General features: G+C 38.5%; 4 protein-coding genes and 1 long non-coding RNA gene across 13 annotated transcripts; 2 read left to right on the top strand and 3 right to left on the bottom strand.

The window, feature by feature from the left end:
- The first annotated feature begins 11713 nt into the window (after window positions 1–11713).
- Window positions 11714–59943, top strand: DAPP1 (dual adaptor of phosphotyrosine and 3-phosphoinositides 1). Of its 2 annotated transcripts, XM_038582040.1 has the most exons (10): window positions 11714–12172; window positions 12873–13008; window positions 31800–31922; window positions 35796–35929; window positions 47442–47572; window positions 51844–51891; window positions 53164–53226; window positions 54210–54295; window positions 56619–56706; window positions 58186–59943. In XM_038582040.1, exons 2-10 carry the CDS (start codon window positions 12908–12910, stop codon window positions 58252–58254), a joined length of 843 nt encoding a protein of 280 aa, XP_038437968.1. In that variant the 5' UTR covers window positions 11714–12172; window positions 12873–12907; the 3' UTR covers window positions 58255–59943. The 2 variants fall into 2 exon arrangements, with proteins under 2 accessions (XP_038437968.1, XP_038437967.1); XM_038582039.1 differs by lacking the exon at window positions 11714–12172 and having other exon boundaries at window positions 12774–13008.
- A 6718-nt stretch (window positions 59944–66661) lies between these two features.
- Window positions 66662–80532, bottom strand: LAMTOR3 (late endosomal/lysosomal adaptor, MAPK and MTOR activator 3). Of its 5 annotated transcripts, none has more exons than XM_038582035.1 (7): window positions 80372–80532; window positions 80023–80068; window positions 77427–77461; window positions 73009–73067; window positions 70858–70991; window positions 69730–69793; window positions 66662–67525 (listed from the first exon to the last, which is right to left on the bottom strand). In XM_038582035.1, exons 2-7 carry the CDS (start codon window positions 80029–80031, stop codon window positions 67452–67454), a joined length of 375 nt encoding a protein of 124 aa, XP_038437963.1. In that variant the 5' UTR covers window positions 80032–80068; window positions 80372–80532; the 3' UTR covers window positions 66662–67451. The 5 variants fall into 5 exon arrangements, with proteins under 5 accessions (XP_038437963.1, XP_038437965.1, XP_038437966.1 ...); XM_038582037.1 differs by having other exon boundaries at window positions 80258–80531; XM_038582038.1 differs by having other exon boundaries at window positions 80339–80531.
- Window positions 80533–80627: 95 nt separating this feature from the next.
- LOC111093676 lies at window positions 80628–81607 on the top strand. The gene is made up of 2 exons (XR_005382539.1): window positions 80628–80755; window positions 80846–81607. It is a non-coding gene; the product is annotated as an uncharacterized LOC111093676 (long non-coding RNA).
- Window positions 81608–86887: 5280 nt separating this feature from the next.
- DNAJB14 (DnaJ heat shock protein family (Hsp40) member B14) lies at window positions 86888–134231 on the bottom strand. Of its 4 annotated transcripts, none has more exons than XM_038582031.1 (8): window positions 133982–134220; window positions 118200–118371; window positions 111456–111601; window positions 100119–100304; window positions 98205–98299; window positions 97335–97444; window positions 96311–96487; window positions 86888–91833 (listed from the first exon to the last, which is right to left on the bottom strand). In XM_038582031.1, the coding sequence occupies exons 1-8, from the start codon at window positions 134112–134114 to the stop codon at window positions 91797–91799; spliced, it is 1056 nt and encodes a 351-aa protein (XP_038437959.1). In that variant the 5' UTR covers window positions 134115–134220; the 3' UTR covers window positions 86888–91796. The 4 variants fall into 4 exon arrangements, with proteins under 4 accessions (XP_038437959.1, XP_038437958.1, XP_038437960.1 ...); XM_038582030.1 differs by having other exon boundaries at window positions 96315–96487; window positions 133982–134219; XM_038582032.1 differs by lacking the exon at window positions 133982–134220 and adding an exon at window positions 128146–128229 and having other exon boundaries at window positions 96315–96487.
- A 1475-nt stretch (window positions 134232–135706) lies between these two features.
- H2AZ1 (H2A.Z variant histone 1) lies at window positions 135707–138042 on the bottom strand. Its single transcript, NM_001287092.1, has 5 exons — window positions 137866–138042; window positions 137343–137420; window positions 136942–137055; window positions 136428–136557; window positions 135707–136146 (listed from the first exon to the last, which is right to left on the bottom strand). The coding sequence occupies exons 1-5, from the start codon at window positions 137866–137868 to the stop codon at window positions 136085–136087; spliced, it is 387 nt and encodes a 128-aa protein (NP_001274021.1). The 5' UTR covers window positions 137869–138042; the 3' UTR covers window positions 135707–136084.
- Window positions 138043–140669: the final 2627 nt, after the last annotated feature.

Raw genomic sequence — 140669 nt, 5'->3', positions numbered from 1 at the left:
TTGACTGGTGCAAAGAGGTACAACTGGTTAGGTCATGAGATGCTTGGTTTTCTTCAATCAGGCTTACGACACTCATGTCCCTAGAAACCTGAAAATCTATCACCATGGCACTCATGGTCTGTGGGCTCTTCCACAGTCTCCAGTGGACCTCAACCTTTGGAGGCCATGAGAATCAACTGGGGTGACTGTCAAAGATGCAGATTCCTGAGCCCTGAGCCCAGTTGGGCCCATTGGGAGAAGCCCTGCTCCAGAGCTTGGCCTTTGGTCTTCCAGGGTGCTTACTTCATCTCCCCACCCTCTAGAGCCATTCATGTCTGCTCCTCCATGGCCTGCAGATTCTTAAACTCCCCTTGGGGCTGGGTTCATCCTTTTTGTTTTTGGCATATTCTTGCTTTAAGAGCCACCCACCTCCCCAGTGTAGTCAGGTTCCTCTTTTTCAGTTTCTCTGACTCCTTCTCAATGTTTGTCCCTAAAACCCTATCCCAGTTCCTTATAATTCTGCCCTTCCTCCTGCCTTCACTCTCCACTTAACCTTCTGGAAATAATTCACCTTGGTAATAGTCCCTTTCATACAGACCACAAAACAAGATGAAACAAACACATTTGTATTTTAAGGAAAACTTCTCTTTTCTCTCATTAACATATTTGAAATACCAAAGACTCCATCTTTGTATGTTTCCAGACCTGTGGGTGTGGAAGGAGCAGTGACAAACTCGACCTACCTCAAAATTGTTGCTGTGGCCAAATACGTTCCCTATGAACAAGGGGCTGCCCTCCAGCTGCTTCCACCATGAGACCCAGTACCTAAACAGGTCTCACCGTTCCCAGTCAGCATGACAATGAAGGGGTGCTACTTTAGCAGTTTAATAATACCTACAGCCCTGATTTTAAATGAAAAATAAAATGCTTTGAAGATTTTTATTTACTGAATGAGTGGGAAAAGTAAGTGCTGAAAACATAATTGCAGGAACAAAGGAATCTTGATGAGACAGAAAATGAATTACATCTAAACCATTTAATAGTTTGGTTTTTAATGTATCTTCTATAAATATGGTGTTGGGTAATACTCCATTCTTTTAATAAAGAGCTAAACTTTTGTAGATAGGAGGAGGAAAAAAAGCAGTGGATCTAATCTGCTCTGCAGATGAAGGAGTGCTCAAACCAGTGTGGTATGACTGCCACCTAGTGGCAGCATATCCTCATCGCAGAAGTCCTGCTCCGTGGAAGCAGAGGAGGGGGCTACAGCAGGTGCCTAGACTGCGGGGCTAATTTACAAATGCAAACCACCGGATGACTACAGTCAAGTTATATTTTCTATCATGTCAACACTTACAGCTCCTAGGGCTACTTTAAGGTAGATATTTGTTAATATCGTTTCAAAGAAAGCAATGTAGGGACCTGTAAATCCTGGTCTTCTCTCTCAAATGGTAGTCTACTTCACTCAGGCTCCAAATGGACAAATGATATATATTTGAGGTTCAAGTTTCCTCTTAATTTCATTCTATCTCAGAAAACACTTAGTGATTTAAAAATAAAAAAACACTAAGGTTTGCTGATTTTTGTATCATTGGAATCAGTAAGGGAAGAACGGTGGGCTAAGTCAGATTCACTCAGCACCACTGCTGACCCACTGTGGGACCTTAGGCAAGTATTTCTGTTACTGTCAACCCGCTTGCCCAACTTGTTAAACAGAGGAATTGAAATTGATTCTATCTAAGACGCTCTCCACAAAAAGTTCCAAGACTTCTCCTGTTTCTTAATTTCCACCCTACGGTGGGCCAAAACATTTTGAAGCTTAGCAAAGCTGCTCCATTCACTCTGCACCATCCTTCCCCTCCAAGCATGAACATTATTAGGGGTGATTTTAAGGCTGACCCATTTTCATAACCTGATTCAATCACTTCTGGGAAACAGAGTGTCTCAGAAATATCTCGGATGGCCAGTTGGTCAAGTAATCCTTGACGTTTGTCATTTGCACCAATGGGTTTACTACAGCAGTCTTTTCAAGTGAATTTCACCAAAAAGACAGAAAGGATTTAAATAAAGCCCACAAGATTAAAAAATGGGTGACCTGATAGTTTCATTTTGTTGAGTTAGCTACTTTTGCAAACTTAAAAACAAAAGCTGGTGCGTTAGAGGTTTCATTTCAGTACACACTTTCATTATTCAGAAATCCGTGCCAAGACGATTAGGCATGACCTTTCCATACAGATGGTGCCTCCCTTTGCTGGCGCAAACAGCACCTGTCACAAGAACCCTCAAATGCAGATGTTTGCATATTTTTAAGACACAGTGTCTTAAAATGGTAAAATGAGTGCTGAAGTAAAGGCTCTGCGGAAAAGAGCGTAATATCACGTAATCTGTTTGAATGACCTGATAAGAAAGCCACGCTGCAGTTCTAGGAAATACGAGAGAGATCAAACAAAGTAATCCTCTTAAAACACATGCACATGTGCTTTCTTAAAATTATTAGAATAACATATAAACCTTACTCTATCTGAAGGCAGTTGATTCACTGTGGTAAGAGGTATATTGTTAAATGAGCATAATCCCCAGCCTCAATACAAAGTATGATGCGTACTTGGCATGTGTGGGGATAGTTTCCAGAATCCTGTATGATTGCTTCCCCAAAGTCCTAATATCTCAAAGTTAAAAGGGATTTTTAAAGTGATTTCCCCCAAATATAAGAATCCCTTCAGTAGTAGCCTCAAAGTAAGGGGAAAGGAAGGTTTAGGGAGCAATTTAACTCCAAGGATAGCCAATAAGATTGAGCAACAAGAATGAATCCAGTGATAAGTCAGTCTGTTTTTATTTATCACCAGTGACCCTCAATTCCAAACAACATCAACTATAAGATGCTCATCCAGGCAGGGGCAGACCACCTTCACTTCCCTGCCCTTTCCAGCCTGGCTGACTCCCAGACTTTCTACACGCTCTAGCCTCTCTGACTTAAAATTACATGACTAAGAACATACTCCTTTTTTTTTTAGATTTTCTAATAGGTTAGAATAGATTTTCTACTTTGTATCTACTAATTATTAAAATGATATTTTATAACTAAAAGGTATAAAAACGAAACGAACTAGGGGTGGTAGAAGGGGAGGAGGGCAGGGGGTGGGAGTGAATGGGTGACGGGCACTGGGGGTTATTCTGTATGTTAGTAAATTGAACACCAATAAAAAATAAATTAAAAAAAATAAAATGAAAGGTATAAAAACAACATAAATAAGCACTTAAAAATTTGTCCATAATTCCACTATCCAGAGACGCTTCCAGCCTAGGAGAGGCATATTTCCTGCATGTTCTCCTCCTATCAATTTTTCTTTACATGATTGAGATCATTTGTGTATCTATACTAAAGGCCCTTAATAAATCATATTTTTAAAGGCTGCATAATAATCCACTTATTGGGCTGTGGTAAACATTTTTTAACTATTCTGTTAATGTTATGCATTTAAGTTGTTTCTAGCCTATCACTCTTACAAGATAATGTAATGATGAAGATGACTATAATATTATTGTATTTGTCGGAGTATTTTGGTTAATTCCTAGAAACAGAATTACCGGATCAAAGATTAAGCATTTCTTAGGAAAGCCTTAGCAATTATACTGCTAAATGGATAGTTTACATACCTACAGCAGTGCAGGAAAATGCTGATCACATCAGAACTCACTGACTCGGAGTATTACTATCAGGCAGTTAGGTAAGAGGGAGAGAGCATTGTTTGTTTCTTTTCATTTTTGCTAATTCCATAAGCAAAAACAGGATCCCATTACTAACACAATTTATATTTCTTTGATACCAGTGGGATTTTGCATTTTCTCATTTATGAATTCTCTTCAAGTCCTTTGTTCATATAGATAGCCACTCTTTGGAACATACTTTTTTTTACTAAGAAAATGCATAAAGAAGCACAATTTTTTAATAAGTTTGCCTGCCTGGGCAAGTCTTATACTGAAAGTCTTTCTCTTCTGCCATGTAACCTTGACCCTGCCAACCAAGTGCTGCCTCCTAGGGACACAAAGACTAAGTAGTCATCCCTTCCTTTCCATGGCTCCTTGACCCTTACAGATAACCATCACAGGCCCCTCTGTGCTTCTCTTCTCACACTGATCCACAGTTCCATCATCCTATTTGGTCACATTTTAGTTTGTTGGAGTCCACTGGAGTGGTGGATGGAGAACAAAAGTCAAGCTATGGTCTCACCAGGAGGACGGGGCAGGACTTTGACCTCTACTGGCTTTGGTGCTGTTTGTCCTTGTTAATGTTGCCTAAAGTCCTTGACCCTTTATCTATCATCTACCTTCCTATCTATCATCTATCTATCTGCTGTACTATCTCATGGATGTTTCACAAGTAATAAAGCTACCAAAACTCCAAATCTCTTTCAAATGACTTTTCTCGGGCCAGATCTCTTCATTCTGTGCTCAAAGGATTGATTTGAAGGCTTTAAAAGCAGATCTTTACATTCACGGGAGATGTGGCAGACATTACTAGTAATGCAAAAAAAAAAAAAAAGAAAAAGAAAAAGAAAAATCCATTCTCCTCTTATTTTGGTATACAGCTAGATTTCATTTCTTTTTTTTTTTTTTAAGATTTTATTTATTTATTCATGAGAGACACAGAGAGAGAGAGAGAGAGAGGCAGAGACACAGGCAGAGGGAGAACCAGGCTCCACACAGGGAGCCCGATGTGGGACCCGATCCCAGGACTCCAGGACCATGCCCTGGGCCGAAGGCAGGCGCTAAACTGCTGAGCCACCCAGGGATCCCTAGATTTCATTTCTAAACTCTAGGTTGCAGTTGGGTAGAGCCACAGGATAAGTTGTGTTCAGTGGAATTGGGGCAGTTATATGTGTCTCTTGTTGGTCTAGCCCATAAAAATCTCCCTTAACTGCTCCTCCATGCTGACTGGATTTATGAAACTGAGAACAATTTTGAAATCCTTGTGTTAAAGATGGTGTGACCACTGAAGGCCTGGTTGTAAATGACTATGAGGTAGAGGTTGCCCCCACTGACTTCAATACACTCGCTGGATAATTACATGCATAAGAATTAAACTTCCTTCATGTTAAAGGATTAAATGTTGAGTCTACCTGAAGCAGTAATTTGGCATACCCTAACTAACACAGGAGAAAGTGAGGTATAGTGGAAAGAACCTAGAACGAAAATATATGTAGCAGGTCCATTCCTGACCCCTATTTTCCTTATATGACAGAGGGCTGGAAGCCCACCAACTACATTTTGTTGGTTCCCTTGCCAACTGTCTTCTAGAAAGTGTCTGTCAATTGGGAAACTGGAGAAAGGAAGAAATCTTTTTTTTTTTTTTTTTTTTCCTTTCTGCTTTAGGCAGTACCTCCAGCAGCAATCGTGGCTTCTGCAAGCTGGAGAAGCATTAGTGCCAGTTTTCGGCTGCATCTACAGAAATGTGTCTTCCCAGGTCCCCCAGACCAGCAGTGGCAGAGTCTCCCTCAGTACATCAGCAATGAGGACTTGTGTGCCTGGATCAAAGGAAGTCACAGCTTCCCAATCTCCCTTTTACTTCTCTTGTTCTTCTGACATCTTTGTAGCCAATTCCCTACATTATAGCCTTCCCTGATTGAAGTATCTAGAATGGTTTCTACTTTCTAACCTGGACACTGACTGATGATACACACAAATTCTGTTCTTGGAGCTGTTAATTACTAACACATCCCTTACCATTTCTGAGCCCCAATTTTCTTGTCACTTAAAAAATAACCAGAATTGCACCTAGGTGGGTCAGTCAGTTAAGCGTCTGACTCGATCTCAGCTCAGGTCTTGATCTCAGGGTGTGAGTTCAATCCTCTCATTCAGCTCCACATTTGGGGAAGGGAGGAGCCTACTTAAACAAACAAACAAACCAAGAATAATGAAAACTGCTCTGCCTAATTAACATAACATTCATGATATCCAAAGGAAAGTGGCTATGGAAACTCATCGCAATTTATACATACATTACTATCTTTTTTAATGGAAGTTAAGTTACCTCATGTTGGTCACATCTCCCTCTTTCTAGAATTTTAGGAACCTCTTGAATATTTCTAAATCCTCATCCAGTTAAATATATTATCATCGTCCTCTGAAAAAAAGACTAATACAATCTGCTGCCAACAGGGAAAACTGTTATTCTAAAACCACTGAGGGCAAAGCTTCAGTCCTTTCACATCACCTGATTGGCAAAGATCACCAATGAACCAATGAGCCTGGCTTCCTGTAACTATGCAGAACTGACTGAATGCCAAAGATGGCCTTGGGCACAGAATACATGGTAGACACAAAGGAAGATGGACCTCAGTATCTCAGGTGAATGCTCCTTGACTTCTACTTGCATGCACTTAGGCCTCTCTTAGAAGAAGAACCTCAGCCTTTTATCCCTCAAATCCTCCCCAATTATTTCTGGGAGTTCCCTGAAACATCGCCTCACATGTGCTGAAGACCAGGTCCCAGTCCTGATTTTTGCTCTATCCTTTGTACCAAAAGTCCTATGCAGACCATTTAGCCATGCCGTCCATGAGTGCACAGGACTCCACCCTACCTTCCGGGCTCTGTGGACAGAGTAAAGTAGACAGAAGCAGGACAGGGCTGGCTTTTAATCCCACTACAGTTCTCTCCTCAGGTAGGTGACTTTACATAAATGCCTTTAGTGGATTTGCGATATCATCATTTTTATGATGTTCTTAGAGTGATAAAAAATTGTGCTGAGGTAGACCAGACTGGCCTTTCTGATGTTTTTTAGACCAGGCAATGCTTTGCGGTTAGATGTTATGTATGCCTAGGATATTTGGCAGCACGCTATACCAGATGCCAGTAGGTGCCTCAGGTTGTGAAACCAAAAATGTCTCCAGACACTACCAAATGTCCCCTGGAGGACAAAATTGCTCCCAGTTGAGAACTACTGTCTTAGGGTCTATGGATATGCTGTATTAAGATTCCCCAGAGAGGGGCACCTGGCTGGCTTAGTCAGTGGAGTGTGCAACTCTTGATCTTGAGGTTGTGAGTTCAAGGTGCATGTTGGGTACAGAATTTACTTAAGAATAATAAAATCTTAGAAGAAAAAAAAAAAAGATTCTCCAGAGAAACAGAACCAAAAGGATGTGTATAAATAGAAATGAGATTTATTATAAGGAATTGGCTCGCATGATTATGGAGGCTGGCAAGTACAAAATCTGCAGGGTTGGCTGGCAGGCTAGAAACCCAGGAGAGTTGATGTTCTTTTGAGGCCACAGGCCGTCTGCTGTAAAATCAGGAAGACAGATGCTACAGATGAAGTCTAAAGGCATTCTGCTGGAGAATTCTCTTACTCAGGAAAGGCTGGTCTTTTTTGTTCTATTCAGGCCTTCAACTGATTGAAGAAATCCCCTCAATTATGAAAAGCAATTTGCTTCACTCAGAATCCATCAATTTAGACGTTAATGTAATTCAAAAAAGCCCTCACTAAAATGCCCAGAATACTGTTTGACCAAATAGCTGGGTACCCTGTGACCCCGGTTAAGTTGATACATAAAATTTGCAGTATGTGGATACATAGCTATTAAGACAAGATAACTGCTACTTGAAGCTCACATTCCAAGCAGTGTCCCAAGAGATAAACAAGTGTTTCAGGTGTCTAGCACTGGGAAAGAGACCATTCCAAACTTTGTGGCAAAGAATAGCAACCATTTTATTATGTACATGTATTTTTTTAGATCCAAAATTCAAACAAGGCAGAGAAGGGATGGCTTGTCTCTGCTCTTCAGAGCCTGAGCCTTCAGTAGGCAAGACCCAAACCACTGGGAATCATATAAATGGCTGGAGGCTGGAATCATCTAGAGGCTTCTTCAGTAGTGTGTCTGGAACCTGGATTGAGATGATTCGAGCTGGGCTTATCTGTAACTGTCACCCAGAGTACACACATTCCAGAGTAAAACATTCCATGTGACTTGGGCTTCTCTTGACATCACAGCTAGCTTCTAAAAGGGAGCACCTTAGACAGAATGTCTGGAGAGTGAGTATTCCAAGACATCAAGCAGAAACTGCAAGGCTTCTTACAACCTAGCCCCGAAAGTCATGCAGTGTCACTTCCACCATGTTCTATTGGTCATAGGAGATCACCAAGAATAGGCCAAATTCAAAGGAGGGGGATTAGGTACCGCCTCTTGATGGAAGAGCAACAAGTTCACACTGTGGAAGATCATCTGGGCTGAGAAATAAAGATAGATATAGAATATATCACTTTATATATTATATAATTTACTTGCCACAACAAGTAAGCAAAAACCCTATATAATTAATTCAGGTAGAGTTAAACAGAAGAGGTATCCAAAATATTGAGATTGCAAGTGAATACAGGGAATCTTTAGGGTGATGAAAACATTCTAAAATTGAATTGTGGTGATGGCTGCACATTCTGTAAATTTACTAAAAATCATTGTATTGTATACTTTCAGGACACTATGGTACATAAATTATACTACAGTACGTCTGTTACATATACAGTTAGCATGCCACAAGTATTGAAGAATCAGAATAAACATGGGTGCTGACTCTAATGCTAGAACAGAGTCCCAGAGATCCCTCTTCATTTACTGGGTAGTGGAAAGGTCTCAGATGTCTGGGAATAGGGATGGGCAGGATGACTGGGGGACACTCAGGGGTTCAGAGCAGTAGCTATTTACAAACTTAGATGGAAGTATTTTAACAACCAACATCGAGTGCTTTGACAAGCAGTAAGGTAGAGTAAGGGAACTCAAAGAATAGGCTAGGGGCAGGAGGAGAAGCATTTTAATACGGTAGCTAAGGAAGCTCCTTCCTGAGAAGGTGACCTTTGAACAAAACACCTGAGTGAAGTGAAAGAGGAAACCACATGAGATCTAGAGGGAGAGAAAACCAGGAAAAAGTAAAAGCAATATATGGCCCTGAGGCAAAAATGAACCAAGTTCAAGGAGGAGCAAGGAGGACGGAAAAACTAGTTGAAGAGAGTGAGGAGAATGCCAAATGTGTATGTCCTATAATCTAGAAGATACCCTATCCCTGCTTCAATAACACAGCAGCTGAAAATACTGATAGGAACGGAGATAAAGTTCCCAATGCCCATAAACTCGATCCTTGGCACGCCCTTCCTGTGGCCCTGATGGAGCCTGGGACTTTGCTCTACTCTGGATTACAGCAGGTGTGGGGCACATATGGCCCCTGAGAAGTTCTGACAGAACGGAGCTTTCTTGGGTGGCCTACCACAGTGTGATTCCTAGGGAGTCTCAGTGCGAGACAGGGATTTCCCACTGCTGCAGGGGACTTTAGATTCTCCACCTTCCCTGATGGGTGCTCTGCATTGCTGTGCTATACTACTTCTATAGAACTCTCAAACACTGCAAGATGATATGAGGGAATTAAATCGCACCACTGGTTTAGCAAAAGGAACCAATAGTTCCCATTAGATTAAGAAGGCGAGGAATGGAGCTCAGGATTGACTATTGAAAATGAAAAGTGAGAAAACAATAGAGAAAGGAGGAAATAAGAAAGAGGAACAAGGAAGGATTCAGAAGGCTGGTGAGCTTTAGCCATATCCAGGCAGCCTGTTCAACAAAGAAGCTACGACCGCTTGTAGAGATGAGAAGAAAATAAAATAGGGTCTCAGTTAATTCAAGACAACCCAATTGCCTTAGCCTTTGAAACTGGGTTAAAGATCACATAATTGTGGCAGAGAACACAGAGGTGGTGGCTTCAAGCAAAACTAAATTGGTCTATTTTTATAAGCAGTATGGCAGCTCTGAGCCTGCCACAGAATTAAGAGAAGCGATGGAAGCCCTCCTGTTGGAGAGCTGGCCTGCAGCTGGAAAATGTGGTCAGTCCTTTCTTTCTCCACTGTTTCTGTGCTCTAATTTAATATTAAATGGTAATTTATTTATTTTTCTTTTTCATGGATCGGGAGAACAGAAAGTGGGAAACAGAGTAAGGCTGCCTCAACACTAAGCTATGGTAACCTTGGTCCATGGTAATCCCAAGCCATGGTTTCCCTTACAGAATGTATCCTTTATTTCCCACCAACATAAATGGTGAAGAAAGAGTGAGTGTGCTTATTTTATAACAAACAGTTAACCAAGGAAGCTGAAAGACCATTCCTTCTGTGAAGAGAATGAGTAAAATTGCCATTGCCAGGTCACCAGGTAAAAAGCAGACATTGTGATATTTAAGCCTTCTGTAGAGAGAAATAAATTAGGGTAAGATCGAAAAGGATCTTCAACTATAGTCATTCTTTTTAAGTCCTCCTTAGAGGAGTCTCAAGTCCTAGAAACCCGTTCTTCTAATAAAGAAATTCAAATCTAGACACAATAACTCTCCCCAAATTTCTCTTTATAAGAAAATTGATGGTTTGGATGTGATAGTCATTCTGATAAAGGCCCAAGATTTCTTGATAAATAAAAATGTTTCCAACAAAGCATAAGATGTTCCAGAATTGTTAAAACAGCTTGGTTGTTTGTATCCGTTTCTATGTTCAAAACCCACATGGAAAGAATTTAGTGCTAGGAATCACTACTATTGAAAAGAATATTGAAGTAAGTTAAAAAAGAAGTAAGTTAAAAGAATATTGAAGTAAGTTAAATAATATTTATATTTATAATTTATTTATTATATTTATAATATAATATATTATATAAATTATATAAATATATATATACCTCCTATTTGTTTGGAAGCAAAAGTTGCAGTTTCTTGAAGTATATATATATGTGTATGTATATACACACATATGTATATATGCTTATGTGTGTATAATATCTAAACAATCTATTGTTAAATATATTATCCAGTATTTTGACGACTACCCAGCATTTTGTTGAATCCAAGTGGTAATGCTGCAGCAGCTGGTACTGCTCCAATGCTAAATGTGTAGTTAGTGGAGCAGGGGGGTAGTAGGGAAAGGAGACTGCCTGGGGGAAACGGGGTAAGTGACAGAAAGAATGACATTAGAGGAGAAGGTCACCAATGGGGTAGCAAAATGAGAACAGGAGGAAGGCAGGAAGACTGAAAATGGGAAGAGGGTGATATTAGTAAGCTTTGCTTCTTTCCTGAAAAAAAAAAAAAAAGAGAGAGAGAGAGAGGAGAGGTTAAGTAAAAGAAAAACCAGAATCTGCTAAAATGGGAACAAGATAGATACTGAAACACTGAACAAAAAGCTCTAGAAAGAGAACAGGAAATCTCTGCCCAGATGCCCCGATCTCTGCCAAATGTACATTCAGCACCTCCCAGGCCGGGGCTGGCGTCTGTTGCAAGAGGACCCTGTGCTCCTCTCCGTCCACGCTGTAGCAAAAAGAATTGTAAATGTTCACGTACAATCAGTTACAAGAGTGTTATCAGAGCTTAGTCTCTCCCCCAGGCTGTGTTTAGACATCAGGAATTTCTCCCACACAATCAAAGTAAGCCAGGGTCTCCCCAATCACTGACAAACAGGAACACGAGGGAAAACATTTTTTTTTTATTTCAAAGATTTTCTTTTCTTTTCCTTTCTTTCTTTCTTTTCTTTCTTTTCTTTCTTTTCTTTTCTTTTCTTTTCTTTTTTTTTTTTCTTCTTCTTTTCTTTTTCTTCTTCTTTTTTTTTGGAGTTCAATTTGCCAACATATAGCATATCACCCAGAGCTCATCCCGTCAAGTGCCCCCCTCAATGCCTGTCACCCAGTCACCCCAACCCCCCCACCTCCCTTGTACGTTTCCCAAGGGAAGAGCCGTAAGGAAAGGCGGAATGGTGCCAGATGCAGATCCTCTGCTTTAGGAACAGCTCCTCTGTCCTGGCATCCTGCAAGGCAGTCTCCTCAAACTTGAACGGGCACGGGAGTTACCTTGGGGATCTTGTTTAAATGCAGATGCTGGTCCGGACTGGCTGGGACAGAAGCTCTGCATTGCGACAAGCCCCTAGTCATGCCAATGCTGCTGGCCTTGGGTTACAGAGCACCCCGGTGACCCCTGAGTGAGTTAGGGTAAGAGAGATAGAGAGAAGGGAAAGAATCCAGAAGCACATTCTCTCCTGCATGTAAATAGAGAGAGAAGGCGGGAAGCCACACATGTTCTTTGTTCATTTACTACCCCACTTCGTCCGACTCCCAGACACTCAGCATTGCTGCAGTTTCCCTGGAGCACCTGCAGGCAGACGGGCTGCTCTGCTGCACCGATACCAGCGGTGAGTAAGCCCAGTGAAGGAGGGGGGGCTCCCAGGCTCCCCGCACCAGGCTGGTCCTCCAACTTCTCCTGCCATCTCACCCCATCCTTCCTCCTCAGAGAAAACAGCAGTTGTCTCTGAATCTTGCCAGTCTGAATGCCACGGGCATGTTGAAAAGCTTGGGTAATCAAGGCAGAAGTATCGAGAAGGCACTAAAAACCAGACTTGAGGATCGAGGCTAATGGTTTGACTCTGATTTCTACACCCGCCGTAAAGATGTTCCTGATACAGAAGCTTCCTCGGAGCCCCTTGCGTTGGCGCATGAGATGGAAGATGGGGGTGCCTGTACCCTCTTCTCCCAGGGCTGATAATAGCACCTGGGAGAAACTATGTTTGGCCTTGCCAAAGGAGCCTGAATGGATGGATAGTCCAAGCCCAGCTGGGGTGACTTCATCTTACTTTCCTTTGACAGAAACTGCATGTTGCATGATGCAGCGTGGGTGCCCTCAGAGTAGCTACCTACGTTTGCATACTTCCTGGCTGACAGAAGACTCCTGCCCGTGCCTCAGGGCCAGGGTGGTGAGTGTCAGTGGGAGGAGTAACCCAAGTTTCACTTCCTTGCTGGTTGGAGCCCAGCCACAGCAGGCTTCTCTCTCAGAGGAGGAGAGCGCAAGGAGCAGTAGACCCAACTCTCTCTCTCTCTCTCTGCCTCTTCCCATAGCAACTGGCAGGGGCTGGGGGACGTGAGGAGCGCGAATGGGCAGAGCAGAGTCTCTCGAAGGGAAGATGAGCACCCAGGATCCTTCAGATCTGTGGAGCAGATCAGATGGAGATGCTGAGCTGCTTCAGGAATTGGGGTAAGAAGCAAGTCTTTTCAAAGTACTTCTTGGGTGACCATTGACTCCCAATTCCCTCCCAGATGTTCACTTCGGTTGACTATCTTCAGCACCTTGCCGTCTCAGTCCTCTTCGCTTTCCACTTCACCCCTTTGTGTCTGTTAGGCATCTTTCTGCTTGGGGCCAATCACATTTTAAAGGCATATAGTATTTTCCCAAGAGTGAAAACATGTAAGCAGAAAAAATGGGACAAAAATCAAATGTTGGGCATTCTTTGAGACTAGGAACAGGATTGAGATGTATGAGTCGATGTTACTTGGTTTCCTTGGTGCAGATCTGGTTTATGAATAAAAGTGCTGTTCAGAAGTTTGGAGCTCTAAGCTATTGACAGTAAGAGGGCTGCATTGCCAGTAAGATAAACAGAAAGCCTAGCCTATTGCATCGGAGAGGGACTTTTTCAAAACAGAAAGAATGAGGAAGTGTCTGCACTGTCTCATCTGTGTTTCTCTCTCCTGACACTGCATTTGTCTTGTATGTATGTGTGTCTTGTAGGTGCAACTTTGAGCCTTTTAAATACTAACAAGTCAGGAAGAGGATAAAATTCCTGCCTCAAACAGGTTATAAGTTTAGGTAAGGTGGCATCATCCTAGTCCTGTCTTTAAGAAGGGACCAGATGAGACAACCCATCAGGGTATTTAATAAAAGAAGCAAGTATTACACAAGAGAGGTGTAGGGGGTTTCCTGGAAAAACTGGACCTTTACCCTAAAGCACCAGAAATATCCTAATGAGGCTGATTTTGACACCTGTGCTTCACAAGAGGCAAGACCAGCACCTCTTCATAAATAGCACTGTCTCCACAGCAACCCAGTGACATAGAGCCTATTATCTCCAACTTACAAAGGAAGAAAATGGCACCCAAGGGGTTGAAGAACTCTCCTACATCACACATCAACAAATGGCAAAACTGGGATTTCAACCTGCAAAAGCCTATGTTCTTTGCCAGAGAAAAACTGAAACAGGGATGAAATCTCTGCATTAAGTCAGCAGAGATTATATCTTTTGTGTGGTATTATTGTAAAAGTTCTCCATAAGTCCAGCCTTCAGATTTTAAAATGGAGGTCTCAGAATTGAACTCTACCCTCACTAGATAAATCAGATATAACAGTGAGAATTTTCCATAGTCAACTCCCCTTACTGGGAATTCAGAGTTCTCAGATACCACTGTTCTTCTAGGATGAATCTCCAAAGTGGAAGGGTAAAATACCCCTGAGCATCCAAACAGGTGTCACAAAGTCCAGGCACTAAAGCTAGACCTTTGGGCTCTCACTTACAGCCTTATGAAATTATTAAAGTATAATTTGTTACATGCTTCATTATCAATATCCCCAGCCTATGATCAGCAGGAAGTTTCAAAAGAGAAGAGAGACAAAGGAGGTACTCAATTCTGGTTCTATGAGCCCACATTCAATGCTTGAGTGACGCTGTAACCTCCTTGGATGACAGAGATGAGCTAAATGATGTCTCCTCTCTCTACCATATGCCCACAGCAGGAAGTGACTGTGGGCAAAACCCACAAGGAAAACAGAATTGTGCCTTCCCTCTGTTGTCAAAGAATGGACATTTAATACAACCCAGAAACACCCAAACCAGGTACATTTATACCAAGACTTCTGTATTTCAGAAGGCCTGGAAATTTACTAAACATTTGATGATGGTTTCCATAGAAGGCAAGCGGCAGTTAATCTGGGAAAATTGCTCTCCGGTTCAGGTTTTCAACCTTAGCTGTACACTGGTGTCACACAAAAAGTTTTTAAAAATTTCTGTCCAGGCCACATGCCAAACAAATGACATTAGGTTCTTGGGAGTGAGTGTTTTCTTTTTATACTCCCCAAGTGACTCCAGAGAGAGACCAAGGTTGGGAGTCACTGCATAGAGTATAAATCCAGCAGAAGTGCTGAGAAAAATGTGATTTTATTTTTCACTTATTGGGAATGTAGCTGAATCTTAAAGGCATTAATAAATGTTGACATTTTGTTTGTTGGTTTGGAAGCAGTTTGCTTAACAATTTTATTGAGGTGTACTTTACGGATAACACACCCTCATTTCAAGTATACAAATCCACAATTTTTAGTGACTTTAAAGAGTGGTTCAAACATCACCATAAATCAATTTTAGAACATTTTCATTTCCCCAATAAGAACATTTAGTAGTTTATTTAAATACGATCAATAGCATGCTGATAAACCACTTGGACAAGGAATGATTTCTAGAGTCTGCCTATACTTCTACCACAGGTGATTTCAAGCTGCCAAAGGTTCAACAACCCACCTGTAAAATTCCTGGAAATTTAATAATGGACTTGAGCAAGTTCTTGCCCCTTCAGGACATCTCTGATATACCTTTTGCAGGTGTTAATATGTCAGAAAACCCGAAAACGAACTGTTACCCCTTGCAGAATTCTGAATATAAGTGAGACTCTTCCTTTGAGACTTTAAGTCACTGGTTAGGTGTGATCTGTACCAAAACTTTGGATTAATTCAGTTTTTAAAAGGCTCCATTAAAACAATATGACTTAATGTAATTGATAAATAAACAGTGGCTGGTTTTAGTGACTTAATTTTTAAATTATTTTAAATATATTACTTGAGTTGTTAGGTAGATTTGTATGTTCGTATTTTCCTCTTTTTTTTTTTTTTAAGATTTTATTTATTTATTCGTGAGAGACACAGGCAGAGGGAGAAGCAGGCTGCATGTAGGGAACCCAATGTGGAACTTGATTCCCAGACTCCAGAATCACACCCTGAGCCAAAGGCAGATGCTCAACTGCTGAGCCATCCAGGCGTCCCAATATTCTTATTTTTCATAGATATAAACAGATAATGCAATGGTTAGAGTTCATATATCCTTGTTCTTGGTCCCTATTTTTATTCGGGCTCTGGAATATGTAAATTCCAAAAATTAAACCCTGAACTGCAGCAAATCAATCCATCACTTGCCTTTCTAGGGCACACATGGCTTACTCAGAACACTGGTTTATTCTTTTCTAAAGTACCCAGATCATGGAACTCTGAGGCATTGCTGAGTCTCATCTATAGAGGGTCAATCTAAAAACATTTATTTTCTTTAATTAGAAATGTATGAATGTGTCCAAAACAAAAGGGAAATAAAACCATCTGTGATTGTTGCTCAGCTTCATTTACACTTTGGAGGGATGGGATTAGGGGTGGAGGTGGACTGTGGGGAGGAAGGAATGGACAAGGGGTGCCCAGAATGGTCAGTGATAAGGAAGAGGTGGGCTGAGAACAGCCGGGCTGTTTGTTGCTTTCAAAATGAAGCAATGGGGAAATGAAACAAGTAATGACTACTAGAGAGGTCACCTAAATAACTAACTAGATATAAAACTGCTAGTTAGCCAATAATTTAAAGTTCCAGACATTCTTTGATTATAACAATGTTTCCTACAAAGACAATGTATTAAATCAATCAGTCAGTCAATCAATCTCTAATTTTTCTACCCCTGAACATATAAGAGGAGGTTAGAATAGATCAGGGGTCAGCAAGTTTTTTTTGTAAAAAACCAGATAACAAATTTTCCAGGCTTTGCAGGCTTTATGATTTTGGCCACAACTACTCACATCTGCCACTGTCATGCAAAAACAGCCATAGATAATACAGAAACAAATGACCGTGACAGTGTTCAAACAAAATGTTATTTATGGATAGTGAAATTTGAATTTCATATTATTTTCATGAGTCATAAAATATTCTTCTATTGTTTTCCCCAACCATTTAAAAATATAAAATAATTCCTGTCTCTTAATCTATACAAAAACTTATACCCTGGCAGGATTTAGCCCTCGAGTGGTGGTTTGCTGACTCAGGGAACAGATGATGATAATCAAAATGAGTCCTCATTATGAGGCAGACAGTTTTGCATACACTAGCTCTTGTCTTCAGAAGGTACTGGCATTTCAACTTTACATACAAGAAGACTCACTAGTAGAAAAATCAAGTCGCAGAGAATCTGTTGTGATAGTCATTATTTACTGACCACATACTATGTGCCAGCATCATGCCATAATGCCCATTATGTCACTAAGTGTTATGTCCAGTAACACTTTCAATGTGGTATAATTAGGCCCATTTCATAGAGACAGAGAGTGAGTTCAGATAAGTGTGGTGAACCATCCAGGTCACAGACCTCATAGAGGTACAGCTGAGGGACATGTGTGAGAGCTTACCCCGAAGCAGATGCTCTTTCCACTGATTGAAGAAGCTCTATGTTCTAATAATGGCAACTGGTAATCATTGGATGTCACTATGTGCCAGCCACTATTTTAAATTCTTTGCATGTATGATTTATTAAATTCACACATCACTGTGATAGATACTATCACAAATATCATTTCCATTTACAAATGAGAAAAGTGAAGGACAGAGCTTTTATCACATGTCCAAGTTTACATGCTCAAAAACCTTTAAATCCTAAAGTTTTGTTCCAGGGCTCACATGACTGTGCACTAAAGCAATTTGCTAATTTTCATCAAACTTGTCTCTTCTTATGATAGTAGCTCTATTTGTTAGTACTACTATGAACTGAGAGACACAAAGCAAGTTCTGTGATTACTACTACAAATATTATTACTAAAAGATACTATTCTTAAAAAATGAAAAGATAAAACATACAGAAAAAATAAAATAAAAGACAATTTTTCTTTCAAGTTCTTCACATAATATGCATTCTCATGCACACAAAGCTAGGCCAATACCCTAATTAATCAAAACTTTATTGAATTTTGTGTAGATTCCATTTTTCAGAGCTAGACAAACAGAATAGGCTAAGTATAGTAAAGTCAAAGTTTTGCCCTTGTTTTCGTTTTTGTAGAGAGAGTGAGCAGATGGGGATGGGCAGAGGGAGAGAGAGAGAGAGAAAGAGAATCCTCAGCAGGCTCCATGACCAGCACAGAGCCTGATGTAGGGTTCTATCTCACAATCCTGAGATCTCGAACCAGGCCAAAATCAAGATCAGAGGCTCAACCAACTGAGCCACCCAGCTTCCCCTAAAGTCAAAGTTTTAAAGGAATCTGTTTACAAAGCTCCGATACCAAGTAGAGCTATAGAGCTTGTTCCTTTTCTGTGCACAACTCTGTAATCTTGGATTCTAAAAATGGAAGGTAATTCTCTCATAGCTGTAGGGGAATATGTAACTAGTGTACAGTTCAGTCTCCCCTTGACTCAAATTAATTTCCTCTTCAGTTGTGTTTTCTGTTCCTCTGTGAGTAGTGGTGACTTCCTTCTACCTACATGTGGAAATCTGTCCACAAAACTGCTTCAGACTGAGTGGGGTCACTTTGTTCATTCATTCACACTCACATCCATTCATAGATCCAGCTGTTGAATGATGACATTATGCAAGGTAGTGTGGGGACATTGAAATTAAGAAGAAGAAATGGCTGTCCCTTCAAAGGGTTTACAGCACAGAGGACAGAGACTGTACACACCCATGTAGTTAGAATGCAGGGGAGAGGGGCTGAGGGTCATGACTGTGTCTAGATAAAGCTCACAGCACACGGCAAGAAGGAAGGAGCTCACTGGTTGTGGACAATATGGCTTTGGACCTGATAGGTATTTGTCAGTTGATGTCAGAAAAGATGACATTTGCTAATGAGAAAATGGCATGAGTAAAGGGGTAAAAGTGGCAAAACACGGGAGTATTCAAAAAGTAAAAGAAATCCACACAATTCTGGGCCTCTCATCCTTGGGACCCAGCACCTAATGAGCTCTCATTCAGTTGGTTCTGGGCTCTACCTCTCAGAGTCCCCATGGGAAGCCTCATTCTTTGTGGAACATCCACCTGCCTTTCCTCTTCTAGTTTCTATTGTCATAGCCATAGCCATAGCCCCTTTTTTTAAAGCCTGCATTAATTTCTTTTTCTTCCCAACTCCTCTAGAGGATAAATTCCTATTCTGAGCCCACACGTTTCTGGCTCCTACACCCTGTTATGGACCTGTCTAAAACCAGTACAGATCACCTAGTGAACTTTTTTTTTTTTTTTTTTACCTCGTGGACTCTTAACCATGTTGCTTGCTTCACCTCCAGATTCTCTATGGTCATATGTTATCCCTGCCACCTGCCCACTAGAGTCTTCCCCCATTATCCGTTTTTGTTTAAAAATATTTATAACTTTAGGGGCATCTGAGTGGCCTGATCGGTTAAACATCCAACTCTTGATTTTGGCTCCCAATCATGATCTCAGGGTCATGGGATCAAGCCCCACATTGGGTGCTCATCGAGGAGTCTGCTAAACCCTCCCCTTCTGCTTCTCTCCCACTCCCTGTACTCTCTCTCTCTCTCAAATAAATAAATAAAATCTTTTATTTTTTTAATTAATTAATTTATTTATTTATTCATGATAGACATAGAGAGAGAGGCAGAGACACAGGAGGAGGGAGAAGCAGGCTCCATGCTGGGAGCCCAATGTGGGACTTGATCCGGGGACTCCAGGATCGTACCCTGGGCCAAAGGCAGGCGCTAAACCACTGAGCCACCCAGGGATCCCCAATAAAATCTTTTTAAAAAAATGTTTATAGCTTTTATTTATTTATTTATTTATTTATTTATTTATTTATTTATTTATTATTTATTTATTTATTTATTGTTTATAGCTTTTAAAAAGCATAAAAGCAATGTTATTTGTTTTGATAAAAATATGGTTAGGAAAGAGAATGTTACTTTTTAGAAACCCACGCTGGACTACTTAAAGTGTCATTATATCTAAAATCAACTTTTAAATTGTTCATCCAAAAATATATAAAGAATATATGGCCAAAGTTTGAAAATTATGCTACTTAAAATATGGGTATAATTTAAGTATGCATATTATTTTTTCTATCATATATGCTATTTTTCTACTTACTGAAGTTACTCATAATAAACAGTTAAAATAATAATCATCTGTATTAATTATGGAAAATTTGGGATATAAAGGCTCCCAAAAAGTCAGTCATGTACAACCATCCAGAATGACATATTGTTCAACCTGTCTTCAGTCTTTTAAAAATATTTTTCTGTAAATACATCCCCCCACACACACACAGATAAAATTGTGGCCATAACACATATATATATTTTTCTCTTGCTTTCTGGTAGGATATTTTTCCGTCATCTATTTTTAGTCTGTGTCTAAGCAAGTTCTGGGTCTGGTTTTTCCCCGGATCAACCTGTTTCCCTCTATTAAAGTCTGGATATTTAGGTTGGTCCAAATTCCAGAAGGCTTTATATAGATTAAGAGTTTGGACTTTGGTCAAACTCCATTTGACAATATGGACTTACTGAATGCTTTTAGGAATGTGGAATTACGTGGTCGTCATGTTTTGTTTTTAGATTAATCTGGTAAATTAATCTGGTAGTTGAGCTCATGATAGGTAGCAATGGGTCCAGAGCCAAGAGAACTAATTAATGAGGGACTTTACAGATTGGTGAATAAGGAACTAGAATGGTGACCTGGGAACAGCAAGAGAGGAAAGGAGGTAGAAGCCAGTAATTCCACTTAGCTAAGCACGGTAAGTGATTTACATTCAAGTAAGAATGAGTTCTGCATTTGTATAGTTTTTCAAAATAATGTCAAAGGTATTTTGAAAACCTTAATGTCACAAGTGTCTTTGAATTCATTCTTTGTTTTCTTTACCACTACCTATTTCTAACGTTGTCTGCAGTTGTAGAATTCTGACTTAACACCAGTAGATACTATGTCTTGGATTGATTCTCTAGATACTACACTTCACAAATGTCAATCCTAAAGCACTGAGAGGTTTGTCCACCTGCTCTTAGCTGAACACAGTAAACTCCTTTACATGGTGAATTCCCAGGGAGCAGGACTGTAGCTGATTCATCCTTGTCTGCTCCACGCCAGCCCACCACTTGGCAAAGAGCAGATGTCTGAAGATTTGAATTCCCCCAAGTTGAGTCAAAATCAAGACCAGAATTTAAAGTCCTTGACTTTATCCCTCTTCCACACCAACCCTGATGATACATTTGCATTTGTTACCCTCAGACTCATTCTGTCCCCTTGTACCTGAAAGTTTTTACACATGGTGAGAGGCATCATCTGAACCCTGCAACACAGAGGAGATAACTAATAACAAAGATCTGTCTGTATTTTTTTCATCCTACAAAGTTTGGGGCTCTCTCCGGTAGCTGTAGGTTGCTAAAAGTGGCCCTCTCTGTCTTCTGTAGCCACCTGCAATAGCAGCTTGCCAGCAGTAACTCCAGTCCAAAGACAATGACCTGGAAGCAGTATTTTATGCAGAACAGACTACAAGAATAATGAGAATGAGTGCAGAGTCAAGCTTGATTCCACTTGCGGATGAGCGCCCCTGAGAAAATCTCTGGCGTGGGTCTCTACCCAGACATTCCAGGCCTCTGCAAGTTCTTATCCATGAAATATTTTTACCAATCAGTCTCTGAGGTTTGGCTCCCAGTCCAAATCAAACTGTTGCTAAGCCCCAATCCCTGGAGGACCAGTAATGCTCTTTTAGTCTTGTGACCATTCCCGCACTGTGCTGGCTGACCTGGGGATGGCCCGAAGGACCTGGGCTGGAATGAGATACAAATTGCCACCCATCCTCCCACACTGGGGTCCATGACACTGCCCCCCTGGTCCCTGCAAGTCCTTGAGTTCCCTGGTGTGGCGACCCATCTATGAGTGAGGCTCTGCGGATCTCTATGGGTCTGTGTCCTTCTCTCTCTTTGGTTTCTCTGCCTCTGTCCCCTGAATACTCTGTGTCCCTCTGTTTTGTGTTTCCCAAGCCACTGCCCTGTGTGCTTCCGCTGTATGTGGGAGCCACTGTGCCTTTCTCTGGTTCTGAATCTCTGTGCCACTCTCTGACTGTCTGAGTCTTTGTTTCTGCCTCTGATTCTGTTTCCATCCTCAGAACTGCTTTCCTCATTCCTTGGACTCCTTCAAGAACAGGTTTGCCCTGATCTCCGACTCCTGGGAAAATTCTCTCTTTCCCTTCAGTCCTGTTTTGCTTTAGAGAGTTTTGACACCTACAAAAAACAAAACAAAACAAAACAAAACAACAACAACAAAAAAACCCCACACACCAAAAACAAAAACAAAAAACCCAAAGTTTCGGAGCTACCTTCAGTTCCTCATTTGACCAGCTAGCCAGAGCCCTGCTTCTATCATCACTCAGGTATGTCTCCTAATGCCCGGCACAGCTGGCCTCAGCATTTAGCTCTGCTATTAGCACATGTAAATGTGGGCATTCAGAATGGCAATATGAAAAGCCACAGACAAGCAGGTTGTATGACAAAAACTGCCTTATTAGAAGGACTTTGGTGAGCTTATCTTCAGCCTAACCTCTGCATAACACTTAGGCCTCTCTTAGGCTTCATTAATATCTAAAAACTTTGCAAGGCCTGTTTGGTTCTCTCCACTTGGACAGGGTCTGTTGCTATGATCAATGGAAAAATAAGCTCACGTTTGTGAATATGGGATATAACGTATTTATACGGACAACACTGTCTTATCCTAGATATTGGCACGACCTTAGTGTAACATGCATTGCAGTGCTGATAGTTCTTGGGCTGACAAGGTTTTTCCTTATCCTAAACCCACAATTTCTGATAGCGTAAAGGGCCAAGAACTTTATTTCTCACAAAGTCATGGTGTTTAGAACCAATCACATGACCAAATGAACGTGAAGGAAATCAGCAGCCAAGCAATCCTGTAGAACAATTCAAGTGCTAAGGCCGGGTTAACCCAAGTTAAGATTGCTTGGAGTAGGATTGCTCAATAGTTTTATCTTATGTTCTATCAACTGTGTGTTGAGAAGGATTCTGAGGCCAAGTATAACCTTAGCCAGAAAGAAAACAGATCAATTAGTTATATCATCCATGGCCTTTAAAGAGAGGGGGGACATCATATATTATACATTTGCTGCCTTTGAGCTAGAGGGTACACAGAGTGTGTCTGTATCATTCAAAAGTGAGAATAATTTTGAAAACAAAGGAAAAAGAACATTCTCTAAAGAGTGTTTTTATTGACTGCTCAACTCCAAGGACTTTTAGCTACAGTCACACAATCAGGAGTCTCTGTTCTTGCTTTAGATTGAAATATATATTTTATTTATAACTTTGATGGGACTGAATGTAGATTTTGTGTCACTTCTCTTTGCCCGGAAGGGGAAGAATAAATCAATAAATATGTAAATAATCTGTAGATGTGGGTTACTAAGAAATTTTCTCGCCAAGAAATATATAATCCAAATGGTTGAGTGGCTCAAGTTTTAACATGAAAGATCATTTCCTATGCCCACCTGTTCTTCCAATGTTATTTGGCATTATTGCTCAATATAAAGCCTCTGTTCCAACAAGACATTCTGTTTCCTATAAATGCCATGCATGTGTCAACCACAGTGCCTTTGCTTAGGTCATTTCTCCTGTTGCAATGCCCTTTTCTCTCATTATTTAAACCTATATTTATTCTTAAAAAGTGTCAATTCATGGTCTTCCTCCTCCATGAAGCCTTCCCTGATATGCCAGTCCCCTGTGAGCTCCCCCTCTTATATCATTTACTGTCCATATCACTAGGAGTGCAGCTATTTGGGAAATTTCTGTGTGCAAATCCTCCTCTTTTCCTCCCCATTAGACCTTTAAGATCACCTAGTACTTTCTTTGCTCTCTGTGTACTCCTCTTTAGGTGAGAAACACCGTGAACTCAAACCATTGAAGTTACTGAAACAAATTAAAGTTTTTAGGATCAAGAGTACTTGACCTCTGTGTTTCTCAAACTCCAAACTTCATTATAGATCATATAAGACTCTTGATAAATACAGATTATAGTTCAACAAGTGTAGGGGGGCCTGAGAATGTACATATCTAACAAGATGGCAGGGCACTGAGTAGCAAGGCTTTGTGTTGTTTTTCAAACACCAGGCACAATGTTTTAGTGTCCATAAAGTCAATGTAGTGGGTCACAATCATGTGTGTCAAACATAAATGGAAGAGAAAAGAAAATGGTATATAATAAGTATCCTATGGAAATACAGTGTCGTTTCCTATAATACTTTGTGTTTTTTGTGTGTGCCTACAATATGTGTGTGTGTGTGTTTGAGAGAGAGAGAGAGAGAAAGAGAGAGAGAGAGAGAGAGAGAAATGAAATATTAATTTTGTATCAGTGACTTAAGACAATAAAACACAATGGGATAAAAACTATGAAGGCACCAATATGCTGGGGCAATTTCCCTGAAGGCGCTAGTACAAAGGGACACTGCACTGGAATGGGAGAAGGGGCTGGCTTGAGGACCAGCTGCTGGATCTAGCTGGTCTGCCTTTCTCTGTGGTTGAGCTGGCTTCCTGTACCTAACTGAGAGGCAGCTATGAAAATTCTTTAGTGGGTGTGTGTTTCCTACTTTGTTACTATATCATGGAAGGGGTAACACCACTGTTTCCTTCAAGGTCAACTGCTGGTTTGGGTAATCTCATAAACCCAGTGCAAATATTCTTTAGAAGCTTGAGGAGTCTCTGCTCTGTTACCTCCATTAGACTTGAAACATATTTATAGCAATGTGTGGGCCTTGGGGGAAAAAAAGAATATAACATTACTTGAATGTATGTTATAAATAGTTTCTTGCTCTTTTTTACTTCTTCAGAAAAAATGAGACCAAAAGAATTTTTTTTTTAATTTTTTGTTTCAGGAAAGATTGAACCTTATTCCAAACTATTCCCTTGCCTAGCACAATGTCTAGCATATCATATCTAGCATAAGATACAAGACTTGCTATTTATAATGTTTTATATTTAACAAATCTTGTATCTTGTTCTCTCCTGCAAAAGTTAAAGAATCATTATAAAAGTTTGTAAAAGAAGACAGATTTTCAATATGTTTCCAACATATGGAAACATAAGGGTTTTCTTACCATAGTGTTGTTATTAGTCACCTTGACTGCTGAGAACAGTAAAGTTGCTACTTGGATGTCACATACCTAACAAGTTGGAAGTTGGAGCAGACAAGGGAGCTAAGGAAATGACCAGAGACAAAGGCATGGTCTCTTTTCCACAGAATTCTCACTGATGCTCCACGTTACATACACTACATAAACCTTTATGATCCAAGTTAGCTGCTTATTAGCATTTCTTTTCAGTTGGTGTTGGCTAGTTGTAAAAAGGTTTCTTACTGGACTTACTTCTGAAAACATCAGCCTCCTAATGCAGTTGGGGAAGACGTGACCGAACAGCAGAGGAAAATGAGTTTTAATCAACTGTTGGTGCGGCATGAATCAGCAGCATGATGCAATTGTCAAGAAATGAATGCAATCTTGGGATGCCTTCTACTGTGTACCTAGCAGAATACTACTTCTACTGTGTACCTCCCTAGAATAAGGGAGATCCTTTGAGGCTTAGTTTTACACATCAGATCTTACCTTTAAGATAGATTTTTAAAATTTGGAAGGTATTCAAAGAAGATAAGATCCCTGGGTGATAAAGGAACTGAAAGCCTGTCATAAAAAGAGAAGTTGAAGGTGAAGGAAAGAGAAAATGTACAATCTAAATGATTTAACTGTTTGTTTAAGTATCCTGTATGAAACTCCAACAAGTAGGGATGCCTGGGTGGCTCAGTGGTTGAGCATCTGCCTTTGGCTCATGTCATGATCCCACATTGGGCTCTCTATGGGGAGCCTGCTTCTCCCTCTGCCTATGTCTCTGCCTTTCTCTCCGTGTCTCTCATGAATAAATAAATAAAATCTTAAAAAAAAAAAAAGAACTCCAATAAGTAGCTCTGGGACCATTTGTGGAAAGCTACACAGCAGGAAACAGCAATTCAGTGTAGGAAGAGTTTTCTGGCCATCAATCATGGCAGTATGAAAAGAGCTTGCCTATAAAGTAGTAAGTTCCTGTCATTGACAATATGTACCAAAGACTGGGTAAGAGTCTCGTTAGGGTTGAGGTTTAATCACATACTGTACAAAAGAATTTTTAAAAAGACTCATAAACCAAATTTGTGGTTGCAGTGGGGATTATACACTGGATTTTATTTACTAAGCTAAACATTTTTTTAAAGATCTATTTATTTATTTGAGAGAGAGAGCTAGAATGAGTGTACATGCACCATCAGGGGAAGATGCAGAGGGAGAGAGAGAAGCTTAAGCAGGCTTCCCGCTGAGCACAGAGCCCAATGTGGGGGTCAATCTCATGACCCTGAGATTATGACCTGAGCCAAAAACAAGAGGCGGGCACTTAACGGATTGAACTACTCAGGCGCCCCTAAACTAAACATTTGTTGTTTGTTTTTTTTAAAGATTAGAAGTATATGCAATTTTTATGGTCACCAGAAAGAAGTTTACTGTAAAACCAATGAGGCTTCAGCTTCAGGGCCCCTCCTTAGTACAGACCACAGCCATATAGTTAATAAATGTCATCCACTCAAAAAGTATTTAAGTTTAGTTCCTATACATGAAAATGTAAAATATCCTGGAATCTTAGAGCTCATATTTGAGAGAAATTTGATAGAGGTCCCAGAATCTGCCAACAATTTAAAAAACTTCATTACCAATAAACCTGAAAATAATTTTTCTATGCTGTCAATAATTTCTAAAATAGTCTAGATAAAAGACCAAATTATTGTTCTATTCTCTCTCTAGAAAAAGATATTATAAAATTGTCATATGAAGAAATAATCAAAAATAATACAACCAAAAATGTAGAGGAAAAAAGTATAATGGTATGCGAGACAGTTAATGAAAATAAGTTATTTTTCTTGGTTTTGTGATGTTTGTAATATTTCTCAGCTTTTTAAATCTGTAAGTTTTTGTGATTTCTCATTCCAAATGATTTCCTATTTTTGGTAATTTTATATTAATTTTCTTAAAGAGAATTCCAAATTTTACAAACTTCAAGCTCCTCAAAATCTGACCCATCCCCTTAAAAATCAGAATAATCAAAAAATAATTTTTTTAACACAGTTTCAATGATAGGAGCTTAGGTGGGACCCAGTTTCATGCAGTTAGAACTTTAAGTAATGAGCTGTCAGATGTGCGTATTAAGCCATAAAAATCCGTGGAGCCATCAACCAAGGATCTGTCAATATCCAGGGCCCTATGTAACTTGGCCAACCACCCAGCTTCATCTCACACCCCTGACTGCCTTTGTGCCCTGCTGGCACTCACCCCGTTACTCACACCACCAAGTGGTGCTCTGATACTAGACACACCTACCATTCTCTTGTTTCTAGGTCTGCACTCCTCTTAATTCCTTTCCCATGGAATAGCTCCCTGAACAATTGTCATTCCAAATCATACCAGGCTTAAATGGAGAAAAAGTTTCTCTCTCTTCTCTCTCTCTCTCTCTCTCTCTCTCTCTCTTTTTCTCCCTCTCCTTCTCCTTCTCTCTCCAATCCCCAAAGTGCTAGGTCAGTTCCAGTGTTCAACACACAATAGTTGAATAAATCAAAGAATAAAACAAACTATTAACAGGGCTATCTCTGGAGGTTAAAGAAGAAATTAACAGCATCTTGAATCTTGGTTCCTTCCAGGATTTGAGTTTGGTGTGCATTTTTTTCAGACTTTTTTTTTTTAAGATTTTATTTATTTGAGAGAAAGAGAGTATGAGCGGCGGTGTGGGGAGGCACAGGTAGAACGCGATTCCGATGAGGGGATTGATTCCAGCACTCTGGTATCATGACCTGAGCCGAAGGAAGATGTTTTAACTAACTGAGCCACCCAGGCTCCCTTTTTATTCAGACTTTTATTTTATGTGTTTACATGCCTTTATATGTAAATGTATATGTATTTTATTTTTTGGATGGAGGGAAAAGATTTTTTTTTTAAATAAGTGGTATCATACTGCACCTGCCACTAGTTCCTCTAACTTACTGACATATTTTGGGGTCCATCAACCTTGATGTGTGCACGTACCACAAACATCTTCAGTGATTCTTAGTGGGGGTGCGCTTGGCTTCTGAGCAGGACAATTTTCACTTGTTCAGGACTGCAGCGTTCTTTGTTAGGAGTTAAGCATTCTGCCCCCGTCCCAAAGTGCCAATAGCACCTGACCCCTTGCCCTCATCACTTGGCAATGAAATGGTCTCAACACCTTTTCACTTTCAGTTAACTTATTACATAATCTTAGCCTTTGAGTTCAACTTTATCATTTCATTGTTGGTAGATATTTAGGCTGGTTTCAAATTTTTACTCTCACCAAGAAACACCTCTGTTCCTACTTCCATCTGCTTATGTGTGAGTGGTTCTGGAGGCAGACACTAGAACAGGAGTTGCTGGTCATACGTCCATCCATGTTCTGTTCACATGTGCTAGATTCCCCTCTGACTTACACCCTTTTACCAACAGTAGATGGTAATAGCCATGGCCTGTATTCTTCAATACCTAATCCTCTCTAATTCTTCAGTTTTAGCCAATCTGGCAAATAAAGAAAATAATCACATTGTTATCTTAATTTGCATTTCTCTGATTAGTATTGAGATTTATTTGAATACATATTTCCCCTTTTGTGAGAGACTTTCACTTTCTCTTCTGTATGTGTACATATTTTAATTTTTACTATACATGATTTCTAATCAGAAAAAATAATGCACACTTTAAAAAAACAACTTACATGTCCTTTAAGGCTCACTCAGGTATTGGTTCATTCTAATAATGGTCTTGATCTTTCTCCCTGGAACCATTCTCTTGGACAGGGTTTGCAAAGTACTTGTCTTATCCTCTTGACTAAATTAATAGAACCCAGGGGCACCTGAGTGGCTCAGTGGTTGAGCATCTGCCTTCAGCTCAGGTTGTGATTCTGAGGTCCTGGGATTGAGTTCCGCATCAGGGTCCCTACAGGGAGCCTGCTTCTCCCTCTGTCTGTTTCTGCCTCTGTGTGTGTGTTGTGTGTGTGTGTCTCATGAATAAATAAATAAAATATTTTTTAAAAAATAATTAATGAATAGACTCTAGACTGAGGCTTTTACATTTTTGTTCCCTTTGACCTGCCTTCTATAAAGTCTTGTGCCATATTCTGCACAGATTTGAAGCTTAATAAATAAAAATTTGAGTGATAAAATGTAGAGGTTGATTATGGGAAAATATCGACTTTATTTTCAACCTTTAGCTCTTTGTGTGAATGAGGTCTTGATTGAATCTTACCAAAAGTGGGACATATTTCTATAAAGGACATGTAATGTTCTTGGACCTATAGTCACTTCTTTGGAAGATATGCTCATCAAAATTTCTAGGAAAGGAATACTTAACTAGTAGAGGAAGTTCAGATATATGTGGAAGAGCTCTTTGGGGAATGAAGATCCCACTGCCCCATATACATCATGAAGTTAGGAGGCTGCGTGACAGTCTCTGTGTTAGGTTATCCCAAGCCCAGGACTCCATAAAACCCCCAGGGGATAGCGACAGTGACTCAATCAAGTTGCCACCCAGAAATTAACGTGTGCTGAGATGTTCCACATTAGAGCACAGTCTGATTCTCCTTGCTTTATACTCAAGTATTTCTTATGTGTTGGTCATATATAGTTATTATTTAGAAAATTACCATAATAAAGTTCTTAGTAAAAAAAATGTCATCAAGCTGTAATTATCAGAAGAATTCTGTAAATTTTTTTTAAGATTTTATTTATTTATTCATGAGAGACACAGAGAGAGAGAGGCAGAGACACAGGCAGAGGGAGAAGCAGGCTCCATGGAGGAGCCCAACATGGGACTTGATCCTGGGTCTCTGGGATCATGCCCTCGGCTGAAGGCAGGCACCAAAACACTGAGCCACCCAGGGATCCAGGCAATCTATAAATGTTTTAAACATAGACTTCGGATCTCATACAGACTTCGGATCTCTCTTGAAAAGAATCCAAAGGACTATCCAAATCCTTTATGTTTTAGAATTTTGTTAATCAAGTTTTATTATTTCAAATAAGTGATCTATTGCTCAAACGGACCCTCATGCCAAAATATTCATCCAAAAATTAATTATTGGTATAATGTATTTAAGGGCTTGTGACCTTTAAAGATTTCACCTATCAAAAAGAATTAGAATTTTGGCTGTACCCAAACCTGAAGTTTTTTATACCAGTCATTCTTTTTTTTTTTTAAATTGAGGCATGACTGACATGCAACATTGTACTAGTTCAAGGTTCCAATTATCCTTTGAAAGCGTTTTGTAATAAGAAGATTTGAACTCATCTGTGAATCAGGTCAATGAACCGGGCTGCTTTGTGCTTAAACAGCTTAGTGGGTGTTCTTACAAAATATTTCTCCTTGCCATTGGTTCCAGCTAGCAAATATATTTTTCATACAGGATGGAGGCATCTGTGCCCCACAGAGGAAATATGCTAAAGAAGCATGTATTGGGAAATGCAGATTTAGAAAACAGATAGCTTGGAGACCTATGTAGAAATTTCCTTCCACAGATGGTCTTATGTGTACTTTTTATTACCAGGCTAAACTTTCATGCCAGAGGGATGTCACAGCAGATGCCAGGGTGGTTCGTGACACCAGGAGCCCTCACCCTCAGGTGAACCCCCAAGAACTGGGGTTCTTCCTTGAAGTTCTTGTACATACCTCTGCAATAGCTTTTTAATCACTGACATAGTTGACATCCCTTGTGTAGTTGCCTGTGTCCCCTTCCCTTCTGCCGCCCTGAGCCGGGGGTCCCTTGTAGCAGCAACGGTCCCAAGTATCTAGCTTCCTGTTATCCAAAATAAATTCAAAGTAATAAAACAATTATATTCACGCAACAAGAAAAGCACACCACAGAGGATATCACAAGTTATGGCCTTGTGGTCTCAGTGGCTTCGTGTAACAATTGTGTGCTCTGTTCAGCTCTTTGCTAGGCCTGTTTTGGCCATTTCATGTGTGTTAATGTGAGCAGTACTTACAACTGGCCCATGAAATATGGCTAGTATGAATCCTGTTTTAGAAGGGAGAAAACAGAGGCTCAGACTGGTTACATAACTTGCCCAAGGTTGTACAGCTGGTAGAGGTATCTATCACCTGGATAGAATTCAGGCAAACCAACTCCAGGTTGAAATTCCTTGTGTTCAGCTTCATTTCAGTCAAGACAATGGACTCCAGTACAGTTGCTCAGTGGTTTTCCAACACTCAAAATGCAGTACAGCACGTGCAAAAGAGAATGTGAGAGAGAAATCAAAAAAAGAAAAAATTGGCCAAACCTTATTCTTATGGTTATTTTTGACTTGGACTTTGAAAAAAATTTGTTTGCACAGTAACATTGTATGTTTGTTTGCTAGGGCTGCCATGACAAAGTGCCACAAAATGGGTGGTTTAAACAGCAGAAATTGATTGTCCCAGAGTTCTGGAGGATGGAAGCTAGAAATGCAGTTGTCACTTCTGTTGGTCCCTTCCAGGGCTTGTAGGGAGGGATCTGTTCCAGCCCTTTCGTCCTGACTTGTAAGACGTCCATCTTCACAGGTTCACAGGGCATTCTCCGTTTGCAAGGCTGTCTCCAAATATGCCCTTTTTATAAGAAAACACCCACCCTAAATGACCTCATTATAACTTGCTAAAGACAAGACCTCATCTCCAAATAAAGTCACATGCTGAAGACTTCAACATATGAATCTCCTGGACACAATTCAACCCCTAACACTGCTGTTAGCCAATTCTCTCTACAGTCCACTCAGCCCAGCCCAAAGCATTCCTTGTCCTCATGTTTGGGCTGAGAGTTTGGTCTCTGGACTACCCATGGTGGAGAATATTGCTGAGGTAATCTTTGAGAGGAAAATCCAGGGAAGGAAGAGTCAACCTGTGGTTTGTCCTGAGTGAAAGTGTGGTTCTCTCCTTCCTAGGTGGTATCACGGCAACCTCACACGTCATGCAGCCGAGGCTCTTCTCTTCTCAAACGGATGTGATGGAAGCTACCTTCTGAGGGACAGCAATGAACGGACCGGGCTGTACTCTCTCTCTGTGAGGTAGGAGACTTAAGAACTCTAGGAATTCAACATTGTCCCATCTCTTCCTAACACGGACATTGACTTGATCATCACACTCAAATTACCAGATAACAAAATTCTTACATTGCCAGAAAAAATTCTTTTGATTCCTGTTAGATCTCCAGGTCTAAGCATTCCAAGCTCTGAATGGTGGGCTGTAAGAAACATTCTCCCTCCTTCCCTTCGCAGGGAAGAAAATGTGAGAGCTGAAGGACACTTTATGAATTGTTTAATGTCTTGCTTGACTGGTGGAGAACCTGAAACCCAAAGTGGTAAAGTGTCTTTGCACCCAATAAATCAGCAATAGAAACAGCACCAGAATCCAAATCCCTGAAACCTGGCGCAGTGCCCTTTTAATATCCCTGCTTCCCCTGAAAAATCAGAATGATTCATGTCTGTACAGCTTCCATAAGCACAAACTCAAGCAGGCAGTAAGGCAAATTTTAAGTTTTTTTTTTTTTTTCTGTAAGTGGACCGACCTTTCTCAAAGCTCCACTTCCTCTGAATATTAATGAAATTAATCCAGTCGCTGCCCAGCCCAAGCCTGTGATGATCCAGTCCTTCTGGAGTCTCTCTCCTCCCTGCTTCTTCCTGGCTGCGCTCCTCATCAGGGAAGCTGCCCTTGCCTTGTGATAATCAGGGGGAGTCACTGGTTTTCAGTCAGCATCTGTCACCTTGGCCTCTACGGACACGTAGCAAGTCTTTTCTGGGTTCATGGGGGGTTGCTGTCTGCTTAAACTAGGGATGTGAGGACTCCATGAAATTGCCCAGGCACCCACTTGTTAACCTCAAACCATTATTGTTTTGCTACTGTTCTGATGGCACCTCTGTATACCTCTGAAAAGAATCCCTTCGTGTTGCATCTCTCATGCTGATCTGGCATAAGCAAGTTTTCTCTACTCTTTTCTCCTCTGTGTAGACTGGGCCTCCTTGTCACTAACTCAGTAGCAACATCTACACTCCTTTCTCTCTGAATCCTCTTTTTCTTCCAGTTTAGAAACATTTTTGTTCTGTTTTGTTTTGTTTTTTAAGGCTCCTCTCCCTCTGATAGAGGGAAAAACTGGCTTCAAAAGTATTTCCCAGGGAGCACCTGGGTGGCTCAGTCAGTTAAGCATCTGCCTTTGGCTCAGGTTATGATCGTGGGGTCCCTGGGCTCTGCTCAGCAGGGAATCTGCTTCTCCCTCTGCCCCTCCCAAATGCTTGTGCTCTCTTGCATGTTCTTTCTCTCATATAAATAAATAAAATCTAAAAAAAAAAAAAAGTATTTCTCTAAATAATTGATGGCAGGCTTCTATGAGCTCAAACACAGAATTGACATTTTTTAAGTCCTCTTTGTGGGTTTCCAGACTTCCATGTTTTCTCTGCCACGTAACAAATTACCCCAAATTTAATGGCTTTAAACAACTACATTGAGGGACACCTCAGTAGCTCAGCGGTTGAGCATCTGCCTTCGGCTCAGCGTGTGATCCCAGGGTACTGGGATCGAGTCCCACATTGGGCACCCTGTGAGGAGCCTGCTACTTCCTCTGTCTGTGTCTCTGCCTCTCTCTGTGTGTGTCTCTCATGAATAAATAAATAAAATATTTTAAAAAAATAAACAACTACATTGATTATCTCACAGTTTCTGTGCATTAGAAGTCCAAGTGGGTTCTCCTGTTTCTCTGCTGGGGCTCCTACCAGGCCAAAATTAAGGTGCTGGCTGAGGTTGTGGTTCATCTGGTTTATTCTCTATGTCCTCTTCTGTCATTCTCTTCTTTTTTTCTTCATTCTTTCTCATTCATTTCCTTGCTGCTAGGGACTGAGCTCCCTGTTTTCCATCTAGCTATGGACCAGGGACCAGGGTCAGCTTCTGGAATCCACCCACAGTTCCCTGCCAAGTGGCTCCCACAGGCAGTTCACCGCATGGATTGTTTGCTTCCTTCTAGGCCAACTAAAGCATGTCTCTCTGATGTCTCTCTGATATCTCCTGTGACTAGCCAGAAAGAAAAATTTGCTTTTACCAACACTCTTATGTGATTAGGTTGGGCCCACCCCCAGATAATCTCCCTTATTGTAAGGTCAGCTAATTTGGGGCTTTAATTATCTGCAAAATCCCTTCATAGCAGCATCTACACTAGCATTTTATAGAATAAATGGGAAAAAGTGTATGTAGTCCAGGGACTGAGAATTGAGGACATGTTAGATTGCTGCTTGCCACCCCTTCCATTCCTGGGAACAGTGCAAGTCGATAGGCTTGCTCTAAGGCTAGTGGCAGAAATCGATAAGAGTGTGATGGGGTAAATAAGAGGGTCATAGAGAAAACACACACACATTCATTAACATTTTTTCATGTTACTCTGTTTTGCTTAAACTTTTTCTAAATAACATTTTTGGGAAAATTATTAATCAGACATAAAATTCTGCTTGGGTGGAAGCAGGAATGGTGCTTTCTTTAATCAATAGCAAAGGTCAAAATTTCATCAAGTGGTTAGGCTGCACATCCTTTAAATGCATAGATCTCCCCAAAATCGCAAACAAACCTGTGGAATTATTGGATCAAAGAATATTAACTTTTCACCTATATATGTTTCATCTGAACAATTAGATCAGAAGCTTCTTACAATTAGGTGGTATGGCTTATTTTACTCATTCATTTGTTGACTCCCTTAATAATAAATATTTGAGAGCTTCCATTGTATGCCAACCGCTTTGGTAAGTGTTGTAGAGGATTCAGACTTTGCCCTAAGGATGTATGGCCTCAGCAGCAGTGGGACACTATACAGGTTGCTCACTACAAGTCAGAGTGCAGTAACCAATGGTAAAGAAAGAAGGTAAGTGTTTGGATGGTTGAGGAGAGCAAAGCAAATAACTCAAGATGGAAGTATCATGCAGTAACTGGTAGAGTAGGTAATATTTGAACTGACACTTGATCAGAAACAAAGAGGATGATGTTGCAGGTGAAGGGAACTAAGAATGCTAAGGGACAACAGGAGAAACTTCTAGGAGAATTATGGGTCCACTTGGATGAGAGCAGCTGTTCTCAGAGTGTGGTCCCTAGACCAGCAGCATTCCCTGAGAATAGGTTAGGAGAGCAAATTCCCAGACCCCATACCTTGGAAGTACTGAATCAGGAATTTAGGAGGTAGGAACTAGAAATCTGGGTTTTAACAAGCCCTCTGGGTGATTCTGATTTCAGATGTGTGCTAAAGTTGGAGCAGGCCATTCGTAGAGAGGAGAGGAAGAGTGGGAGTCAAATAGTATATATTTATTTGCATCTGTAGATAAATAATATCTATAATTTATATATTTATATATGTTTATATATAATTATATATATATATCTATAATTTATAATTTATTTAAGGCTCTGCCTCATTCCAAAAATGAGATGGAAAATGACATTGTAGGAGATTAGATATTTTATTCAATAGGCCATTGAACCAGCATGGCAAGAAAAGGGCTGAGCTCACACAACTAATTAAGTGACAGAAGCAGAATTCAGACTGACTCTCAAACAAGTAAGCGCCACAAACAGGACAACTTGGGGAGGGTGCTACCTGCCTTTTCTATCATCCCTATTCTCTGCCGGCCTTAAACCCATGCCCCTGAAAGGAGTTACTGTTCAAGGACCCTCTCGGTAAGTCAAAGAACATACAGGGAGAATCATCTCTTGTTTTCCATTGCAATGAAAAATTGAGAAGAGCTTTGCCAAAAACACTAGTGCTTTAAAAATGCCAGTGGTTTCAATAATTGTGTCGTAATTCTCATTTTTAGAAAAGTTTAATAGTGACGCTAATATCTAAGGTTGTATTTCCCTTCAAAAAAAGATATGCATTTGTTGAATAACCTTAAGCATTTCTTTTTCCCTTTCAGAGCCAAAGACTCTGTCAAACACTTTCATGTTGAATATACTGGATATTCATTTAAATTTGGCTTTAATGAATTCTCATCTTTGAAGGATTTTGTCAAGCATTTTGCAAATCAGCCTTTGATTGGAAGTGAGACAGGTAAGCAATGAACAGATAGATATTTGACCTATGAGACATTGTTTCAGGATGGAGGAGGGATAGGGAAGATTTCATTAAGTAGCTGTCACTTCTGTTGAGTATGTGCATATGCTACCCAATTAGATATGTTTAGAAATTTTTTTCCAATTACCATGCCATATGTTACATTAATAAATAAATTACATCATATATATATTATCTTGAGGAGAAAATAATGTGATCTGTATCAAGTAGATAGTTTTCTTAGAATGTGTTATTTAACAGATTGATTAAAAATACACAATTTTAAAAAAATAGTCTATTTTATAATTATAATGCAATAAACAAAGAAAGAAGAAAGGCTAGAACAACTTTCTGATACCTCATAATTTTAGGTATGGGCAGTTTGCATATTGGGAGGCCATAAAAGATAATTTTGGGCATTTTTTTACTTAAGTTTCCACAAAGATTCCAGAATTTTGAAAATACTGATTAGAAGTCAGCCGTGCTCTCGAGCAAGACCTTTATTTCACCATAAAATTCTCTTTCGCTTGTCCTGGTTTTTGTAAGTTTTTACACTGGACTTAAATATGGACAGGAAAATTTGAATTTCCCTGTTTGAGTGGTTAATGTCAAACTAGAATATTCAAATTAAAAAAAAAAAAAACACTACCCTGGTATTTAAATTATCTAACTTGTTTTTCTGTACCAGTTCAATAAAGTAAGCAAAAGATCACCCCAATATTTGTGATACAGATCACAATTTTATGCTACCTAAATGAAGATAACTTTCAATTAATCAAAAATTGGGCACTTCCAGAACTTGAGGTAGAAGAGGAACTCAAGACTTAACAGCACAACTGTTTTACTGTGAATTTGTACACACTCATTTTCTTGGTAAACATGACCAGTGGGCTTTCTGTTACTTTCACTGTGGTAGGGAAAGATGCCACCACTGGTTTTTCCTTTTCTGCTGTTTCTGTGGCCTGGATAGAACCTGATATGAATCACACAGTATCAAGTATAGATGAAAAGCACAGGGGAAACCACAAAATAGTTGCCTTACTTTATACTGACCACACAAGGCTTATGATAGAATATTCCAAACTACAAAATTGAAGCTATATTTTTTTTTTCTGCTGGAAATTCTTCCAATCGGCCCTGATAATTACTTTACCATTTAACCAGCAGTAATTCTCATAAACACATAGCAGGTGGGCATGCATTATTTATTTCCATCGCTACTTTGTCATTGGCATGCAAATGCCAATTTCTTAAATCCCTTCATTTCAGACTTCCTACAACTCTATGCTCAATTTTATTCACTTCTTGGTCACTAGAAATTGAGGAGAGATTTTTGAAGCTAAAGACTTTGTTTTATCTGCTATTGGGTGTGTCCTTCTCCATATGCCCCAGGTCCTGCTACAGAGCATTACACTTTGGGTGAGTGAATGGATGGCTGGATGGATAACTATGAGTGGGAACTCTGTGTAGCTTCAAAGCCATGATAAGGGTTATCTTCTAGCTTTTTTTTTTTTTCCTCCAAGCAACGTCAGCTTTCTTCTTTTAAACTCTCCTTCTAGACTCTATTTTTAACTCCTTTGATCATTCTCTGAACTTTCTCCAAGTTAGGGAGAAAGTATACATTCTGCCTATCGAAACGTCTCAAAAAACTTTAAGATCAAAGTGAATGTAGTGGTTTCTGGTTGAACCTTTCTGCCACAGGTCCAATATCCAGGCAAAAGCATCACCTACAACTTGTCCAAAGTCAAGGCTCCTTGACATTGAATTCAGGACAATGAAATTTCCTGTAAATACGTTAAATTCCCCTGTAAAGACATTAATGTAACTAAGGTGTACCATTAATCCATTAGGGATTGGGGGAAAAAAGGGTATAATCCTGATTCCTATAGTGGTTTATCCAAAGCCAAAGTTTGCTGTATCATTAACATTACCATCGCTACTTTATTTATTGCAGTAAAACTCAGGAAACTAAGATTTTTATCCTCCCTGCTGTATCTTCTCTGTTCTATTCGTTATCCATCAGAGAATGTGTTATTATTTGAACCCCTGCTATAGGCTCTTGATGTTTATGGGTATGTACTAGGCCTACTAACTCCAGCCCTTCAGTTAGGTTTCCCTAACTCTGAAATATTCCTCTTATCTGTCACAGCCAGATGAAGGCAAAGCCACTGAGGCTGGGAACAAGGGGAAAAACCCATGACAAATGAATGTTCTAGTTGTGCCCCTCTGGGAGTAATAGGCCTCAGGAAACAAGATAACGTGCTGAAGTCATGATGACTCTTAAGCCCAGCAGATTTTCAGAAGCCACAGTCAGCACTGTGACCTGTGAATAACAGTGAATGGAAACCAGGATGCCACCTTCTAAAAATAGATCTCTTCTTATTCATTTAAGTATTGGCTCCTGGTTTTGACTCCTAGTGATTGGGAAACCTGCAGGCTGACGATTTCTTGCTTACCATCAGATGAAGTGCCAATTCTTAAAGTTTTCATTTGATTAAAGATACCAGGGGAAGTATTTGTCTGCACCATGGATGAGGCCTGCCTAGAGTCTTACCTCCAGATTTTAAGAATGGAAAGGAATAGAACTGGGTATTTCAGCCCCCTCCTTTTCTCCCAAATCTCTGTCATGCCAGCATCCCCCTCTGCAGTGCCTGGAGAATGAATGTATTTAAAAAAGACTTCCCCACACTTATCCACTGGCTGGTATGGCATTGCCTCCAGGGGCAACGGGAAGGACCTCCAAATAGCCAATAGCCTTCCATTTCACCTTACAGTTGTATATAACATAGAGGGAAACCCAGCTTCCCCTTAGGCTCTGGGTTCTAAGAGAATATTTGTACTCAGGAGAGGTAAAACTGTTAACCTCAAGGGAAGAATACTATTTTAAGATACCTTTTTTCCTATTCTATTCCTAGTCTCCATTCTTTAAATTATCAATATTTGTTTCCTAATCTGAAGAGTGAAGATTTCCTAAGCAAGATCTAAACCTCCCGACAACCTCAATGTCTTATTATTATAATTTTCCTTGCTATAATCTGCATTTAACCTTTCCAATCTCTGTGAAAGTTTTTGTTCACTCTAATTTCTCCTTAGTAACACCCATAAACACTCTTAAGAAATTTCTGATTGTCAAATCCCAATCATTTCCCAAGTATATCATAAAAACATCCGTCATGCTCTTTTCCCTTACTTTCCCTCAGTGGCTCTTTTATTTTCTAACATATTGCAAAATTGACTTAAAAAAAATCTTTGCAAAAAAATTAAAAATAAAAAAAAATCTTTGAGAAGCACCTGCGTGGCTCAGTGGTTGAGCATCTGCTTTTGGTTCCGGTCATGATCTTGGAGTCCTGGGATTCAGTCCCGCATCAGGCTCCCCAGAGGGAGCCTGCTTCTCCCTCTGCCTGTGTCTCTGCCTCTCTCTGTGTGTTTCTCATGAATAAATAAATAAAATCTTTAAAAAAAAAAATCTTTGCACTAGTAAGTAAATCCTATGAGAAGAGGGATTTTTGTCAGTGTCGTACCCTGATCATACATCCCAGTATGTAAAAGAATAAATGATGGGGGCTCCCCAGGTGGCTCAGCGGTTAAACGCCTGCCTTTGGCCTGGGGCATGATCCCGGAGTCGCAGGATCAAGTCCCACATCCCACATCAGGCTCCCTGCGTGGAGCCTGCTTCTCCCTCTGCCTGTGTCTCTGCCTCTCTCTCTCTCTCTCTCTCTTTCTCTGTGTCTTTCATGAATGGATGAATAAAATCTTAAAAAAAAATAAAATAAATGCTAATAATTATCCACATTTCATCATTTCATGTTGCTTTCTCATTTATCTCATTACCCAAGCCTGCATTGCAACACTGCAACCAGCAAAGTTCTGACAATGAATTTTTACTTCCAAAGTTTATACAAAGTATCATTTGAAATGATACTTTGTGTTGTATGTATGCTCAGTAATGATTAAATTCAGATTTTGACTTTCATTTGTAATCATAAGCTGCTGTGTAAAACTTCCTTCATATTTGTACATAGATTTGAAATTCAACTTAAGTAGACTTGGAAATTTGAGACTTCTTTATTAGCATGGATACTTTAGGTCCATTATTAATTTTTACTGTATCTTCTTGTAATTAGCTAAGTTTGAAAATTTAGACAGCATTTGTCTTATTTAATTTATTTATTTGAGAGAGAGAGAGAGAGAGAGAGTGAGAGAGAGAGAGTAGCAGACTTCCCACTGAGGGTGGAGTGCACAGCCCAACTCGGGGCTCAATCCCAGGACCCTAAGATCATGACCTGAACTGAAGTGGAGATGCCTAACCTAAGACATCCTTCACAGCATTTCTTTATCCTTAAAAGTCCAAATATTATTAGAACAAAAATTACCTTTCTCATTACCTTTGATTTCTATTAGAATGCTGTGTGTGAAATAGTCATATATAATTTATTATAGGAATTATTTTGCGGTGACTTTAATCACCTACCTGGCATGAAAGCATATGATAACAAGTCAAGTGCTTTGTTTGTGCTTACCCTTTATAATAATTGGTTCTCAGTTTTGAAGATCCTATCTGGTTCTTTCTTAAATGTCAAATTTCCACTTCTCTTTTTGTCTTAATGTGGGGATTCCCAACCTCTCGGTAACCACTATAGTTATTATTATTTTATTTTGTAACGCCAGCCTTCTTTTACCCAGATGGCATTTAAAATTAAGTTAAAATTAATTGGAGTTTGGGAGTTGTGTGACATTTCTGAAAATAATTGGCGACAACTCAGAATTTTGCCAAACCACAACCAAGAATCACTTCTTCAGTGTATGCTTGCCAAAAAAGGAAATTTTCTTAGCTTGTAATGATGTGTGCTTGAAAAAGGAAAAAGCAGGCAAGGAAGGAAAGGGAAGCACCATTTGTGGGGTGCTTACTCTCCTCCGAGCATTCTATTGGATGTTTTCACATACATCAAATTACTGAATCTTCTGAAACACCCACAATAATGTGAAAGTGGTCCCACTTTCGGATGAGGAAATAAAAACAGACATTTTGAGTTATTTGGCCAAGGGGAGCACAGCTGGAGTCCAGGCCCACCGTGTGCTGAAGCACCGGGACTTTCCACTGGCCTACCGGTGACACGGCAGCACGACATCGCCACGGCACAGTGTGACCTCGAGTAGGTTTGGGTGGGAAGATCCCCACGACAGCGACACTGGAGCATGTTCATAGGACACGGCAGGGCTATCCCCCAGGCTCTTCTAAAAGGTCTGCAGCAGTATTTTCGGGGTGTGATGTAAAGCCCTTGTCCTACAGAATGTTAATCAGTTTGAGCTTCGTCTTTGTAGTTACTGCTGTTCTTATTTTATTTACATGAATTGCCATTTGAGACACTATACCGGAGGAAATCTTAAAACAGAAAAAGGCTGGCTAGAAAACCCATGTAGGCCCGTCATATTTATGTGAAGTGTGAATGGGAAGGTGGAAGAAAAGGAAAATGAGGCACAAAGACACAATGACATCAGGAAGGAAGTGCTTCAAATGGACACTGTCCATTTATAGGAAAAAGGACACACCTTTGGTTACTAAGCGTCCTCATAATTCTTGCCCCTGCCTTGGGCCTGGGTGTTTAACTACATTTCTAGGATATTAGGATGGGAAGGGAGTCCACAGACCATCTCATTTTTCCCCTACAAAAGAAAAAACTGAGGCCTGGTGAGAAATGTTAAGGCAAAAACTCACATCTCCTTTCCTCAAGCTGCCTCCTAAAGAATCCATTTCTTTGATTTTCGTTTCTATGTATGCTCTCCTGCCCAAACATCTCATGGGCCACAGAGAGTTTCCATGGTGTGGCCACCACGGCTGAGAGTAATATGTTATATCATGAGTAAACACATGAACTCCCAGTTCGATGCCAGGCTCTGCCGCTCACCAGCTGGACGCCCTTGGGCAAATTATGTAACCTCTCTGAGATTCAGTTTCATCATCTTATAAATTAAAGCCGATGATCTAATAGTTCATGCCTTAATAGTTCATGACTTGCTGTTGAAGATTGAATGAGATTAGGTATGTAAGACTATAAAAATAATTCTTAGCATGGCATAAATAATCATTATTGCTGTTTTTAATGAAGCATTTTTATAGTAATTCACTCCAACGTATCATATGCAAGAGTTGTACATTCCTTGGTGTATCATGAAGTGTTAGTGAGGGACGATTTAATTTGTGTTTATCAAATGTTTATGTCATCTCCAAATTTTAAGCCAGTTCCCACAGTGGATTCAGATGAAAGGTCAGATCAAGCGACCGCTCCAGAAAGAATGACCTGACTTGACTTGGGTATTTTAACAGAATCTTCTGACCTGGCTGACTCATTTGCTTTTTCATTCCTCTGTGTAGTTCTCCCTGTGAGGCTGCAAATGGAAAATTAAAGCCCCTGACTATGTAAATGAACATAGTTTCACCAGCACCATTTTATGATGGGTTCAAGTTCATCTGCAGAGCAGGTTGCAAAGAAGAAAGGAGAAAAGACCCTGAATATTCCTGTCGTTCTCTCTAGAAAACCACTTCCCACTGGCAGGAGGGGACAGGGGAACCTGTCACGGATATGCCAGTCGCAATGTGTGTTTTCTGAGCCTGAGGGCAATAACGAAACATGGATGGATGTGGTCTTGTTTTCATTTAATTCAGCAAATATGTACCGGGGCCAACTGTGAGCTGCACACTATTACTACTGACAATATAGTGAGGAACCAGATATCATCCTCACCTTCAAACTTCTTCCAGTCTAGCTGAGAAACCTGATGGGTTAAGCTAAGCACTAGCTTTAGTGCATAAAAGAAATACTCTAAATAAAAGTTTCCCTTTTAAGAGCTTTGTGTGCTCTTGCACTACTCGGTTTCAGATATCACCCCGATGCCTGAGGCTTGAGACTGTCCTTGCTGTGTTCCTGAGGTCCTGCAGGAATACAAGCGAGGGAGTCCTTCGATGCAATCTCACAATGTTGCATACAGAGTGGGTGTCCTGTAAGTTAGCAGTTCAGTCAAAGCAAACTGAAATGCCTGCCTTGGTCCCTCTCTGATCACCTCAAAAATGTACCTCCACCGAGTGCTTCTGAAACCCAAAGTTTCATGTCAAAGGCAGGAAGCAGCAATCTCCTTCATGTAGCTCAGAAACTGAAGTGAAACTCGCAGCCAGGTTTCCAAGACCTGTGGCGGTAGAGTTTCCTCTCTCCTCCCTTTACCAGCCCCTGCCTCCTTTTGCTTTGACCAAACCTTCTGATCAAATCCTGGAGTTAACTTGGCCTGAATATCACTAACCCCAAGTTCCTCCTTTACGGAGCCAAGGCACTACCTTGAGCCTTGGGTGGAAATAGAACGAGTCTGTGGTGGCTATATTCTATAACTTTCTTTTGATTGAAAAGCAATGGGTCAAGAGAAGTACAGGGAGAGAAGTGGATTTTTCTGGTTTATTTTATTTTATTTTATTTTATTTTATTTTATTTTTTTTTTTTTAGTTAAGGATATTACTATTCCGTCCCAGAATACAAAGGTGGGATGAACACCAAGAGACAATAAAGAATCAGCCCTGTGATCATGCCAACTCTGAAGCTTTCAGCGAACTGAAATGCTTCCCTTGGTCCTGCTCTGATCACCTCAAAAATGTACCTCTACCCAGCATTCCTGAGACCAGGTTTTATGTCAAAGGCAGGAAAGAACAGTCTCCTTCATGTAGCTCAGAAACTGAAGTTAGTGGGCCTTCTCTTCAGAGAAGTAACTAATTAGATCCCCGGGAAGTGGATCCCATGACTGTACCCGGGTGAGGTGTTTGTGGGGGACACCCAGGGCCTGTGAGGATCTACCCTGGTGTAGAGGATGGGGCAGTTTCTACAGAAGACGAGATCATCGTAAACCCAGCAGCCATGCCAAGAAGCCTATGTATTGTTTTCTCCTTGGGCAGAATGGTCAGCTAAGAAGACCTATCTTTAGGAGGCAGGATTATCCATGGGAGCTATCGATTTATAAGCAGATTGGCATTTTCTTCATTCCACCATTCAATCTAGCCTCATTCACCGTCTTACTAGTAAAAATCAATCTATACTCAATTCTACTTTCCTGTTGACTCATTATCATTTCCCTCAGTTTAGCTTTTGTTGGTTAAACTTTAGAAGAGGTTTCTGAAATAGAATTTGATCCCTCCCCCCACTGGAAATGTGAACAGCTGTACATGTCGTTGTGGTCCTGTCCTTGCCCCCAGGGCAGGGTCATCGTGGCCCTGGCAAGGCTGGTTCCTTTCAGGCTCTTCTCTGACTTAAACCTGAATTACTGTGGCATTCATTTACCCAATCACTGATCAATCCTTCATTATGTCAGCATCTGTACCAGGAGATGGAGCTACAAAGATAAATTTGGGACCATACCTGCCCTGAAGGGACTCACAGGGTTGGGAAATGCACCTGTTGAAAAGACAGTGGCTTTATAATACCAAGTGGTTATAGTTTTGTGGCTGTAAGCAGCACCCCCACCCAGAGATCCTTAGAATATAGCACAACTGGCCCTCAAGTCTATGCTTACCTCCCAGGCACTAATACTGTGGTACACAAGATAATGGCCCCCCCAAAGATGCCCACATCTCTTCCTGGACCTGTGAATATGTTACGTTACCTGGTATGAGGGAATTAACTTTGCAGATGGAATTAGGACTATTAGCTGACTTTGGATGGGGAGGTTATCCTGGGTTTTCCAGGCAGGCCCATTCTAATTGCAAGCCCTTATAAGTGAAAGACGGAGACAGTAGAGGGAGACCCCAGACACATGGCAATGTGGGCAGGCCTCACACGCACTGTTGCTGGCTTTGAAGAGGGAGGAATGGGGCCACCAGGGAAGAAATGCTGGCAGCCTCTAGAAGCTAGAAAAGACAAGGAATGGCTTCTCCCCTAGAGCCTTTCCCGAAGGAAAGCAGCCCTTGCCAATACCTTGATTTTTAGATTAGTGAGACCCATTTCAGACTTCTGACCTCCAGGACTATATGATAATAAATTCAAGTTATTTTAAGTCACTACAGCTGCAGTAACTTGTTACAGAAGCAATAAGAAACCACTACAGGTGGTATGCCTGGTTGTGGACAAAAACAGGATTGACCAGGCACATATCTCTAAGGTATCATTAAAGAAATATATTTTCATATTAGACATATGGAAACAGATGAAAATTTAGCATCATCGTTGAAAAGAAAGCATTAAGATTTCATATTTTTTCTAACCTGTGAGCTGCTTGGAGCCCTGGGCCCCAGTCCCCTCTCCCGCACTCAGATGGAAGGGCTTAGGAGACACTCATTCGTCTTCAAGCTGTAGTCAGTGGCTTCTAGACTCTGCCATTTTATTCTTGGCAGAATGTCACACGTGGGTCTTTTTTAACTCGACATTTAAAAATTCATGTTCCAAAGATGCAATCGTTGGGTTTTCATTTACGAATTTAAAAATACTCTATATCAAAGCATAATAACATCTAACATTTTCATAATCCTTTCGCAAACACTTTTTATTCGGTGCCTCAAACAGCCTTGTGAAGAAAGAGTCATTATTCTCACGTGTCTGGGGAGGAAACAGAAGCTAGACTGACTGCCCAGGGTCAATAGGTACTGAGCGCCAGTAGTGGCTCTTTCCATGCCATGGTGACCACTGGGCACATCGCTAGGGGTGAGTCTCTGGGGAGGGTCACCCTGGAGCCAACCCCACACTCACCAAGCATCTGGCACGCTATGATTGTGTCACAGAGCCCCTGAGCCTGTACAACGGCTGCTCTTGATTTAGGCGTCTCTGCTTTCATTATGACTGTAAAACTGTAACTGGTGGCCCCTCGTCCTGATATGACTGGATCTGTTCTCATGAAAGGATCACATTGACAAAAGAGCGCTGACGACGTGCAAGGGCAGGACAGGGGCTTCTGATAGCTGCGAAAGCCATTTTTCATTGTGATCCCAATGCTACAGTTGTGAACAGGATGCAGAAGAGGGAGGAGGTCAGGGTCTCATTCTTGTCTGGGGGCATGGTCAGAGACCTTCTCCTGGCTTTTCTCAGTGCCCCTTTTCAAGTGACAGCAGGGTGTCATGTTGGTCCGCTCTCAGATGCCACAGTTGTGGTTTTGCAGTCAGTACGTCATGCATACCTGAGCGCCGAGCACCATAGAATGGTTTGGCTTTGTTTTAGGCGTAGTATTATTATCTTGTGCTTTTTAACTGCAGAGGTGATCTCTCTGTGTCCTTATTATGTCCTTCTTACTCCAGTTCAAGGTCCACACTATCTATAATCTTTCAAAATACCTTTTCAAAGAAGCCTTTCTGACCACCCCCATGAAATATCATTCTTCCCCCAATGCCACCCTCATCACCTGCCTTATGTCTTTATCTTGCTGTATTAGGATTTCCAGAACACTGCTCTCACCTGATGTATTCTATTTCTTTTCTTTTCTTTTTTTTTTTTTTTCTGGCTCCTCTACCAGAGGACCAGGTGCTGTATCTTCTTTGTTTGCTGTTGTATGCCAAGTGTCTGGCACATAGTAGAGCCCAATAAATACTTGTTGAATACATTGCTGAATTCTTGATATCTCCCCCAGGGTCTGGTACAATCTCAGGCCTGCCTTTTACAAGACTCCAGTAAAATAAAAAGCAAGAAACCATAGCAAGAGGGAAGAAACCCTTAACTCACTCTTTTTGTAAGTTATCTGGTTCCCGATCAGCTAATTGATTGGGAGAAGGGAAGAGTATAGAGGGGGGATGGTTAGAAGTGTTGAGTCAGAAGTGCTCTCAGCCTTGGAGGGACTCACCCAAGCCCCCAAAGACTGGCCCTTTTTCTGCCCAGTCCTCTTCCTCCAGAGGAAGTGAAGGCAATCATACATAAGCTGGTTCAGGTCATGTTCACTTGAGCAAAGCAAATTCCCATGTGGCTTATTTTATTAATCAGGTGGTAGGAGACAGTAGGGAAAATGCAACGAGTCTGCTTTTTTTGAGATCCACTGATTTGTTACAAGTTTGTTCTGAAACCATGGAATAAATCCTCTCATACCCCAGTGTATTTGTTGGGTTTTACTTTCACGGCCTTTATAAAGGCTACCTGGAAGACTTCCAATTATACCTTAAAGTCTGGACCCATGTAGCCTCCTTCGTGAAGGCTTTTCCAAAGTGTTCCATAGAAGGGGTCTTCGGGTCCCCGGGCGTCCCTGGCGTGTGTCATCTGCATCTCTGACACTGATGTCATCACCCTGTCCACTTAAATGACTACCTGTTTATTGACATCTGTTGCTAGTTTTGCCTGAGCACTAGGAGAACCGAAATCATCTCATCATGCTTTATATCTCCAGTGTCCACCCTAAGTGCCTGGCACATAGTTGGTACTCGATAAACGTCAAGAAAATGAACACGGGAAAAGATCTAAAAACAAGAGGCCAAAATCTAGCCCCAGGTCTCTGCTTGTTAGCATTGGGACCTTCTTTCTGGGTCTATCTACTCTTCTGATCATGTTCTTTTGTCTTCACCCAGGCACTCTGATTGTCCTGAAACACCCCTATCCGAGGAAAGTGGAAGAACCTTCCATTTATGAGTCTGTCCGGGTTCACACAGCAATGCAGACGGGAAGAACGGAGAATGACCTCGTGCCCACTGCACCTTCTGTAAGTGGCTCTCCATCCGCCGCGGCCCTCAGACGCCGCGGCCCTCAGACGCTCTTAAACATTCGCTTGTTCACATGAAAACTCTAACTTGGGTTATAAAACCTGGAAAGGAACATAAAGTTTGAAGCCCATGACTCATTTCCTCTGATCCAGGGTAAATCCTCAAGAAACACAATGCCATAGTGCTGGGGCTGTAAACACTTTGAAAAGGGCACGTCTATTCCCGTCCTGACTTAGGATGCACGAAAGGTGCTGGTGTTCACATGGTTGGCTAAACTGTAATTCTCCCACAAGTTCCCTATATTCAGAAAAAAAGAAATTTACATTTCAATTGTCTGCGGAAGAAAAATATTCCCACGTTGACTATAAAACCCGAGGATGTTGTTTTTTCCTATATATATATATATTTTTTTTTTTTTTCTGCTTCACTGAAGGAGAGGTACGGACAGAAAACCTTTGCACTTCTTTGCAACGTGGGCCCTTGTTCAGTTTCAGTGAAGCCCGAGCGCTCATTGCCTTTCAAGAGCCCATTTCCGCTGGTCCTGTGAGCTGTGACCCTGCAAACATTCCTCCCCGCGGTGCTCAGGGCTCCCCTGTCCTTCTCCCTTCCTGCTTTGTCAAATGCTCCTGCTGTAAGAGGAGCATCAGGATTTGTGCGGATCAGAAAGAAGGGAACCCACAGAAGAAACGCAGAGAGCCGACTCTACACCTGGAAACAGCATCCCTCCAAGACACTCCGCTACAAATGACAGTTATAAATGTGTGGCCCTCCTGTCTGCAGTACCTTTTCCACCCTTCTACCTGCCACCACGGAGATCCTTCTTAAAAAGCAGATGGATCACATGACCTCCCTGCTTAACCTTCCGTGGTGCCTGCTGTCCTCTGGCCCACCTGGTCCCTCCAGCCTCACCTGTGCCATTCCCAGGCTCACAACAAAGTGCATTTCTCTGCGCTCCTTCTGCCCGCACTGCCCCCCCCCCCCCACCCCGCAGCTATCCCCTCATCACCCTTCAAGACTGGCATCAGAGACCAGTGTCTCTCAGAAAGCCTTCCTGAGCCCTTCCTTGCTTTCTTTAAAGTGGCCCTCTTTTGTGCTGGGAGCACCCTCTGCTTGCCTTTGTCCTGCAACCATCACCCAGGGGGGCTGGGTGGGGGGTGCTAACTACCTAGGCATGCGTCTGCCTTCCCCGATGGCCTGACACTTCTCAGGGTAAGAATCATAGCTTGTCTTTGTAGCTTTGTAGCCTAGCCTGGTTCGTGGCGCATGTTACATTTTTGTTTCTGTGCTACATCCACTCAAAAATAAAAATCCTGGAAACTGATTAAAAGCGGTATTTTAGCTTTGTTACAGTTGTAGGGAGACTCATCAAACTAGCAAGGTTTAGGAAAGCAAGACAATAAATAGTCTCCAGTCAAAAGAGACCAAAGAACAGAGCAAGACTTACCTCCCAATCAATTCTTTGATTTCCAGCCAACCCACCCGTCCCTTCCCTGACTTTCCTCTTTACGGAACAACATGGAAGGCCTTGGAGAACCCTCACCCTGCCACCAGTCACCTCAACATCTCTTTCACCTGTCCTGTCAATGTAGCTTCACACTCTCCTCTACTGCACTTACCCTGAAGGTCCTCACTCAGCGTCAGTTGGACCATACCCTACTACACATGTTCTTTATCAACAGTAAAATGCAGGACTTAATCTGTAGAGCGGGTGTGAGCATGAGAGGTAGCATCCTTGGGTGGAAATAAACCTCTTTAACCCAATTCTGCAAGCCTATTGCTTCCCTTCTTTGCTTACTCCAAGTATCGGATAGATTCTCCTGCCCTAATATCTCAATATGACTACACAGAAGTGTCTGTATAATGGAGTTTTTAAGACAGTGGTGAGGAATTGGGGGAGCCTGGCTGCACCCACTATATAATGACAAATCCACCGAGCTTATTGTGCATCAATACATACAGAAAACTACTAACATGTTCTAGTGTTGCAGGAAGAGAGAACAGTATAAGAGCCTAGAGGTGAGAACTAAATCGAGGTATTTTGAAGACTAGCAGGAAGATCATGATTGGCATGAAGTGAGCGAGAGGAAATGTGGTAGGAGGTGCGATCATGGAGGGAAGGAGGGGTGGATCCTGTAAGGCAGCGTTGTTCTCAAAGGGCTCACCACCCAGCTAAGTGTTTGGAAATTCACAGTGCTTTGGAGCATTACTGGCATTAGCAGGTGTCAAAAACTGTGAAGAGCCTGAGACTTGACTTGCTCCCAGACTAACCAAGCTCCATGGCTTCATGGCAGACCGCTGGCCATCTGCCCCTTCCTCCGGAGGAAGACACTCTCTCCATCTTCTAAGGTTGTGTGCTCTACAAACATGCTTTAAAAGTGGGTCTGGAACAAAGGGCTGTTGGAACCTTGCTGATAAGACATACAGACATGTGAGAGGCCCTGGAAAATTGTTTCCCAATGATGGGCAGGGGCCATGGAAGCCAACTGTGCTGCTACACAGGAAAAGAAGACTCCCATCCGAAATGTCAGCTCTATCTCCTTTGACCAACATGGAAGGCCTTGGAGGACAAGATAAAGGATTTTTTTGTTGTTGTTCTAAGTGCCAAGCAGAAATTGTGAGAGTTTTGAGCAACATAATTTAAGCTTTAAAATTTTTTTTAAAACAGTTCATTCTCACCACAAAGTGGAAAATGGAATGTGGCCAAAGTTTGGAGCAAGGCGAGTAGTTAGGGGGCGATTGTAGTGGTCCAGAGAGAGACGGTGGTAGTTCAAACTGGGGAGTGGGGGTAGGAACTGGTTAACTTCAGGGTGTGCTGTGCAGGTAGAAGAGACAAGTCTTAGGACAGGTTGAATGTGGTACGTGAAAGAGTCACACGGTAGTCCAGGAGGACTTTGCTAAGATGGCAGGAGGGGTGGGTCTGGGGGATGGGAATGAGCAGTTTTGTTTTGGACCTGGGAGATGTGAAATACCAGTTGGTTGTGTTGGTAAAAATTAAGTGAGATAATAGATCTTGCAAGCCTGACACAAGAATCAGTCCTATCTAAAATGTTAGCTTCCTTAGCTTTCCTGTTGTGGGATTCATCATTTTTTAACGACTCCCTCCTACTAAAATTTCTGTTCCCTTTGCTTTGGAAACATTTTTCTCTTTGTTCTGTTATCTGCCTAATGTCAGATATCGAGTAACGTCATGCTCGAACAAAATATCCTTCAAGGAATTCAGTTTTTGCAATTTATGAAGTTATACATTTCTTCATCTTAGGATCCTTGTTTTATGCATACTTCTATTTGCACAGTTCCCCACCAGTCCTTACCTTTTATAGGTGCCAGCTACGTGTTATCCTTGAATTAATGCTATGTGAGTTAAGAAGTGACTCATTGTCACTTCAAATCCCTTTTGGATAAGCAAATGTGAATAAATCTGCATTCCTGAAAGTCTTTCCCACAGAATAGAGGTCTCAAGAGATGGTCTCTGAAAAAAAGGGGCGGTGGGGGGGGGGGGGGATGGAAGAGGATCATGTGATAAAATAAATATTGGAAATGCTATTTCTCATGTTCCCTCTTAAAATTCACAAGGAATACTGGCATAATGCAGGCTCTGGGGAGTAATGAAATGCTCCTACTTCATCCAGAGTTTCCTAGATGTATTGACCCAATGTCAATGTGTGTGTGGGTGCGCACAGGCACCTTTGTGGGGAACACCCGCTGCAACAACAATTTAAACAGCTAGGTTGGGCACCCGGGGTGGCTCCGCGATTTAGCGCCGCCTTCAGCCCAGGGTGTGATCCTGGAGACCCGGAATCGAGTCCCGCATCCGGCTCCCTGCATGGAGCCTGCTTCTCCCTCTGCCTGTGTCTCTGCCTCTCTGTGTGTGTGTGTCTCTCTCTCTATCTCTCTCTGTGTGTCTCATGAATAAATAAATAAAATATTTTAAAAAATAAAAAATAAACAGCTGGGTTTCACTTAACACACTGCCCAACACTGACGTTTACAAGCGCCGGGATGTGGCTTATTGCTTGCAAATTACTCTCAAGTTAGAAGAGAGTCTTCCAGCCATCACCTGTTGCTACAGAATTCCTCCAGATGATCCAGTCTGGGAACAGTCTCTCACAACACAGGGAGGATTTTCAAGTGTCTGGGTGAAGAAATGTAAGGCAATTATTTAAAGGTCAAAGGCAAACCGGTGTTTCATGTTCAAATAGGACCGAAATAGAAAGACAAAAATCATGTTGTAATAGTTCTGGGCTTCACTTGGAGTTTCTTTCTTTTTCAGCTGGGCACCAAAGAAGGTTACCTCACCAAACAGGGGGGCCTGGTCAAGGTAAGAAGACATGTTTTTGCTAGCACCGGCCACAGACAGACAACATGTCATGTAGACTAAATTCTTGCTTTGACTTTTTTTTTTTTTAAAAGCATAATTGCCTATTTTGACCCAGTTATAATATTTTCCTGTTTCAAGAGTTGATCTTTATCACTAATATTAGTCAACATTCTGGAAAGTCACTTGACTTTTCTTTGGCAATGTCAAAGGTGTGAGAGTAGGTTACTGTTACAACCCACCACTGCCCCCAAAACATACAGTCCTTTTAATGGAACAATCCTGGATGAAAGTAGCAAGTTAACTCTAGAACATTTCTCTCTCTCTCTTTTTTTTTTTTTTAACAAGGAAGTCAAAATTGTATAAAATGTTTACCTAAAAGTAGGCCAAAAACATCACTGGCGTTAATGTAACTATGTTATAAAATCCCAAAGAAAGCACAATTTAAAACTTTACTAATCTGGGGCATCCAACTGTCCCTCCATTTATGTAATTGTGCCTTTCAAAGTACGCTACTTCATTTTAATGTGCTAAGAAGGCCTTCATAGAATATGTCTACTCCTCCCTATTTTAAGAGTCAGGGCACTTAACCTGCTTGACGTTAACCTAAATATTGTTACTTGTGTTCCTATTAGGCTGGATGCTCCCTAAGGGTGGAAAGTATTTATACTTATAGCGTACTTATTTTTAAGTTGTCTGTTACTTCTTTTAACTGGGCACATTGCCACTCAAGAGAAGATGAGGGTTCTGTTAGTACCTAGGAGGGAGAAGGTGGGAACCAACAGTACCTGCTACCAATGCTGTGGAATTCTTAGACAACTCTTAGAAAATCATGTAGTTTGAGGTTGTTCAACTTCAGTTTGTGTATTTGTTAAACAAGAATATCTGGCATTGTATAAAGGTTGTAATATATATAAATCTCCAAGGGTAGTATCTAGCCCATAATAGGTGCTTACAAAATGGTACCTATTCTTATCATAGAGTTAATAAACATTTAGTGATTTGTCATAAATCACCTTGGATATTTACAATAGACTATTTCTTTGTATTTGTTTACATCTGTCAATATCTCTGCCTTCATCATGAACTCTACGTATGAAATCATTTTGGTCTTTGTAGATATTTTCAAACTTTTCTTCAGAGACGACTTTGCCATAACAATATTTTATTGTAGCTAATCTTTTAGATTCTTTTCAAATTAAAGGAAATGGTCCAGGTCAAATACTGCATCCCCATATCCAAAACCTACGTGTTTTTGTTTTTGTTTTTCCTCAGACCTGGAAAACAAGATGGTTCACGTTGCACAGGAATGAACTGAAATACTTCAAAGACCAGATGGTGAGAAACATGATAATACCTTTTCCCTTTAAAAATCAGCTCTCTAGATGGAAGGAACATCTGCCTTTGAGATCTCTGATTTTTTTCCCTATGAGCAACTGAAACACCAATAAATGCTTGGAAATATGAATTCTTGATTTGTGATATGGGCAGAGTTTTTCTTTTCTTTTTAAGTTAGCTCTACACCCCGTATGAGGCTCAAACTCATGACCCCAACCAAGATCAAGAGCTGCAGGCTACATGGACTAAGCCAGCCAGGAGCCTCGAGCAGAGTTCTTTCACAAGGATGAGATGTGTGTTCTAGCAACTGCTCTTTTGAACTGGCTCAACTAGCTCCCAGCGCACAGCATCCTCTTAGGGCAATGGGATTGTTCTCCTGTCACCATGTATTAGCTCTCTCTGCAGCAATTTCTCTCTTTATCAAAAATATCCCCATTTCGGGGCACCTGAGTGGCTCAGTTGGTTAAATGTCCAACTCTTGATCTCAGCTCAGGTTTTTATCTCAGAGTCTTGAGTTCCAGCCCCAAGATGAACTCCACGCTGGGCATGGAGCCTACTTCAAACAAACAAACAAACAAAAACAATGTCCGTTTCCCATGCCCATTTCATTAAGCCAATTTGAAACTATTTTATTTCTTCTCACTTTCCATACCCCAATTTTCTGAGAAAACAGAAGTTTAAAAACATGAAAGAAAACTATGATTCCCTTCCATATTTAAAATGCATCTCTGTTAAATTTAAATTGATAAAGACAATCTTTTTCTAACATCCAGTTTCATAACTAGCCAATCCCCAAACCAGGGGTTATGACACCCCTTAGTAAGCTTCTCCATGATCAGCCCCCTCAGTGAAAATAAAATGGACAGGTGCACATAGTGGAAGATTTTTAGGGAAATAGGTGCTGAACAAATTTATGTATTTGTGTGTGTGTGTGTGTGTGTGTGTGATGACAATAGCCTGTTTTGTTTTTTTTTTCTTTTAAGTCACCAGAACCAATTCGGATCTTAGACTTGACAGAGTGTTCGGCTGTACAATTTGATTATTCACAGGAAAGGGTAAACTGTTTTTGGTAAGTTGTTTTGTAAAGAAAATGATTTCAAAAGTCTTCTTGCCAATTATTTTCACTGAGGAATAAAAAAAAAAAGAAAAAGAAAAGGAAAAAGAAAAAGAAAAAGAAAAAGAAGAAAAAGAAAAAGAAAAAGAAAAAACCCTGAATGTCCTTATGTGTATGAATGTCCTGATCTGAGGGACACGGATTTAACTAACACACAGGACATATATGTCAGGAGTGCTTCCAGCTGAGTGTGACGTAATGGCTCATTTAAAGGGACTTAAACAAATAAGCAGGTCTGGTGGCTATAGTTTTTTATGTGGTATGCTGCCTAAGTATACGTGTAACAGGATGCTATTCTCATCTTGTTCTTTTGGAGTTTTTTTACTCAATTTTATTTTTAACTTTGTTGCCTCCAACAATGAATGATTTGTATTATTATGACAATTTCTGGCAGATGACACAAAAGTGTTTTGTTCTAACCAAATCAGTATATCATGACAGTTTTCTAACTGGGAAAAGCAAAATGTCTTGAAAAAGAAGTGTCTTATTTCCCACCAAGTTTTATTTTAATGTTTTTCAAACATACAAATGTTGAAAGATTCATATGCCCATATACCCTTCAGCTACATGCATCATTAACATTTTGCCCTGTCAGTTTTACCACTATTCATTTTTGTCCTGAACCAATTGAATTATAAGTTGGAGATATCATGGCACTTTACCCCTATATACTCTAGTACACACTTTTTAAGAATAAAAATCTCACCATTATTATCCCCCCTAAATTAACATTAATTCTGTAACATCAACCAATAATGGGTATCTTTTTAAAATTCAGTTAAAAGTAACCATATGAGCCAGCGGGGGCATTACTTCTTATATAACAAAATATCAGGAGGCAGACAGCTAGCTTGACAAGATCAGCACCAGCATCTCTAGAGTTCTCTTGGCCTTTAACTTTTCACTTGCTACTTTAGTGTCCATGAGAGCTACTCCAGCTTTAGGCCTCACATTTTCATGTCAGTCATGAAGGATGGAGGGTTGGTATCGGCCATGTCTGTCCCTTTTGATCACAAAGGCAGACATTTTCTCAGAAATCTTCTATCACATTTCCCCTCCTATCTCATTGGCCAGGGCTGGGCCCCATGGCCATTGCTGGCAGCAGGGGAAGCTAGAAAACTAGTAAGATCATAATTTGCTTCCAACTAATTATAATTTATTGCCTGGGGTCCTGTTAGCAAGAAGAAAGGAAAAATTATCTGCATTAATAGGCAATTAATAATGTCTCTCACAGGGAGTACCAAACAATGACAATTCCAGAAAGTTTTATACAGTGTGTGCGCAGTAGCACCACTCCCTCCCCACTGTCTGCTCCTCACCCACCTGGACCTCACATCAAGGTTTACCTTCTATGCACAGGGACTTACTTCTTGTCTATTCAACATTAATTACTGATACAAACAAGATATACTGCTTGGCTTTAAGCTATAGAAACCCTTCTGAATTTTAGTTCAAGGCTTTTTAGGCTTTTTTTTTTTTTTTTTTTTCCTTGACAGGAAGGAAAAAGGATTTTTAGTGTTTTGCATCCCAACTGTAAGGATAGGAAATACAGGCAGGATGTAAGTTAGGGCTGACCTTATTAGTCAAAAGATTTGACTATATAGCCAAAGAGACAGTCAATGAAGAGTTACCATATTCCTAGAATACGTTTTTCATGCGAGTAGGAAAGTTTGTCTTCTTCCAGCAGAGATTAACTCATGACAGAGCGGGCAAAATGAATAGTTGAAGACATTTATTATCCTTTTTCCTGTGTTCTGAATAGTTAAAACTGCTTACATCCACAGAGGAGAGATCATTTCTCATCAAATCAAGCCAACACAAATGAGTTTCTTCAGAAAACTCTTATATGACTTACTTATTCTTTGAATCACAGCACAGGTTCTGAGTCATTTAACACATCAGCTGAATAAACACAAAGTGTTTATTATATTATATATTGTATTATAAATACGAGTGTTGTATTCAGTCTAAGACATAAGCAACAAAAGGATCTGGGGGTGTCCTGGTCATGTTTTTTCTTTTTCCAATTCTCATTACAAAATTGAAATCTGACCACTGCCCTCCCCCCCCCCAAAAAAAGAAAGAAAATAGAAATCTGGTTGATGATGATAATATGAATCTACAACTTCCTCAACATTTCTGTCACTTGCTGGAATTCACCAGTTCTTCCAGTAGCTTTGTTGATTCTTTTTGTCCTGTTGAATGTTCTAATTACTGTTCAACCGATATATTCAGGCAACCATCTGGAGCATCTTATGTGTTTCTTTTATCTTATCAGCTTGGTGTTCCCATTCAGGACATTTTATCTCTGTGCAAAGACAGGAGTAGAAGCTGATGAGTGGATCAAGATATTACGCTGGAAACTGGTGAGTTATACAAGTCCTCTGGATGCCTAGGACTCAGAAGTAACATGTTGATGATTTCAAATGTATTTCTGTTGCTAGTGTCAGACTATCCCCAAGAATCAATGGGATGTCCACTGGCAGGCTCATGGAATAGTCTGTTTATTCTCATGAGACACAGAAGGCATGTAGACAGGGGTAAGAGAGAAAAGAGTTGCACTGGGATCTCTGCCCCAGAGCCTTAGCCTCACGCCCTCAAGTACGTTAGTCTTCCTTTGAGGGTGCAGCCTGGTCCAGTCTTGCCCAGAGGAGGTCCCATGGGACCAGAAGGTCAGTTAGGGAAAAGTTGACATATTTCTATAGTAGAAAATCCTTTTAAATAGAGGAGGAAGGTTGCCAGAGGAACTTAGCTCAGCTTTCAGTGTGTTTGTGAAGATCAAGACAAAATGTGGTTTATTTGGTCTACTGCCTATGTACCCCTGCCAGGGGGAAGACAGAGCACTTATAAAAATTTACCAGTCTCATACATTTTTTTGTATCTATGTTTGCAACTTAGTGAGTCGTTAGTCAAGAACTTATCCTTAAAGCTTTCTAAAAATTTTCATAAATACCATCTTGAAACCCTTGATGTTTTCCAATATAAACAATTTTTCCTGATATTTTATGTAATTAGCTGATATGTAGAAATTTGTTGCATATCCTTTTCTAGATGCTAGGACTTTTGTTTTTGGTTATCTTTTCAGTTTGAAATGCAAATAAATATACCACTCAGTCTGAGATAGTTCCAATGTATTTGCTATTCAGTGGGGAAATACTTTGCCACATGAAACATTTACTCAGATAGGAATCAGCTTTTTATTCTTTGTATTTTGTAATTATGCAAGTGACATCATTATTTGGGGAAAATTAAGGTAAAAAATATCAAATTCACACACTTTCAGACTTCTCCCTGTGCAAATAAGTATTCAAAACAAAATTTAGTCATACTTCAGTGTTTTTTTACCTGTGTGCTCCACTGACAATGTATTATAAACATTTTTCCCTATCAATAAACTTAGAGTTAAGTATTCATTTTGATTCATTGAGTAGTATTGCATTTTATGAACCGCCATAAGTATTAGGCCAATTCCCAATTTGTATGTGTTTTAGCAACTACTTTACAGTATTCATCCTGAGAAAAATATAGGAAATCATACCAGGGGCACCTGGTGGCTCAGTGGTTGAGCCTCTGCCTTCAGTTCAGGACCTGATCCCAAGGTCCTGGGATCAAGTTCCACATCAGGCTCCTCTCGGGGAGCCTGCTTCTCTTTCTGCCTCTCTGAGTCTCTCATGAATAAATAAATAAATCTTTAAAAAAAAAAAACCCATACTGAAAATTGTCACCTATTAATTCATTTATAGTGGCACCATGTTATTACTAACCACCATGTCTTATTTAATATGTCAAGTTCGTTATCTTAAAATTACTCAATAATAAATACGCACGTGCATGCTCTGTTACAGTCTCAAATAAGAAAGCAGCTCGACCAAGGGGAAGGCACAATCCGATCCCGGTCATTCATCTTTAAATAGACCTTTCCTGACCAAGGATGTCCTGACTCAGGAGCAGGGTGGCATGGTCCTTGATGCTGTGATCCACAGCAGGCTTCAGAGGAAAGCTGACTAAGGATTTCTCTTTCAAAACAAAGCAAAAGCAGATGCGGATTTGGACTTTTCAGAACACACATTTGCTGACTCACAGGTCACTGCTTGCCCTTCAAGATGTTGTCGTCTTCTTGAGAATATCAAAGCATCATCGTTCTGATGAAAACGGATGGAACCACCAGCCCAGGCATGCTCACTCAGAATGCCCAATAGAAGATAAAGGGATCTTGTTTTCCCTCACTGTGGTCCTCAAGCTGGTTGACATTAGTTGCCTAGAGTCCCATTCTGCCTTACAGTCAGCTCATCTGACATCCAGGTTGTGCCATCAACCAGGATGGGAACAGCTGTGTACCTTGACTGCCTCTACATCAAGTGTATGGAAATAGCAAACACCAAAGATGGGGGGAGGCAGTGTTATTTTTGCTTGTCTTTTCTCTTCATACAGAAACAATTTCCAAAACTAAAATGGGAAATGTTGGCAGTTATTTATTTTCTCTTCATAAAAGGCTCAGAAATCTAGAGGGTCCTTCCCTCCCTTCTAATGATAAACCTGTGAGAATTAAATATCCTGTGGACTATCAGGTAGGATAATAAAGGAAGGTAAAACCTAAAAAAAATATCTCTTCATCATTTTGGGGGGCAATGTTTTCAAGAGTAAGAAAACAAATGAGGAAAGATAATAAAATAGTAGATGACTTGTAGTTTAATAATAATAATTGGCATTTTTATCACTCTAACAATAATAGAGCACTTGTAGCACCAATTTGACTTCATCCAACACTTCTGCCCATGGATTGAGAGACTTCTCAAGCAGAGAAGAGTGTGCTATGGCAATCTCTTCCCCAGGGTGAGCTGTCCACACTGGCCCAGGGGAAGTAAGAATCACCTTGCATTGATTTCACTGAGCACCCTGAGCCTCATTCAAGAGCAACTTCTGTTGCCAGTTAAAGGAGCAACACTAAATCCACTCAAAATATATGATGATGTGTTACTCCACATTTTCAAGCTAGAATCACGGGGTTGAAATAAGAGAACAAGATGCTGGCATCCAGAATTCATAATTAGATTCGAATCCCTCCTCTTATCTTTATTAATATTGCTTTTTTAGTAGAAGTTTTATAGGTAGGAAGAGAGATAAAAGTGGAGGGAGACCCCAAAACTAAAAAGAGTATGGTGCAAAGCTATGATCTAACACTGCTTTTGCAGTCCAAGTGCATACCTTGATCAATACATTTCTTCTGTTACTTAGACACCCAGGACTCAGAAGTTACATTACATTTTTGTATACTTCAACAAGGTTTTTAATGTATTTTGTTATGTGTATCATATGAGATAAAGCAAATGTCAAGTTAAAATGTTTTATGTCAGTTTCACAAAGGAGTCCCAAATGAATCCCCACTGAGGTGTGTGGTGCGTGTTTTGTTTTCGTAGAACCAAGAGTTTTTCTTTGCGTAGGTCATATTGTTCTTACTTTTTGTAAAATGTGCCATGTTTATTTATATTCTTTGGTTAAGTTTATTAAAAAGAGCATTTTGTTGTGCCTGTAATATTTTGCTATTAAAATATATTCTTACTATCTGTAATTTAAAAAGAAATAGAACCGATCACTGTCATAAATGACCATGAAGAATCCACTTCTGTTAGACTGTGTGCTACCGAGAATTTGGAGTTGAAGAAATAGTCCCTGTTCTGAGGGAGTTCTTAGTTAAATATGGAAAAGATAATAAAGACATATATGATCATGGATAGAAATAAACAAGACAAATTCTGCATGTGAGATACACAAAGCTCTATGGTGGAGGGTATATTTCAGCAGGGATAGAGTCATTTTTGGAGGGGCTTTGACGTGAAGAGGTCAAGCTAATTGGTAATATATGTAACATATACTACGTCATTAGCACTCCACTAGATGTTGTCCTGCTGTCAGCAGTCCTGAAAAGTGGATTTTGCCCCCTGACAGGAGCCTGGTGCAGTTCCCTCAGCTATTTCTCCAAGTCCAAGAGGAGGGAGGATATTTTGTGCAAACAGCAATTGGAGCAGGGCTGTCTGAGAGAACAGCCAGTGGGGGAGGTCTGAGTCAGGTCTTGTCTGCAACCAGATAGATGCTTAACATAAAGGAAGTGCCACTTAAGACACAGCCAAAGTGTTAGGGGGTATTCTGAGAATCCCCGCCCTCCTCCTGCCCAGGTAAATCTTGCCCCACGGAAGCACCGTTCCCTCTGGACTAGGGGAGTCACTTCCATGATGAGGACAGCTATTCGTGTCTCTGAAGGCAACCTGTCCCCTATTGCTGAGCCACTGGACCTGAGAACACTCAGTGAGTCAGAGCCCTTCTCTTCCCACCCACCTGGCATGCAAGAGTAGGCTCCTCATCTCCCCTCTCGCTTACGCCATGTGCACTGGTCAGAGAGTTGGACTGTGTTCCTAGTTCAAGCAAAGAGCAAGAGAACTTATATTACAGGGTTAACACCAGTCCTACTGCCCTTCCCCTCCACTACTTCAGGTTGGTCGCAACAAACCCAATTTTTTGCCAGACTCTTCCAGGCCAAGTATGCTGCAGAGCACATTCCAGCCTCAAGCTTGCACTCAATCACTGTAGCACAGTTTCTTAAATCATTAGTAGGGAAGGACCAGATTTCCTTTTTCTTTCTGTTTTTAAATTTCTGATCTATCATAGACTGAGATTTTGTAAAACCCAAGGAAAAAAGTCATTAGAGACATGAGGTAAAACTACAAATATCACAAATCTCAATTTTTTATTATCAAAATCAACAGACATTAAGTTGGTATGTCTAATTGCTATAAAGTAAACACTTTACTCTCAACCCCTGTGTTATTTTGTCACGTACTGCTAACAGGCTCCATAGCCCGGCTTGTGGACCCCATTTCTAGTAGCTCTGGTCTAGTGAACCTGCAGATAAAAGGAAACCGAGCACTTTCTTGAGAAGGAATCCACCCAAGGGAAGAGAAAGTCGTAGTGCGAATGTTTTGCTGATGGGTTATGGACATTCATCATGGGGGCAGGGCGATTCCGAGCACACTCTTGTCTTTTACTCCCACAGTGAAAATGTAAAGGAGTGGTTTCACTAGGGTCCTAAGGGGAACACGTAGGGATTGTAAGTTGTGTCACATGTATAGCTGTGCAGAATGCACCCTTAGCCTTCAGCAGCGTCTAGGCGCTCATGTTCTCACTACAGTAGCAGTGGCCAGGATGGAACTCCCAGAGAATATGAGCAAGAGTAAATGAAATGGGTAGGTGTCTGCAAAAACTGGTTTCAGAAGTAGATCTATAGGGCTCAGGGGGGGCTCCCAGAAATATCTGGAAGACATTTGAAAGGGACTGGGTCTTCCACAGAAGAAGCAAAGATGAAACCAGAGAAGCAGGGTCAGTGAGTTCCTGAACCTGTGGTTATTTCTCCAGTTCTAGAATGCTTACTTGGTATAGACTTGGGAACTGGCAAATATCCACCTCCATTTTCTGACCTGCACTGTGGAGACCTACTGTAGTCAGAAAGGACAGAGGTGAGTCACTGGAACTGTCTCTACTTAGGAAGATAGTAAACCAGAAGCAATACCACATTTCTGGAATGGTTTCGGAGATAAGTGTCACTGTCAAGGACTTGAAGCATGCAGAGGTGGTTGATTCCCACCACATCCCCGTGCAGCCCACCTATTTGAACCCTGCAGAGAACAGATGGATCGCATAGGATGACAGTGGATTATCAATCAGGTGGTGACTATAACCGCAGCTACGATTCTAGATGTGATTTCATTGCTTGAGATTAACACATCCTCCGGTCCCTGACATGCAGCTATTGATCTGGCAAATGTTTTTGCTATTAGCAAAGACCGCCGGAAGCAGCTCGCTTTATCTGGTAAGGCCAGCAATCCACCTTTCACCATCCTACCTTGGAGATTTATCTTACTTCAGTTCAGCCTTATGTCATAATTTAGTCCACACCAACCTTGATCACATTTTTTATAAGACATCACATGGGTCCACTGTATTGATGACATTATGCTGATTGAACCTAAGGTGCAAGAGGCAGCAACGATTCTAGACTTAGTGGTAAGATATCTGGTTGAGGGTGGGAAATAAATTCAGCAAAAACTCAGGGGCTTTCATCTCACTGAAATTCTGGGGGCCCAGTGGTATGAGACAGGTCAAGACAGCTCTTCTAAGGTAAAGGATAACTTGTTGCATCTGGCCCTTTTCACAACCAAAAAAGAGGCACAATACCTAACGGGCCTCCTTGGATTTTGGAGTTAATATAAATCACATACCCGTCATGGAATTTGTTGGTTTTACTATGTTCCCCATCATCCTGAAGCTGCAGCCCTGATAAAATGGTGGAATGGCCTTTTGAAGACTCTGTTAGAGCACCATGTAAGTGGCAATATCTAGCTGGGCTGGGCAGTGTCTCCATATTCTAATGCTGTGGTAGTCTAGAGGTTTTGGTTTCAAAGCAAGGAATGGTGGAAGCATTCTGTCGCTACCAGCTTCATTGGACTTCTCCGTTGGAATCAGCAGGTAAAGAAGGGAATTAACTGTACTGACTGGGCCGATTGGTCCTGACTTCCAGGGGGACACTGGGCTGCTACTGCACCATGGAGGGAAGAGTATGTTCATGACACAGCACATCCTCTAGAGAATCTCAGGATCACCGAGTCCCATGACTAAAGTCAATGGAAAACTACAATTCAGGCAGGACTACCAATGGGTTGGATTCTCCAGAAATAAAGGTTTCGGTCACCCCACAGGCTAGAGCTGTGATCAGCTGAGGTGCTTGCTGAGGGCAAAAGGAATATGGAATGGGTAATGGAGGGCCGTTACAAATACCAGCTACAGCTACATACTCAGCTGGAGACACAAGGACTGTGATTATTGTATTTCTTGTTATGAATGTTTGTGTGTACATGAATGCGTATGAATACACGTATTAAGCAAAACTTTCCTCTTGTATTCTTTTATCATTCAACTTAAGATGTATTAAAAAGGGTTAATCTCACATCAGTCTTTAAACTACAGTATCTGGGTGGCTCAGTTGGTTGAGTGACTCTTGGTTTCAGCTCATGATCTCAGGGTCCTGGGATCGAGCCCTGTGTCAGGGTCTGTGCTCAGCAAGGGTCTGCTTGGATTCTCCCTCTCCCTTTGCCCCTCCCCCCCTCTCGAATAAATATTAAAAAAAATATGGTATATGAAGGAAAAAAGTGAATGAACGCCCAAGTACTTTGCATCCTCTGGGGAAAGTGAACATCTTTTCTGTATGTAGGTTAGTTGTTTGAGGTTTGACAGAAATATAAGTTGGCTACTGACTTTATTTGAAGGTAAGTATGCTTTAGGAAGATGTATATGATGCCGAGCCCACAAGGGTAGTCCGAGGTTAGTTCTAGGTGTCAACTTAGCAAGGCCATCGTACCTATTCAATAGACCATGAATCTATGTGTTGCTATGTATTTTGTAGATGTGCTTAAATTAACATCCATCATCCTGAATCCATTGAATTTAAATAGAAGAGATTATTCTCCATAATATGAGCAGGCTTCATCCAGTTGAAAGGCCAGCCTTATAAGCAAAACTGAGGTTTCCGTGAGGAAATCGAAGTCTTCTGCCTGAAGACTGCAGTCTCAGCTACTGCCTGAGGATATCCAGCCCTCTGGCCCGCCCTACAGATTTTGGACCAGCCAGTTCCTGCAATCACATTCCTTGAAATTAATTTAATACATATATATTCTGCTTCCGTTTCTTTGGCAATCCTTAATACAATTTTCTTCCCCAAATACCGCATCAACCATGTTATTATAAATTTTGCTTGCTGGAATATTTTATTATTTTTGAAGTTAAAAATTCATAAACCAATGAAGTTTACACTGAAAAGGTTCATTCCTGGGACCCTTGTTCCCCAGGTACCTAGCGCTACTCCTTGGAGGCTACAAGTGTTACCAGGTCCTTCCCTACTGTTACAAACATGTACATACAAGTGTATTTTTATTTCTTATATATAAATTGCAGCACACCATGCAATTTCACACCATGCTTTTCTCACTGAACATATATTGGATTTCTATCTCGGTAACTAAAGCACTTCTCCCTTTTTCTTTTCCACTGGGCAAATGTAGTAACTTATTTAACTAATCCTCTGATTAGGGTGACTAACAATTTATCTAAAATGAGACACTTGAGAGTTGAAAAGAGCATTAATAGGGGCACCTGGGTGGCTCAGTGAGTTGAGCAACCCACTCTTGGTTTAGCTAAGGTCAGGGTTGTGGGAGTCTGTTTGGGATTCTTTCCCCTCCTTCTTCTTCCCTTTCTCTAAAATAAATAAAATCTTTAAAAAGAGAAAGAAGTAACATTAATAATTACACAAAAAATAACAGGTATAAACTGGTACTGTTAAGAAGCCCAGAAAATAGGGCTTACCCTATCTATGATGGGATATTTAGGTTGTATCCATTCTTTTGGTTATCACCAAATTGCAATGAATATACCTACAAACACATAGTTTTGTACATGTCCATTTCCATCAGTAGACATTTCTAGAAGTGGAATTGCTGGGTGTGGTAATTTTTTTAATCTACTTGACTGGCCACAGGGTGCCCAAATAAACATTATTTCTTGTCTATGATGATGTTCCATCATTCAACCTGTGGACTAAGTGGATTGCCTTGTGCTGTGGGAGCAGGCATTACCCAATCCATTGAAAGTATGAATAAAACAAAATTGGAAGGAATTTGCCGTTTGCCTCACTCTTGATTTAAGACATGTTAACTTGTCTTCTGCCTTCAGTGGGATTTATATCATTGGCTCCCCTGGTTCTCCATCTTGGCAGATGGCAGACCATAGTACTTCTCAGCTTCCAGAATTATGAGTGCCAATTCCTCCTAAGTGTTTTATATTTATGTAACATTTATAATATATATTTATACATAATAAAAAATGTGTATCCTACTGGTTCTAATTCTCTGGAGAATTCTAATACATGAGGCCAAAGGTTATGTGCATTTGGAAGTTTCACAGAGACTGCCATAGAGTCCTATATAAAGGGTATACAAGATATACACTTCTACCAGAAAGGCATAAAAAATGCCTGTCCTACTTTATTGAATAATCCTTTTCCCACTGGCTTATGTCATCCTCATAATGTTTTAAGTCCTCATATGTCCACAGTAAAGTCTGTTTCTGGGTTTTTCTGTTCCATTGACCCACTTAATTGTGTACCTAATCAAGTTTATACTACCTTTTAAAACTAGTTCATCTAGTTTTATATAACCTTTTCAAATATTTCTGATTTTTACCTATTTACTTTTACAGGTAAGCTGTAGAACAATTTATCTCTTTCAAACAGAAATTTTAATAGTAGCAGTATTCACCATGGGAGGATTAAAAGTATCTCCATTTATTATAGTTTCCTTTCTTGGGATTTTTAGGCATATATTATCATCTGAAGTTAACGTTCTGCATTGCATTAGCAACAATCTCCTGTACACTATTCAGTAATAATCCCAGATAATGGGAATTCTAGATTTTATTTTATTTTGGGGTATTTCTACATTATAATGTGCACATTCAATGCTTTATTAGGTTTCATGAACTATTGATAGCTCCCTGCAGATCAAACATGTCCCCTGCTTCTATTTCCACATAAAGGCTACTGCTCTTGCCCAACTTAAATCCCTCCACCTCTGGGTTTCTACAGCATCCTGGATAGCTGTATCACTATATCCTATGCCTGTTTTTATTTACGGAGCTGTAAGTTCTTCAAAAGAAGGTACCATAACTTAGTTGCATGTTTGTATAAAAGCAGGAAGAGGGGAAGAGGAGGAGGGAGGGAGGAGAGAGAGAGAGGGAAGAAAAGGCAAGCAGGCACAGTGGCTGACTACTCACTGCACAACTCCAGGGACAGCATTCACACATTCCACATGAAAGGTACCTCTGGAGCACAAATATGATATGAATTGTACTTCTTAGAATTCTGCAGTGTGGTAGCTCTGGTGCATGGCACACAACAGGTGCTCAATGCAGGTGTACTGAACTCTACCAGTGACAAACTCTGATTGTCAAAGAACCCAAAGAAACTAACAACTCTGAATGGTGGACTGCCTTCCTGAATATAAAGGGCATATTCTAGAACCAAGATACTTCTTTCAAAGAAAGTAAATTAGGCTCATGGATGAGGGTTTACTTTCCAATTGACACTAGGTACAACAGTCTCCAAACCAACAACTGTAAGCAAAACTCACTGATAATTCATGTAGTTGAAAATGAATTCAGTTAATTATATTCTTTAAACTTTTGAAAGAAGCCAGAAAAGAAACCTATTTAGTGCTCAAACTATACTTTAAAAAATACTATTTTATTTATACTCATGTATGAAAAAAAAAAAAAAGGCTGTACTACCATGTTTACATACATACCAATTCTGGAAACAGAATTCAATAATGAATTACTTCTAAATTTTATAAAGAACACACAAACATTAAAACACTGATTGGTTATAGAAAGCAGAGTGGAGAAAAAAACCATTAGCTATCATTTTCATTAAAGAGCAGCACCCTCTGAAAAGAATCAAATCAATTAGTAATATTCACTTATATTGCAAAATAATATATACATAGAAAAGTTAGTGATTGTACTGATTTTATTACTTTTACTAAGCCATTTATCTTCCTCACACTCAATGCAAAGAAATAAAACAATATAAAGAAAAATATGTCCTCATTATTATTCACAATAAAAAGGGTCTGCTTCATTCTGCAGGCCTGGGCATATTATATAATAGGGAGCACTTAATGGCTCAAGTGGATCAAAGTATCATTTTGATTCTGATCCAATGAATAGAATCTCATGCATATCTGTGACTGGACTAACTCCATGGGAGCTGTGATGTAATGAGCCGTTTCTGTGGTAACCCCAGATCTCACTAAGTCAAGAAAAGACCCTACACAAGAAAAGATAACAATCAATCTGTCCATAAATTATAACTATAGGCTCTTTCTTTAGTGTAAGGTGGGAAAAGGGGCCCTTTCTTGAGTACATGGATACAAGTATTGTTGTGGTCTAAAGATTGCTGGATTGATATTGTGTCTGTTATGATGAAAAGGTTTACGTCAAAACCACTGCCAGATTAAGAAACTTCCACCACTTGTCTCAATTCTTCAAATAACGGAGCAAGTTCCTTTTCTAGGCTGACAATGAGTCCTAAAACACAGATAAGAAAATTAGAACATCAGAAAAATATTCTTGAAAAAGTCTTTGACTTAGATTTCCTACTGTCAAATTTAATTACTAAAAAGCAAACAAGATCTAGTTTATTCCCCATAAATAAAGCAAAATACTATAATTCTAACTAATCAAAACCTCTTTTCATTATGAAGTTTATTTTCATTATTAAAGTAAATACATTTAAAAATATTCATATGTATTAGAAGATATAAATTATATGTACTGTAATTTTGTTAAGAGTTTTGAAAAGAATAATTTATACTTTATTGTTTTAAAATCTGTACTGATCAGAAATGATACAAGATTTTTACTTAAAAAGGTACACTTTGGGGGGATCCCTGGGTGGCTCAGTGGTTTAGCATCTGCCTTTGGCCCAGGGCGTGATCCTGGGGTCCTGGGATCGAGTCCTACATCGGGCTTCCTGCATGGAGTCTGCTTCTCCCTCTGCCTGTGTCTCTGCCCCTCTCTCTCTCTCTCTCTCTCTCTGTCTCTCATGAGTAAATAAAATCTTTTAAAAAATAAAAAAAATAAATTAAAAAAAAAAAGTACACTTTTCTTCCTGAACAGATTCTAACAGACTTTATCAAAATACAAGTAAACAGGCTGCTTCAACCTTGAATAAAGAAATATTAGAAAACTATTTTATAAATTCAGTAAAGCTCAAGTGTAAATGGGTATTTCAATTGAAAAAATTAATTTTAAAGATGAATGGCAGGAGTGTAAAACATACACTTCCATGTTGCAAATTTAGTGTTGAATCTGGGAGACAATGTAGTCTAGAAATTAGCCTATCTAGCTTTTCCTTAGTTTGTCAGAGTAAAAAGTTATTTATCTTAAATATCTTAGAAACTGTTTGTTTTATGCTCAAAGATCTTCCTCTATTTCACAGAATATTAAAAGCATCTGGGATTCTCAAAATGTTCTAGGTTGGGTGCCTGGGTGGCTCAGTCAGTTGGGCAACTGCCCCTGGCCAAGTCATGATCCAGGGGTCCTGGAATCAAGTCCCACCTCAGGCTCCCTTCTCAGCTGGGAGTCTGCTTCTCCCTCTCCCCTCCCCCCCCCCAATCTGCTCTCTCCTCTCTCTTACATACATACATACATACATACCAGAGAGTGGAAGAAAACATTTAAAAAAAATGTTCTAGGTACTAAAATATAATTCCGTACATTATCAAAATTTGTAACAACTGATGACTCAGTATATGATGGTGACTGATCACAACTGATATTTAATATACTTTAAATATCAACACAACTATCCATATAAATTACAAAGTATTTTCACATATACTATTTTACAGCTTTGAAACATTTAAAAATGGAAGAGACCTTCTAGATCATCAATTCTAAACCCCTCATTTTAAAAACAAGGCATCTAAAGACAAGTTTCAGTGACACAGCTGGAAACAGAATGTGCTCAAACAACTTGGAAAGAAAAAAGCAGAAAAAAGAATGTATAACAGTTCTAAATAGCAGTCAAATCTAAAGGAGTCAATACTTAAAAAAAAAAAAAAATCCCACTTTATCCAAGAGGGAGTATAGTATGTAAACTACAGAATACAGTCATTATTTTAAACATAAATATCTGGTCAAGGTCACTGGATATAATGGGATCCTATGATCTGCTATAGAAAATACAGCTTCCTGGTGGTGTGTGTTCTCAAAATCTTTGGCCCTTAGAAAGAACACATGTATGTTCATCCTAGTCAGACTCTTAAAATCTAAATCACATTAATTTTGCCCAATATCATTCAAGATTTAACAATCTCTAATAGATTGGTCTACATGGAATTGAACTCATCCTTGACCATTTTATGTGTCTGATTATCTTTTCCACTCTATTTTCTTAAGTTGTTTCAAATGTGAGCAAAATGTAGCATTCCAATGCTGAAGATAATTTAATTTTCCTTTCTCTCTTAAAAGATCACTTACCCATACAATGTTCATTTGAACTAGAAAATAACCCCATCAGACAAAGAAAGCAGGTATTAGCTCCATTATACAGCTAGGAAAAACAGAATCGAGAGAAGTTACTTTTCTGGAGGCCAAGGAATAGATGGTGGAGTTGGGCCATTAATTCAGCTTTGCTGACTCTAAATCTACTATTTCTATCATATTATACTGCTCAGATATGGTATTACAAGAAATTAAAAGCTGTATTTAAGGTAGTTAAAACACACCTGTATTGGCATTGCTGCTGGCTATGAAACTCACCACCAAAGGTAAACGATTGAATTGAACCACCTAAAAAGAAAGTAAGATCTAAGTAAATGTTACTCAAATATCTTAATTTTTCAAAACTTTTATTTAAATGGCCAATGGGTAAGATACTACCTAGCATCATGTAATATGAAAGAGCTGAAAATAAGTATTTCTGTACCACAGAGTATCTCTTAGAGACATTATCATTATTCAACCTGCAGAGATTTGAAGGCAGGACTATGTCATCTTCATTTCTCTAGCTCCAAAGCCTAGCAGTGTGTCAATTATTACATGGCAGGGACTCCAGAAATATTTGATTACATGGCTAAAGTCAGTATTTCTCATTCAAGTAATTATATCTTGATGATTTTCCTGCTTCCTGTAACACTATTAATTTAAACTTCAAATCAACTATCACTTAAAAAAAGTTAGTTTCAAACTAATCTTTATTAGTAAAATTAAAGGTCAAAAGGGGTTGTTATCTTTTGCCTAATACACATGAGAATATGTGTATTTATTTTTTAAAATAAAAAATGTCACTTGTGTAACATCAGCAGTACATGAATCAAATTCTGGGAAACAATGCTCTAAAGCAGAAGCTGTTAATTTATTCTAAACAAAAAAATGCAGCTACACATCAAGAGGTATGTAGCAATGAAATTCTCTCATAATAACCTCACTTATATATATCTTTAAACCAAATGAAGGAATTAGCAGCAATAACAAATTTTAGTAACTTATCATGTGACCATCAAAGGGAACTTTTTATTTGTCACAACAACAAAATAAGTGTGTCATTTGAGAAATCATATTTGTTAAGCTAAGGGCACCATCTACTGGAGGTAAGAGTGACCTGACTTCTCTTTTTAGGATAATGTACTTTATTAATAAATCTTTTAATCACTTTTCCATATTAATTAATTCCTGGTATACTGGAATAAAATGTGAAGACAATTACTACAATTCAACACAACTTTGAAGGCTAAGATTTTAAAATGCCATCCACATTTCAAAACTAAAATTTAGAATAACATTAGTTATTCTATATAGAAGACTATTATAATAATAGGTGAAAGCAGCAAACCATTCAATTATTATGAACCTACCTGGTAGGTGTTATAGTAACAGATGATACTTTTATTTTTTGAAAGACCAAGTTTGCTCCCTTGGTCTGTTGCAAGGGCAAAAGTAGATAAGAAACCAGGTCTCAAAGCATGCTCTGGAGCATTATCATTGGCCACTGGAAATACAAATGATTTAAATAAAAATCAATGCAGTGGATATGATAGAAGTTTATCGTACTTTTTTTTAAAAACATAAATCAGTGAAAATATTGAGCACAAGAGGTACTATGCTTCACAATGCTGAAGATCATATCAATAATTGGGTCTCATCCATTTTGGTGAGAAAAACTGCTCAATGAGAAACTGAATGATCCTAACTAAGGGAGGAAATACTGATCCTCGTAATTTTTTTCAAAGAATTCTAAATGTATATATTTTCTTAATACCTACTTTAAAACACAAATTAATCAGTACATTTAATAAACTAAATGTTCTGGTTAACTGAGAGCCAAGTCAGAATATAATAATGAAAAAAGCTTCCAGAAAACCTTTGCTCTCATAAAACCTATAACATATCACTTGAAGATATTTAATAATTTTGCAGCTAGCCATTTGTTTTAAGTTTCTTTCACTCATTATAAGGCCTGAATGGAGTTAGTTCTACCAATAAGTGCAGAGCTTAAGGCCTTAATACAGAGATCCTAAGAAAGAACATTAGAGCTGGGAAATCTCCAACATTATTTTGATTTTGTTCAAAGCCCTCAATACCAGAACTGAGAAAAGGTGAAAAGGCAGGTGACTACTTGCCCATGGTATGGTGGCTTAGAATGCACACTGAACCACACATCAGAAGATAATTGGTTCTATTACTATCTTGTTACTGACTCACTTGTAACTCTGAACTAACGATGTACTTTTTGCACTTGACCATCTTTGTTTACAAAATGAAAGAACTAAATTAGGTGATTTCTAAACTTTCTCTGAATTCTAAAGTCTAAAATTATCTGACACAGATGATAACCTCAGGTGGAAAATAAATGTAAAGAACATTACTTAATCTTTCTTTGGTAAATCTATTACAGCATCCCTAAAGAACTAGGAACATCCATGTGATGACATATTAAGAAACAAGTAGTAAAAATAGTCTTAATACACACTGATGCAGTGACATCATATATATTTTAAAAAGCTGAGGGGCGTCTGGGTGGCTCAGTCAGTTAAGTGACTGACTTGATTTCAGCTCAGGTTATGATCTCATGGCCATGAGACTGAGCCCCATGTCAGGCTCCTGGTTCTGGCCAGAGTCTGCTTGTCCCTCTCCTTCCCCCTCTGCTCCTCTACACTGCTCTCATGCCTAGTGCTCTCTCTCTCAAATAAGTAAATAAATAAAACCTAAAAAAAAAAAAAAAAGGCTGAAAATCAAGGAAAAAAAATAGTTTTTAGGTTAACAAGCTCTTCTTTAGGCGAGAAAGTCTTGTTAGAGTCTAATTAATTAAAGTAATTGTGAAGTTAGCAGTTTAAAAAATATCTTATTTCTAGGAAAGAAGGAGAAAATTAACAGAGACTCAACAACAACAAAAAAACCAATATATGTGAATTCAAATGTACGGAAGTTTATCCCACAACCACCAGTAGTACTGATCAAAAATTATATATTAGGGAAATGTGTGTGTATAATATATACAGCTGCATACATGCTTAGTCTGAGCACTATTTACTAATGTTTACATTATACCACAAATGTCTCTAATGCAAAATTGGGCTTGTGATAAACCCATGTTTAAACTCTTGATGATGACACAATCCATTCAAAATGTAGTAAGTTATAAACTCCAACCCAGCCTTCAACATACAAAAGCAAACATCTCCCCCTAAACTGAGACCATCGCCTAAATTTACTGAAGTAGCTTTTATATGCTTACCTTCTGCCCTACTCAGACATAAATATGTTTTTATTCAAAAGCAAACATGAGGTGCACTTGGGTGGCTCAGGTTGTGATCCTGGGGTCCTGGGATTGAGTCCTGCATCAGGATCTCTGCAGGGAGCCTGCCTCGCCCTCTCCCTGTATCTCTGCCTCTCTCTGTGTGTCTTTCATGAATAAATAAATAAAATCTAAAAAAAAAAAAAAAAAAAAAAAAAAAAAAAAGGCAAACATGACACTGACATGCAGGTGGCTCAGGCTCAGTTTTTACCTTTAATAACGGGGACTCCATCTCTATCTGACACAACAATAGCATGGAGCCCTTCAACACTAGAAAGAAAAAAAAGAAGTTAAAATATTATGAAGCATTTCATTTTCTCAAAATATGTACCTTAAAGTCATTACGGGGATTTTCAAGTATATTTCTGAAAAACTGTCAACTCAGTTGCTGACCTCGTAAGTTCCTAAATTTCTGCCAAAACTTCCAGAAATTGAATAACCATGCCTTATAATCCTTACCAATTTATGCTATTGATAAAGATCTAAAACACAGATAATTCTCCATTAAAATGGCTAATTATCTTTCCATTATTTATGAAAGTATGACAGGTTATCATCAGCAGTAGCTATAGTGACAATGGTATTAAGTGCCATCAAGATATCTGTGGGGTATGAGAGCCTAGAAGAGGGGGGTGATTTAGACAAGTGGGTCAGGGAAGGCAGTGGTAGTTAAGCTGAGGTGTTATGGCACTGGTCAGAAGACTGACAGAAAGACTGCTCTAGGCTGAAGGAACAGGTTGGAAAGAATGAAGGTCTGTCTGGTAGCAATCTTTTTAGTTATGCCTAATAAGCAGTAAGTGGAATCATCAAACCTGTGACTGTATAGTCCAGTCTAGGCTCTCCTACATTTACTATTTAAACCACCCTGAGCTAGTTATGAAACCTCTGTAAGCACCTGTTAAAAATATGAAATGGGAATAACTACTTATGTAGCTATTGTAAAATTTAATAAAATAATCCATGTAAAGTAGAAACTGATAGTTAAAATTCACAAATATTAATTATTACTAATTGCCATCAGAATGTCATCTGCACACACTGACAGTTAGGCAGTTTACGTGTTAACTCTTTAAGAGAATTCCGAGAGCACAAAACTTAAGTGTTAAAAATTAGAATGGGAAAACATTCTCCAACTTTCAGCCCTATAATCTTGTAATATCCAAGACTGCTAGACTGCTGCTCAGAAATATGTTCAATGATAACTATAACCCAGATCATTCTTTGTTAACCTTAATGTTTTAAGTTAGAAATAGGAATTTTCATATTAAGATACTGAAATTAAACTTTAAAGATCCCAGTGGCAAAAACTTTTAAGTCAGAGAAGTGTTATTAAAATTTGAGAAAATGTTATAAACACTATCATTTATGAACTTCACATTAAAAGTAAGAACGATGAAATAACCATGTATAAACATTTACTGGTATTACTTTTCATGATCATTCAATTCTGGAATTATCTACAGATTAAAATGTGCTCTGCATGGTTTTTTTTTTTTCTCTGTAAGGTTAATGTATAAAAGAAATTCTTCTTAAAAACTAGTTAAATAAAAGTATATTCTACAGATACATGTACACACAGAAACAATTTTGTACAGTTATCAACAGCAACATCACTTGAAATAGGAAAAAACCTAACTATTAAGAAAGACAAGATCAATAAATTATGACACACATATACAATGGAATACTTTGCAGCCATTAAAAATAAGGTTTTTTGTTATGCACTGGGAAGGACTGGTCTCAAAGGTATATTGTTAAGTGAAAAAACATAGTTTTGCATAGTGTGTGTACAGTTAACAAAACTTATATAATAACAAGGGTAGGCACACATATGTATTGTTGCAATGGACTAAATGTTTATGTCACCCCCAAAATTTGTATGTTGAAACCCTAATCCCAATGTGATGGTATTTAGAGGTGGGGCCTTTGGGAGGCAATTAGGATATGGGGTGGAGCCCTCAGAATGGGAATAGTGCCCTTACTTAAGGCTAGAGACTAGCTAGCCCTCCTTCTACCATATGGAGATAGGTGAAGTCTATAATGTGCAACTCAGAAAGCGGCCTTCACCAGAATCCAACCATGCTGGCACCTCGATCTTGGACTTCCAGCCTCCACAACTGTGAGAATTTCACTTATTTATAGGAAATCCAATCTATGGTACACTTTGTCCTAATAGCCTCAACCAAGACCTATGTGTACATGTATAAATATGTGTGCTTATTTACCTGCTTGTTTCTAGGTGCGTAAATTAACTTCGAGGGTAATGGGTGCCTTCAAGAGGGGAACTGTGTGGTGGGGGAAAACCAAACCAAACCAAAACAAACATATGGTCCTAATCCCTTTCTTCTACTATAGAAAGATTTTCATCACACTCTTACAAATACTCTTTTTACAAATATCAACTAGGCTTCTGCTCCTATATTTTGTTGCCAGTGTGGTATCTTTCCAACCCTACTGGTCAATTTTACCATCCATTCAATATGCTAAACCTCCAACGAGGCAGATACAGAAAGCCTAAGTACAGAAAGCCTTCATTTTGTACAGTTCCAATGTGGACTATAGTTACCACAGTTGAATGAAATAATTCCACTCTCCCTGACAGGATGGCTCAAATTTCAGGAAGTACGGTGTATTAAGTGAGTAACGGCATACAATACAAACTCCACTAACTCTTCACACAAATCACTGTGTGAATAACTGTAAATGACAGATGCACACTGTCCCATCACTTCTTTCAAAGTGTGTCGGTGACTGGTCACTGAGCATCTGTTACTTAGTTTATGCAGGGACAGTAAAGCATGGAGTATTATTATCTCCTTGTCTTCCAATGAAAAAGCATATGACATTAAAAAGAAAAACAGAACTGAAATAGGGAACTGGCTAATAAAGATGAAATACAGCAAAGGAAGTAAAGGTGACAATGCTGGAAGTGAAATTCAAATAGAAAGCAAGCACTCATAGATGAGATAACTGGCCAAAAGAATGCTGACATTTTTACTGTTGTGCACAAGACGTGCAGTTAGAGGAGCTTCGTGAAAGTGCACTTACTGACAGAATTTACGAAAGTGGGCTGTGATGAAAAGGATGAAAATCTCCCAGAGGAAGTGATGCTGGCAAAAAACTCTGAACATCAACAGTACAAAGGACAAAATGGTGGAAGCTGATCCACATTTAGAAAGGAGTATGCCAATTTGCCAAGGCACAGAAAAGATGCCTGCTCCTTATCTTAAGGTTTTACCTTTCATATATTTTACTATATATGCAAAGAAGCAGGCACTGTTCAAACCACACTTGAGAAGTTTTCTACAAAGAAACTAACACTGTAATCCTCAGTATTTCCACTGTTTTTAAATTGTGGTGTATTAAACAAATATTGGTTTTAGCATTTGTTTCTATCCCTTCAAACAGAACCAACAAAAGGTTTTAATGTTTTGACAAAATCTTCTAAAGGTCACAAAACAACTGTCATTTTCCCCAGGGATTACTAAAATTGCTTTGGACGGTTTCGGCTTGTACAGTCATTTTTATGGCCCTGAACTACCAAGCAAAGCCTGTTCATCATGTTAAGAACAGAATCAGTGCTCTAGTTTTGCAAGTACTAGAAGGAAGAGAGTGAAAATGAATTCAAGTACTACATTAACATGAAACCAGAAGTAACAGTTACTTAACAGTTCAATAGTATGTTCTTCCTGAATATAGAAAAATATACATAAATCAAACCCAGGAGACAAGGTCATTAATTTCTACCGGTTGCAGCCAGGGTAAAGGCACAAGTCAATAGGCAAACCACGTCAAACAATTCACGCAAAAATCCAAACAAGAGAATTTTTTTTTTTAACCTACCTACAGAAATAAATTGACATCCAAAATCTTTTAAAATTCACACATTTGGAGAATTCTTAAAAAAGTAAAAAAAAAAAAAAAAAAAAAATCTCACTTTTACACCTCAAAGGTCATTCAGTAATGCTGAAATATAAAAATGGATGTTTCAAGTTGTATTCTCTTTCTCATATTCTTAACTCTCAGGTATTACTTTACACTAAGCTAAATGTGAATTTTAATACAACTAAAGTGACAAAGTTCTTTGAACCACAAAAATATCTAAAAGGAAGTTTGCTGTCGTCCACACAGAACCTAATTGATACTGGTGCATCGAATGGACTGGGTGCAGGCAAAAGAAACCTTTGTGATTTTTCCAAGTATGAATGCTGTCTATATCCAGCATTTTTGGGTTATGCAGACTCAGCAATTAGGTCTTAAAAATGATACTAGAGGAAAGGCATGTTCTTAGGGTTTTTCCCCTTAAAACTGCTCTAACTACTTTAAAGTATAATCCAGTAAACTGCTGACAGTATATTTGAAAGAACTCTCAAGTGACAAGAAATCTAACTTCTAGCCCTCTGGCATTCATGAGCTGTTTAACTTCAGACAAGTCACATAACTTCTCTAAGCCTCATATTATTTATCTGCAAATTCAAAGGATATTTCTTGTGCTAATGTCAAATATGTGAAAATGCTAAACAGCAGCATAATATACATACTAGTCTATAATATACAGAAACGAAATGTTACATAAAATCAATATATATTATGCAGAATTTGTTTAATAACAAATTAGTAATTTTTTACCTTGGTAATTTTTTATACAGGAATCGCTTTAGGTCCTGAAAGAGAATATAAGAAATCACATTATAATAATATGCCTTGTACTGGTTCTCTAGTTACTGTCCCACCCACATTTCAGGTACTTTAAATTGTCACTCACATAATCTTTCTTGTGTTTTCTTTCTGATTTTGATACTAGTTGTGTGACTTGGAACAAGTTATTTATTAGCCTTTTTCTCTAAGCTCCAGTTTCATTATTTGTTGAGAAGGGATAAATCACAGAACCTATGTCATAAGACTGTTGTTAAAATTTATTGAGAAGATGTATGTAAACTAATTAGCCTATCTGGACAAAAATATAGCAAATACATATTAGCTGTAAAATTAGATCATATTTTTCATACTATTTTACATCCTGTTGCCACTGTCTTGTTCACTTGAGAATGTATTATAAACATCTTTCTGTGTCCACAGATAAGCCTTCTAATGTCACTTTAACAATCATGGGTAAACTCACTTCTCTGAAACTCCATTTGTTTTCATGACTACAGTAAATGACAATGTGTGTCAAGTGTTAAGCATGGAAGAGAGCTGGGACTAAAGAAATTAAACACTATTTTATTTCCTCTCCTTACACTTTCTCACCTGGTGAATTTCACTGACAATCTAGGTATCAATTATGAGGTCTACCTAGGTAAATCAGGTATCTGTTGTTTTGAACCTCTAATCCCTACTATTCTCTAAACCTGAATGTTCATTTTATTTTATGTTATCATCACCATCTTAACCTCTGCTCTTATCTTAAACACACACATTAAAATACAACTCATAACATTTCTTGTGAAATATAGATTTCCTCAATCTCTTATTGTTTCCACTAATGGCACTACCAATCCCATTATTCAGGTCTGAAACACAGAGTAACATTTAACCCTAATAACATCAATAACATCACCTTTATCACTTCTAAATGATTTGTGACGTCAAATGTTTTTAAAATGATCTCTTCCTCTCCTTTTCAACTGACATTATAATTCAGGTTCACTTTTTTATTTATGACTTGTGCTAGTCCAACTGGTATGCTGGTCTCCCATTTCTATCCCATACAATTCTACAATGCTAGTAGCCATATTATTGTACTTTTTCACCTGGGTTAGAGGTGCCAGATGATTCTGTGTGCAGCCAAGGCTGAGAACCAACATCTGAGTGGCTCTCCACTGTTTAAAAAATTCTCTACAAATTCTTTTAATATTTGAGCCTCTCTACAATACGGTCAACACCTAATTTTACAGTCTTGCTTCCTACCACACCCTCATAACCTCAGCCCCAGCAAAAGTGGACAACTCACAGCTCCTCCACACACATCTCTTTCCCTTTCCTATCTCTCAAACTTTGCTTATACTATTCATTTTAATAATAATTCTTTATTAAAGAATTTTAAGAAAAAATGCTACTTATTTAGAGCTCATCTCAACCACCAAATACTCCAAATAAGCTTTCCTGATAAATACAAACCAGATGTAATCCCTCTCTTCTTCGAATTTTCACACAATAATGTATATACATTTATGATCACCTGCTTACTATACCTTAAAAAGAAATTTAAAAACCCTTAAAGAGAGGAATTATACCTTAATTGTTGTTATTTCACCCACAGCCCTTATTGCAACAACCTTTGCAAGGTGATGCTCAATAGATATATAGTGATTTGACGATGCCTGGAGAATAAGGTCTCAAGAACATAATGACAAACACCCCCAAAAATGAAGTGTCTGTATGTAAAGGCATACAAAGTTCCTAAATATTCAAACACATAATCTTGCAACCAAAAAGAAAAAAAAATCACATTCATATTAATGTTTAATGACCATTTAACCTAGCGGTTAAGAGCATAAACTCTGGAGTCAGACTGTCTGGCTTGGTACCTGGACTCTACAACTTACCAGCCGTGTAACCTGAGGCAAGTTACTTCACCTTTCTATGCCTTGGCATCCTCATCTAGAACACAAGGGTAGTAACAGTGCCTACTTCCTGAAAGTTGTAAGAATTACATACGTTCAGTGTTTCGAAGAATGCCCAGCATGTACAGAAGTAAAATAATAACAGGATGTAAAATATAAAGATTCGTAGTGTTAATTCCCTGTTGTTCCTAGTAACTAGTACAATCAAGTTTCCTAAACTTCGAATTTGGGTTTTGTTGCTGTGCTAATGAGGTTATCAGTCAGAAATCATCTCAAATTGCCTCCAGTGAATCTAGAGACACGTCATGACCACTTTACTGGGAAAAAGTAGATTCACACAGCCGCAAAACGCCATTTAGAAATTCAAATGGTGTTCAGAGCCTCTCTTAACGCCCGCTGGACTGGGGAGTGGCAAGAGTACAATTTTCTCCACCTCAGACACCTTGGCGTCCTCCGCCCTCACCGTGGGCAGAAACTCAGGACCCAGAACATCTCTTCATGTTAGTCACTCACTCCGGAGTCTACAGAAAATACATGGCGGTGGGCGGGTTAAAAGTAAACTCATTTCTGCTCGGGAAGCTCTGCCTCTCCCCGCGCAGTAGGCCTCCAGCAAACTCCCCACCCTCCCCGCTTCCTCTTGTGTGGGTGTGTTAACTCACATCCGCCATGACGAACCCCTTTCTTCCGCAGGATCAATCTCCACTCCTGGAAGAGAAACTCCTGGTGATTCTCCCCTCAAGACCTTCTTCTCACTCTCTTCTCACCTCCAGCCTAATAAGCGGAGTCGGCTCTCATCAAGGCCGGGCAAGGATCCGTGGCTCTAGGACTCGCACCAGGGAAGCCCAAGCGAGGTGGGAGTTCCCAAAGAGCCAGAAGGAAGCTGGGATGCCCTACCTCAGCCCACTCCACCCTCCAGTCGCCGACATGTAGGCCCAAAGGAGAGGGGAAGGCCAGTGCTCTCCCTCTCCGTCTCACCGCTCGCGCCCCCTGCGGGCCCCGGCTGTATACCGAGCGAAGCGGCTCGAGTTACTGGCTTTCTGGGCTGCGGTGCTCTCTCCGCCGTAACTTCAGGGACAGTTTCAAAGACAAGTCTCCCCGGAAAGCCGTCGTCACATGACTTGTGACCTCCTCCGCGCTCCCGGAAGCAGTTCTCTGTCTCCGAGGCCCGAAGACACGGCATTTCCGGGGAGGTGCGAGGGCCTTTGGCGTCGGGCACGCCCCGCCCCTCCCCTCCCGGCCCCGCCCCTCCCCTCCCGGCCCCGCCCCGCCCCGCCCCGCCCCAGCCCTCTGCCCGCTCCCTGCGCCTGCGCAAGGCTTAAGGACGAGGGGCGGCTCGCTGGTGGATGCGGGCTTCGCTGGAAACCGTCGGGCTCTTAAAGAGCCCCGGGAAAAGTATGCGAGACGACGTTGTTGTGTGGGGAGGGTGCGTACATTTCATTAGTTTCTCAAGGTCCGTTATCTTAAGACTTTTTTCATCTTCAGATGAGAGAGTTTGAAGGGGTGTTGCTTACAGGCTGAGCGGCATGCAGGATTCCTGTGCCCTGAAGCCCCTGGTGCCTGGGACGCCCGGCTGGCTGAGTCCATTGAGCATAGGACTTGATCGCGGGGTGCTGAGTTCTAGCCCCACTGGCTGAAGACGGTACTTAAAAATAAAATCTAGAAAGAAAGAAAAGAAAGAAAAAAGGGGAGGGGAGGGGAGGGGAGGGGGGGAAGGTAGGTCCCGGGTTCATAGGTTTCTGACCCCAATGTCCGCCTCTGCCTTGGCTTTTTCAAGAGTGCTCTGCAGGGGCCTGTCTAGATTGAATAGAGGAGCCTTGGGCCTCCTGGAGTTTTCACAGCTGTGCAACTCAACTTGTGCAGATACTGGATAACCTGCCGTCGGCTCATGTTTTAGGAGGCTGTGACTTCTAAGGAGTAACAATATTTTGTTTGGTGCTCGTTTGCACATGTAACAAAAACCTACAATTGGTGGTAAGAAAACGAAGGCTATGGGAACTTGAGGACTCCTCATCTTCAGCTCCCAACCCCTAAAAGTCGGAGGGCGATAGGAATTAACTCTAGCCCAAGACATGGTGGACACTGATTTCCTGGTTATCCTTGAGAAGATGAAATGGTAAACTACACAGCTGTTTAAACTGTTAAAAATGACCAAATTATTACAAGTGAACTTGACAGTTCCATAGCAACTCACATTTTGAAGTTCACGTCCTTTTTCTTATTTGAATTAAACCCTTTGACTTCTTAGCTTCTGGGATGCTGCATTACTTATTTTCGGTCCTCACCCAGTCTAGTTTGCTTCCTGATTCTTTAGATGATGGCATTTAAAGCTTGTCTTTGGTTTCTGTATTTCTCTTTTCCCATTTTCCTGAGAATGAGTCCCAAGTCTACACCTTTCCTCAGAATTCTAGGTTCACATTTTCAGCTGCTTGTGGGTTGTTGGATATTTCTACATACATGTCTTTTAGTCAGCTCTGACTCAAAAGCTCCAAAAATTTCTCATTTAAGCTTTTTTTCCTAATGTGTATCTGTATTGTTTCCATGATTCTACTAGTCAGGTATCATGTTTGGGACTGCTAATCTTTTGTTCCTGATTTTTTCATCTATATTCTTTCAATTCTTCATTCAAACCCTTATTGTATTTAGCAAGATGATATTAATAGCCACTTAGTAATGGCCAGATAAGCCTTCCAAAACAATGCACATTACTGCTGTTCAAAAAATCTTTAGCGATGTATGTACCACTGCAGACTGATAAAGTTGACAGTCTTAGACTGACACAAGCATTCTATTTTACTTCTAAATACATTCTAATGTGAATCCTGTACTCCAGCCAAGTTGATTACTTCACCCTTCCATCACTGGTTATTCTTTCTCCACACTGGTTCTGGAGGGTCTTTTAAACTCAAATGTTTATTTCTCTTGCAGGGGAGGAAGAACATACTTCTACCCTCTTAGGTTTTTATGGCTGGGCCTAAGAATTAAACTGATACATTATCTGGTGAAAAACATACACATTTATTTAATATTCTTATGTGTATATGGCAGTCTTCAGAAGGAAGTAAGGTCCAAAGAAATCATTAGGTCCACAGGTTAAATACCTTTTTATGCAAAGAACAACAAATTGTGGAGATGTGACAAGAAAGGGGGCTTGGGTAAGGGACAGTAAATTGTGGGACAGTGACTCTGAAATATATGCGTGAAACCAATGGCAGATAAAAATTATTTAGTAGACTTGTTTGTACAGGTCCATTTTGGCATCAGTCTTGCCTTTGGTGGTAAGAATGTTCTCTTCCTGGTAAGAGGGCACCTTTCTCAGAGGAAATTTTAAGACCTGCTTTTTGGTAAAAGAGATCAAAGAATCCTTCCTGCATCTGTTTTCTTAGTGCCTTCAGTTCAAAATAATCAATATGCCTAAGTGGCATATTTTGGGGTGGCATGTTCTGCACCCCTTCACTTTCTACCTTAAATATGTATTTATTTTTTGAGAGAAAGAACATACGCATGTGTGCACATGCACAGGGTTGAGGAGGGGCAGAAGGAGAGAGAGACAGAAATAGAGGGAGAGGGAGAAGCAGACCCCCACAGGGAGCCCTATGTGGGACTCAATCCCCCAACCCTGGGATCAGGCCCTGAGCTGAAGGCAGATGCTCAACCACTAATCCACCCAGGTGTCCCAGGAGACAGCATCTTAAGCAGGCTCCATGCCCAGGGCACACAGCCCGATGTAGGGGGTAAATCTCATGACCTTGAAATCATGACCTGGGAGCTGAAATCAAGAGTTGGTCATTTAACTGACTGAGCCACCCAGATAATGTAATATCTACATTAGATATTTATTTATTTATTATTAAAAATATTTTACTTATTTATTCATTAGACACACACACACACACACACAGAGACAGGCAGAGGGAGAAGCAGGCTTCATGCAGGGAGCCTGATGGGGGACCTCCCCCGATCCCAAGTCTCCAGGATCACACCCCGGGCTGAAGTCAGCGCTAAACCGCAGAGCCACCCGAGCTGCCCAACCTTAGATATGTAAATCTTGTTTTCTGACAGTATCTTCTCACATATCACATTCTCTTGAATGCTACTATATGTTACCTAGAATAATTGATATTTGTGCATAATTTATGTGTCATAGTTTTGATTTGTTTTCCCAATGAAACCCTAACACCTAGAAGGCTGGGTCATGTTTTGGATTTTTTCCAGTTTCCTGCAATGACTAAATGTCTTGCATTCTGTAGGCACTCATTCAGCATCTGTGGAATAAAAGTGATTAAAAGAAACTGTTAATTCTGGCCCTGATGACAACTTCTTAGTTGCCCAAGTTTAGAGGCAAATAAAAACATGAACTCTAGCAAGTTCTTTTAATTTCCGGAAGTGCTATTTTTCACTTAACATCCATCCTAATGACTTTGATAAATGATAATTGACCTGGAAAATACTGATTTTTTTTCTTCTTGGGTGGCAAAAAAGGGAGAGCATAGCTTTCTAAACTCTCCAAATATCACTACATCCTCAAATTGAAAGAACTTAGATTTCTAATTTCCAAGTGTGGGGGTTTTTGAATTATGGATCTGTTTTGAATTTACTCACTGCTGCTGGTATAAGACTAGGGAAAATATTTACCAGCCTAAAGGATTATCAGCACTATGTACCAGTTCTCCAAGGGGGTATACCAGCTGATCCCTGAGGTTCAGGAAGAAATTAGTAGAAACTGTATACATACACACACAAAATTTTATCTTACTATTCAAATTTTCTAGTACACAGCATTCTAGAGAAATAGTATACCATAAATATAATACATTAAACAGTTAAATATGTACATGTTGTAAAAGTTCTAACTTTATTGGTTGCATCAAAAGCCTTTGTTTCTGCTTATTTTTAGCTTAAGTTTCTCTTAGCTTTTGTATATGCCTAGGACCTCTCAATTTTTATTTTTTATTTTTATTTTTTTCTTTTTATTTATTTTTTTATAATAAATTTATTTTTTATTGGTGTTCAATTTGCCAACATACAGAATAACACCCAGTGCTCATCCCGTCAAGTGCCCCCCTCAGTGCCCGTCACCCATTCACCCCCACCCCCCGCCCTCCTCCCCTTCCACCACCCCTAGTTCGTTTCCCAGAGTTAGGAGTCTTTACGTTCTGTCTCCCTTTCTGATATTTCCCACACATTTCTTCTCCCTTTCCTTATATTCCCTTTCACTATTATTTATATTCCCCAAATGAATGAGAACATACAATGTCCTTCTCCGACTGACTTACTTCACTCAGCATAATACCCTCCAGTTCCATCCACGTTGAAGCAAATGGTGGGTATTTGTCGTTTCTAATGGCTGAGGAATATTACTCAGCCATTAGAAATTTTTTTTTTTAATTCTTCTTTCCTATAAAAAATTATCAGGATCTCTGGGTAGCTCAGTGGTTTAGCGTCTGCCTTCAGCCCAGGGTGTGATCCTGGAGTCCCAGGATCGAGTTCCGCATCAGGCTCCCTGCATGGAGCCTGCTTCTCCCTCTGCCTCTCTCTCGGGGTCTCTCATGAATAAATAAATAAAATATTTTAAAAATAAACAAACTCATGGGAAGGAGAGTCTTGCTGATTTTCCAACATACAAAAATGAAAATGTTATCACTTAGATTGGCCAAATTGGAAAATGTTTTGCTAATACTGATTCTGGCTATGATTTGGGATTTGGCCCATGGAGAATACAATTATAAAGTCATAGGCAATAACTTGCTCGTTTATACTATCACTTACTGTCCTCACACCCTGGATTCAGGCAGTCACCTGAGAAATCACTAATTCAAACGATCTCTGGCTTGCATACAATAAACAATCACAATCAATGGATCACTCACATGTCAACATCTTAAACTCCCCTACCTTCAGCCTGACAGAACTCCAACTCTGGATGAGTTTGATGAGTTGTATTCCACTGCTCATGCCTTGGCTGATGGGTTAGACTGGAGAAAATAAACAACTAAATAGATTGTAAATTCTGTCACCAATCTGGGACTCATAAAAACCCTTTTGCATTCATCAGCTGACTCAGTGAAAAAACAATTTCTTCAATTTGTCTTCTAAGCCTCTGTTTATTTTTCTTTTCCCCTCCCCGACTTTACCCTGCCAATGCATCATTGCATCAAGCCAATGAAAGGCATGACATCTTACTAACCAACACTACAAATCTACCTGCCTTTGCACCCATCCTCCATGCGTCCCTTTCTTAAAGAATGCTGGTGGTCGCTTAGCTAAAATAATTCTTCCAATGGACATAATATCCTCTTGGACATATCAGGCACTTACTGGTACTACTCTTACTGGTATTACTCTTTCACTTTCTACCTGCCCCTTTATAACAGAATGAAAAATAACAGAATAAAACAGATCTCTCATGCAATAAGATCTCATGTAATTAATAACTGAAAAAATAAAAGCCTTCTTTAGAAACCACATCCTCTTTCAGCTGACATCCTTCTCTATCTACTCTTTTTCACAGCCAGAATTTTGGGAAGTTTTTAATTGCTGCCTCTATTTATCCCAAATCCAATCAATCAAATAATTCTCTTGACTCTACCTCCTGAATCTCTCTCAAAATCATTCAGTTATCTGTATTTCTACTCTAGATCAAACCATGATCATCTGTCCTTTGCCAATAACTTCCTATCCTCCCTACATTCACTTTTACCCTCCAGTCTTCTCTGCACAACCCTAAAATGATACTTTAAAAACTCAAATCTCATATGTAACTCCATTCTTAAAAATATCAAAGGGTTTTCTATTGGCATAGGATAAATTCCAATCATCATCATCACTTATATGTGGTTTTATGGAACTTGGCTCCTATCTTATTTTAATTCTCTAACTTACCCTGTCTTTCCTATGCTATAATCATATGAGTTGGGACGCCTGGGTGGCTCAGTGGTTGAGCATCTGCCTTTGGCTCAGGGCGTGATCTGAGTCCTGGGATGGAGTCCCAGGCTTCCTATATGGATCCTGCTTCTTCCTCTGCCTGAGTCTCTACCTCTCCTTCTGTGTCTCTCATGAATAAAAAAATAAAATCTTAAAAAAAAATCATATGAGTTTGTTTCCGTGCAAGTTTGTTTTCACTTCTGTAAAGTTTCTATGGCTTTATCAACTTAGCACATTCTGCCTGAAATGTATCTCTAGTATTCACCTCACTCCTACTTATTTCATCTTTTGGGTTTCAGTTTAAGCTCCTTTTCTCAGAGAAACTTTCCCTGATCCTCCCAGAGTAGGTTAAGTCTTCCAGATATATGTTCTCATTGTACCTTGTAATTTTCCTTGTAGCATTCATCATAATTAGTTATTTATTTGACATTGATTTTCCTGGCTAGATGTAAACTCCATAAGGATTTCTGTCTTGTTCAGCGATTAATTCCCAGCACTCAGCTCACTGCCTGGGATAAAGCAGGCATTCATACATTTGTTGAATGGTTTAGTGAGTGAAAGAAAGTGCATATTAAGAATATAAAAGATGATAAAAACACATCCTTTACAGTGAGAACAGACCTTCTTTTTATTCATATATTGAGATAAACTGCAGAGACTGAAAGACAAAAATTCATCACAAATCATTCAGCAGAACATTCATTAAAAATCAAATGCATTTTCTTTAACAGAGTTCTCACACAGAAAATTTTATTTTATAAGTCTGATATAACACTAAGTATTTTACAAATCAGACATTTTTAAACCTAATTGTATAATCTTGAATGCACTATAGACAAAGTAAGATCTCCTTTGCCAGTTTCACTTAACTGGTACAAGGCTTCCATTAAAATTTCATCACACCTTGAAAATTACCTGCAGCTTTTAAACAACACATGATTTAAACCTTAAATGGAAGAAAGTCTTATGTAGCCATCCAAAAAAATGAAAACAAAAATAGGTAAGAAGCATTTCTTAATATAAATAAGTTACAAAATATAATTTATGTGGAGTTTCTTTCTTCTCGTTGGTATAGTCAGCCAACTCAAAAACAATTCATTTTGAAATCGATGCTTAAAATACTCCAGTGTCACCGGAAAACCTCTATTATTTTAGTGGTACTCTTAAATGGCAAAGTAGAATGAGACTGGAATGTCCCGACTCCTGTGCCAAAGTGAAGGAGATTTGCTCAAAATCATGCTGGTTGTCATCGCTGAGCAGTTACCAGACAGCTCGGCAACCCAGTAATCCCAATTGTTAATAATAACTTACTAAACTAGACACTTCAAGAAACACTTCTTACCCCTACATATTTCCATTGCTAGGTACAGAAACATACAATTATATTTGAAATATGGGCCTTCTAATAGGAATCTCTGCTTTAAAATTTGAAAATGATCAATGGGAAGAATTCACACCAACAGAATTCTGTGGAATGATTTTCAAAGTTAGAAATGAGAATATCCACTGCTAATGGAAGCCCTGCTCTGTGCAAACATAGTGTGGTATATATTAAACAATCACACATTTGAGGTATTAGCTGGAAAAATATATATATATATGTATATATATATACACACCTATACATGGACACATCACAGAATATTCACAAGTCCATTGGCCCCAAAACCAGCAGATAATAAAATTAAATGAGAATGAATCAAGTACCAACAGGAAAAAGTTACACATAGGACACTTACAAAAAACATGGTTATAGAATCCTTAATATAAGGAGTATGTTTTGAATTAATGTTTTGAGGGAAAATGTTTCCATTTATATGAAAATCTATTTAATAGTAATGGAAACCAAAAAGGAAGCCTGAATTCTAGAACTGTGTTGCCTGTCAGATTATTAAAGGGACGTGCAAGAATTCTTTAAAGATTCTCATTCTACTCACTTTTTCTTTGTAATTACAAATTAGAATTTAAAAAGTTTTGTATGTTATTGTTACACTACTCTTTACTTTTTCATTGGTTTAGAGAATTTTATGGACTTCAGGCATAGTCCAATGGGCTAACAGGTACAGTTTTTTTAGCTATTTAGTAAAGATTAAAATTCAGATTTATTGTTCATTTTCAGAAGTTTTTCTGTTCAGACAAGAAAAGATTATGAATGCTCTTTTGGTCTGTTTCACTCAGGATGAAGACAGATGGTAATAGGGGTAGTATTAAACCTAAGCTTCATTTAGGGAAGCTAAATGAATACACAGATTCTCCTTTTGAACCATAGGGTCCTTTGACATAACACTTACTTAACTGGCAAGATGGCTCATTTGGTTCTCAGGTCAACATCAAAAAATATTTCACTGCCTTACCACAGGTAGAAGATTTTTTTTTAAGGAAATATATGGGAAAACATTATGAATAATATGTCACAGTTATTAAGTAACAGCTGCATTTAAAACTATTTATGGTCAAAAAGAAATTAAGAAGGTAACCATTTTTCTCACTATACACTATTTTACATACTAGTGGAACTGAAGAATTAAAAGGAAGACAACTTAGGTTTAAAAGTGCAATCACAGTAAAGGGCTGGGACTCCACATTTCTGTTCCTGTGAACACCTGAGCTGACACGAAAGCAGAGTGGTGTAATGCACTGGCATATATTTGCTTTAAGGATTTATTCTTCTCTACCAAATTTCTGTAAGTTATAAAGAAAAATGCAGTCATTTTGAAACAAATACTTATTTAAGCATTCAAATGCAATCTGTTCCTAAAATACATTGTTTTTATTTATTACATGGATTAAATTTGAATTTGCTCATTGAGAATGAAATTCTCAGATTGGATCAAAATAAATTCTCAACCTTATAAGCAACTAGCACCAGTCTACTTGGGAACTAAGGAATCAAAACAGGAGGAGAAAAGATACTATCTACTTTATCCCAAATCCTCACAAGGATAATGTTTATATGTATGTGTAAAAAGATAAAAATGTAAAGCATTAATAAATATAGTTGCTACCAAACTTCTAAAATACCAGTTAGAAAAGCTAGTAAAGCACTACTCAAAGATTGAGAGCTTTCAGGCAATGGTTAAAATGAACAGTACAAGTTATCAAATGAAATTGCAAAGCTTGTGTAGTAAAAATAAGATGGTAAAATGTTGAGATTTTTATCGTAAGAGTAGCAAACATGAAAATCTTACATCTCAAGATAGTTCATATCTTCTTACTTTGTAGAATTAACCCAAAATTCTAAGACACTTAGTTGGACCTTCTCACCAAAATATGGATGACATTAGGACTTAATATTTCCTTGCATACTTTATATGTGGCTTAAATTATCAGGCACTCAATCAGTTATTTCACATAGTTGTTTGAAAATTTGATTTTATCAAACACATTTCCCCGTCATTTTATGAAATGTGATGAAATGCAGCAATGCAACTGAAATATAATACTGTCCAAAAGCCATATATGACTTCATAATATATAACTTCACTTAACTTGATAACTTCATCTATCCCTTTAAAGCCAAGATTAAGGGAAAAAGAATCACTCAAAAAGAGTTCGATTCACATTAGTGTCAATCACAATAGTGTAGATTTCTCATTAAAACTGGAAAAATGAATGGATTAAATTATTTCATTCAAATTTTTGTAATTTTTCTGATGTATATGAACTTTCAAAGTTAATTAGAATGTTATGACCTTATTTTTTAAAAATTGATTCTGCAGGCTCAAGAACAGATTTAATTTGTATTTTAAGCACTGCTATTTTTTTAATTTAAAAGTCGCATTTGTAAAATAAAACTGGTGAAGCTGTCCAGTTTTCCTAGGGCAGTAGGTTGTTTAGTTTAACTCATTAATTAATTCAGATATTTCTACTGATTCACCTGGAAAAGGGGATACAAGAGAACATTTTAAAAAGAATGGTCATTTTAGCAGTTTTATTCAACAGATGCTATAAAATCAACTACAGTCAGAAAACAACAACAACAAAAACCTTTAAACAGAAGAACAGAGCCACTCAAACTAGCATGCTCTCACACACACAAAAAAACTACCAAAGATGCATTTGTGTCCCATTAACTGAGTATGAAGGAAAATCATTAAAATATTACAACTGTTAAACATAGAAGACTAGAAATCAAATTGTTTCGTACTGAATATACAGGCACCAAGAACTTCAATTTCCAGCTTACTTTTCTAATTTATATTATGTATTGAATTAGAGAGAGCTTATTCCTATAAGATTAATTGAATGACTCAATGGTGAATAGTTTGTAGCTCAGAATTTTATAAGGATGACTTGCTATAAAGTCACTATTCTACCTACCTGCTGCCGTATTTCTTCTCACTGTTGCATGTGGCCAAACAGATCATGCTCTGATCAAGTAGTGTGCTGTACTCCACTTATATATTTAAGAGTTGGCAATCAGGTTAAAAAGGCACAAAGCTTCATTTTAGTAGTATTTTTCTCTTATTACTCATTTGTAGAAGAACCCATTAACTTTGGATCCTGCTTAAATGATCACTAAGAAGAAACTAAAATTTCCATGGGGGCAAAACAGGTGGGTTCTTTTCTTCATGAATCATAGCAGCCTTCAAAGACAGACATATAAACATTTGGGAGCCTTTGAATTACTAGAATTAGAAATGACATAACTGCAGTTTACTGTTGAAGACCCTTTTTGTTTAATATTTATATAGCCATCTCATATTTTCTTTAAAATCTATCAGTATAGCATTTCTTTTCTATGCATGGCTTAGCAATTCATAAAACTAAATAGCAAACTGATATTCTACACCAGTTCATTTATCTCAATATATATTCTGGATTATAATGGCAATATTAAAAATATCAATTCCCTCTAAGCTGATAATGCTACAAGATTTACACAGTTAAAGAGCTTTTTTGTTTTTTCTTTTCTTTTTGAAAAAGTTTCGTTGCTTAAACTTCACAAACATTCAACATCTGACAAGAAAAATGTAATTTTGTCACAGAACACTTATTCTATCAGTTTAAACTAAAGTGTCTCATGGAGTTAAATGCTAAAAGAATTTAAATAAAAATCCAGTAACCCATATACAAAATGATCATTCCATAAATATTTACATGACCAAAGGAAACGTGGAGAATCACTAAAACTGGAAACTGCTACAGGTGTGATAATCCTTTCTCAAGACATTTTTAGTTAGGAATAATATACGCTTTTAAAATGAAAATAGTTGCCAGAAGCATAACTAAAATATTAATTTTAGTTTTCAGTTCCTTACTATTCAAAGGAGCCAGTAGGTCATAAACAGTCCAAGATTTCAGGGACCAACTATGCAGTTTAGTTTTTAACATACAATCTTTTTCTTTAGCTCTCAGGATGAAACGAAACTTACTTACAGAAAAAATAAAGAGAATGCTAAAAGTTATAAATACAATCCCAGTTCATCCTCCTTTATAAATACTGGTCAGCCGCTCCAATTCTTTACAGTTGTCCATGCTCAAGGCATCAGCCTTCCTTCGGAGCCGATCATCACGGTATACTTTGGCTGCATACTGCATATCTGTTTCTGTTAACAAACCAAAATATTCTGCTTAGTAGATAATAATTTAGGTCACCTTGTTACTTAAGCTGAAATGATGTTTAAAGAAGCCCTTCAATATATTTCTAATAATTGACCTTTTTTTAAAAAGAAAGAAATCCAAGTATTACTCCTAAAAGCCTTTGGAAGCCTAGTATCTAAAACAAACACAGAGCTACTCTGTGAAAGAAATGAAAATAAAATCCTATCCACTCTTTCCCTCACTCCTGTCCTCAAAAGTTTAAAAACTGCTGCTCTAAAGCACCATTTCGACCTTGCATACTAAAGATATATCATATGCTATTCAATCCTGCTGGTGGTTGTTTTGCTGTGACCTCTTGTTAAGGTTTCATGTTAATTAATTATGCCACGACTTGAGTAGAAAAGTTTGAAATCTTGCCCTGAGTTTGCTTGAATTAAAAAAAATAAAAAAATAAAAAAATAAAGAAAAGAAAATCTTACTGAAGGAACACAAAAGGGGAAAAAAGTTTGCTATAGAATCACTGTAGTGTTATTTAGCAAATAAGTACTTCTGAGACTTCTTTCAGTATGTGGATAGCATTACTAAGGAAAAAGAAACGGACTATAAATCTCTAGAGAACTATTCCTTGCTATCTTTCTGTTCCTCTCAGTCATTTCACTGTTCAGTAACTCTTCCAAAGGGTGGGGGCACTTAGAAAATATGTAACCAGACACAGAAAAAAGTCAGTTACTTTCTGGAAAACAATGGCCAGAGTAAAGGACATCAGTCAGCACCACATTCAAAATATACTCACAGCAAGAGTATATTCTATTTGTAAAGATCTTCATAAATGACCTTGTATTCAGTCAATCCAGCTAGGATTTAACAATCAAAATCACTCCATCCCCTTTATTTACAAGTGAGGCAATTGTAAAATCCTTTTGCAGATGCATCTTCCCAGATGAGGTAGATAAACCGAAGTTCACAGAGCTAGTCAATGGCGGTCTAGATTCCAAGCCAAACTTCCAATTCCTAGCTTAACATTCTTTCAACTTCAAATTACTGCTTGTATCTTATAAAATGCCTACTGTATCAATATAGACATTAGAGAGTGTTAGAAATGACTGCAAAACAGAAAAACCCTGGTTAAAAAAAACCAATTGGCCAACAACCTTTTTGATGACATTAATTTATAAAACAAGGTGAGTTCATCCTGATTAATTAGTAAAACATTCAATCAGTGGATTAATTAACATTACACTGAGCTCCTTCCACTTTCATCTTCATTTAAAACCCCTAACCTCTAGATGTGCTGAATTTGTTAAGTTTTATTTTGATAATTTCAAGGAGTACCTGGGTGGCTCAGTCTGTTACGCATTGGACTTAAGCTCAGGTCCTGACCTCAGGGTCCTGGGATGCAGCCCTGCATGAGCTGTGCTCAGCAGGGAGTCTGCTAGTCTCTCTGCCCCTCCCCCCACCATATGCTTCCCTTCTCCCCTTCTGTCAAATAAATAAATCTTAAAATTTCAAACCTTCACAAAAGAGTACTACAATGAACACTCTAAAACCCTTTACATCTTGATTGATCAAATCTTTCACATTTTGTCAAATTTGCTTCAGCTCTCTCTTGTAATAAAGGCTGTTGTGGTGGTGCTAGTGGTAATTATTTTGTAAAACCTTTTGAGACTTTTCATTCCTAATTACTCCAGCATGTTTCTCCTAAGAACAAGGGCATTGTCTTACCTAACCCCAATTTTCAAATTCAGAAATCTAACTATAATTCTATCATCTATTATATAGTTCATATTCACATTTCACCAGCAGCCCCAATGATGTCCTTTATAGCTATTTCATCCACTCCCCATCTGGGATCCAACTCAGGATCACACATTGTACCTAACTGTCATTTCTTTTTAGTCTTTAAGAGTTTTGTCTTGTTCCATTGATATTCTTGAACATAAGCAAGTTTTTTTTTAAATCTTTTTTTTAAATTTTTTTTATTTATGATAGTCACACACACACACAGAGAGAGAGAGAGAGAGAGAGAGAGAGAGAGAGAGAGAGAGGCAGAGACATAGGCAGAGGAAGAAGCAGGCTCCATGCACCGGGAGCCCGATGTGGGATTCGATCCCGGGTCTCCAGGATCACACCCTGGGCCAAAGGCAGGCGCTAAACCACTGCGACACCCAGGGATCCCAGCAAGTTGTTTTTTAATAATGACTTATTAAAATCAGATTCACTTAAAACTTATGATAGTAACTTTAAAAGACACACATATAACTGTATACAATACAGCTGTAGACAACTTTGTATGGTAAACAGAACACAGACTGAAAGTCTGTGAAACTTTAATATCAATCTTGCCAGATGACTTTAAAGATTAAGTATGCCAAGCAAAAACACTTGGCTTATGGTATGGATAGGAAAAAAAATAATTACATTATAGTAAGTAAAAATATTGAACACTTACTGATGCAAGATATTATGCTAAGTGTTAACATGTATTATCTGTTATGGTCCACATTTTAATGATGACATAAATGAGATTTAGAAAGGTTAACTAACTTGGCCTAGGCAACATGTTGGTGGAACCAGGATCTTGTCTTGCAAGGCAGTCCCAGAGCCTGCACTTTAGCTGTAACATTACACTATCTTCCGTAAATATGAATATATTTTCCTTCCTTCTTTCTATTTGTATAGTCGATTTCCCAATTATTTAAGGTAATAGAATTTAAGTATACATAATCCAAAAATTGCCCATATTTGGCTGAAGATTAGAATTTGTATTTGAAGGTGATGTATTTAGTGTGTTAGTCATTCTTTTAACACAAAACAAGCAAGTCTTTCCAATCATTTTTATGAATTCGGTAATCCTTCAACCAATTATTCCTATATCCATTGAAAGTTTACCATATGCCTATGATATGCCAAGGACTGTGTAAGGCACTAGACATCAAAAAGTGAAATGAAATAAGTAAAATTTGGTATCCACTGCCCTTAAGACCTTCTGCTAACGCAATTTCTCAGCCTTAGAAATGTTGGCATTTTGGGGCCAGGTAAATCTTTGTTGTGGGGCTGTCCTGTGCATTGCAGGATGTTAAGCAGCACCCCAGCCTCCATCCTTTATACGCAGGCAGCAATCTCTTCCATCCCCAACTGGTGGTGACACACAAAAAGTTTCCAGACATTACCAGATGTGATGTGAAGCAGAGCAAATCTTTCCTGGTTGACAACTAGTCTAATGCAACCTTCTCCACACTGATTTCACTGACTCAGAGACTGAGACACCAAGGAGGCTGCATCCTCTTTTAACTACCACTATATAGAATATAGATGAGGAAACCAAGGTCAGAGATATGAACTTTCTTGGAAGTATACAAAAGTTATATTTTATCAAATTTTCCCTAGTAGATTAGATGATGATAACCACTACCATTTTCTGGGCCTTTTACTACATGTAAAACACTTTATTGTCTGATTTAATTTTCACAACAAACTGGCAAAGCTGGGTATTATTGAGAAAATTGTGGCACACAGTGCCTGGATTCTGGAGACAGATGGACTGCTTGAATCATGGACTACCTCTATGGCCCTGGGTAAGTTACTAAACTCTCTTTACCTCAGTTTCCATATATATATATATATAAAGGGTATAACTCTACAGTATTGTTGTGGAGATTAAATGAGTAAAGTGCTTGGGACAGTGACTTAAATAATAGGTATTATATATGTGACAGTTATTTCCTCCTACCACTCATCATCATCATCCATTTTACACCCGAGGGAGTAAACTCATACATGTTAGAATATTTGGCCCTAATCACTCAGCTAAAGATCCCAGAGTGAGGTTTCAGCTTTAGTCTGTTTAATTCCAAAGTCTACACTGTATTGTCTACATTATTATTTGTAACAGTCAGAAAAACAATAACCATAACAACACTTGCTTCACATGCATCTCTGTAGATTCTTATGGTCAAACTTTTTATAGGTGGAACTGCTTCTTAAGTTAAAGAAGTTGAAGACGGAAAATGCCAAACAAATTGATTAAGTGTTCCCTAAGATTTTTTGTACAGAATAAACAAAGGAAAATGGAATGTCAACAGAACTCATTATACACTAAGTGTTAAATGTTGAAGATAAATTAATGAAGAGTTTCAAACTTCACTTTGAAACAGGATGCATATTAAAACTGATGATATAGCTAATGTGCCAGAATTTTTTTCTTTCTTAGTGCTACAATAATAATGCATGTTACAATTGAAAACATCTTAAATACAATGAAATTTAGTATTATTCACTTATTCAACCAAATATTTATTGATAACATCACAAGTGCTTGCTACGTGCCAAACACTGTTATAAGGCCACATAAAACATTTTAAGTTTTGAGCTCCAATTATGTGCCAGGCAATTCTAGAACCTTTCTTGAATAGGGAAACCTACAATAATCAATCAATTCCAAAGACTCTGAATAGATTTTTATATGTTAAACATTTAAATAACTTACTTTGTTGTCTTTCTTTCCAGCAATTATTTCGAATATTAGTCACATAATCTTCTTCCACACTCTTTTCCACTTTTTGTAATAACATTCCTTTATATTCATTTTTAAAGTCCTTGTTGACATAATAAACAACACCCAAGTTTTCTGTTTGCATTTTAATAGTTTGCCCTGATCCACTGTAAAAGAAATGCTTGATCATTATTTTTAATGAAAATTGTACATTCTGATCCTGCTACTACAAACCAAGCTAACAAAAACAATTACAAAAAATTAAAAAGTTAATATTGGTAATCATTTATTTACATTATTTCAAACTGCCTAAAACCACCATTCATGTCATTAAAAAGTAATTTCGTTAATACAATATGTTCTTATAAGTTCTTTCAAGTTTTAGTTAATAAAAATCTTATTTAGGAAAAATAAAAAGTTATTTCTTATTTTTAGATCAATTTGTTTTTAATACTGTAAAATCACTGCCAATATGATTATACTAAGTTTCCCTTATGTTCACTGTATTACACTAAAGTTGTCTAGAATGGATGCTGTGTTAAATTTCCTTTTTGTCCTGATCTCTTACATATAAAGTACATTGTAGAAAAACATTTTATATAAGAGAAAAGTAATATTCGCTTTTAGTTAACCGATATCTACAAACAAAAGAATGTAGTCATTTACCCCTCAATGATATAAGTCTATGTAACAACAATTACAATTCTACTTTTGTCTTTCAAATATTTTTGTCTTTTAAACTATATTTTGCCTGTGAATTCAACACATTACCTATCATATTAAATTGCTATCAAGTTCAAATATAGTACTTCTGTCTTTACCCACAATGGAACAGAAATGTAACTAACAAGACAATACAAATTTATTACTTGAGTAACTATTTTTTAAATTAGATATTTTAAAATCTGATATAGTAATAGAAGATTACTTAAAAGTTGAAGAGAGCACAAAGCCCTTTAAAAGAAGCTAGATAAGAAACAATAATTTTTTTTTAAACTTCACTTAGCTACTTACGATCTGGGATATAAGGAATAAGGAGGATTAGAGACCATCAATTGGCTTAATAATGACACGAGGATCAATACAATAATGGGCATCAGCTGGATAAACACAGAAAAACCTCCCTACAAAAAATCATCAAAAAATAATAAATTGTAATATAATTGTAGTTGTTAATAATCCAACAGTTGTCATATATTTTTAGAGGCAGAAAGGGCATTTGAGATCATCTGATTCAGTGCTTTCAAATCTCCCTGATCATACCAGCTTTCTAGAGTGATTCTTAAAAATATCACTTTCCAGGTGCTTTATGTAGAGATCCTGATTTGGAAAACACTGATGTAAACTGATCTCATGTTACAGATGAGGAAGTTCTCTATTTATCTTGCAAATCTAGCATTCCCTTGAATTTGAGGGTGGTATGTGGAAGCAGATGAGTGGGGGCCCAGGCTTTTCAATTTTTAGTCTAGTGTTCTTTCCATTTACCTTTCTACTCCATGTAATTTAAGGGCTACATGCAATTAGGTATAACTGCATTAGAACAAGCAAAGTAACTATCAATTTAAGTTCTTTAGTACTAATTCTAAATGTTTTAGGACCAACATGAGAACTTGTCTTCAAAGCGTGTATACCACAGGGATATTCTTCATCAGAATCACAGAACACCAACTTAAGGTGTCATTTTACCCACCACCCTCCAGCTTGACTTCTACCCTTGTTCCCTTAATATCCCTAAGGGACTGTCCAGTCTATTGAATACCTCTGGTAATAGAAAACTCATTACTTCCTTTTAAAATAACTTCCCCTATTTTCAGATAATTCTAATTGCTTTTTCTGAGCTGAAATTTTGCCATTTTGAGATTTCTAATCATATCATAAACATACATCTCCTCTTTCTTCTTCTCTCTCATGTCCACTATGTCGATGCTGATGTTGATGGCTATAACCAGCTCGTCCATTTGAAAATGAATGTACACTACCTAAAAAATTAAAAGCAAGACTAAATTAAGGAGAGCAACTGTGATCAGAAAAATCATATTTTTTTACATTCTTGTTTAATTTTTAAAAATTACTATAATAATGCATGTTTGAGTAGTGAATGCTTATTGCTCTGTGAGTAAAAAGTAGATGGAAACAGAAATGATTCTCCCCAGACTTTCCTTTCTTTAAAGTAGAAGTTCTCATATGTGGAATTTAAGAAACAAAACAGAGGAACATATGGGAAGGGGAGAAAAAAGAAAGAGGGAAACAAGCCACAAGACCCTCTTAATGACAGAGAACAGAGGAGAGGGTTGATGCAGGGAGGAAGATGGGGGATGGGCTAAATAAATGGGTGATGGGGATTAAGGAGGGCACTTGTGATGAGCTGGATGTTGTATGTAAGTGATGAATCACTGAATTCTACTCCTAAAACCAATGCTGCCCTGTATGTTACCGAACTGGAATTTAAAAGTAGAAGTTCTTTCTTTATGAAACCATGAGTAAGAGTTCCTGCCTAATATTGCATCCATAGAGGACTTTTGTTGCAGTTGATTGTTTTTACAAATCTTGGGTCATCACTCTGAAATTCTTGCCTTCCTCATTTATCAACAAATCACAAATACCTTTGGAAATCAAAATAGTGCTTTCACTCATTTAAAAAAAAAAACAAGTATAATATACTCTGTAATCTACTATGGCAGGGGTAGACCACAATTTATTCAAACATTCAGTTTCTGAAGGACTTTCAGGTTGTTTTCAAATAAGATGAGCAATCAGAAATAGCTAACATGTCAAAGTAACTTATGTTAAAACAAGAACTGTAATTCAACTACCTGAAAATTCACTACTACTTGAAAGATTTGTTCTTAGCATATTATCCATCAAAATTACTAGTCTGAATAATTTTTTGTGAGAGATAATTATATACCCTAATATGTCAAAATACATGCTGTATTTTCAGTCATTAATTTATACTTATACGTTCTCCTTCCATGAAGGATGCTTTACAAAATGCCCTATCAATGACCACAATCTTGCTCAATAATATTCAGACAGGATCATCAGACCAAAGTATATTAGTACATTCATAAAGATTCTCCTAATTTTGAATTGAATGTTTAACTTAGCACTTAAATGTTGTAAATATGACTAGAGCTATAATTTTAACTACCTTATAGGAGCTATTCTTAAAGAAAATTAATTTTCATATAACCCATAGTAAATATAAGTAGAGTTCAATACAACTTACGCTGGTACTATAAAATCTATTTAGTAGTAACTCTACCATATTTACTTTGATGGCCTAGTTCAACTAATTATTTCTATTTTAATTTTAAAACCCCACTACTTTATATATAACCTATGAATCAGACATTTTAATATTTCAATGGAAAATACTACCTCCATATACATTCACATTAGCAATTTATTTATGAATGAAATGCCTACAATGATCTTCAGAGAACCAATGTCAAATTGTCATCTAGGGTACAGGATACCTCCTGTAATTGTAATAGCACCTAACTAAGATATTGTCACTGGATTTCCTACTTATACATCCTTTCTTTAGCTTTATATAAAATAGAGAATATCTGTACTCATTTCTTCTTTTAAAAAATTAAAACATGTTATATAGAAAAAAGGCAAACCTACAGTCAAAGTAGTAAGGCTAACATTTTTTCACCTTCATGAAAAATCATCAATCATAATACTACAAGAAATGTAGGGGAGAAGGTTGACAAATCTCTAAATAGCCTAACTGGAGGTGTAAATCTCTAGCTTCATAAAATAGAATATTTATAACTAACATTAAAATACCTGAAGGAAATCCACCACCAAAGAATATATTAAATAAGTCTTCTGGAGTTATATCAGCTTCACAACCTCTATGGAAATTAAATCTACCATTGTTTTGGTGATTACATGCTTGTTCTTCATTGCCTGTGAGGTCATACTGTTTTCTTTTTTCTGGATTGCTTAAAACAGCATAAGCATTTCCAATCTCTGAAAAGGTAATGAGTAAAAGTTGGTAAGCAAAGTTTTTACATTATAAAAAGACTTCCCCATATAAAAGCTACTGTCATATTCACACACACACAAAAAAACAAAAACAAAAAACAAAAAAAACAAATCCTACTTGAGACAAAAAAAAAAAAAGGTAAAATATTAACAATTTCTTATAAAGGCTTATACATTAGCTGTGCCTGGGTGGCTCATTGAGTTAAGCTTCAGACTCTTGATTTTGGCTCAGAACATGATCTCAAGGTCATGAGATTGAGCCTGGAGGCAGGTTCCATGCTGGGCTTGGAGCCTCCTTAAGATTCTCTCTATCCCTCTTCCTCTGCCCCTCCCCCCCTTAAAAAAAGGTGGGTTTTTTTTTGTTTTGTTTTTTTTAAGATTTTATTTATTCATTAGAGACACTGAGAGACAGGCAGAGCCCTAGGGAGAGGGAGAAGCAGGCTCCCTGCAGAGAGCTGGATGCAGGACTCATTCCAGGACCCCAGGATTACTACAGGAGTCCAAGGCAGAGCCTCAACCACTGAGCCCCACCCAGGAGCCCCAAACAAAGGTTTCTACATTAAACTTATACACTACTTGCAATTATACATATTATTACCTCCCAATACAAATTTTTATATGAGACTGGTAAGTCTTCCTACAATATTTAACATAAAAGAATGTTCATCTTGCTTTCTTACTATTGTGCTCCATCCTCTAATATCCTACTTCGTCTTTTGAATATCCTAATCTAGTCATTCATTAGTGCTACTCAAACCAATAATAATAGCAGTAGCTACTAACTACCATACTCTGAACCCAATATATTTTTACATTATTCATTATTATCCTTACTATATGGATGAGCCTCCTGAGGCTCAAACAGGTTAGGATACTTGTTCAAGGTCAAAAATTTTTTTCAATAGTAGGTATATTCTATGCAACCTTTACTGTAAACCCGTTTTTATATACTCTAGCCCAGAGTGAACTATCTTTCATTTTATTCATTAATAATTTGTTTCTCTTGAAACTGTCAACTCCATGAGGATAGGGAAGGTATCTATGTTTTCACTGCAATATCCATCCCCATGGTCCAGGATAAAGTCTGAATTTGCTTTTGAATGGATCCAGATAGTCTCTAGTATTCCTATCTCACTTTGCTAGTTTTATGATATTTACTTATAAAGAATTTGATTTCCCATCTCATATTCCTACTCCAAAAGAGGCAATGGTTACCAAATGTCTTCTTGAGGTAATTTACAAAAGCTGTAATGCTTTGATCTAAAAGTGGGAATTACCTTATTCTCATTCTGATACTTCTAAATACAGCTTACTTCTTTTTTTTTTTTTTTTTTTTTTTTTTATGATAGGCACACAGTGAGAGAGAGAGAGGCAGAGACACAGGCAGAGGGAGAAGCAGGCTCCATGCACCGGGAGCCCAACGTGGGATTCGATCCCGGGTCTCCAGGATCGCGCCCTGGGCCAAAGGCAGGCGTCAAACCGCTGCGCCACCCAGGGATCCCCCAGCTTACTTCTTAAAGTAGATTGTAAACCTTTTGCAATATGGGATAGTTTAAAAAAATACTTTTCAGATCCCATGCGGTAGCTGCCACAGGTAATGACAAGCAAATAGATGCTCATTAGGTAGTTGTCTTTGGATGATTACATAGCACACTGCAATGAATTATATCCATGTACTCTGCAACTTTTCTTCTGATGGAGATTCTAAAACCTGGGATTCAGAAATAGCTTTCAGGGGTTCTGTGAATCCCAGTATATGAAAAATTAGTTGGATGGTCCACTTATCTGAGGAGATAGTCCAAAACTTTCTTTAGATTCTCAGATAGATTCATGAATCAGAAATACAGCCATCATTTATAATATTGGGGAAAGCATGATCAGAAATCTAAACAACATACCTAGCAAACAACAGCAAGGTATTAACCAATACCCAAAAAGGAAGCATATCTATCAAAATCTGCCAGAGTTGTACTTCCAATAATATCAGTATTAGGATTTATCTCTATATACTAAATAGACTATTCCAGGTAATTTCACAATGCTATTATTTTTTAAACTACTGATATATGGTTTTAAGGTTTTAAGGCTTTCCTTTTTAAAAAAATAAATTCCAAACATTAAGATATTTTAGAAGATCTCTGTGAAATATTGTTATAATCCATAACTGTATATGCAAGACAATTTATCTACTATGACTAGAGTAATTTTCGATTTATTTACATTGTGCTATACCCATTATCAAATTTTTCAGTTTCTCATTTCCTAAAAAACTAAATCTCAAATTTATTTCGGTATTCAAAAGCTTTACAAAACACATCTACCTCAGTCTCATTTATTTCACCAAAATTAACTTCCACCATATTCTTTTTTCTTTAAACTTTATTTTGAGATAATTTTAAATTTATATGAAGTTGTAAGAAATAATACAGAGAAATCCTTTAAACCTGTTACCTAATTTCTCCAATGGCAGCATCTTGTAAAATTAAAGTACTATCACAAATAGGATATGGACATTGGTATAATCAGGACACAGAACATTTCCATCACCATCCTCCTGTCGCTCTCATATAATCATATCCACTTCCTTCCCCTTCATCCCCTTTTTAACCCCTGACAACCACTAATCTAGTCTCTATTTCTATATTTTTATGATTTCAAGAATATTATATAAATAACATAATATAGTATACAAATGGAATGAAACCATTTGGGATTAAGCTTTTTTCAGTCAGCATAGTTCTTTGGCAATCAATCCAGGTTGGTATGTAAGCCAAAACAGTAGTGCCCACCTTCACCCTCAAGCTATGGTTTCAGTTACCCTCAATCAACCATGATCTCGAAGCAGATGATCCTCCTTCTGACCTATCATCTGAAGGTCAATAGCAGCCTAATGCTGCATCAGAGTGACTAAATCATTCACCTCACTCCATCTCATCATGTTAGCATTTTATCATTCCATATCATCATAACAAGCGTGAATGAAGTACAATACCGTATCTTGAGAGACAGACTTTTTATGTAAATTTTATTATAGTATATTGTTAAAATTGTTTTTTTTGTTAATTATTGTTAATATCTTAGTGATATTATTGTTATTGTTAATTTTATTGTTTTATTTTATTTTTAATTTTTTAAATTGTTTTATTATTGTTTTTTATTTTTGTTATTTTATTGTTTTTTTATTGTTAATTATTGTTAATATCTTAGTGAGCCTAATTTAAAAATCACCCTTTATCATAGGTATTTACGTATAAGAAAAAAAAAAAACAGTATATATAGGGTTCAGTACTATCTGTTGTTTCAGGAAGCCACTGTGGGTCTTGGAACATTTTCCCTGAAAATAAGGTGTGTGTGTGTGTTGGGGGGGGGGCCTACTGTAGTCCATTCCTTTTTATTTATTTATTTTTAAATATTTTATTTATTTATTCACGATAGACAGAGAGAGAGAGAGAGAGGCAGACACACAGGCAGAGGGAGAAGCAGGCTCCATGCCAGGAGTCCCACGATCCTGGAACTCCAGGATCGTGCCCTGGGCCAAAAGCAGGCATTAAGACCTGGGCCACCCTTTTTATTGCTGAGTAATATTCCTTTTTATTGCTGAGTAGTATTCCATGGTATGGATGTACCACTGTTTCTTTCACCGTCCTTTTTATTGCTGAGTAGTATTCCATGGTATGGATGCACCACTGTTTCTTTCACTGTCCACCCAATGAACAACATCTGGGTTGTTTCTAGGTTTTGGTATTATGAATAAAACTGCTATTTACATCCATGTACAAGTTTATACATAAACATCAATTTTTACCTCTAGGATAAATACCCAGGAATACAATTGCTAAGTTGTATGGTAATTGAATAGTTTTGAGAAATTGCCAAACTGTTTTACAGAGTGACTGTGTCATTTCACATCCCATCAACAATGTATGAGTGATCCAGTTTCTCTACATCCATGCCGGTTACTTGGTGTTGTTGCTATTTTTTTATTTAAGCCATTTTGAAAGGTGCATAGTGGTATCTCATGGGTTTTACTTTATCTCTAATGGCTATGAATGATGTTAAAAATCTTTCAATTGCTTATTTCCCATCTGTATGTCATCTTACGTGGTATGGTTTTTTTTCTAATTTTCTAACTGAATTGTCTGTTTTTAAAATTTTCAGTTTGGGGAGTTCCCTTTGTATTCTAAATACTAGTCCTTTTCAGATATGTTTGGTGAATATTCTCTCCCACCTTGTTACTTGTCTTTTCAACCTCTTCATAAGGTCTCTGCAGAGCAAACATTAAAAAAATTTTGATGACCCATATATTATTTAGAAATGTGCTATCCAGTTTCCAAGTGATTAGACATATTTCAATTATCTTTCTGTCATTAATTTTTACTTTGATTTCATCGTGGTCAGAGAACCAACTCTGTATGACTTCAGACTTTTAGTTTGGTAGAGGTTTATTATTTTTTGACCCAGGATATGCTCTATCTGGGTCTATGTTTTGTGAGCACTTGAAAAGAATTTATAATCTGCTGTTGTTGGATAGAGTGTTCTATAAATATTGATTAGAGCTTGTTCGGTAATGATGATGTTTCATTCTTCCATATTCTTCCTGATTTTCTGTCAAGCTGTTCTATCAATTATTGACAGAGAGGTGCTTAGGTTTCCAACTATAATTATGAATTTGTCTATCTCTCCTTCAGTTCTATCAGTTTTTGATTTACATATTTTGCATCTGTTTTTTAATGCAAACACATGTATATTGTTATGTTACCTTGAAGGATTGATCCTCTTATAATTCCTTCTTTGATGACTTTTTTAGTCTAAATTTACTTTATCTAATATTAATATAGCCACTCTTGCTTTCTTTTATTTTTTTTATTTTTATTTTTTAAAAAAATTTATTTATTTATTCATGAGAGACACAGAGAGAGAGAGAGAGAGAGAGAGGCAGAGACACAGGCAGAGGAAGAAGCAGGCCCTATGCAGGGAGCCCGATGTGGGACTCCAGGATCAGGCCCTGGGCTGACAGATGCGCTAAACTGCTGAGCCACCCGGGCTGCCCCTTGCTTTCTTTTAATTAAAGTTTTATGATATATCTTTTTCCATTTCTTTACCTTCAGCCTGTCTGTATTGTTATTAAAGAGGTGTGTTTCTTATATATAACATGTTTTTAATTCTTATAGTCATGTTTTTTTTTAATTCATTCTGTCAATCTGTCTTTTAATTGGCATATTTAGATCACATACATTTAATGTAGTTATTGGTAAGTTAGGGTTTATGTCTATTTTATTTTTTGCTTATTGTTCTTTATCCTGACTTCCTGTGAGTGAAACATTTTTTTTAGAATTTCATTTTGATTTATTTAGTGTTTTCTGAGTGTATCTGTTTATACAACTTTTTAGTAGTTGCTCAAGGTGTTATATTACACATACGCAACTTATCACAGCCTACTGCTGTTATCATTTTACTAGTTCAAGTATACCATGAAACCCTTACTTTTTTAACTTTCTTTTCTCCGTCCCCATTTATAACACAATTGTCCTATATATTTTCTTGGCATACATTTAGAACCATACAGACAATGCTAAAAGTTTTCTTCAGATGTCAAACAATTTAGAAATTCAAGAGGAGAAACAAAATATATTGCATTTACCCATTTTTTTGCTTACCATATTCTTCCTTTTTCATATTTCAAGATTTCTTCTTTTATTGTTTTATTTTGGTTAGAGAACTTCCTTTAGCTATTCTTTTAGGGTATGTGTGCCAATGACAAATTCTCTTTTTACTTTCATCTGAAAATGTCTGGATTTCTCCTTCATTCCTGAAGGATGTTTTTACTGGGTATACAATTCTAGGTGAAAGTTCTTTTCTTTCAAAAGATACTTGGAAAATGGGTCATTGCCTCCCAGCCTGCATGGTCTCTGATGTGAAATTCACTGTCATTTGAATTGCTTTTCCCCAGTAGGTAAGGTGTCATTTCTCTTTTGATTCTTTCAAAATTTTCTTCATCTTTAGTTTTCAAAAGTTTGACTATGATGTGTCTTTGTGTGAATTTTGGGAGGTTTATCTGTTTGGGGTTCATTCAACTTCTTGAATTATGTAAGTTTATATCTTTTGACAAGTATGGGAAGTATTCAATCATTATTTATTTATTTTTGAGTACCTTTTCAGCCAAGTTCTCTTCTTCCTTTCCTTTTAAGACCTCAACGATATAAATGTTAAATCTTGGTTATAGGTCCCACTTGTCCCTGGAGCTTTTCAGATTAGATACTATTTTTCTATTTTCCAATTCACTGATTCTTTCCTGTCACTTTGCTGTTTATTCCATTTATTGCTTGATTTTATTTTGGTTTTTGTATTTTTAAGTTGTAAAATTTCCATTTGATTCTTTATACCTTTTATTTGCTCAGATTTCCTATTTCTTTGCTGAAACTCTTCTTTTACAAAATGTATTTAAAGTATATTTGTAATTGCTCATTGAAGCATTTTTATGATGGATGCTTTAAAATCTTTGTTAATCATTTCTAACTTCTCTGTCATCTCCACATGGATATCTATGACTTCCTAAATTTAATTTGAGATTTTCCTTGTTCTTAGTAATGATGATTTTCTACTGAAATGCAGTCATTTGAGATATTATCTTATGAAACTCTGAACCTATCTAAAACTTCTGTCCTCCTCTGACATTATTCTGGTACAGGAAGAGGAAATACCACCTTTTTACTTCCAGATGGGAATAAAAGTTCAGGTTTCCCCCTTGGCCTCTGATAACATCTGAAAAGAGGAGCTCATTACTGCTGAGCGGGGATAAGATTCCTAGTCTCCCATCAAGTGTCCAGTCATATCTCTGTGGCTAGAAACAGTAGGTATGGGTGCCTCATTACTCCCCCCACCCCTGGTAGGTTCACTAACACAAGGATATGGCTTTGTTTGCCTCTAAATGGTGCTTAAAGTCCTCAGTCTCCACTAGGTCACTTATGACACTACCTCAATGAGGAGGGAAAGGGGCACCTTGTTACTGCCAAGCAGAAGTACCAGCTCCCTGCTTGATCATCTCTCTTAACACCCCAGTAAAAGGGGTAGGCATCTTATTACAGCCCAGAGAAGGTAACAGGCTGGGTTTTTACTCAGCCTTTGCTGATGTGGGTGCAGTAGGACCACAGTTTTTTCTTGGATTTGGCTGTATTGCATGGTTATTGCTTAAAATTCTTCTGTCTTACCAGGTTGCCCCCTTCCTGGTGGTTTAGCTAGAGAAAGCAGGCTTTTCTTGGGGATTGTTTATCTGTGCTTATTGGTATTTCTGGGTTGTCTGCTTTTCCAGTACCTAGTCTAAGATATAAAAGGCAAATGAAAACCCAAGCAACTTACTGCCATGTAGTTCTTTGGGTCCCAAGGTCCCTAGCTCATCTACCTTCTTCTTTCCACCTTTCAAAGGTTTTTTTTTTTTTTTTTCATGTTTCTTTTAAGATTTTATTTATTTATTCATGAGAGAGAGAGAGAGGCAGAGACACAGGTAGAGACAGAAGCAGGCTCCCCACAATAAGGCAATGTAAGACTTGATCCCGAATCCTGGGATCACGCCCTGAGCTGAAGGCAGATAATCAACCGCTGAACCACCCAGGTGTACCATCATGTTTGTTTTATATGCAATATTCAGTTTTATACATTGTGCAAGGAATAGGGAAAAGTACATCTATTCCATCTTCCTGAAAGTGGAACTCCTCATTGATTTTTAAATCACTTCCCTCCTTCTCATACCCAAATTTCTGCCATTTTCTCTCTTCTCTAGTCATGGAAATCATACTCATGTCCAGAAAACTCTTAATTCTCACCTATTACATAAAGCCTTCTCTGATTACTCTGATTATAATCTACCTTATCTTTCTGACTTTTCTTCAAACATCTGTATTCAATGTTTTGGTATTTAATTATATTCAGTCTTCTGGGAGATCCTTAAATCAGCTAATCTCTCTGAGTCTTAATTTTCTTACTGGGGAATGGAAGGATGACACTAGTCCCCTGACTACTTCAAAAGATTTTTAATAAGCATTAAATGAAAAAATAGGAATGAATAACTATAAAATGCTTGTCAAATGTTATGTATACTACTATTCCAAATATTCTGTGTGACACTTCTCAAATTCTTTGAGGAAGAGGATATCTCATATTCTCCTTTTGTATTTCTCTACAAAAACTAGCCCAGATGTTAGGAATATTTAATTACCAGACCTAACATAGGTAAAACTATCTGACCCATTATTATTTATCAAGTAAACATATAAGCAACTAATCCACACCCCTTGTTATTACTCTCATGTTGATGTGAATAGGCACAGGTACCATTCAAAAGGTCTCTGAAATACTTTGAATTATTTGCCTTTGAAGATAAAGTAGACCAAGTATATTTTGAAGACGTCCATGTCAGCTAGAAGGAAAGGGATCCATTTCATTCAAATATTTTTTAAAAGTATGTTCATATATATTGTACAAGTCACTCTCTAGAGGTAAATAAAATATTCCCTGCTTCAAGACACTTGAGTTACAATCTTAACTGTAAAGGACAAATAGCTATATGAACTTAAGAGTTTATTTAGTCTATCCTCCTTGATAGCAACCTTTTATTTTTAAATCTTTACAAAACGCACAAATGAAAGAGCACCTGGCTAGCTCAGCATTTTTTTTTTCATGTGACTCTTGATTGTGAGTTCAAGCTCCACATTGGGCATTGAGCTTATTTAAAAATCAAAACAAAACAAAAACACAAGTGAAAATATCTTTCCTATCTAATTTAATTCCCTAAACCAATTACTTCCTCTTTTTCTATTCTTGGAGGAAATAAAAAGCAAATGGTTTCGATCTTATGTAAAAAGTGTTTTAGTAGTTACAGAGCAATCAATCTGTACTTAGTTTTTATACAAAAGAAAAAAAAACTATAGTATTTACTTAAAATAAACAGCTTGGTATCCCAAAAACAGAAGTTAGGATTGGTTGGTTAGAAATAAAATGATTCAGAAGATAAAGAAAAGACTCTGCATGCTGAATAAATGAAACCTGCCATTTCTGAATGATGACACTAACCGTAATATTTTCTAATTAAGTACCATTGCTCACCAAGCATCTGTGAATTACAACGTAGTTTTCTATGTAGTTTCCACTCAATGAAAAATGGGCTCATCAACCAACTCCCTATTCTGATCCTCTTTGGGATTAATAAATTGGCATTCTGATTTACAAACAACCTCCTGTGTATTGAATAATGTGAGCCTCTTCTCTAGAGATGAACCACCTTCCCAGCATGTTGATAAATATTGTTTCCAGTTTGCAAAGTAGAGCATCAGACTCTGAAATGTACCACATCAAACTGTAATCACCTTTGTAAAGCTCTTCTGAAAGTCTAGCTGGGGTGACATTTATGCTGCTCACCTCTTCAAAATACATAGGATCTAAAAATATTGGTAGGTCCACTTACTGTTATTCCAAGACTAATAATGCTAAATGACTTCAATACAGAAGTGAGAGAAAGAAGCAGTTTAACATTTTTAACATTAATGGAGAATTAATATTGAAATCACTTAGCAGATCACAAACATGAAAATAACTCACTGCCTAAATGTTTTTCATTATATAAAAACACCAATTTGAAATTAAATGATTTTAATTCATAATGTGAAAAAATTTTTTTTAACTTTGGGGGGAACATGTGCTAGCTAAAGTTAGTGTTTTTGAGTAAAGAAATATTTTCTGTACTTTCAACATGCCACTTTTAAGGTAACAAACAGAGAAGGCTCTTGTCATAGTGATACTTTATACTTTCACCAGCACCACTTTGGCAGTTGCTTTTATTGAAACATATTAATAATTGCCATATATTTTATTTGGCAACTTCCTTCAAGAAATAAAACTGTTTTAGAAACAATTTTAATAGCATTTTGTGAAAGACCAATGAAACCATCTATCTTTTAGGAGCATTTTATTCTATCTATCTATCTATCTATCTATCTATCTATCTATCTATCTATTTATTTATTTATTTTTTCAGAAAAAGAGAAATGATGTGAATTGTGGGGAAGGGCAGAGGGAGAGAGAAAGAATCTTAAGCACGTTTCACACCCAGGGTGGAGTTAGATGCAGGGCTACATCTCAAGACCCTGAGACCATGACCTGAGCAGAAATCAAAAGTCAGATGTTTAACCAACTGACCCACCTGGGCACCCCAGGAGCATTTTAAAAATTAGCATTTCCTTTCTGTTATTCCAAGACCCCAGCACTTCACTGCAAATATTGTATGTTGGCTCTATAAATGCCAAATTCAAAAGAAGGAACAATCACAAATATAAGCATTTTCCTGCAAATTAGAAGTTAGCTATTATGAAGAAATTGTATGTGACAAAATACAAAATTATAAAATCAACTCTCTGACATTTATTTACTAAATTGGCAGAGACAAAAACCTCGAAATTATATTAATAAAATGAAGAAAAATGAATAGTAGGCTAAAGGAAAAAAACTAATTCTTTTTTTTTAAGTAAGCTCATGCTCAACATGGAGCTCAAATGCACGACCTGAGATCAAGAGCTACATGTTCCACTGACTTAGCCAGCCAGGTACCCAAAGAAACTAATTCTTAAAAAGAAAAAAAAATCACATTTGTTAGAACCACATATAAATAAATGCAAAAATTGGCCAGTTAACAGAAATACAAGAACACTGGGCAGACAATCCAAATTTCCCAATTCTAGACAGTCTCTATCCTAAAAACTTGCAAAAGCTAAAAAACAAAAACAAAAACAAAAACAACAAAAAAAAAAAAACCTTGCAATATTTTGTTTTAGTTCCCTTTGGAAGCAGATGGCAATACACAAGAAGCTCATGTGTAATCACCACACTACTAGCATGTGGTAAACTAGAAAGCATGCACGATTATCTAGAAAAGTTGCTTAGGACTTTGCCAAAACTGGCATTTTGCTTTTGTGAAGCCACACTGCATTTTATAACAAATTAATAGTACAGTTTTAAAGGATTTTGAGGATCTTGCTTATGCTGGCTTCTAAATGCACCAGTCTAAAAGCAGAACTTAATATTCTAAAACACTGTAAAGTAGGATTCAAAAAAGAGCTTAGGAAAATTGCTTTAAAAGGTTTACTTTACTTTTAAAAGCATCTGTTGCTCCAGGTGCATGGTTTTTGTCTGGATGAAACTTCAAAGCAAGCTTTCTATAAGCTTTTTTCAAATCTTCATCACCAGCATCTTTGGTAACTCCGAGTACTTCATAGTAATTTTTACATTTGTTTATGCTGTGAACAAAAGAGTGTGTTACAATGCAAATTTCAAGGAAGAACTTCATGTAATATCTCTAATTTTTTATTTATAAGAATAGTAGGATTGTTTTCTCAGTGTCAAATGATAGCTTATCCTGTTAAAGGTTATTGCTTCATTCTCACAGACTATTCCTTTAACCTCTTTCCTGTCTAAGGAGAGTTGGCCATGAGAATGTCCTTGGTGTTTTTTATCACAACTACAGAGAAGTAAGGCAAAGCCCATAACAACCATGGATTAAGAACAGAGCACATGCTGAAACTAAAATGAGAGGGCGAGAACAATTTTACAGTATTCTTAGGTGCACAAAGAAATTCCAAAACTGTTCACAAGTATGTTGTAGCTAAAGATTAATTAATACGCATTGCATCCCAAGATTTTAGTTGTCGCATAACATAGACCTAACCAAATATCAAAGCAAGTTTAGTGCATGTAAAACAACTACAAGTATCCTAAGGTTTAAATCTCAAGGCAAGTTTAACTCAGCTCCACTATACTAAAGGGAACTCATCTGCGTCAGTCTAAGAAAAAGAAAATCTCAAAATAATATGTATCACAGGACTTAAAAATGCTTTTTACACCCAATTTTCATTATGATAAGCATACTTTTAAAATTATTTACATAGCTAACTAAAGATGTTAACAGATTTAAGCCCAGAGTCTTGGAAGTACATTAAGAAAAAAAATATGCTCTGAATGGAGAAGAGAACATTAATACTTTCAAATGCTAATATTCTCCCCAAACCTAATAATTTTCCTCCACTAAAATACTGTACTATTTTAAACATTTTCTGTGGAGTACTTGATGACTTTAGATGTGTCCCACATATGAGGGTTTGAGGTAGTAACAGGTGAAAAGATCTTAGACATAATCGTTCGCCGGCAGCTAAGGAATTGCAGAGTAACTCAAAGTTCTCAAAGGAAAGAGACAAGATTGATCTTATTTTACTATTGAATCTATAAGCCATAATAGTGCTTGGTACAGGATAGGTTCTCAGTAAATATTTCTGGAATAAATGATCCTTTGCTCTCCTTTTATTATGAAAAGTACCAACATTTGTTAAATGAACAAAGTTAAAAAAAAAAAAAAAGAGAGAGAGAAGACATGTATAAGATTACAGAAAATTTTTATAATCATACATCAACAAAAATCTGTTATGCAGTCTTCTTTATGGTAACAATTAAAATTGGATTTTTCTGCTTTAGATATTTAATAAATATTAACACAGTCAACTTTATTTCATAAACGTGATATTTCCTTTATTTAATCAATAATATTTATTGAGCACCAATTTTGTCACAGACGGTGCTCTGAGCACTTGAGATATATTAATGAACAAAACAGAAACATTTGTAGAGATTCCTGCCTTTGTAGAGACCCATTCTCCCAGATATGTTTAGAAACTATGTGATAGAGAAAAAGGGAAAGGGGACATTTATAGAACACCTACTGTGTGTCAGGCACAGGTCCACAATCACATATCCATGTTCCATATCCACAAACCTCTGAAAAATGAGAGTTATTCTATAATTTGACTGCAAAAACCTGACTTGAACTCTTTTAGAGGCAAAGTTTGTCCTGAATGGATGTGAAGCTGCTACAGAATTTTCACTTATCCCATTTAAGTGTGAATATTTGTACAAGTTGCTGCAGAAAGGTTACTATTAGGTTATGGGCTGCTCACCACATGTTAAATGTTATTATGTAATGTATAATATATGCTCCTTATTACCTTTCTAAAATGGGAACAATTCTGAATTCCAAACTACATCTGGTCTACAAAGATTTTACACAGAGCTACAGAACCTTATTATGTTGTCTATTTTACACAAATTGTCTCATGTATTCCTCATTAGGTAGATGTTATTCCTAGGACAATAAGAACCAATGAGAAAACCAAGGCTTTGAATGGTTAAGTAAGTTGCCAAAAGTTCAATAACCAAGTAATAAATAGGAACTGAAATTTACTTCCTCAACAAAAATTTACAGAGCATCTACTTTCTGATAGACTCTGTTTCAGATGTTAGTAGTGAAAATAAAACAGTAAAAAAAAAATCTCCTCTTCACATTAAATTTACAATCAGAAGAGGGATGAGCAATGAACAAATATACAAGTAAAATATAAAGTACGTCCTATGATAATAAATATTTAGAGAAAACTAAAGTGACAAAGGAGACAAGAGAATGGATGTGAAGGCCACCTATTCTAAATAAGATGATTAGGAAAGGCCCCACAAGTAAGGATTCCAATCTGAAGTCTGACTTGAAAATCCTGCTATCTCAGAACCAGACAAGGAAAAGGAGCCCTTTAGACACCAGAGTAACCCATCTCTTTCTTTCTGTTTGCTTTTCCAATCAGTGTTTAAACAAACTTTTCTCTCATAGTTATTTTCAAATGTTGACTTTGGTGCCCAAAACATGCCTTCTCCACCCTCCTTCTTGCTTAGTTTCTACAACTTCTTCAGTCTTCAACTTAGCTTTCCCTTTCCTCAAGAACTCAAATTCCTCAAGACTAGGTTTGGTGTTCCTCTTATATTACCCCCTGCAAAGCCGTCTGGACTTGAGCCCTCTCCCAGCAATGACCACAATGTACTGAAGCTATCATGTCTGACTACTCTTCTAGACTATAGGCCCCTTGAAGGCAAGGATTTTGTCTTGTTCATCATACGCGATGAATGATGGATAGACAGATGGATGACTGGGTCCATTTGAGGGCAGAAATGGTTAGGATCTAAAAGTTAAAGGTGATAAATGCTATACTGAAAATATAGATGGCACCAAAAGTCAATTTGGAATAGAGGATAATGGACTGTAGGACAAGGAACAGTGCTGTGAATGTGACAGATACTATCTGGATGCAGAAAACAAAAGGAAGTGATCAACAGAACTACTAAACAATCCTAAAGTCATTATTACTTGGTTTGCATGCATAAGATGATTAATTATACACAAGATTAACTGTAAAATTGTTTTGTTGAGATTTCTTGAGCATAAAAGCCTAGGCAATAGAAAAAGGCAGCCCAACAGAGGACTGCTGGATAGTGTAGGGAAATTAGGTTGGAATCCACAATCCTCTAGAGATGGGTCATAAAGCTAAGAATTGTCACAAAGACAGGGAGTCTGCATCTCCCTCTCCTTCTGCCCCTCCCCCCAACTCGTGTGCTCTCTCAAATAAATAAAATCTTTAAAAAAAAGGAAAAGAACTGTCACAAAGAGAAAAAAGGTAGGAAAACAATTATTTCACTAATTCTTAAGGGTAGCTAGTTTTACCATATCCTCCCTGCACTGAGTTTTTCATCATATATTAGAGGAGAAATTTTTTGAGAAGCCAGCAGAAAGGTATCAAGTTGATATCATCAATGCACAGGCTGAAGACCACTATATATTTCAGGTAATGCTCCAAATGTACTCATTTACTTAATTTTTCACATCTGAATGAGAAATTACCATTCACATATTTATTTTAATTCATATTTTCATTCATCATTCCTTCACCAATTAAATGCATTTGTCATACTTCCTAAAATTCACTCCTTACTGAAAGATTTAAACTTTCTTCTCCATCTTCACCAAATAATTTTTTTAAAGAGATAAAAAAGAAAATAAATTAAAAAGAAGTAACCTATTACCTATCCTGGAAGGAAGTATTATACAACCAGTCCAGAAAGACTGCAGCCTCAACAATCGAGAAGTACATCTAGTTCAGCCTCTATGTCTTCCTTTATGTGCATGAAAGCATAGTGGGTAGGGCAGGAGAGTCCTCTTTCAATTCTTTTTTGCATGTTATAGCTGATCATTTAAATAGGCTCCAATTTAATTGGTGTTTAGGGAAATATTTATACTGAGACAAAGGATTATTTATTTGTTAAGTTTAGCAAAATCATTTCTTTTCATTTAAAGAACTGCAGCTTAAATCAAATCCTAATCAAATCTCCATAATTCAAATGACTTCACAATTGTACAAAAGTGTTCCTAATTGATAAATAGTATGATGCCCCAGTTAATGCTTTCACATTGATTTATAAATTTTTTAAGTAAAAGATGGGCCTTTTTTTCAATGAGAAAGTAAAAACTTCAAGTTAGATCCAGGACACATCTCAATAATTTTTCAATATATTTCAACTCAAAGACAACAAACAGTGTTTAGTTACACAGAATATTATTAGCTCTACAAAGTTATACACTTCAGTCTTATTGTAAGCTAGCTCTTACTTATGCAATGGATGCAGTATTATTGCATGGCTTCTCCCATTGAGCCAAACTGTCACTGAGCAACTTGTTTGCATAATCCTGCTAACACAAGATAACATGGCTTTCTTCAGAAAAAAATCCCCTGTGTATAGGTAAAACAAAAAACAAAACATACAGCATTTAAGTGTTTGCTGGTGATCTGTTACCTCACTGAAGCAACACTTATGAAGGCTAATATAATGAGTAAGTGTTATATATTTCAGCTAAGCAACTCATAGAAGTTATCAACTGAAGTACTCTGATAACTTAGGGATTCTATTAAAGAATCATTCAGTCACATTTAGTTTTCAAAGGAAAAAAACTGCATTTAATAAAAAGGGATAACATTATTGACCAGAGAAACAATTTCTAGTACAGCTATACGACTAAGCTAATACTTAAACCCAATAAGAATTCATGGTTTCAAACCTGGCTGGGTTCTCAATGCTAACCAGCAATCCTTCCTTTCCCTTTGCTTTACCCCTCTGTAAATATTCCATACTTTCACAACTTCCTCAAGTTTCCAATCTCATCTCTTTGCTCCTAACTCTCAGAGGATAACCTCATCTCCAATTTCACAGAGAATATAAAAGCCAACAGACAGAAACTCCCTCAACACCATGTTTCCATCTTTCCAGTTCTGGCTATATACAAAGTGTATCTGTACCTGCCATCATCTGTCATTCTTCCATTCTTAAAATACTCCAAGAGATAAGAGATAGCAGAACAAAAGCACTGCTTTTCCTTCCTTCTTTCTACCATACCTTGATTTACTCCTCTTTTCCTTTCAAGGTGAGACGAGAGGAAATAAAGAAAAGATGATTTAAAAAAATAGCACCAGATTTAGGAAATTCCTATTTTCCAGAACTTTCAACTATATTTTTTTCTAAATAGAAATCATATACAATACAATTGAGTTTATTTGGTTCTTTTAGTAAAAACATACTCTCCCAATATAAAGTAAATTCTACAAGAAAATACAATTTGTTTTCAAATAGATGTGGTTTCCTGGAATGCATTTCAGAACACTATTTCATTAAAGCTTTATCTTGAAGAAATTCAAAGGTCTCTCATTTATTCATTTACTTACTCAGCCATCTCTGACACAATACTAGTTATAAAAGTAGTTAGCAAAATTACTTATTTCCCAAAAGTGCTTCACTATCATTCATGCTAATCAAATACCCTTTACCATGGCTTCCCCATGATTAGGGAGTCTTTTATCTTTTCTTTTTTCCCACCAAATGCCAAGATCTGTGGTTATACTCAGATAAAAATGTTACAATCAAGCTTTAGTGTCTAAATATATTGGGGAAGAAGAAAAATGTAAATACACTGATATTTGATTTAAAATGATTCAATTCTAAATTATGGTAAGAAAAAAAAAGAATGAACTAAAAAGCAATGGAGAAAAATGGTGAGAAAAGAGAAGTAAGATTAGAAGAAAATAGGTAAGAAAATGTAAAGAGAAAGATAATCTAGTTTTACCTACTCTTCACTTGAGCTATTTCTCTGTACTATAATTTAATCTCCATATGAATTGTCTGATTAACCACTATTTAGAGTTTTTCATCCTCACACTTTAGTTTACCTAGAGAACATCAGTACAATATAAAATACAGCTTCCCTAAGTTGTAGAAGAAAACAAAACAGCATTTTCTGTAGTGTTTCATACTCAAAGGTTCACTTTATTGCCAGAAAATCTTTTCTTAATTATATAATCAGTTACGTCAGATTCCCAAGACCCAGTTCACAATTTTCCAACTCTACCTAATTCTACTTTAAGTAGAAGTGTATCATGGGGTAAAACTAAAAACACAGAGGCAGGATCATTAGAGTAAGAAAAATATTAAAAGAATAGGATATTATAATGTTTGCATATATATAAAGATGGCCTAAAAGAGAGAGAGAAAAAAAAACTATGCTACATTAACACAAGTAGGAATTTGAAAATGCTGTTGCTATGGCCCTCAATTTTCTTCTCATGTGAAATTCTACTTTCCTATATACAGAAGACAAAACAATTCTTTATCCTCTTTTAATATAGTTATCTACATATTATACTTTGTCAAAAAATTCAAATAATGTTCCCCAAGAAAAAAATATCTGGAAGCAACTTTGTGCCTTATAGTTACTTTTATTTAAAAGATGGAACCTTCCATAGAGTTGGTACTTTACAGATTGAGTTGGTAAATAACATAAAGCATAAGATACCGAGAGTTCAATTCTTCCATGTTTGTTCTTTCACTTAATTATAGTTCACACACTTATTTTTAGGTGTTTTAACATTAAAATATTACATTAGTATCAATTATAGTTGAGATGTAAGTCATATTTATCCCTACCTGAGAACTCCATCTATTTGGTCTTTGGTGTAGCCTTTTCCACCTTCATTACCACCAGATGTGCTGTCCTTTGTACAATTAGGCTTGCTCTGACCACCACAACCTGATGGTTTTCGGCAATGAGGGCTATTTCCAGCGGTGCTTCCATTTTTCATAATTATTTCCAATAGTGCTGTAGAAAGATAAAGAAAGCAAACTATGCCATGTTACATCATGTGCATACACATGATCTTGAGAAGAAAGTTATAAAGCTGAAAATTAAAAATCATGTACTCCAAAAGTATTCACCACAGGGTCTTTAAAAATAAAATATAATTCCTTACATATCTGTTTACAGACCACTCACTAATCATTACTTAGAAGTAGAATATTGAGAAATTAAACCTAGTAACTCAAAAATACTATCATTTAATTCCTTATGACACATTTTCACTTGTCATATCATGGTGAAATTATAGAATACCAAAGAAAAAGAGATAGTCTTTAAAGAAGCCAATGAGATTAGCTACAAAGAAACAGAAATTAGACTTTCTATTTATTTCTCAACAACCACCATGGTAGCTAAAAGGCATGGAAATAATATCTTCAAAATGCTCAGAAAGAATAACTGTCAACTTGAATTCTGCACTTATTTTCTAGAAAATGCAGAAGATCAAAAACATTTTCAAAGAAACAAAAACTGACAAAATTTAGCACTAAGATTTCACTAGAGGATACTGTAATATAGATGTTTTGGGCAGAAGGAAATGCTTCTGAATAGGTGAAAATGTAAAACAGAATGGTGAGCAAATTGTGGTATATGTATGAGTAAATCTAAACATTGAATCTATAAAACAATAACATATTTCTAGGATTTGCTTTAAAACACTGGAAGAATATAAAAGAGAAGGTAGAGAAATATATATATGAAATAAGATGGGCCATATATATTCATAAAGGTTAAAGATGAGAGGGCAATAGGAATTGATTACGCTATTCCCTTTCCTTTTGTGTATGCTTAAAACTTTCCATAAGTTAAAACTAAACATAAGGGACACCTGGGTGGCTCAGTGGGTTAAATGTCTGCCTTGGACTCAGGTCATGATCTCAGGGTCATGGGATGGAGTTCTGAGTCAGGCTCCCTCTCAGTGAGCAGTCTGCTTCTCCCTTTACCTGCCACTGGTGTACATGCTCTCTCTTTCTTATTGTCTCAAACAAATAAAATCTCTTAAAAAAGATTAAAAAGAAAACCTTAAGCATAAAAAAAAAAAAGAACTAAAAGGAAGAAGCAGAGAAATCCACCATGGTGATAGAAGATTTAACACATTTCAATTTAACACACTTCAATGTCAGTTATTAATTGACACAGGGGAGATAAAAAAAAAATCACCAAGGACACAAATGATATAAACATCTAATTTATCCAGCTTGATCTAAGTAAGATACACACACACACACACACACACACACACACACATTATGTCTAACAATTGGTGAATATTCATTCTTTACAGGCACACAGGAATAAAAAAACTGACATTATATAGCTAGACCATAATGTTACTCTCTTTGAATTTCTAAGTAGTCATGTATTCTAAGTCATGTATTCATTCAAAGAAGCACAATGTATTTAAGTAAGAAATCAATTTAAAAATTTAAGTAGATCACAAATAGGTTAGAAAGAAATCAAGACAACTCATGTACCAAAGAAATAATCATAATAGAATTGAAAAAAAAATGAACATACTACATATCAGAACATGAGAGTCAACAAATGGTGCTGGGGCAAGTGACTATTCATTTGGATCCCTTTGTCACCATATACAAAAATTAGCTTAGAACAGATCACATACCTAAATGAGTGTGTGAAGTAAATATAAGGGTAAGGAAAAATTTCTTCCTAGAACAAAATAAAGGAATATATCTTTGTGACCTTGGGTCAGACAAAACACTTTTAGATAAAAGTACAGGTGACAAAGAAAAATAGAGAAACCAGACTTCATCAAAATTAAAAACTTTGTCCCTTCAAATAATATTATCAATAAAGTAAAAAGACAATCCACAGAAAGAGAGAACATATTTAAGAAATCATACAACTGAAAACACATACCCAATAAAAACACACATCTATATAAAAACTGGCTCACAAATGTTCATAACAGCATTGTCCATAACAGAAAAACACTGGAAACAATCCAAATGTTCATCAATTGATGAATGGATAAATAAAATGTGATATGTTCATACAATGGAATATTATTCAACAATAAAAAGAAATGAAGTACCAAGGAAACAACAAAACTAAAAGGCAGGCTATGTAATGGGAAAAGATATTTACAAATGACATATCTGATAAAGCGTTAGTATTCACAATCTATAAAAAAACTTATCAAACTCAACACCCAAGACAGATAATCCAGTTAAGAAATAGGTAGAAGACCTGAATAGACATTTTTCCAAAGAAGACATATAAATGGCTAACAGACACATGAAAAAGATGCTCAACATCACTCATCATCAGGGAAATACAAATCAAAACTATAATGAAATACCACATCACATCTTTCAGAGTGGCTAAAATTAACACAAGAAATGACAGGTGTTAGCAAGGATGCAGAGAAAGGAGAACCCTCTTATACTCTTAGTAGGAATGCAAATTGGTGCAGCCTCTGGAAAATAGTATGGAGTCTCCTCAAAACCAGTCTATGATCCAGCAATTTGCACTAAGTATTTATCCAAAGGATACAAAAATACAGATTCAAAGGGGTACATGTACCATGATGTTTATAGCAGCATTATCAACAATAGCCAAAGTATGGAAGGAGACCAAATGTCTATCAGCTGATGAAGGATAAACATGTGAGATGTGAGATGTGTGTGTACACACACACACACACACACACACACAAATGAAATATTAGTCATCAAAAAAACCGAAATCTTGCCATTTGCAACAACATGGATGGAGCTAGACTGTTTTATGCTAAGCGAAAGAAGTCAAAGAAAGACAAATACCATAAGATTTCACTTATATGTGGAATTTAAGAAGCAAAACAGGTGAATATATGGGAGGGGGGCGGGAAAAAGGGACGGAGGGAAACGAACCACAAAAGACTCTTAACCATAGAGAAGAAGCTGAAGGTTGAAGGAGGGAAGTAGGAGGGGGATGGGCTAGATGAGTGAGGGGTATTAAGAAGGGAACTTATGATGAGCACTGGATGTTGTATGTAAGTGATGAACCACTGAATTCCATTCTTAAAACCAATATTGCACTGTAGGTTAACTAACTAGAATTTAAATAAAAATTTGGGGGAAAAATGAAGTACTGATATGCTACAACATAGATGAACTTGAAAAGATGCTCAGTAAAAAAGAAACCAGTCACAAATATTGTATGATTCTATTTATCTGAAATGTATAGAATAGACGATTGTACAGAGAAGAAAGTCTATTAGTCATTGCCAAGAGCTAGTGGGGAGGAAAGGTTGGAATTGGGGACAAACAAGGATTGACTGCTAATAATTATAGGGTTTCTTTCGGAGGTGAAGAAAATGTCCTAAAATTGTTTGCTGCAATGGTTGCACAATTGTGAATGTACTAAAACCCATTGAATGGTATACTTTAAATGAATGAATTATATGTATGTGAATTTTATCTCAATAAAGCTGTTATATATTTATTTATTTATTTATTTATTTTATTTTATTTTATTTTTTTATTTATGATAGTCACAGAGAGAGAGAGAGAGAGAGAGAGAGGCAGAGACACACGCAGAGGGAGAAGCAGGCTCCATGCACCGGGAGCCTGACGTGGGATTCGATCCCGGGCTTTCCAGGATCGCGCCCTGGGCCAGACAGGCGCTAAACCGCTGCGCCACCCAGGGATCCCTGTTATATATTTATTTTTAAAGACCCCAACAGTGTTGGCAAATTTGCAAACATATAATTATATATATATGTGTGTGTGTGTGTGTGTGTGGTATGTGTGTGCATGCATATATACACTTCTTTCTACTGTATCTTTTCCCTAGCTAATGCATTCAAGAGGTCACAAAAAACATACATTCAGTTTTTATGATATCCAGTTGCAGATGATACAGAAAGGCTCTTAGATAGCAACCTATGTTATTAACAAGTATAGTATATGTTATATAGTTAATTTTTTATAGTTAATTTTTAACTATAGTTTAGCTTGTATTTAATGCAATCATAATGTTAACCTTGAGAGCAGAAGCCAGCATAGTCTAGAGGCTAGTAGTTCACAAAAATTCTCAAAAATTCTGTGAGAATTTTGGGAAGAAGGATGTGACAGCAGCTAATATTTTAAATCTCTACCAATTCCCTTAGAAAATCTGATAGCAAATTCCCTTAGAAATTAGATAGCAAAACCAAAATCTAATGCACAAAATCCTAAAATACCAGAAGGTGAGGAAGAACCACCAATAGCTACAAGATCTATGTGGGTTTTACCATCTGTGTGGGAAGAAGTAGAGCACAGTAACAGGGTATTTGCCAGTCCACAGAACAAAAGAACTCCAAAATAACCCACAGTGACTGTCTATGTTACAACACAGCAGGCAAAACTGAGGAAAGTATGTAAAAAAAAAAAAAAAAAAGAGTTTGCTCACTATAGTAGCATGTGAATGACATGGTCCACAGTAAACTTGTAAAGGCGTGGAAACTGCAGGCACTACAAATACTCAGCTAATCAGTCAAAACTCTCATCCAGAACAAAGTCACATTAAGAATCTTCTGGGAACAGGACCCAAGCTGAAGAGGGCAGGGGCAATAGAAGAAATAAGAAACCAGGGCACCTGGGTGGCTCAGTCAGTTAAGCATCTGCCTTCAGCTCAGGTCGTGAACTCAGGGTCCTGGGATTGAGTCCCAAGTCAGGCTCCCTGCTCAGCAGGGTATCTGCTTCTCCTTCTCACTCTGCCCCTCTCCCCAGCTCCCACGTACTTCCTCTCTCTCTCTCTAAAATTTCTTTCTTTCTTTCTTTTTTAAGATTTTACTTACTTGTCCATGAGAGACACAGAGACAGAGGCAGAGACACAGGCAGAGGGAGAAGCAGGCTCCATGCAGGGAGCCCAATGCGGGACTTGATCCCAGGACTCCAGGATCACACCCTGGGCCAAAGGGAGACGCTAAATTGCTGAGCCACCCAGGGATCCCCTAAAATTTCTTTTAGCAACTTTACTAAGTTATCTTTGCCATAAAATTTACACATGTTTAAGAAATATAACTTGAGGGCACCTGGGGCGGGGGGCGGGGGGCTCAGTCAATTAAGCGTCTACCTTCAGCTCAGGTCATGATCCAGGGTCCTGGAATTGAGTCCCACATCAGCTCCCTGTCCTGCAGGGAGTCTGCTTCTCCCTCTGCCCCTCCCCCCAATTCGTTCTCTTTCTCTTGCTTGCTCTCGGTCTCCCAAATAAATAAATAAGTAATCTTAAAAAAAAAAAAAAAAGAAAGAAAGAAACTCATGATGAAGTGGGGAAGGAGAAAAGAGAGAAGAAAACTTATATAGCAAGGTGACATATTTTCAAACATTACCCAAAAACCGGAGAAGGAATTCTGTGTATTTAGAAAGGCTAACTAACTTCACATAAAAATGACTATAAAAAATAAGTCAAAGAAAATGGTAGAACTGATACCTGATACAAAGTTATTGTGAGAAAAAAAAAAAGTAAATAGGAATAAAATAAATCTTTCAAGACAATGAAAGCATACCACAAAGACTTGCCAACAAAACAGGTAAACACCATAAACTACTACCTCAAAATAAGCTGAATTTTTAAAAAGTTATACATAATATGAAAATATACCATAAATTAGAATTAGAACAACCCCCAGAATTATTCATTAGATGATGAAACTTAGATGATGAAACTCAGGAAAGACTAAGAAATAAAAAAAGAAAGTCAATTCAAAAAAAAAAAAAAAACTAGGAGAAACGAAGAATTAATAAACTACAAATAATGTTGTATAAGCAAAAGAGAATGTTAAAAGGGGAAAATTTTTAAATTAAAAATTGAAAAGGACAAAAAGTTAGAAAAAAAAGGCAAATACTAAAAATAGTTTAAGAATATCCAACATATATTTAATAGGATTCCTAAAAAAGAAAATAAAGCATAGGAATAAAACCAATAAAACAATAATTGGAGAATACTTTTCCAATAAAACATCTCAAACCATACAATGAAAGGGCAAATCACATACCTATGAATATTGGCACAAAATAACCAATACCATAATATATTCTTTTAAAACTAACTGAGCATCTAGGCAAAAAAGATAAAGCAACTTAAAATGAAAGAAAGTTAGATTGTCATCAAACTTTGCTTACCAGTAGTATTTACAAAAAACAATGGAATAACAAATTTAGATACCCAAAGAAAGAAAATTTCACCCAAGTACTTTGTATGCACCAACTAACTTCAAGCACTAAGGCCACAGATGAACAGTTTCCAACATTCCAGAACTTAGGAGCATAGTCCCCACAAGCCCTTCCTAAAAATTTACTAGAGAACAAGCTTCATGAATCCCAAATAATTATAAATACATTGATATAAGGACTGATGGTGAGCACTAAATGTAGTGACCTACAGAGATAAGACTAAATTACAATTAAAAGAGAGAGCATATAATATGTAATGATAATATGCTCTGACACTGTAGATGGATTCAAATATTTTTAAAATGGTGGGCTTCCTTTGGCTTGTCTTTTACTTGAAAAAAAAAAAAAAAAAACACAAAGTCTGTTCTCTTCTCTATCTTTTGGCAGCTGAAGCCTAGATGAAGTTTATTGGACCCAAGAGGACAATTATAGCCAAAAAAAAGGGCTGAGCATGATACTACATATATGGAACTGGAGAAAGCTAGAATGAATCCTGGACTGATATCAAAATTAATAAAGATTAAATTACTATACATATACATATGCCCATATACAAACACATATAACACACAGATATATACACCTACATACATACATTCACACATACATATATTTCTTAGTTCTGTCAACTGAGAAGACCTAAAGGCAATCCCAACCCTGTAGCAAGAAGCCTATCTAGTGCATATATCTTAGTTTCCAAGTACCATGGCTAATTCCCAGGACAATAAAAAGTGAACCTGAAATTTTTTTCGTGCCAGAAAGTAAGGAAGCTCAAAGAGTGATAAAGATATGTCAAAAAGACACAGGAGTCAACTTGAAGGGACTTCTGACTAAATCTGAAGCAATCTGAGCATCAATATTACAAATAATAGTAATGGGGGCACCTGAGTGGTTCAGTTGGTTGAGTATCTGATGCTTGGTTTTTGGCTCAGGTCATGATCTAATGGGTCATGAGACTGAGCCCCACTTCAGACTCTCCCACTCAGTGAAGAGTCTGCTTGATTTCTCTCCCTCTCCCCCTATCTGCCCATGCACTCTCTCTCAAATAAATAAATCTTAAAAAAAAATGATAGTAATGGATTAAATATGAATCCATGACTCCAAACTAATAAAGTTGAGTGCCAACTAATCCATTATAGAAGGAATGATAGAATTAGAAAATCACCATTTGACAACCATTAGAAATTTATTTAGGAAAGAATCATCGATGGAGCTAAAAGGAATTGGGGAAAGCCTATTGGTGAACAGGACATTTACACAGTTTCAAGTATTTTCCCACAAAATATTTATTAATTACAAAGGGGGGAAAAAGTAAGTTTAGAATGGAGAAACCTAATAATAACCACCTCAAACAATTGATCAAAATTAGCATCATCCAATAAAGCCTATATCACTCCTGACATGTTATACTAAGAAAACAACATCACTTCTATGTATTCCTGCCAAAAATTCATATGAGGAAAAGTCAAACCCAAGTTGAGGGTGATGTGGAATGCCTGGGTGGCTCAGTAGTTGAGCATCTGCCTTTGGCTCAGGGCATGATCCAGGATCGAGTTCAGCATCAGGCTCCTTGTGGGAGGCCTGCCCCTCTCTCTGTGTCTCTAATGAATAAATAAATAAAATCTTTTTAAAAATTGAGGGAAATTCTAGAAAATGATTATCCTGTACTCTTCAAAAATGCCAAGGTCAAGGGAGAAATATGTCAAAATAATGCAGCAGGTGTCTTTTTGCTATCAAAGGCATAATTGGAAAGACTGGCAAAATCTGAATGAGGTATGTGTTAATTTCATTAATTTGATGGTTATACAAGAGTGCCCCTATCTTAGAAAATATACACTGAATTATTGAGGGGTAACAGGACATCATATCTGCAACTTACTTTTAACTGACTCAGGAAAAATTATAATAAGAACAAATTGTGTGTGTATACATGGGGTGAGGGAGACACCAGGGAAGGACAGAGGAAAGGTGTGATAAAGCAAGTGAAGTAAAATTTTATCAAGTAGGAAGCCTGAGTGAAATATACAAGTAAAGTCTATACTATTCTGACTTTCTTAGGAATTTTAAATTATTTCAAAATTAAAAAAAAACTTAAAATGGAGAGGGAAAATGTGGAGTATATGCAAACAATTTTTAAAAACTGTATTAGTGGAGTAATATTAGTAATGCTACCCTGAAACTATTATGCATGTATATGCTGGGCAAAAAGCAAAAAAAAATAATAATAATCATGACATATTCTATCATTTACCATGGCCTTGAGAACCAGCATTACTATTGTGGAAGGAAGGGGATGGAAATATAAGCCAGGAAAAAAAAAAAAAAGAAAAAGGAATATAAACTAGAGAAGTTTAATACCCCAAAGTGCTTAATTTGAATGAAAAGTAACAGTATAAACCCATAAGCTGTTTCAGCTTTAAAAAAAAAAAAAGAAAAGTTATTTCCTAGTCTGTACACTGAGAAGTCCCAGAAACAATGAACAATCTAGTAGCTACAGCATCCCTAGTTCCAGACTGTGATGTTGAAACACACACAAAGAAGCCAGGGCTTATTGGGAATATGACTGATTCCAGATCTATCACAGAAAATGTACAAGAGGAGCCTGCAACATTCTGTTATAGCAAACAGCAAGTAACTATTAAAGACTATTGGGAATCTGTCTGTACTGAGGAGCTAAATCTAAAGGGGTTTCCCTACTGGCCAAAGACCTAAAAAATAATACAGTTGACCCTGAACAACCCAACCATTAGAGGCACCAACCCTCATACAGTTAAAAATACCCATTTAACTTTTGACTCTCTAAAAATCTAACTAATAGCCTACTATTGACTGGGAGGAAGTCTTACCAATAACATAAATAGTCAATTAGCACATATGTTATATGTTATATGTGTTATCTAATGTATTCTTATAATAAAATAAGCTAGAGAAAAATGTTACTAAGAAAATCAGAAGGAAGAGAAAATATATTTCTAGTACTGTACTGTATTTATCAAAAAAAATCTGATTAGTGGATCCACACAGTTCAAACCCATGCTGTTCAAGGGTCAACTATACTAATAGCTGCTTTTGAGAAAAAAAGGGAACCAACTCCTTTTCTTGAAAACTGATAAAAGCAATCAGGCACTGGTCTTTTCTGTATGAATTGTACCACTGTGTAACCATAAGACAGGAAAGGGGAAGTATCTTTTTACAGAAGTAGTTCAGCTAATAAATGATGAATTTTCTAAAACTTGTGGAGCCAGATATGAAAATGGTTTTATGTGTTTAGTATTTACAGGTGGACACAAAGTCCCTATGCATGCTAGTTAGAAGTTATCTATATATTCCCTTTCATTCTTAGCACAAAAATAATCTAGTTTTTTTCTGGACATCTTCCAGATTAATAGCTAGATGGTGAATATTGCTGAAGCAGGACCACACTCTTGTTTTATATTTTTAACATTTGTACTATACAGAAAACTTTTCTACGTCATGCATAGGGGCTCTGCTTAATTAACAATGGCTACATGTGTACATGCACTCACACCACTCTTTAGCTCCAAAGAGTGAAAATCTGGGCAAGTTCCATTACCTCTGGGTCTCAATTATCCAGTTTTGTCATCTTAAAAATGGAATCAGCAAGGTTTTCTGTATTAACAATCTCTGGAACCAATGCCTGAGAAGGTAATATGATTCAGTTCAAATACTGCCACAATTTAGAACATATTCGATTTTTCTGATTTATTAAGTTCTTAGCTATCACATGAGATCTCATTTGCAACAATGTGTAGTATTACAAACATTAGTTGGGCAAATACAGTACTTACAAACCAGACTACATCTACTTTTGGTTTTCAAAATTATACATCATTTTATGCCTTCACTTTCCACACCTACTGTCTTGCTTTTGGGGTTTTGGTGGAATCTGCAATTAATTTAGGAATACTCTATATTTAGGACTAGTGAAAAAGTTAATACAGTATTAAAAATGTTTACGTGAATAATCCAAAAGTGAAGAACCAAGATCTGTTTTTATCTCCTAAGTTTCTACTTATGAAACTTACTAAGTTTCTACCTGATGCATAGAGTATCCACCATTAACTAAATCTAAAATAAGAATGCATGATGTGAAAAACAAATGCATCTTTTCCTCCTCTTTACAAACCAGAAACAACTTTTATTTGTGTGATTATAAGAGTAATGTTTCTCAACTCATTAAAAAAAACATAACAAAGTAAAAATCACTTATGAATTCTACACAAGAAAATCACTCAACCGTTTTGGTATACTTGACTCTAGTTATTCTAGTTAGCTGTTGAGTTTTTTATGTATGCTTAAACAAGATTAGAATAATCTACATATGTTTATAACTCACTTTTATTTAATTCATTGTGTATTTCATTTTATATCAATAAATATCAATCCACTTTATTTATTTATTTATCTATCTATTTATTTATTTATTTTTCAGGACTGTTGCAATAGGGAAGTAATCAGGCTTACCTCTGAATTCAGCAAAGATAGCTGGGGATTTATGGCCAAAGAGCAGGATGAAGGGATCAGTGGATGGAAAATTACTGAGGCACATTATCATTTTTAATAGGCACATAGTATCTGAATCCAATGCAATTTATTTAATCAATTCCCACTAATGAATATTTATACTCTTTCCAAATTTTGCTACTGACAATTTTTATATATACATTTTTGCATACTTATCTGATTATTGAAAAGCTTCATTTGTGAATATGATAAGCCATGATTAAATTAAGGTTCAAACCAAATTCAGTATTCTTTAACTATAATATCTGAAACAGTTTGGCTATTAGCTGAAATTTGGAGATCATTTTATAACACTTAACTCAATGTTATCGAAATAATTGTTCTGAATGCTATAATTCGTACTCGTCACTAAATTTTAATTAAGTCAGAAATAGAAAGAGAATGGAACTGCCTTAAAAGGAATAGGTTGGTTAATACTCCAGATGTGTAATGACAGTTTAAAAAGCTTTATTTTACTATTTTGAGGGAGGCAAAAGGACGGAACTTTGAATTTTTTATTAGATTTAAATTTTAAAAAATGTAGCCAAAAGAAAAACAAGGAAAACTCTATATACATATCTCTCACATGAGGGGAAAAAACAGGGAACTATTTTAATTGCTATTGTGCTGATAGATGTTGCAAATTACATGAGTTACCCATTCATTAAAGCAGACACAGGATGGTTTTTTTTGAAGTTGTAGGCCACAATTTAGATCAAGTTACTAAGAAATTCTTGAAAATAATCAAAATGCTCTTTTCTGGAAAAAACAAACAAATCTGTAAGTCAAACTGCCTCCCAATTAGTATGAAACACTAAAGTTAATACTAAGTAAATAGCAATGCAAAACATTAAAATAGTGAGATTGTATCCCTCTGTGAAAGTCCAAAACATATCAATAATTCAATAAATATACAGTTTAAGAAACTAAAATGTAATTTACTTTTCTGCCTGCTGACATTATTTTTCTAGAATATGTAGTAGTTAGTAGTTAGTAGTCATATGTATCAATCCTTTTGAACATAAACCAAACTCGAAGTACGAAAATATCTGATTATTTGTAAAAGTCAATTCACTTAGAAGTCCATTGCAATAAACGATCCATAAAATAATATCTTTAACTAAAACATAGAAAGCAATAATGTCCTAGATCCATTTGAAGATCAAGCTTTTTCCTCAAGGAAAACTCTTGCCAACTTTTTAAAGTGTTTTATCAATCAGACTGCTCACCTGGCAAAAATAAAATGTAAAGAAGATAAAAATTTTGGAATTTAGGTAGAATTTACTCTCACATTTTCCCATTCACTGTACAAGAATAATAGAAGTCAAATGCAATGTTTTCTTTTGCCCATCTTAGTATAACAACACATCAGAGGAACCTCCAGTCAAAACTGAGTTATAAGAATTTGACAATAATCTAGAATAGGAGAAATTCAGAAATAAAATTTTAAAATTTAATTTTATAATCAATAGCTTCAATTTCTTTCTACACTAAATATTTTCTCAGGACTTAAAACAAATCTTCTAGACCTTTCCTTCCCCTAAATTCTTAAATTATTCCATTACACATCTTCTGAGAACATTCTATGTAAAACACTTCACTAAGTATTTGTGTATAACTCTATTTCAGCTAATGCTCCCATAAACCCTGTGATGAAATCTTCATTTCACATATAACCAAAAAAGACTTAGAGATGCTAAATAACTTGTCCTTTGTTACAAAATTGTCAGGGGCAAAGTCTGCATCTGAACTTTCTGACCACACAACTATAACCTATCACTTTACTTGGTTATCACAGACTGACTTTACAAGACATTGTACTATTAATTTTCACTGTTATTTTTCTTAATTTTCTCCATGTTCATGTCTTTAAGAGCAACAACTATGTTGTGCTTTGATATCTTATAGTATCCTTTCACAGACTGATTTCAAGTTGCTTATATGATGGGGGTGCCTAGATGGCTCAGTCGGTACAGCATACAACTTTTGATCTTAAGGTTGTGAGTTCAAGCTATGTCAGGCACAGAGCTCAGTTAAAATAACAAAGCAAAACAAAACACTGAAAGAATGAAGTTTCTCAATGAAGCATTAAACGAACAACAACAAAAACCCCAAATCACTTATATAAGAATGACAAGCTACAAGTTTAAAGTTTCTCAGAGCCCCACACTTGTCAGACAGAAATAATACCAAAAAAATTGAGTTCTTAACTGTTAAATGCATTCCATGTATTAATTCCTTTGATTCTCATAACAGCCTCATAAAATCTGTACATTACTGTCCCATTTTGCAGATGAAAGAGCCGAAGGCTAGAGAGGTTATCCTACTTGCCCAAGATTAAGGATATAAGCTAGTAGGTAGAGGAGATAGGTTTCAAAAGTCAAGGTATTGTCTTGAGTGGTTATTTGCTTTAAGTTAAAACTGTCTAGTACTAAATAATGGCTAAAATGAAACAATGTATTTATACAGTATGCAAAAAATTTTAACCATGGGCAATTATTTCTTGGATATGACACCAAAAGCACAGGCGATAAGAGCAAAGACAGACAAAAGAGATTACATCAAGCTTAACTTCTGTATATCAAAGAACACAACAAACAGAATGAAAGACTTCCTACAGAATGGGCAAAAAAATGGGCAATTCATGTATCTGATAAGGGGTTTATATCCAAAATATATAAAGAACTCCTACAACTCAACTACAAAACAACCCAATTATAAAATGGGCAAGGGCACCTGGATGGCTCAGTCCATTAAGTGTCTGACTCTTGACTTCAGCTCAGGTCATGATCTAAAGTAAGGGTCATGGGATAGAGCCCTGCCAATCACCTGAGTTCTATCCTCAACACCCTAATTAGTAAAAAATTATTTTAAAAAAATGGCCAAAGGATTTGAATAGACATTTCTCCACAGATGATACAAATAAGCCAACATGCTCAATACCACTAATCATTAAAAAAAAATGCAATTCAAAACCACAATGGGATATCACCTCACACTTTTCAGGATGGCTACTATCAAAAACAAATAAGAGAGTTTTGGTGAGGATGCAGAAAAATTGTAACTCTTGCACACTGTTGGTAGGAATGTAAAATGGTGCAATTGCAATGGAAAATAGAACAGTAGTTCCTCAAAAAAATTAAAAATAGAACTGTCACTATGATCCAGCAATCCCATTTCTGGGTATGCATGTGAAAGAACTGAAAGCAGGAGAAACTTGCAATGTGATACTTGCACACCCATGTTTATAGCATCATTCACAATAGCCAAGCTATAAACACAACCTAAATATCTACTGGCAGATGACTGAATAATGAAAATGTGGTGTGTGTGTGTGTGTGTGTAATGAAATATTATGCAGTCTTAAAAAGAAAATCATATCATGTGCTACAACATGTAGTTAAAGAACATTATGCTAAGTGAAATAAACTAGTCAAAAAACACAAATATTGTATGATTTCACTTACATAAGGTATCAAAAGTAGTAGAATTTTAAAAGTAAAGAACAGTGTTGCCAAGGCCTGGGAGACAGGGAAAATAGGGAGTTGTTTCACTGGTATAGAATTTCAGTTCTATAAGATGAAAAAATTCTAGAGATCTATGACACAACAGTGTGAAAATGGTTAATACTACTGAACCATATGCTTAAAAATGGTTAAGTAAATTTCGTTACGTATTTTTGCCACATTTTTTAAAATATTAACTCCTTTTCTTTCACTTCCTTTTCCTATCCTCTCTAGTATAGTATGCAACAGCAGTGTAATGAAAATGATAGGGAAAAGCAAACAATAGAAGAGCTTCAACAATATAAAAAAAAATCGAGAAAACAATCAAATAAAACAGCCTCACATTCTTATTAACTTGTCATTAGTTTTCTTAACCCAGAAATACCTTGAACCTCGAGTGAAACGGTTTTTAATCGGCAAGCCAATACAGCATAGTGGTTAAAGGCTTTCTGGAGCTAGAAAGCCCAAGTACTATTCTGACTTTGCTACTAATTACTCTGTGACCTTCGGTAGAATATTTGCACTCATTCATTCCCTCATTCATTCATCCATCAAAAAGTCTGTTTACACATAAGTAAACCCAGTCAAATGAATCCCACCTCTACACGGGACTGCTCTGAGGAGTAAATGAAATAATTCCTAGGAAACACTGGGCACGAGGCCTGGCACTTGGTCAGCGCTCAGTAAATGTTGACTGTGACTCTTACTTTAAAGCCTGCAGAGCAGAACGTGAAGAGGGCGAATTCAAGTAAAGTCCGTTCAGTAGACTATTCCTTAGCGATTTGCCTGATTTACCGATAACTGAGGTGTCACAAAATCAGATACTACTGAGGAAATCAATGCCAAATTTTGCTCCCCTCTTCTAAAAAAGTCTCTACCGGGGAAAAGCAATGTCATCTCAGGTATTCAGAATGTTTGCTTTGGGAACAGGGTTTTCTGCCCTGGAGGTGGTGGAACGGGGACCTGTGCCTTAGCCTCTAGAGCTCCCCATTCCTCTCAGTTCCTTAGGGGCCTAGGCCTTCCTTGAGGGCGCGGATGCGGTGCGAGGGGGCCCCACGAGCCAACAGCCCTGTAAGAAGCCCCGCTCAGTTAAGATGGGGCCAGACAGACCTACAAGAATGACAGCTGGACCCGTACAAACCGACCGGGAAGCGGGGACACTCGCCCGTCCACGGAGAGCCGGCACCTGGAAGGCAAGCCCGGGACAGTCGCGGCCGCGCGGGGGTGTGGCGGGGTCAGGCCGGCCGGGGGCCCCGCGGGTCCCGGAGGGGCGACGGTGGGGGCGACGGCGGGGGCGACGGCGGGGGCGGGCGGGGGCGGGCGGGGGCGACGCGGCGGCCTGGGGAGCGGCAGGTGGGGCAGGGGCACCGAGGGCCTCACCGCGGGCCGAGGGCAGCGGGTAGAGCTTCTCCGCCTTCTGCAGGAAGCGCTGGGCCTTCTCACGGTTGCCGGCGTTCAGGGCCTCCCGGGCGATCTCCACACATTTCTCCGCCTCATCCCGGTTCCCCTCCATGGCTCGCGCTTCCTTCCGTTTCCTCCAGCGGCGCAGCTCGGGGGACGGACTCCGCGGCCGCGGCGGAGGCGAGCCGGCCCGGGGCGGGGGCGTGCGGGGGCGAGCGGGGAGCAGAGCCGGGGACCGAGGCGGCGGCGGCGGCCCGGGCGGACTGGCGGGCTCACAGCTCCGCCTCCTCACGGCGGCCTCCCCGCCCCCCGCGGGCCGCTACGGCGCGAGCCGCATCCCTCCGGGCCCCCCGGACCGAGCTCCCGGGCCTGGGAGGCCGAGCCGACCGTCTGCCGGTGCGCGGCGCCGCCACGCTCGGAGCCGACCAACGTGGGGGCCGGGGGGGCGGGCGATACCAGCCCGGCCGCCCGCCGGGGGATTCCGCCGCCGGGGGGGCCCGGCCGCCCGCCTGAGCAGCGCCCTGCCCCCTGACCTCCTGGCGGCCGGGGCGACGGGACGGGGCTGGGGACGCCCGTTTACAGCAAAAGCTCCGGGGACCCAAGGGCTCGCCTCGGGGCCCCTCAGCCTTGGGAGGTTTCGGTCGGGGGAGAAGCGCGCTGTCAGTCCCCAGGCTGCGCTTCCGGCACAGGTGTTCTGGAGCACATTGGAGCGTCGTTTGACCCGAACTACGGTGTGGCTTTATTTATTCCCTTTTGATTACAGCTGCACACCGTTTTTCCTGACCCATATTCCACTAAATTGTCTTTCGGTACACCCAGAAGGTACTTTATTTGCAGTTTGCAAATTATTCTGGTGAGAAGCCCTAATCCTGATCCTTTACGACCAAAACAAGGCAGAAACCACCGTCTTATTATCACAGAATTGACTACTTGTTGGCTTTTCTCCCTTCTCCCATTTTCATGGCACCCCCTCGTGAAATGCTGAACCACCTCATGTTGGGTCTCCTTGGGGAGAAAGGGACCACTTATTGCTTGGGACTATCACCCAAATTAAAATTAGGGCAGGAACTTCCCACAAAGCCAGACTCAAAATAGGCCACTCAACCCAAGCAAAAAATACTAGCTTTTTTTCACGATGTTCAATCAAGCTATTGTTAGCATGCAAATATGTAACTCAGGACTTGCAAAGAAATACTGATGCTCTTCTGGAAAATGCGAATAGCATGGGCCCTCTCCCACCCACCAGGGATGTTTAACGACTCAAAGATTTAACTCAAGTAGACTTCAAAACACGAAAAAACATGATCTTCAAAGTCTAAACTGCAAGTTCCCTCAGTGGAGGTAGGTAGCTATAAGGCAGGACTTCCTTTACCTGTGCTCTCCCTCCCCAAATTCACCACACCAACAGCCCACCAATGTGATGCCACCACGTAAGAGTAGACACAGCCAACAGAGTGAGACGGTCAAGCCCAGCCTCTAAGAAACAGCAGCCTGTCCCATTCCAGCTCCTGTCAACGTTTGAAGATCCTTAATAGCTCATTACATGTTAAAAAAAAAAAAAATTACACTTGGGGGTTCTGACTTGGTTGATCTACAAGTCTACAATTTCAAGAGAAGAAATATGCTTATGTTACTACTGCTCTATAAGTTACCTACTCAAAAGAAAGGAATTCCCATTACAATCAAGCAAATATAAAACACAACTAGTTTGGGATATGACCTTTATTGAGCTTATCCACTGGAGTGGAAATAATGTCTGTACAAAACCAAATGTTTGTTACTATAACTTCTGCATCACAATTAAAATCCAAACAGTTTTTTAAAAACAGTCAACTCAATCAAAACCCACTACTTCAGAATCAATAGCTTCTTTGAAGCCACAGTAACACTTAAATATGGTTAAGACTCGAATGCAGAAATTTGGTTGGTTGGAAAGCTAATTAAACTTCCAACTTGCTCAAATAGAATTACAAAAAGGCAAAATTGTGTTTTTCACAGAGATACAGTCCACTGGAATCACCAACACTGGACAGCTGTTAAGAGTATTTAGAGTCCTGAGATAATAAGGAATCCAGGCATCCTTTAAACAGTCTTCTGTTGTCCTTTCTTCCCAATCAGAGATTTGTGGATGTGTGGAATAACACCTAGGAGAAGAACAGAAAGGGATTAATTCTACTTTTTAATATACATATTTTAGAAATCACACAACACTTAAAAAAAAAAACCAAGACAACGTTCAACTTCAAAGAGGTCTTTAAATGCAAAGCTCAAGTATGTACAAATTCTTTAAGTTCTACATACGAATCAAATTTCTTGGTGCAACCACACTGAAGACGACTGAAAACAGGCCTTCTTCTTGACTAAGAATTAATGAGCGCCAAGGAATTTTTTTCTCCAAAGGAACAAAATTTTAGTATTTACATACCACCACCAGCAATTGTAGCCTTGATGAGGGAATCCAATTCTTCATCTCCACGAATAGCAAGTTGCAAGTGACGAGGGGTAATACGCTTTACCTTCAAGTCTTTCGATGCATTTCCTGCCAATTCAAGTACCTACAAGGCAGATTTTAATCAACCTCCTTCCAACTTTCCTTAAAATCAAATGTTAGTCAATCTCCTTCCACCTTTCCTTAAAGCCAAAACCCAGGGAGTAGAATCAAATCTCCAGGAAAGTAATCTACCAAACGTCGCCTTCCCCTACTATCTGAATGGCAACACAAGCAAACGGGGGCACGCAATTTTATTTCCAAGAGCAGCAAACTCCACCAAGCCTAGTAGGATCCCTCAATGAACACCAGCCCCCTCTAGCGTTCTCAGAAGCTTCTAGCCGTGATTAGGGCCTGGGAGTTTTTCTTGCATCACTTTCCTCCTTCCCTCTCGCCGCCTCCCCCCAGCCCCCCCAAACCTTTTCCAGATTATAGGCGTACACCCATTTACCTCTGCGGTGAGGTACTCCAGGATGGCTGCGCTGTACACAGCGGCAGTCGCGCCCACACGTCCATGACTGGTCGTCCTAGATTTCAGGTGTCGATGAATACGGCCCACCGGGAACTTAATTTTAAGCACACAAACATAAATGCACAAAGATGTTAGAGTCAAAGACGGCAATCTTACGCGCGCGCCAAAGCAAGGGGGCACGGACGCTGGTGCAGCAACGCGCCCCGGCATCGACACACGTGATCGGCCCCCCCCCCTCGATATTTATCGTATCGGCGAACCAAGTCGCGACACCGCATCACCCACGCAGAGACGAAACGCCCATCTAGAGCGATGATAAACAAGAAAAGAGGCGGAAAGGAAAACGCCACGATCCCTGGACTGCACGAGCCACCACTGACCTGCAAGCCGGCTCTCTGTGAGCGGGAAACCGCCTTTGTCTTGGCCTTTCCGGAGTCCTTCCCAGCCTTACCGCCAGCCTGCGGCGCGCACACGCCCGCGAGCGAAGGAGGAACGGGGAATATAGGATTACCAGGGCGGCGCGCCCCTCCCCCACCGCGGCGCGGCCCAGGCGCGAGCGCGGCCCCGAGCCCGGCCGGGGTCTCCGGGCAGCCGCGCGCCGCAAGGGCGACCCCGCCCGCCCGCCCGCCCGCCCCCGCGGCGCGCCCGCCCGCCGCGGCCGCGCGCCTCCGTCCGCCCGCCGGCCCCCAGCGGCGCTGCGCGCGCCACCCAACCGCCGCCGCCCGCCGCGAGAGCGGAGGCTGCTCCGCTCGCCGCCGACAAAACACCTCCCCCCGCTCTTCCCAATCCTGTCTCCGCGCGTTCCCAACCGTCGCCGCTTCGCCCCCATCTCCCGAGCGTAACGGGTTTTTCTCCCATCGGCAAAAACCCGCGGGAGTCTTCGAGCGCCTCCGCCAAGTTTACCATTTCGAATTCTGCTGAAGCTCAAACAAGCAAGGCAGAGAAAGGACTAGTCAGACAGCCAGCGAGATCCCACCGCCTACTCCTCCGTCGCACCGCGATTCAAACTGCGCTGTCTCCCGCCTTCCCCGCGCCCTTTATACCGCTGAATGTTCCCTCATCCGGGAACTCGGACTGCTCATCCCACCAATGGCCGCCGCCCGCCCTCGGGACGCGTCCTTGAGGCCTCGGCCAATGAGCAGGCGAAGAGCAGGGCGGGGGGGCGGGCGCTCCGCCGCTCGAGCCGCTATTGGGGCGTGGGGAAGGAGGTGGGGGGAGGGCGGAGGGATGGGAACTGAGGAGAAGAAGGGCACGGCGGCGGGAGGGAAGAAACAGAGCGAGCTACGCTGCGGGAGCGAGGAGACCCGCCGGCCGCGGTCACGTGTCCGGGGGAGGAGCCGAGAGGCTGGCCCAGGGGAGGGGCGCGCGGTGGCGCCCCCAGGCTCCGGGCCCGGTCCCGCCGGCTGCGCGTGGCGCTCTCCGGGCCTGGCTCCTTGCCGCACCGCCGCGACCGGAGCGCTCCAAGGCCGAGACCCGCTGACCCACAGCCTTTTTTTTTTTTTTTTTTTTTTCATTTCTTCCGTCCGGGGCCCGGGGCAGCCGCCTCCGCGCCCCCCTCTCCTCTGGTCTGACAGGTGGCGCGTCCGCGTCGCGGGAGGTGGCCCCACTCCTCGGTGAACCGCAGGCTTAGCAGGGATCTGGCGTTCCTTGCGCGTCGGCAAAGCCCCAGCCTCCGAGCCTCCGATCGCGCCCCGCTGCTCCCACGTCCTCTCGAGCTGTGCCTCCCACATTTTCTGTCGTCGCCACTTCTGGAGCGCGCCCCCCCCCCCGCGCCCCCGCGCCCCCCGCGCGCGAGATCGTTCCCCCGGAGCGAACGGTGGAGCAGAGGCCCCTCGAGGGTCACAAAAGGCCTTTTGGCCTCCGCACCGGAGGGCTGGGGCCGAGGCCGTATTCTTTCATCGAATCCTAAACCATGTTTTTCTGGAGGCTACACATCAGCGGGGCGTACTTCGAGCCTGATGTCTAGAGTTGATTTAGTGACACCTGAAAGCCACTACGTGTCAACTCTTCTATACAAAACCTTTCGCTACGTGACAAATGTTCTATAAATGTCACCGGGGTAACTTCTAGCAGGATTCACAGACAGTTACAGATGGTCCATGTAATCAATTGCAAATGGTGGGCTTAAAAAATAGTCCCGCACACCGAGGACTATCGTCATGCCAGCCACTTTGTCTTCCCGACTAACAGGCGAGTAACACCTGTGAGCATCTCCAGGCGCTCGCAGCGAGCTAAGTAGTTCATGATTATAGTTGTTAACGCTTTACCAGTATTTCCAACATGAAGTGATTCTGAAATACGTGTTGAGTACTTTTTTTTTTTAATTTTTATTTATGATAGTCACAGAGAGAGAGAGAGAGGCAGAGACATAGGCAGAGGGAGAAGCAGGCTCCATGCACCGGGAGCCCGACATGGGATTCGATCCCGGATCTCCAAGATCGCGCCCTGGGCCAAAGGCAGGCGCCAAACCGCTGCGCCACCCAGGGATCCCACGTGTTGAGTACTTTAGACTGGGTTTCAGTTTGAGAGATTTTTGTCCAATGAGAACACTTCATTCGGGAGCTAGATTCTAGAGAAGAGATTCCCAATAATTTTGATACTAAGGCTTATTCGTTCCTCTCCTTGGAGCTAAGGAGTTGTTAACGATGTCATCAATAGCAAGAGTTAATCAGTTCCCCCACCGAATTTATACAATGACAATAAAAATAAAATAAAATTAAAATTAAAAAAAACCCAACCCTGTGAAGCCTGATGTTATAGTACCTAGGCCCCACTGGACCTTTCTGCTATACAACTCACAAACCAACATGAATACCGACCTTCTCCAGTTTAGAGACTATGTTCTCTTGGTTATGGGGCCCAGCTAAAGGAATTCACTGTTGCCTTACCCAATAGACTTTAATAGAAGGAACTCGGGAACTGGTAGAAATGGATTCTGCTCTTCTTTCTTATTATGTCATCATAGTTACTAACTTTTTGGAACTTCCAGGTCTTCTGTGAAAAGAGTATGTATGGGGCAGCCCAGGTGGCTCAGTGGTTTAGGGCCGCCTTCGGCCCAGGGTGTGATGCTGGAGACCCAGGATCCAGTCCCACGTCAGGCTCCCTGCATGGAGCCTGCTTCTCCCCTCTGCCTCTCTCTGTGTGTGTCTCTCATGAGTAAATAAATAAAATCTTAAAAAAAAAAGGGGGGGGTATGTATGGTATCGCCTATTTTAACGTGGTTGTTGAAAGATTAAAAGGAGAGGGTATGCGATGTACCCTCTAGCATGTATTTGTCACACAGTAAGCACTCAGTCATAGCTATGATTATCTTCTACCCTGGATGCTGAGGAGGGGTGAAATAAAGTATCTTTGATTCCTGAATATTTTTTCCTGGCTGGTACATTGTCTTCCTTTGACCTGAAAGTAGCAGCCTGAAACCTGTCCAAGTATGCACAACCAAGGCATCCATCCTCCAAACTAAAGTCCTAAATTGATTTAATGCATTCCATAGTTTTCCTCTTCCTGTGAATAACAGGATAACATCAGTTTTCTCACTTCTCACAGCAGTTTTGTGATTGCTGCTCTTTTTCCCTCTCCGGAAAACGCATGGTACAAATATGTTAATATTCTTGGATTATATCTCCTGTACTTGTGTTTATCCTGAGCTATGTATACAATATATATAGCCAAAGCTATATAATTATTTTGTTCAGTGTCATATCCAA

The sequence above is a fragment of the Canis lupus genome, chromosome 32 (assembly GCF_011100685.1).
Source record: "Canis lupus familiaris isolate Mischka breed German Shepherd chromosome 32, alternate assembly UU_Cfam_GSD_1.0, whole genome shotgun sequence".
Taxonomy (NCBI): domain Eukaryota; kingdom Metazoa; phylum Chordata; class Mammalia; order Carnivora; family Canidae; genus Canis; species Canis lupus.
The sequence above is the reverse complement of the archived record's forward strand: the minus strand, read 5'-3'. Positions and strand labels throughout refer to the sequence as shown.

Excerpts from the sequence above, each read along its gene's own strand:
- DAPP1 (XM_038582040.1), top strand. The coding sequence starts at position 12,908 with ATGGGCAGAGCAGAGTCTCTCGAAGGGAAGATGAGCACCCAGGATCCT. Across the intron at positions 31,923-35,795 it reads CTGTACTCTCTCTCTGTGAG|AGCCAAAGACTCTGTCAAAC; the intron begins GTAGGAGACTTA and ends TTTCCCTTTCAG. Across the intron at positions 56,707-58,185 it reads AGATATTACGCTGGAAACTG|TCTCAAATAAGAAAGCAGCT; the intron begins GTGAGTTATACA and ends GCTCTGTTACAG.
- LAMTOR3 (XM_038582035.1), bottom strand. Across the intron at positions 70,992-73,008 it reads TGGAGTCCCCGTTATTAAAG|TGGCCAATGATAATGCTCCA; the intron begins GTAAAAACTGAG and ends TTGTATTTCCAG. Across the intron at positions 69,794-70,857 it reads GTTACTATAACACCTACCAG|GTGGTTCAATTCAATCGTTT; the intron begins GTAGGTTCATAA and ends CTTTCTTTTTAG.
- DNAJB14 (XM_038582030.1), bottom strand. The coding sequence starts at position 134,114 with ATGGAGGGGAACCGGGATGAGGCGGAGAAATGTGTGGAGATCGCCCGG. Across the intron at positions 111,602-118,199 it reads CAAATAGATGGAGTTCTCAG|CATAAACAAATGTAAAAATT; the intron begins GTAGGGATAAAT and ends TTTTGTTCACAG. Across the intron at positions 97,445-98,204 it reads GAGAAGAAGAAAGAGGAGAT|GGAGGTTTTTCTGTGTTTAT; the intron begins GTATGTTTATGA and ends GATTTTTTGTAG.
- H2AZ1 (NM_001287092.1), bottom strand. Across the intron at positions 137,056-137,342 it reads CACAGAGAGCCGGCTTGCAG|TTCCCGGTGGGCCGTATTCA; the intron begins GTCAGTGGTGGC and ends CTTAAAATTAAG. Across the intron at positions 136,147-136,427 it reads GGCTACAATTGCTGGTGGTG|GTGTTATTCCACACATCCAC; the intron begins GTATGTAAATAC and ends TTCTTCTCCTAG.